The following is a 144,179-nucleotide window of genomic DNA, read 5'->3' on the forward strand; positions in this document are numbered from 1 at the left end:
CTCATGAGGGGATTCCTAAGGGTTCTCGTAAGAGAGCGGACGTCGGACGGTCGCCAATAAGCGCTGCAATATTGCAGTGGTCAGCCTTCTAATTAAGTTCCACTCGCATGGCTAAAGTTAATATCTTTATGTTAATTAAGATCCTTGTGCTTAATAGCCATGTATTATACGATGTCAATTTTCACATCCGTAATTAAACTTTTGTGTTGCATGTCGCGTGGATCAACCTCAGATATCAGGTATGGCTATTTTAATTAAAGATATTTATTTAACGCAAGAACTTGTGAATGTAATGAGTATGTGTAATTATTGAGCGTAAACCTTCGATCGTGAAGATAAAATATTTCCTCTTAACTTCTTGTACATTCACAGTTCATCGAACGTAGTTATTAGATTGCAATGTAAAAGGGAGCAATTCTATCGCCATATATGGGGTACAATTCCAGTCCCAGGCAATTTACGGGGAATTTTTGTACACGTACATTAGCACCCACAAGCACGACGCGGAACAGAATGAGATAAAATGTAGAGTCGATATGAGATTATACAAACAATTGCTATCGAATTGACGATAATATTGTAAAAGTAAATTATTCCATTATATCAAGCATTTGCATCTAAAATGACAATTATTCGTTTATATTAGATGATTCTGCGGTGGGGTTGTAAAATTCTTTAACAGCAGTATAAATGTGATGCTTATTTTTTTTATTACAAAGCATAATCTCTTGACATTTTACAATAAATCACTCAAAAAGTCAGTCATCTAGGACCTCCAAATTACTTTAAAAATGTAGATAACTTTAAAGGTGAATGGTTGATTATATTATCTTATTTATTAGTTAATGCATTAGTGAATGGCGCCTCCCACGCACCTATAAACATGTTTCCATACTCGTTCCGTGTGACTTCTATGACTCGTGATATTTATTTAATTGGAATCGATTGCAAAATTATTCTTTATCTTAAATTGTATTATAATTTACCGTAAAAGCCTTGAATCTGTATCAGATAAACCTTCGCTTCGCGTAATTGACCACCCAAGTTGATGTAAAGTAAAAATATTTATTTTTAATGTAAGCTGAACGAAATTGCAGACAAGCTTGCGCTGATAACGATAGTACATTTAATACATCCGAGTGCGGACGATTCTAAAATGAGTCCAATCATACCATTAAAAATACATATACAGCAAGGATATTTATTTTTATGACTAATAAATTTTGGCATAAAATAAAAAGATATGAGGGACATTTTCTGAGCTCGTTCTTTCGATTTTAACGATTTCACTTCTGGATCCATAATACAAGTGATTTAATTAACAATAAAAGTAAAATAATGACATATTTTATGACTGACAACGAAAAGTAATGCTATATTGAATTATTCATAATTTGGTATTAGCTATTCACGTGATTTGTTTGCAGTGGGGTCTCGGAAACAGATAAATAACCCTATCGTTTCGTGGGTGCGCCGAGCGGTAAATAAAGGATTAAATGACGAGAATAGCTGATAGAATAATAATATAATAATACACCTGTCTATAGTATAATATCAATTACGTCGCCATACTCTAATAACAGTCTAGTCATTAGCTAAAAGTCCTTTGTGTGGTTGTTTTTCTTAGAGCTTTTGTGTAAGCTTCGACAAGTGTCTATAGAGATGCCTATCTTATTTATAAATACGTAATAGCCATTGTCATGAAAAATAACATGACAAAGTATTGTAATATCACTACACTCCCACTCGTTATATTCGAAAAACGTGGGAGTCATAAATAGCTAATTTATGTTGTTAAAAGTTAATCATTTCATTTGAATACTGGTAGTGTTAATATCTACCAATAGCCAGCTCCCGATATCAATTTCCGGGTCGGGCATAGTTTTATTGGTTTTTCCTCATTTCTGCTGAAACATTTTTAGTACTGGCCTGATGGGGTATATGGCAATGCTTAGAAACAAAATAGGGTATAGTTTTTAGGAGCACATAGATAAAAAACTCTAAAAATAAAGAGGTCTTAAATAAGGTACCGAAATCCACCAAATACATAATTCATGGGCTATAGAAATAATCAGAATTTTGGTTGATTAGCAGCATGCTTTCAGCTAATATCGTATTAGGCATGTCGTGTCTTATAAACGGCGGGGTTTGTTCGTAGCGGTGTTAAGACTGTTAAGTGAGTGGGGTCAAATCAGGCTGGCGAAGAGTCTCGGTCAACGCGTTCACTCAGTTTCCTTTATAGCGCTCACTCTCTTACGGAAGTGCTTTACGACGATGGACTTACGATAGACCTTCCCGACTGCGATAAAAACTTAGTGAATATATGCAGTATTCTGGAAGATTTCACCATTTCTAGATAGATTATCCTATAGTGATGGAAAATGTGTAAAAAAATATCGTTTCTGTGAATTATCTGAAAACTAATCGTGTTTTACGAAACTTCAAAGGTTTAATTTGCAAATAAGAAGTACCGTCCTAAAGATAAAATGGTAATCTGGGCCTCCGTCAAGACGAGCCAAGTAAAGCGCAAGGGTACTTTTGGTATTTTATAAATATATTATTTTAATATCTATTTGTTTGTTTGTTTGTTTGTTTGTTTGTTTGTTTGTTTGTTTGTTTGAACGCGCTAATCTCAGGAACTACTGGTCCGATTTGAAAAATTCTTTCAGTGTTAGATAGCCCATTTATCGAGGAAGGCTATAGGCTATATAACATCACGCTACGGTCATTAGGAGCCGAGTAGCAACGAAAAATGTTACAAAAACGTGGAAAATTTTGATTCATTCTCTTAGGTGACGCAAGCGAAGTTGCGCGGGTCAGCTAGTTATTTTAATAAATATGCTTGTACAAAGACTATTTGAAAACATGGATGTGTACTGAATTTAGAGATAATTAGTAAGTAAATATTCTATATATTATTTTAATATCTATTTGTTTGTTTGTTTGTTTGTTTGTTTGTTTGTTTGTTTGTTTGTTTGTTTGTTTGTTTGTTTGTTTGTTTGAACGCGCTAATCTCAGGAACTACTGGTCCGATTTGAAAAATTCTTTCAGTGTTAGATAGCCCATTTATCGAGGAAGGCTATAGGCTATATAACATCACGCTACGGTCATTAGGAGCCGAGTAGCAACGAAAAATGTTACAAAAACGGGGAAAATTTTGATTCATTCTCTTAGGTGACGCAAGCGAAGTTGCGCGGGTCAGCTAGTTATTTTAATAAATATGCTTGTACAAAGACTATTTGAAAACATGGATGTGTACTGAATTTAGAGATAATTAGTAAGTAAATATTCTATTATGTCACGAAGAACTTTTTGAACACCAAATTTGTAATGTATGTAGGTTACCACCACCCAATAACTACATTTCAGATTTACAGTTTCATATTTGTTACCTGCATAACTGTAGGATTGGATTCATATTTTTGTTTTGATGGAAAATATTTATGTGTATGTTGAAATGATGAAAATCCTCGCCTATCCGGTGAACGCATTTACGTTACTTTTTAATACGGAAAAAATACCCAAATATCTTTCTATTTCAGTACCGCTATTCTCTATCACTATCGTCTACTGACAACCTAGCTACCAAACATTATGTATGAAAATCTATTCAGCGCCTCTAGCGGGCGTTGTAGAAACTATTTTGAACTCGAAAGTACCGTCTGTCTAGAATCGCACCGATTTTCGGTTTTGAGATTAGACTTTTTTTGTACGGCGTATCCATACAACACCAAAATATCGCAGCAATACTTTTAATGGATCTTGTGAGTTTTTGCCTTTATTTATACGTTACGATGTGCGCATAATGGATCAGCAGACGAACACTTAGTAGATATGTGATACTCGTATATTATTGGCATTCTACTCGATTCGCGGAATAAAAACATTCGTAATCGATACAATGTTTTAGGAGCCGCGGCCCACGCTTCATGTAGTATTAAACAAGTTAGGCTTTTTGCATTACCCGGATCGAAACGGCTTTAACGACTACGAAGAAATCACCATGTAGACTTTTCTCTGAATTGGGTAACATACACGAAACAAACATTTTTCCGTTGGGCCATGAATTAAACTATTCTACGTATTGCAATTATATCACACTTAATTAAATGTATTTAACCGTAAAAAAAACATGCTGTAGATTTTTACAATGCCTAAATGAATACATAAAATACTGGCTGAATTTTCTATGTGTAGAGTCAAGTATTTAAACTTTAATGATAATTTAGCCCTACACTTTGTTCCTCAATCGTCCACACTAAAGCACTGAGTTATCTAGTCCTACCAGTAGCCATTAAAGCAACTTAGACAATTCTCTCTGGAATGGTCATTTGGTGAATGGCCGTGATGACACGGTGCGGTTTCTCCTAAGTATTCCGAACACACGAACGATACATGTCGCGTGTAAAAACAATTAAAGTTGCACAATGAAAGCTACATAGTGCTAAGCGCCAACCCATTGTGTTGCTCGAGTATTAATCGAATAAGTCGGACGGCTTAGGGCGCGCTCTACGGTTCATGTACCGACTAAATTAATATTTTTGTTGTATTCCGCACTGGGGATTGTTAATCAAATAGTAACAATTCAGTGTTTTCAGAAACCAGTAAATGGTTATGTTTCATGAAATTACGAAATAATTATGAGGCTTTCCATAAAATAATAAAGTACTGAGAAATAGCAATTACGCTAATAGTATCACGAAACTGGTTTAATTAGTATAGTCAGTAAATAGCAGTTATGTGTTAGTGGATATGCGGGAGTACCCGCATAATGTAAGTTGTGTCGGATGTAGCGTGTTGATACAGAGCGCAGCCTCAGTCGGATAGGTCGGCCCAAGTGAGTTAATTAACTGGGAGCGTGTAAGGCGACGCTCACGGCCGCTCTAATTGCGCGATTATTCCTCCGCGACGCCTAACTGCTGGATGAAATTTAATTAAAGTTTGTTGTTCAAATAGATTTAATTAAAGTAATGTTGTAGCGAGTGGCGCGCCGACGTCGACGACGCCGAGCCGCGCGGCTCAATCCGCGTGAGTGCTGCGCAACTTTTCTAATTCATTACTTCTGAAAGCGTTCCCGTGATGCCGAGCACTCTTAATAATTTGTATTGTGTAGTTATAGTCGTTCCAGCGGCTCCCGGAGAACACTCGCGCCGCGCCGCTCCTCTCCGCAGCTCCACGCCGCCGCTCGCCCGGCTCGCCGTCCACCGGACGACACTTTGATATCTCGACCGTCTCATGAGTAGCCACCCAATTACACTAATGGATACGTACCATTCCGACGTTATACAAATGAAATCGAACTCCCTCATCTAAAACCTACTGCTATCATACACAAAGCTCTACTCTATCGATTGAATTATTCATAAATTAAAATTAAACAACTAGTAGATATTTATCCATTAGCGAGGCGGTAGTGCCGTTGAAAATTACACCGGAATGGTCTCTCGAATACAAATGTATCGTTAAAAGCCACATTAAGATAAAAGCTGTACGCCATAACTGTGATTAATTATTAATACTATTGTCAATTAAGATGGAATAGCGTTCGGAAGACCTGAAAATAGGGAATGTTTATCTATCCAAAAATAACAATCATAGCGACGATTCGCGGCCGTAAGCGAGGAACGATGTTCGCGTCAATTACTGCTAATGGAAAACTTAAATTATGATAAAAGCTAAAAAGCTGGCGGCGGATGCTGCGTGTCCGTCCGCATCTCTTCGACGACCCGCTAATGATGAGGCTGTCTCCTCCTCTCAGCGGCCGCGTAATTATATGACTGCACGCGATACCACTTGACAACGCGTTCACCACACCACCACCATTATCATTATGACATCTTTTACTTAACAAAACATTTAAACGACCATTATAATTATCAATATCCCTATTACTCGTTATTTTATGTATCTCTAATTGGTTTATTTAAGTAGAATATCTTTACTTAGTATTCAAAGGCTTTTAAGGCTCACAACGAGAATAGATGTATTTGTTATACAGAGAAAAGTACCCTAAAAGAGAATGGTATAAACATAAAATTAGCGGGAGTGTACAATGTACATGTCTAGTGCAGGCGCGGTGCGGTCCCGTCGCTCGGCGTCGACCCACAAAAGCTCTCTGTCGGGCAGCTTTCAGCCGATTACCCGCGACGCGGACCCTAATTTGATTGCCGCTCGCCATCAATTACCTCACGACCACCGCAGCTTTTTATTTACCCTACAGGCTATTCGTACGATCTCTTACCGACTTTTTCATTCTTTGTCCAACGCATTGATTTCATTTCACTATGGGTTTTTGTGCTTCTACTTTTGTATATTTTTGTAGTACAGTGATTTTCAAGCCTTCTAAAATTCTTGGAGTAGTTTTCTACATGCAAATGTGCTGATTCTTGTCATGTGACAAACAAAAGCCAAACAGAGAGAAAACCTACGACGAGGACGCCAATTCTCAGTTTATGTGAGTTATTTATTGCTTTATTGTTTGTTTAAATGGCATATAACCATACAAACTAAACGACACTTTCTAATTTAATTTACACTTCCAAAAAGCAATAAACCCACAATATACTGCAGCGATTTGTTGAAACATTCGATAAAACTCGTTTTAGCGGCAGACGTGATGTTGTCACCCCGTTTTGGAACACGCGAAGCAATCGTTGTATGGCGAGCGTGATGTAAATAAAGAGTGGATTGCGTTGCGTTGTCTGCCAGTCAATTTCCTTGATGAACTCACAATTACGGAAATTGGAAGCGCCGCCGCCGCCCGACGCCGCCCGCGCCAACCCGGACACCCCGACCGGCGTACTCTCAATACCACACAACTTTTATGTCAGATTTAACGCACACACACAAATATTATTTAAAGGCTCAGTGACTCAATTTATTCAGAAAAAATCACATGCGACATGCCTAAAATTTAATTAAATGTTACAGCCGCAACGGTCGGTTGACTGGATGTCAATTAAAATCTTACGACAAGGAGCCATTTCAAAAGCTGTACTAATGAGAAGCATATGGAGCTCTCGTCTCGGGACCAGTGCGCGTCGCGTTCTTTTTGTCAAGCATAGTCGTGAACGTTCCGCGACTGTCAGTATCCTTATTGAAATCTTTACTGGCCTCATTGTTCTATTCTCAATTTGGGCGTCCTTGCAAGTTTACGCATCTCTTTCACGAGTAAATTGCTCTGCTCCGTCGGAGGAGTCATAAAGAAAATTGCTATACAGTTGATAAATAATTTATCTGAAAGCCCGCCCCAGTCACCGAAACGCGCCCGGGGTAGCACTGCGTCTACTTCTACCTAATATTACTTTCCTTTTGTACAATTTTGCAACAGGGCCGTTCGCACGTTCCCTTGCTTTTATGGGCAATAAGTGGAACGCAATTATATTTATGGAGAAGGAACGGTTAGAAAACTAATTTTAGCGAGTATTATTTTATGATACATCGGTTAATCCGTTAACTGAGTGGAAATTATTAACGATAAGCACTTTATTATGATAACTAAAATTAACGTCTATTAAATGACTGAAATTAAAAGTGACATTTTCAAAGAGTAAATGAAAATGTCGATTCAATAAAAACACGCCGGTAATGAGTAATCAAGCTGATCAGGGTCCATTGTAATTGTAATGAGGGTGATGACGGAGTACTAATTGGGAAAGTTAGGTATTCAGTATCTGGAGCAGCGGTGGTGGCTAATTAGTGTGCGAGCGGCCTCTCATTACTCGACTCGGCTTTAATTACCCGCGCGAACAAACTTAATATGGTGTTTGATTCTACGTATAGTCGTATCTAGGGGAGAATTACTTCGCTAAACATAGCTGAGGATACGTTAGCTTGGATTATTGAGAGACAAAACAAATTAAACCGAACAATACAACAAAAATAAGTAGTGTATTAGTTATTTTTAAGTCTCTAATGCCCATTTTCTGAGGCACATTTAACGGTGGTTTATCTTTTCAACCTGATTTTTTATATGTGTTTAGAGGTTATTGAATAGATCAACTACTGCTAAATGTACCTCAGAAACCGGGGTTAATAATGTAGAGTCTCCAGAAAACTCGCGTAAGTATAGTTTTACTACCCAAAGTAGCTTCTTGTAATACGGACTTATATTTAGAAGCAATATTTTAAAACATGCTTAAATAAAGTTCGTTTTATCATTTGACTAGCTGACCCGCGCAACTTCGCTTGCGTCACATAAGAGAATTGGTAAAAAAAAACCCGTTTTTGTAACATTTTTTACTGGTGCTCTGCTCCTATTAGTCGCAGCGTGATGATATATAGCCTATAGCCTTCCCCGATAAATGGGCTATCTAACAGTGAAAAAAATTTCGAATCGGACCCGTAGCTCTTGAGATTAGCGCGTTCAAACAAACAAACATACAAACAAACATACAAACAAACAAGCAAACTCTTCAGCTTTATAATATTAGTATAGATTAGTATAGATATTAGAACAGACAGTTTAAAACCGTAACAATTTCACCCCTTCAGTATTACGCAGGCAACTAGTTGAACAAAATTAACAGCTAGAACACAATAAAGGTCTATTACACAGAATTGTTAACCCCGCATGTGGTTGTTTATTCAGGTGTATTAATGAACAGTCAGGTGGATTACAGGGCAGACGAAACGTGTACTAATTAGAGAGATGCCTGTCTCGCTCGGAGCGAGCGGACATGATGCTGTGTTGTGTAGCTACCGGAGACTACACGCTACATAGTTAGCAGAAGACCTTGTCATTCATTCATTATCTAATCTATAGTAATATGAGACAAGTTTTTAAATAATAGTTGGACTCCTGACTCCAAGAAGAGAGTAAAACGTTTTAATACAATCAATATTTTACGCTGTATATTTATTTACCTTCAGCGTTACATATAAATTGTCTGATCATGATTTTACTCAAAACAAATAACAAATCAGGTTAATTTTATTCACAACTCGGAAACTATCAATTTAAGAGCCGAGACTAAAATGATTTTAACAGTTATTATTAAAGCGAATAAATAAACCATTTGGCGAAGTAATAAAATTTCATAAAATATGTTAATATACCTCATTCAAAAACAATAAAATGGTTCATAAAAACAATAATAAGTATTAAAATACAACCTGTATTTAAACATTTAAGAGTTTTACTTAGTCTGCAGTGACTTCACGTTTAATTGTATTCACAGTTACATTGCAATTGTTATTTGACTCATCCTGACCCCAGTAATTACGAAAGTTTCAACAGGTTTAAAGATTAATTAAATCGCATAATGCTCGACTTGACACGCGGTCAGATTGTTGATGTTGTAATTAAAAAACTCATTTTAATGGCATACTGTGAAATAATATACAGAGCTGTCAAGTTGTCGTGTGATGTTACTCTATCATCTGTTTTATAGTTAAGATATTTTCAAAATTGGTATTCAGCTGCCAATCAGTTAACATTTACGTGTGAGTCGTACTAACAAACACATTATAAGTTATACTGTTCATTAGCATGTTAACTAGTTAGTTATCTACTATATGGACAGCGCCTAGCACGGGCTGCATTAATAGTCAATAAACAGAAGTCTCCGGTGCCGACTCCATAACATGTCAGTTGACGGCGCAGCAGCGAAATCAATTAGGTTCGTTTGCGAACTGCTCCAATAAATACTGCTATCGTTAATTAGAATCAATCGTGGATTGCGTCCGAGACTATTCTGAAATCAGTTTGCGTCGTGTGGGCGGACGACTACGGTGACAGCAATTGGCTTATTAAGAAGCTAACAAAACGCAATAGCGTTTAGTTACTCGGATTAATCTATTTTGTCTCTATCTCTTTGTATTTCTAAGTGATTGATTTAGTTGTTTGACTAAGGCAATATTGTTTCTTATTGGTTGTCAATAAATTATTTCTGTGAGAGACATATTAAAACACGACAATCTACTGGAATAGATTAAGCCACAAATGATAGAAATGACCCAATAAACATCAAGTTTTACTCGTTCCTTGTTAGTAGAGCCACTATATCCGATTGTCGGTCGTTTATCGTGACCAATTTATTGTCACAAAAAGTGAAGGTTCGTATATACAAACAGGTACAGAACCCAAACAGCTACCATATATTTTTCTAGACATGAAAGTCTGAAATGTATTTTACGTAATTAAGTTTATAATGATGGGAATCTCTTCAGTTTAAAAGGTTTTGGTAATATTGTGAAACGCTAATTGGTCCATCGATTAGCATAACTAACTTAACGAGCTGTCAACGAAGTAATCAAGCCGCATACAGCCGATTATATCAAGAAAACCCACAAAAACGGCATTAGATTATACTAACAAATATAATGTAATTACTACCTTACTCGTGTGCGACGCGGTGGTGCAAACGCCGATTAATCTTTCGATTTGCATCGATTTGAATACTGATTGGAATTATACGAGTAGCATAGTCGAGTCGAGAGTCGAGTGCAATCGGCCAGTCACGCCCGAGGCGTATTTACAACACGTTCTCCGCGACAGCTTTACAACTCCGTCGTCCCGGTTTAATATTTAATCTACTAATTAATACGAGTGTAATAAAAATCTAATAAATATTTCTTCTATAAATTAGACGTTACATTCTTATAGTTATCAAAATTGCATCAACATGATTATATTAATTTACAAGTTATTTATGACTTAAATTTCGTAGCTAAAAATTAAATTTATTTTTAAATGTGAATTCGTCGACACAACAGCTATTTATTTTCTTAATAGCTTTTACTTATGTATAAATTAAGAACTTTAAAGCGATATTTATTGACAATATTAACATTAAAAAAATCCGCACTCCTACTGAATCTTTCCACTTAGCGTTTACACGAGTTTACGTACGCAGTTTGGAAAAATAATCTCAGGCGATGTTAAAAGTCTGATTACAAACAAACATAATACGCTTATAGGTAATTTGAAGGCTCTTAAATGTTTTATAGGCTTACGCTTATAACGTGAGCACGGTACTGGTCGCATTGCTCGACAAGTAAACGAGATGAGACGGGATGGGAAAGCCTTCAGCGTTATCTGTAATTAGGATCGAGTGGCGGAAGTGTTCGCCGAGACACTGGGAATATCCGTCCCCGTACTCCCGGCCCGTCGGCGAATGTGCCTCAGCCTGATAACTAATTAGTCATATACCAGATTAACGGATAACGATGCGATCATTCATTAAAATTCAATGAAGATTAATTAGATAACTTCCGCGTTGATTGTAACTGTATGTTTATAAAGGGCATGTCTGTATCATAATTCACTAATTCGTTTTTGAATTTCGGAACGATATTGAAAACACACGACTGACTGGAGGATAAAGTCTGTTATGTGCGTGGTCATACGAATTGTAGGTTCATACATTATGACAACCATAAAATAATATAACCAAAATTTAAAATAAACCTTAAATAAAATAAAATCCAAACTTAGCCAATAACTAGTAACCTTCAGCGAGTTAAAAAACCAACATCATTTTTACTGATTCATTTTCGAAAATAATTGAGACATCACTTCAAGGTACGGTTACGTAACGAGATGGAGTTTTTCCCGTTGATCACATCACCTCGGGCCAGGTAGTGTAATGATTGGTCCGCGTAAATCTGTGACAGATGTTCATGCACATGTCATTATTAAGAGCGACCGGAGCTGATCGGCCGAGCTTAATCCGGACTTGACCGACAACTTTGTAAATTAAATTGGCTCCGCACCGCGAACGTCTCGGTGAATTGCACTTCTTATGGCCCCGGTAATCGTTCGGCCGGTATAAATGCTCCATTAAAGCTGGCGTCAATTACATTAATTCCTTATATGTATCAAGTTAAATATATAATGTAAGTACGAGTTCTCTAATTAAATGTCATGTGCATAGCATTTTCCGTATAAATAATGTTGTAGAATGCGATCAACAGTTATACGGCAGTCACATCTTGAACGAGAAAAACTAATGGCCGTTTGACATGGAGATGTTTATATCTACTATCTACGATAATAACATGGTTTGTTTCGTACGACCTTTTTAGTTAACAACTAATTTACATTTAATCACAAAATGATGGTTCTTAACTATTGCCGTTTTTCTTTTACTGACTTTTCTATTTGACTATGTACTTGAAAGTATTTCATATTAAAATAAGCTGTAATTAGTACAAGCGTTTATGCAACGGTCTATAAAGTAAAATACGCTTTTCTCTGAAGTCTATAAATATTATCACTGAATTAAGATAATGTAATTAAGTTTAGCATGTTTTATGCTATACTCTGGCATAATAAAATGATGACGTTAAAGTTTATGCGATGTATGTATACGAAGTCTTCTCCGTAGTCGATTCTCTAATCAGTATAAAAACAAGAGTTTCAACGTTGCCCGAATCCTATACAAGGTAATTTCCGAGAAAATGCGTTTCTACTACAAGCAAGAAGTTCATTAAGTAAAACATGAATCTTGATGAAAATTGCTTAATGGTAAGTTGTAAGATTGGCGCCAACGGCGGAACATTGCGGGCTCCGGGGGCGATGCGGGGCTACGGTCCCCCGCCTCGTTCTCAGCCTTGAGTGGCAAAACGTGCCCAGTAATAAGGAGCAAGTTATTCATTAGTGTTTTGAGAAAAAGTTATTAGTGCCGACAAGTCATGCGAGCCGCTTCTGCGCATGCGCGTGCATTTTTGTGCGCAATTTTCTGGATCAAAATGCAGATGTGAAAAATTTGCATTCAGTTCACAAGGCCCTCGTTACTGACCAATACAGGTTAAACATGCCTCACCAAAGGGTTTTAAACACACTGATATTATAATCCCTCGCGCGTAATTAATTACGAGATGTGCCAGACAGTATAATGAGTCGACTACAAGGTTTTAAATTACTGGAAAAAACAACCACGTGTAAACTTCTTTTGAAGGTTATTTCGAATGGGGTGGTTGACATAGAATCATACTTACTTCTTCCCAATACATAAAAAAAAAGTGTATTATTATTGATGAAGTAAGTAATGGGTCAAAAAAGAGACCCTTTGGAATATATCATTATCTTAATGCTCCAAAAGCAAGCTACAAGTTATACACGTATGTATACTCACCCAATTAACAGCAAAATATTCACATTAAACATTAATCCTTGAAAAATAAAGGAACAAATTGTTTATCGCATAACTTGACCGTTTCATTAATTGACAACATGGTAGTGCAACGGTAATTAACGAGAGAAATTGCACGTTCTGTAATGAGAGTTTTATGGCCAGAGCTGGGAAGCGCCTCTGAGGCAAGCTTGCAAGCAAGACTCATAGCGCAATTTGCAAGCCGTGTTGAGCTTGCAACTAATTAATTAATACCTACATCCTACATACAAATAATTGCTTCAGCTATATTTTTGTTCTTATTACGGAAAATTTGTTGTTGTTGCCAAGGCACCGTGGGTGAACGTTTGTGATTAAAAATAAATTGCTGTTGTAGGAAGCCACTCGTTTGTTATTACTAAAATGATATAGGTATTCTAAAATCTTAATAATATTAGGTATAGAAGCGAAAGTTTAAAAGCATGGATGGTTGTATGTGTGTATACCTAGTAATATGTTTGTTTGTTACTCTTTCACGTATAACTACTGAACGGCTTTTAATGAAATTTGATACACAGATCCATACTTATCATTATAAATGCGAAAATAACTCTGTCTGTCTGTCTGTTACTCAATCACGCCTAAACTACTGAACCAATTTGCATGAAATTTGGTATAGAGATATTTTGATACCCGAGAAAGGAGATAGGCTACTTTTTACCCCGGGAAAATGACGCATTCCCTTGGGAAAATTCAGGTGGCGGTCGAAGTCGCGGGTAAAAGCTAGTAGTTTATAACACTTAGGGTAACTAAGTACTTTTTATCACTAGTATTCCTTATAGTTGATAAGCAACATTGACATTTACACACGACAAGTGTAAACATGCATAATATTACATAATTGTTCATGATTCATTCATCAGTCAATTTGAATTTCACGTCATTAAAACTGGTGCAAGTTTTTTGCTAATTTTGATTTGCGCTTGGTTGACCGTTTTATTTCTTTCATAGGAATGGAGGCTACATGTCTTACGATATAAAAAGAAAACTTGTAGATGCACTACGATTACTTATGTACTAATGAGCAAATAATGTTCACAGTATGTTTTATTAGTCATACTTTAAAGTCATTAATTAATTATTGGAGTATATTGTCAATTAGGCGGCTGCCTATCATTCAATTGAATAAAAACTTAGCATTAGTAATTTATTTTTTTTGTGCCGTAGCATGTGAAGTAGCATCAATTCTAGGGCAATAATATAACTAGGCATTAAATACAAATAGAGAATTGTTATTTATACTCACCCAGAAGACTTTATCTTTTTTAAAAGATTTTTTATAATATATTGGCAACTATTGTTTGTAAGATCCAAACAAAGCTTTTCATAGATTAACATTTCATTAAGAAATCGCATTGAAAAACGGGTTAATGTGGACTTAGTTAATTCTTATGAAAAAGGATTTTTAGTTACGTGGAATATTTAATTAAAGTATCCAGCAGATAGGTATAAAGAGCGTCATTTGTGTAATTAAATTAGCGAATGCATTCAAATAAGGTGCCGACCGAGCGACCGACCATCCCGATAACGATCCATTAGCTGTAAAAGCAAATTGTACTTATAAAATATGGCATGATGTAATATTTATTCGTTCATTAAGCTTATTAAAAAGAAAGGAATGTCGGACTACAAATCGCCTTATGTAAGCAATGAGAACTACATAAGGCTCGATAATCGTGCCGACAGAATAAATGGCCACTTCACACCTGTAGCTCGGCTGATTAACAGCGGCTACGCGAGCCCACAGTTAAACCGGTCACAAATACACATCGGATACGAGAATCACCGAAGCCACCCGATCCTATTATTCGGCTAACGAAGCCAAGGGTATCCCTTGATTATTAAAACGAACTTGGAACCACCCACGGCGGCGCCTCCCGAGTGTTAATTGGGCCCCCGTAGACAATACTAATAAGGCCCGTCCGCGCCTCTATCTGTCTAATTAAACGCGAAACTTGAGAGTAGCACCCTCGGCGACGAGGGCCTGTTTGCCGAGCCTCCTGAATACACTGTAATAATACCGGCTAAGCGTGTTTGAGTGGCTCTTTTTCGGATCTCTGTAAACCCGCGTTTAATTAGCAGTATTATGCGTCAGAGTGTCGACTACCGGCTTGTTTAATTAAGCTAAGTCAGTAACAACAATCCATTCTTGTTACAGATGCTTTATTTGTCGTTATTAACAATTGTTTGTTGTGTTTTTATATAACGCTTACCCTTTATTGGAATGTGGTATTTTATTGCTAACGTTTCATTATGCCACTTTATGTACGGCAAATAATTGCTTACAAAGAAACTGAATAACTAAAGTGAAAGACATGTTTTGCCTTCTTGAAATAACCATAAACGAGTGCTAATATTATCAACACAGTGTGTATAAAAACTTTTAATTACTGCATTACAATTTTTTATGTTAGCGATTAGTAAGAAGTGTTAATTCTTCATGCTAGGTTTTTATTATTTTCTCGTAACAACGTGTCAACGAAAATATCTTATAGAGAAACATTTACATATATGAACTTGAAATGAAATTGAAGAGTTCACGGTAAGACGTTTTTATTATATAAGTACGAAGAATTGTATAACATGACATTTTGAATATTTCTAAATAACAATGTCGTATTGCAAATATTATAAATGTTATTGAGCAGAAAAAACACTGTCTTTACCTTAAAACTTATCTTAAAATGTCGATCGGACGGCACGCGTTTAAAAGATTAGTGTCGATTGCACTGACGCATGCATAGACATAGAAGTCGATAGTCTAGACCACAAAAAATGTATTAGAAGTAGGCTTAAATAAACCTAGAAATCAAAGCAATCCTGAAAGTGTAAATTAGGTACTTTCTTGACTTTGATTAAATGAAACTGCAAACTTCTTCTTTGTAAAATTCAACAAAATATTTTCCCACTTTTCTTTTATTTCTTATCCTATCCTATCTTCCGAATGCCGTTTGATAAAGAGGGTTAGTAAATCAACTGATAATTCCGTAATTAATGAAAAAACTTGTTAGTTCAGTACATAAAATGAGCAATCAATGCTGTACATTTTCCGGAAACACTTGTAATAACTTTTCACACCCACTCGCGTTTAGCAAGTATGTAAGTACGTTGTATACTTACATATAGACCATTAAATAGTGATAGTGAAAGTATGCATGGAGCTAGTGAGTTAATAACACAAGTTGTTGGTGCGGTGTATAAATTCCATACGGCACTGACACAAGCCCGCTTGTAATTACGCCAGATACCGGCATTATACGCTTAAAACTACGCCTCATAATAACATCACGGTACCTAAGTTTTCCAATAACGGTGAATGTAAAATTTAATAAAATTCCGTTTAACGGATAGTGTGAATTGTTGTGGTAAGGATACGAATATATTAAACTGTTTTAACTACTTTGAGTGGGAGTTTGTTGCTTTTAAGTTTCGTGACGGAAGCCTAATCTAAAAGTCCAGTTTAAGAACGTATTGCGGGAAATTATAAGTCTTTTTTATAATTCCTGTGTAATAACCGATCGTCGATAGATCGGATTCGATTCTGCTAAAATTTGCTTTCCTCTCTTTCATGGTTATCGTTTATAACAGCAGGATTTCTCTTGTTAAAGTAACAATTTCGGCCCATTCTGCAGATAAACATACATTTTGAAAAACGACTAGTTAAAAACGAAGCCAGTTTGCGATTTTCACTTGAGAGAGTAAGTCAGCAACAGCAGTACAAATTGACGTCATAAAGGATGCTTCCTGTAGCTTTGATCTAACAGTGGCGCAGTACTACGCTTTGTGCACTATCCAGCGGATTAAACCTGCATCCGATCTGCCAATTAATTGATGTCTATAGACTTCAGCTTTGATTAACCAAAGGTCTATAAGGATTGCCTGTGTTAATAACTATGTTGTACAAGAAGCTATTATGCTCATACTTAATTGAAAACTGTCATGTCGGGATAATAGGAAGCTATACTAAAGAAGATTGTTTTTTTACTACTATTTTAATGAAGTGATTGAGAGGTTCAACACATAAATGTATTTAGTTATAAAAAGGTTAACATTTATAAATACACTTAGATACAGATATAATCAAAACCATTTAATTCATTAAAAACACTCCACCCAAACCATCATGTTTCACTGGCTGAACTCATGAAATCCTACTAATGGATCAGGCGAGGCGATGGTTTAAAAATATCCATCTAATCTTGGAGTCGATTTAGCTAAAAAATTTCAGATCCGAGTATGAGAGCTAACAGGAAATAGGATGTGCCCTGTTATGACTACTCTACATTTGCTAATAACTGTGTATTGTCATTCGACGAGAGATCCCTTGCTGTGATTTGCGGAGATTGACATGTGAATCATGATGTACGATCTGTTAATCAACTATACTTTGTTTTGAAATTGCTTATACATACATATGGTTTTGTTTACATTCTGCTTGAACTTTTTTAAAAGGGTGCGTGAATAATAATCACATTAGAAACGTTTTCGTTAAATAAAGAGCTATCGTTTCTACAGTTTTCTCGGCATCGTGTTTTATATTCATCCATTAAGTAATTAAGTAATAGTTAAAACTACAAGTACTTCAAACAACAAAGTTTGTACTAACAATTGTAAACGAGTCAACAGTGAAGACTGTCTTTGACTAAGTGCTCCAAAAGAACATTACTTTGTCCACAATCTTTGGCTGTGACGAGGCTGAATGGGGAGCCAGACGGTATTTATTCAGCATTAGAAAGCTTCTCTCTGTTGATGCGTCACTGACATATCCGTTAATGCTTTTTCCATTTCCCCCTACGCCCCCACCCTCTTACATTTCGTATGATAGTTGACCGAAAAGCTTCGTGTAATCAGCGTGACATGTTCTATTCGAGTTGCTGCGATTTCTAATGTGTTTGTTATGTTTTATACCAACTTTTACGTTGTATTTATTTGTTTGGAATGTAATAATTGTGATTTTGGAGGAAATAAAAATGTATTCTACAGTAAGTTAAATCAGTCATTAATGCAGTTTTGAGGTTTGCAAGTTACCAAAAAATATGTTAATAGAAACAGAGCTTTTTGAAATACTAATACAACTTTTTACATAGTTAAAAATATATTATTATTTTGGGTAGAATGTAAGCTGTTCCTCGTTAAATAATAAATAAAGTGTAAAGAAATGTGATACTGTGTGATTGCACTGTTATGAAAGTTATGTGTCCACTCGTTTTGTTGTATTTCGACACACTATTAATAAAATATAAACAAATGAAGGTAATGTCGCCATCTCAAATAAAATAAACATGCACGGTTGAATAACAATGAGAGAACTTAAAAAAACAGTACTTCGTGTTGCATACTTAAACTATTTAATATCTTCCTTTCATAAACTAGTAACTTCCCACTCTTACATAAAACAAGATACTACTGCACAAAACAACAATCTGAACAGTTATCACATTTTATTTGTGAACATTTGAATCGCTTAGCACCTGGTAATACTTTGACCGTAATAACACAAATGAAAAGTAGTTGTTGTGTGGCAAAGCAATCAAAAGTGTAATTCGCAAAAAGAGACAAAAGAGGTATTGAGGGCGAGGGGGTACCTCCCTAGTTGCATAGCCCATAGCCCTCCGGAGTGGTTGGCTGCCGGTTGCCCGCTGCCCTTTTGATTGCGCATTATTCGCGTGTTTATACAGTTAGATCGCTTTCTAGATTGTTGCTATTGTGATAGCGTTTTTTGTTGGCGCGGTTTTGAAGGGGGTTTTAATTAAAAATGTTTGTCGAGAGAGCCTGAATGGTTTCTTTCGTTTGTTCTAGTTTATTTACAATTATACGTATAAATATTACTTTTGTGAGCTGCTTTTGGTGAATTTCGAGTTCTGAGCTTCTTATTCATAGATGATACACGACCGAATGTAACAATATTTATAAACAAGTTGGTCTCGAACTTCCTGACTAATTAAACAACCGTCAACTTGTAACATTTCGCATTATTAGTTTAATAATGAGAATATGTTTGTCAGAAAGTTTCAAATTGTAACGTCTTGTTGAGAATTATTGTATAAAAGTTGCTTAATCTAAAAATTGAGGAGGCCCGCGTATCTCGTCCAGCGGCAGCGGCAGCCCACCCACGACGTCGTCCATTCATCTCCCCAGCGCATTTATACATTACTCACGGCTCAAGTATCCGATTATATAACACGCAAAATTTCAATTACAAGTTGTAATTAGTTTTTCGAGAGTTTTTCTTTCAGGAAGGGGGATGTGGAGGCGCGGTGCGCGGCGTGTGAGCGGGACCGCGCATGCATCCCTCTCCTTTATCCACTGCACTGCAACGCGCTTTGAGTAATGTCCATGCCACTTATTTGATTATTTTTATGCAATCTGCGCAGGAAAATGAAGGATTTATTTCCTGCATGCGTACCCTGTTAATTAATTTCACAAAGTGTAAACTGGTTTGACTCAGTTTATTAGCGTTGGAGCCCTTTCATGTTTGATTGTGATTAAAAAAGTATCTACAAACAATTTTCTAATACAATTGATTGGCGTATTTTATTGGAAAACTTTTCACGTTCGGTATGAGTAATGCGACTTTATTTTGTATTTATTACTCATTTAGAACCAGTGTTTAAAACTCATTACCTTACGTATACTAATAACCACTTTTAGAATAATTGAAAATCTACACGACGCAGTTCACAATAAACTCTTCTATAGACTCTATTAAACTTATTTATAAACGTACCTACATTTGTTTATGAAATTTGCCTTTTAAAAACAAAATCTTAATTTAAAAACAGAGTGCATTCACGCAAAATAAGTTGTTTTCATCAAGTAAGTAAGTGAACAGAACGTCGGTGTACAGAAGTGACCCTTTTCGTGGATTGGCAGCCTCGTCGCTGGCCGCTAATGCACGGAAGCCGGGCCATGCGAATTAATGGCAAGAATAATGGCGATCCCATTATGGATTGCCGCCAACATACTTTAGCCATGAAAAGAACCGAAAGTTACATTTGCGATACTCTGAATACTGAGCGCTCTCGGACCTCCCGACCACCCCTCCCTCGGCCGGGTGGCACAGCGATTCAAGTGGAGTGGTTTTGATAAACTCAGATATTGTTTGGGCGATTGTACAAATTAAATAAATGTTCCTTATTGTTTGATGTACTTAAACAATGTTTCGACATTTAGGGCTACTCAATATATTTCATTGAACCATTAATTACGGAGACACGCAACATAAAACTACATTTGTGTCTGTGTGTAGTTTTAACACATTAAAACCATGGATGTTAGACTCTACATATTTTAAGTTTGTGCGACTATATATGATTCGTCTCTATCTATATCATTGTTCTTTTGTCATCGTCTTTCATGTGAAAGTTTTCGAACGGAAAAGTCTTTTAAACTGCTTTCAAGGAAATTAAAGCATTAGTGGTCCTTATATTTACGAGGTAGAGTATTCGCGAAAGTGACAAATCCCTGGCGGCTTGTATTAATGTTACATGAACTTGTGTATTTTTTCCCGTACGTGGTAACACTCTCGCGCTCTCGTCGTCGCTCCGTTTTCATCCCGCACCTCGGGGCCAGCACCAGTGCGCCACTAATTGGCAATTTGTTCGATCCTTAGATCTGACATAATGATGCGCGTTCGTTTATTTAAATGATTCGACGGAAACAAGTTGCGCCTCACTATCGACTTCCTCGCATGGGTGCTGCTTTGTTAAATCGATGGTTAATGGATGAATTGCAACTAGCTAGCGTGAAGTTTTTAATTTAATTTTCCGTAATTGACTCTTCAAATTGCCTCGAAGTTGTATTTGTGACCAGTTAAACGAGATTAATTTATCCGATAGCTAGTAATATGACATTATTTTCACATAAAAATGCGCCAATTAGCATGTTAAGGGGATATCCTGTTGGAACTTGTTTTTATTGATTGATCGGATACGTATAACGCGATGTTATGTAAAAGCATGCGGCCGCAAATAGAACCAATTTATCAAGTGGCAAGCCGCACTTATTTATATCTGAGATATTTTAGAGATCTGTCAATTTATTTCTGATACTTTTCACAGTTATTGGCATCTTGATATTGTAGGCAAACTGTAATTGAACCTCTCAATAAACTGGTCCATGGACAAGCCAGAAAAGTAATAAAAAAAGAAAGTTCACATTCAAATGTCATATTAATTTCATATTTGACATTTTATTATAATAACACTTGTTGTATGTACGACATAAATTATTATTAAGCAAGCGAAATTAAGTTATATTTTTATTATAAATCAATCAAGGTGGAACATAATTGTAAATAAAGATCGAGTGGAAAACAACAACTCTACAAGATTGGAGAGGCAGTATTAGGTTAGTATTCATATGTTTATTTTATTCATCTAACAAGGTACCATGCCTACATTTTTTTTATGAAAAACTAATTACATATAGACAAAAATTGTGTATCATACATATAACTCTGTTTTCGAATTCAATTATTGTCAACGAGTATTCCATACACAGCGCTTAAACGCTTTGCTAATGTTTTGTTAATTATATCAGTGTTCATAGCATAAACTTTATAATAATCCATCGGTCGGCTTAATGACCAACCGTGGCGGGGCGTTTTCGGTAATTAAAGGCAAACAAAGACGGCTGACTTCACTTAGTTATGTTCAAACACATTAGCGAGGATTTGCTCGCACTTATAGCTATTTCCTCGAAGCAAATCTTGCCTAAATTCACTCCTTTCGTAATGTATTTGCTTATGGTAACACCCAGTTTTATTTCATTTCATTATGAATGGCGTATGGTTTCCTGTTTTTATTTTGACTTTAATGCGGCTATAATGCTTTAAATAAATGTATAGGTACCAGTAGTAAATAATGCTAATTTAGCATTCAGTAAACGAATCTAAAAGATTCAGTTAAAGTAGAGCCGGTGGTTTGTCGTCGCAGTGCAGGACTCCGTAAAAGTCGATTACGATGGTCATTAGTCTTCAGTGCGCGGACTAATTAATACAACGTTTTGAGTAAAGCTTAGGGATAAGATTCCTTACGGCGCCGAGAAGAAAAATCCAAAATTTAATTAAAAAAGTTTAAGTGAGTTTTCACGGGCGAGCGTACGCCCCGAGGCTCTCAATAATTTAGGCAAATTCTATTCTTTCTGCAACCAAATTCTTTGGGGATCGCCTATGAACTGTAATTAACCGCTTTTAATCCCGATAAATAAGTTACTTTGTGACATTCGTTATTAATTCATTACTTAAATTGGTTGCTTAAGTGAGAAAATGGTGGCGGTGAAAGTAATAAAAAGTTGTTTTGAAACTGTAATAACGTATTGACTTTTGGTGTTGCAATCGGGGTAAATTACGAGTAATAAAGTACAGTGAAATATTTTTGTGGAATAAAGTATGGTTGCAATAAAGTGTGATAATCCTGTTTTATAGTGAGATAAGTGTAAGTAGTGCGAGGAACACGGAACACGTGAATGTGGCGTCAGCGTCAGTGATTAGTGCGCCGGCGCGTCGTTCGTGAATACTCGGAACCCGCACACATTTTTGTGAGCTCATTAAAATTACATTACAGCTCTTATTTAAACAGCAAACAACTAAACGACGCTCGTTAATGCGTCTCGCCGTTGAGGATTTTATGGACATCCCACCCCGAGCAAACACTAAAACATTAAGGTTATAATACACCCGATTAATTGTCTTTCCTGAAAGTTTTCAAATGAGTGGACCCCAAAATATTTATTTACGCTTTTACGAGCTCGACACTCGTAAAGTGCATTCTTATTATTTATCCTCCGTTAAATAGGTATCTGATTAAAAAATAAGAACATAATTTGCATAAATTAAGCTCTTGGATTTTGGTTATCGAATGAGTGGAATAAAAATCTCGTTTACAACTTATTAATTTATGAAAATAAAACAATAGAATTGCCACAGTTATATAGTGAAGTGCACGTCACAACATGCTTCCAATGTAAATTAAATGAATCGTAAACCACAACAGTTTATTAACTGCTGTTGTAAAATTGCTAGTCTTCACTCACGTCTAAAAATTAGTTATTTTAAATAATAATCCTTCTTGAGAACATCAGCAAAATATCTAATTACCTATAATTCATGTCCTCCTAACTGATATCCGACTACAGCGGCCAATTTAATTGAAACTGGCCAACGAAACACTACTACAAACTAAACTTTTTAACTTTGCGCAAAAATTGATAAAATCTTGACAGAAGATTTCGGAAATGACTTGTTGGCCCAATTGGGGATTTGAACCCGATATTCTCATACACTACGCCATAGAGTCTATTTTGTAAGTATTTTGTGGACTCAAGGAGCACGTTCTTTATAGGCGTAACCACCTGTAACTTTAAGAATAGCAGTCCTACAGCGGATGCTCGTAGGTTTCGAGCAATGTGGCACAAAAGTATCTATATTTACGCGGAAAACGCCAGGATGTAACTTCTCATAATTTTCTTGACAGGAAAATGATCACTCTACGCAAGAATTGCCGGTCCTCATAAGTATTCATAAATAATTAGCACTTGAACTGTCTTTCAAGACAACTTAGCCACAAGGTTGGTATGAAAATTATTAAATTGCTTTTGCTGGTCTATGTAAATTTTATTTAGTTATTTAATTATAATATAACGTGTTTTTTGTTCTGAGTGGCGTGTCCACACAATTCTACAGAGGATATTTATAATCACTTTTTGTTTGACAGCATAATGTATTTTTAAACGAATTTAAAAAGATGTTTGTTTCTGTGTAAAGGCTCCGGTGGGCAATTAGCACGGCATTACACCCTGAGTACCTGTAGAGTCCCGGCGAACACCTCCGCACTGCGCATGAGAATTGTTTTAAGTGCTTTTCACGAACACTCATATTTGATCGGCAATCAACTTAAAAGCTTTTGTAATATAATAATACTTATAAACTTTTTGTTGTACACGTGTGGGTGTTCGTGTAATATTTTATTAATGTGCTCGTTGAAATTGAGAAACTATTTACTATAACAACATCAGTTTTTCATTAATTTATCGTGAGAGAATAAACTACTGCGTTCTCTAGCATGTTACGAAACGATTGTGAAAACCTTTGGTGAAAAATACCCTTCGATGCACATTACATATTTGACGTGACGTAGCTTAAAGATAGTGTTATATAGACACGCGGTAGCGCTTCGAGCCAAGGTCAAGATATTTTCTTTGTTTTGCTGCTTAAGATTGAATTTGGCAATGAATAAAGGGTTCCACTTACGGCTAGGGTTATTAATAAAAACCACAAGGTAATCATTAAATAAATATATTTATTTACAAGTTAACGGCAAAATGAAATAATTATTCTGTCGATGTTTACGAAGTTGAAAACATTAAATCGGCTTTACGGGTAGTAGTAGTAGGTATTTAGTATTAAAAACTTACAGAACATTTTACATTAGCCAATATAGTACTATGTAACGACAGTTCAATTTTTTACATAAATACATACTTTATCGTAGAAATCTTTATTTTACATTAGGTATTCTATCTTAGAAAATTTTAGCATTTATCTACATATAGAGGTTTCAACTTCTTTAATATTAAACAAAATAAAGATTTTAGCATATCATCTGTACTTGATTGTTATAATTTATGCGCGAACAACATTCACTGAAGCTCTGTGGCAGAAAGTAAAACACAAGCCACCTTATTGATAAACGCAGTGCCAAATGACTACCCGCCGCGCTGAACAACCTTCGATATCTCGGAAAACATCAAGCATTATTAAAGCTCTACACGTAGGTAGAGTCGGCGTCGTTTATCACTAAGGCGGTTCACAAATATGTTAAACAGTTAAACGTTTATTATATTATACAGAGGTACCTAACTAACCATTGCACCACTTCAGAGTACCAAATATATCACTATTAATCTACAATCTTAGCTCATCTGTGTAGACTCACTTATTTAGAAAACCCTTCTACAGAAACTTATCTTTGGTAAAAAAAAATAACATTAACATACGTAACCAATCAAAAGTAAATAAAGAGTAAGAAATCACGTTCAATAAAACTTCATACCTTGTATGATAACAACATTTATGTTTAGTACATGTACATACATACAATCCATAACAATGAGATCGATTTTATCAATTATTTTTAGCGTCTGGACCTGAATCGTTGTATCACGACGAACAGTACAATCTGTACAAACTGTACAATCGATGAATTCGTTCGCTTGAACCTATCTGGTACATCGAACTGAATAAATTACCGATAATGCTCTACTCCCTAAGTTAAATTCAAAATAACGTATTCAAATAAAGACCTAAGGTTGCGGGTACGTAATGAGCATTTTATCCATTGTCTTATTTATTGGTACGGGGCGTGTCTAAATTGGCTAAGCGCAAGATGTGGTACAGAAGGTACAATAAAGTAGAAGCGAGAGCGCGCGCCCTACCCACGCGACGCTGCTATCTTAACATGTAAACAAGTGCTCAAATCGTATACATAATGGAAATATCGTGTTCTAACAACGTTATCGCGACTCATCCCGGACACTTTGTAAAGTGGCCACATATCCACGAGTCGTCCGCCGCCCGCGCCCGGCCACGTCTGCCCTAATGTACTCTCGCGCCGCTTATTATATATTCTCCACATATTCTCCGTGTAATTCTGCACTTAGTCGGCTTACAACTTGAATACCTGGCCACCTCGCACTGTGTTATAGTACAAATACCTTAATATCAATTACATTTTGAGATTTCATGACAGATTTCAGGTTCGCAAGACTTTTATAAACTAAATATAAAAATAAAGCGTTACACACTACTCTATTTTCTATATTAGGTAGGTTTTGTAGGGTGATGGCTAGTTCGTATGTGGGGTGAAGGAACGGATCACGCTAGTGTCTATTACTCTCGTGTGAATGAAAGACGTTCATCGATTGCCGAAGATGCACGCCCCAACGTCGAGGGCTTGCAGGCGGCCTACGCGCCTCGCCAACACTCAGTGGGGCTTTACCTGTAGCAAAACAACAAGATTAATGATGTGTCTCAACCACTTCTTGATAAACTAAACACTTGTTATATTTATCTATTCATTCCTAGAATAATGATAGCTTACGTCATTTGAATATTATTACGTGTCTCTTTTCTGTCCAACTAAAATAGTGAACAGTGTACCTCCCAAGGTATGTCCATGAAGGTTATAACTTATAGAGCTGTGTCGGTTGCGTTTAAGATACTAGTTATTCTCAATCCACGAAAGCCAATTAACTTTTCCGAACAGCAGAAAAAAAAAGATCAATTTACTTGGCGTAGCACTGACCGAGGCGAGATGTCGGCGCTGCACCGTCGGTCATCGCGCGGCATCACACACGTCTGGGTCGGGCGGGCTACCGTAGCCGCTGGAGGCATCGTCGGCGCCCGCGCACCCTCCCGCGTCCTTATCAACCAGCGCTGCTCCAGCCGCGCCCGCAGCGCCGCACGCATTCACACCCCCCACATATCCACCACCACCAGTTGGCGACTGCACACAAACAAAACATCAATATAGATATGTATATTTCCATAAAACAACCGATGCGCGATGTGCTGCTCGTTCTCGATATGAATGTTATATAGGACATTTTAACATGTTCATAAACTCAGAATATTTCAGGAAGCATTAAAAAAATCTCCAATTAAAATCAGGATTAGTAATACTGACAATGATATTGGTATAATTTGTTCAATAATTCAATGTATGTCCCAACAGTAGACCGTGCACGCAATCAAAAAGTCGATTAGAAATGTCGCGCGGCTGAATGGGCTCCTCCACTCGCGCGACTCATAAAATGAAATAGATTCCCCCACATTCGCATTCCGACAAGCGTTCGTACGAGAAAGATTAATGATCACAAAAGAAACATAATAAAGTGGAGATAGAATCTCCCACTAACAGTGTCCTTGTGGGAGTTATTTACTCCGCCGAGTCGACTTTTTCACGTGCCCTTTATTCCAAATGAAGACGTTTCAGAAAAAAAATCCTGCTTTAGTTATTCTACTCTATAATATAATGCATTCGATCATGGCAAATAACGGAAAGAAGGAGTAGTAGGCTCCCTATAGCATAAAATCTCATCATTTTGTAATAAATAGTTGTACCTGAGTTAGCAGTATGTAATAACTGAGGCCGTACTAAATCGATAAACGTGCAATAATGTAAATGGCCGGTTAGTCGCCACAATGCGAAGGTTGATAATAGCGTTGGTTTGCGGCTATTAAGTTAACAATAATTTAGTATAAGAGCGGTAAGCGCGAGACAGGGTTACGGTCCCACAAACCGCAATGACCCACGTCATCTCGACGGGCGCGCGATGTGCAACGTAGCTCACTCGCTACGAGACACGTAAACCAGCCGCGATGGGAACCGACACCGGCAGGCTATTAGATAATTATAGGCCATACGACACCGCAACTGTCCACTCCTACGCTATTAGGAACAATAACTGGTGCTTGAATACCTTGCCGAGTTCCCACAAAGCCACTAAAATAGAGCTGTGACATCAATAAATCGGGTCAATCAATAAGTACCTAGATGTTGTGACTCGAAGATAAATCTGTTCATAATCAAAACCGTCTAGACATTCTGAAATAGGTGTTCCATAAATATTCACCTGTAGTCCGCTCACTTGGCGGCGGATGTGTGCCAGTCCACTGGGATTGGCCGCCATGCTGGCGAACACCAGCCTCTCCTCGTAGTCATACTCGCACAGTATCTTGTTATCGCACAAATAGAATCTGTCGCCTACGCAGAACCTGCAACAAAGTTGTTGCCTTTGTTTAACACGTCGATTATATTTTATTACTCAATTCTAAATTTCATAACATTAAAGTCCTGTTCAGTGGAGAATTCGATTATACACGGTGGGGTACTCACCTGTGATTGCACTGTTGACAAGCGAAGCATTCTAAGTGGTAAACGAAACTCTTTGCTCGCATAACCATTTCGAAGGCGGGAATGACTTTGTTGCACGCCACACAGTTGCCTGTGGCACCGAATAACCTGTTAAAAATAACAAGGCTATAAACATAAAATACTTACGACTTATAAATACCAAAAGCACTTTACATTAAAGTCGTTTAAAACGTAAAAATGTGATGTCACTATAAATTGAGAGAAAAGTACGTAATGCGGACTAACCTAAGGTAGTCTCTTTTGCAGAGCATAAGATCTGCCTTGTAGTATAATTTGGAGCCGACTTCTCCTAGACGGCAGTCGCAGCATCCGCACTTGAGGCAGTCCTCGTGCCAGAATCTCTCCATAGCTTTGAGGAGGAACCTCTCGGTGATGACCTTCCCGCACTGGGCGCATAGCCGAGCGCCCCCCGTGTTACTCGTCACACTGCTGAGGCCATATTTGTTGTCTTCCTGTTGACCTGTTAACAATAAAAATGCAATCGAATACACATACACACTTATGCAGTAGCAATACATCTAGAATTCACGGAAGCAACAATATCCAAGAATCAACATTACACATGAGTTCATAAATAAACAGTAATGAGACGTAAAGAAGGAAAAGAAATGGTCTGATTTAATGATTTTCTTCGTCGTTAGTATCTGTTTATAATTGTTGGTAATACGTGAGTCGTTATGGCATTAGGCTTGGCCCGATAGTTTTCTACTGTGTAATTGCGTCAATTAATTCGAGCAAAGGCGCGCCGCGTGACATGCAGTCGTTGCTCGCTGACGTCATTAAGATGCGCATACGCATTTTTCTCACACCATAAAAAAACTGCAACATTGAAACATGCGGACTCATTATGTGCATTAACAGCACCCAATAAAACTTTATGAAGCATTCTCGCCATAAAAGGCTAAACTACAATTCTTATTTCCTTTTAAACAAATAAAGTGTTACGTGGACACATTCAAGCGAATCTGATGCTTTTTAAACCCACGTTGTGTACTGAGATATAAATAAACCTTTGGCCATTTAGCAAACAATCAGTTCCAATTTATCGGCATACGGTCCACATAATAATAGTGCGTACGTCAAACCAATCAAGGATCCAATTGAAGGGGTAACTAGGTGGACATAACTCATCGCAATCGATCACTTGCGCATCGTCGCCCGCCGCCGCCGATACGTCTCGTTTATTGGAGCCGACGTCGCGACAATAAACTTAATTGGGCTATATTAATGACGGCTCTTTAATAATAAAATAATAAAGATGACGGACGACCTCAGGGAGATGGTATTCGCAATTAGTAGTAGAGGCACGCTGCTACCGCGCTGCAGGAGGTACAGCTACCGAACAACATTTGAAATTGTATTTGCGAAACTATGAAAAAGAAACATTGAATGTATGTATTCAATGTTTTAATTGCTTTAATTAACTATTAAATTGTAAAAAATATCTCAAGCCAATTGGCTTTAGTTCAAAGACAGGCAGTTGTAAAATACTAGTAATTTCCTTTAACTCGTGCGCTCACGCGAAACGTTAAGGCTAATCAATTCAACGTGGTTCCCCTTAATATTCTGAGAACGTGTGTTCTGGCAAGTTTTCTTTGCGACACCGTCGTAGAGTAGTTTGACGTTATAGGCCTAAATCACACTTACTACTTGACTTATAGTACTCCTTTGTTTTTGTAGTACATTTATCATCATGTTAATAATTAGCAAAAAGATGACTTTTAGCAAAAAATATGGGAACAGTGTCACCTGCAAACCCATATGTGGTTTTCGTTCACTACAACAAGTTCGGTCCTCCCAGATTTGTTGAGGAAAATTGAGTAAAAGACTAGTGTACCATAGCCTTTACTCAGTTAAAATCTCGGTATTTTTCCTCGGAATGTGGTAGGTAGTAGCGGGCGTGCGGTCGCACTGGCGTGTTTTGTCCACTTCAGGTTATGCATGCCGTTAATACCATAATTACGGCCGCACATCGCTCTAATAGCCTGATCGATTTTATCGATTTACTTTGTAAACGATTATGTTGGTGAAGCAGTTTCTTTTTAATTTATTTATTTACAAGTTTTACTTGATATTGAAAACACGGGTAGGGTTACTTTGTTGACAAAATGTAGGGGAGGAAACTGATTCAATCGAGACCTGTTGAGGAGTTTAGTAGCACATACTTTCGTGACTGCAACATCAGCTAAAGGTTGTCATATAACTGCACTTTCATCGCGTTGAATAAGATCTATGTCTGCAATATTTCAACTCTACAATATTAAATTATAAGTATAACATATTAGTTTGTAAAATGTTCAAACAAATTCTATAAATACTGCTGATGTGATAAAGTAGGTTTACAACTCTTACAAAACACAAACATAGGAACAAAGACGAGTTTGTGTGGTCGGAGTGTTTGCGCCCTCCACCTGCCTTTCTCTATCAAAAGACAATAAAAGGCGCGTTAATAACGTGGACTGTACATAAATATCCGACGGTGGTAAGGCGTTTCGTATTATTTTCGTTTTATTACCTTCGGGGTCGAGAATTTGATAGAGACTTGGCTACCGTACTGCCCCGCCAGTATAATTTCGCCGACACAGCCGGTTGGCCGCCGCCAACGTATTAAGGCGCCGAAATGAAAAGAAACTCGGAAATGGATGAAAAGTAATTTATTTTAGCGCGAGCGGGCGACAATGGCAGCCTATATGCTTGTTTTGTGACACAGCAAGCAAACTGTTCAGTGTCCCGCTGAATCTCGGCACGACACACGCTTCAGGAGTAAAGGAGTTCTTCCTCCTACGTTACGACTATATTAATTTTCTAATTTCGCCGCGAAATTACTTCTAAACACGGTATCTAATTGGAATCCGTAATGGACTTTCGTTCAGAAAATCCTTTCTTACGACGAAACTCATTTCCGTTTGTTTTGGAAACTCGTGTAGAATGAGAAGCGTATGCTATTAATGTACATGTTTCATGTGAATATGTGTCACAATAAAAAATTATAGTAAAAAAATATAGCTCAACTACGATGAAATACAACCAAATTGTATAATTATGTTAAGTATATTAACAATGCTCTATTAAACATACAAATTCCTTGGATTTAATTAAATGCCAAGTTATTGTAATGAGTGAGAATCACGAGCACACCGCGCTCATTCCGTGTAATTTACAATCGTTCAATGCGTTTCACAATTAACTGCCATCCCTATATGCAATCGTTACGTGCCTATATTGATTATTTATTATTCTCGGAACAGGATTTCTACAAGGTTTTGTTGTAAATGATCAGAAACATATCTGATCTACACCATTAACTCGTTTCTTCGAATGCCGTAAAGCCCTATTGAGCAGGTTAATGTGGCTGTGGAGGATATGCGCACATGTTATGAATAGTTTTATGTTTGTGGAATAGCACTTACGACAAAGTAGAGCCAGATTGGCGCGCTAACCATAAGATTCTTTATTTAAATTTATGAGAGAATGGCCCATTTCAATCCCATTTATATTAATAGCGCTGGAATGGTTACATATTTTCTGTCGAATGAATATTCAAGGCATCTTTATGACCTAGTAGCAACAACAAGCACTACAATCCATTAACTTGTATAATGTTTTCAGCCGGTTTACAAATGTTAACGTTAAGTTTAAACTTGCTTATTATTAAGCGGCAACCCTGTTTTATTATTAAGATTCTGAGTATGAAGAAATAATGAAATGTTACAATTAGACATCACTCAAGCGCTGTGTAGGCGCGACCTCCACTACACTACAACCTGATGCCAAATGGCATCATAACAAAAGCTATGAAAGATATTGTATTTTTGTGCTAGTCACTAAATTACTTGTATGTTTAATGCATATAATAAACAACATCCTCTGTATGACTAAACTAAAGCCGACTAAAATTTCACATAGCTAACGCATTATCATAACCCCGACCGCTTATTCAATTTAATTACGAAAACAAATAATCATACGTATAATCTAGAGTGCTAATGGATTTGTATAATGACTGTGGTTGCAGCTGTTCTAAATGGTCACACAATATATTTAGTTTTAGTCGTCGGTCACTCATTAAACAATGGAGTTGATTGCGTACTCGCGATACTATTATGCGGGCCGTAATTAGATTTAACCAAATGCGGGTTTTGCATTAATAGTGATTAAAATGTAAAAAATAACAGGCAGGATGTTCGCCCTGAATAACGTACGTTACATTCTCGTGTTACTAAATACTGACGATAGCATCTATTGCGTTCAGCGCCGCACAAATAAATATGTTTTCATCAGAACAAACTAAAAACAATGGATATCCATTGCCAATAATACCTGCGAACATTTCATGAATTTTTGTAATTCAGTTTGCCTCAATGAGTGCAATTTTGCAATTCAGTTACTTGAATGGCACTAATACGAATAAAAGTAGACAGATTTCGAGCCAGTGGGAGTCGTGATTCAAAGCGAAACCGATAAAATTTAATCTATCCAATCCAGTAATTTGTCAAATAATTTTGTGATAAAAAATACTACTTTAGAATAAATAGTCAGTATACTCGTTTGTTAAATGTTAGAAAGGTTAGAGTTAGAGTAGAGCCTGTTTATAGTATATGTTATGTCGATCTGTAGGTCAGACGACGTTGGCTTTTAGCTTCACAACAACTGCAAGATTAATGTCTGCAGTTGTGTTACATCACCTTGTCTTTATAATATATCGCACGTTTTGTATCAAAATATTCATTTTCAAAACGATACTAGAACTCTTTAACCAAGTACTGGTCAGTATTACAAAGCTTACCAGAACTCCCTTAGGGAAGAACTTAATTTAGAAATATTATTGTCGTGTTTTTCTATGTCCAATTTATGAAAAAACGTAGATACGAATACATTCCTTTTAAAATTGTTAATTAGTTAATCAATTTCCATTAATTATCTCGTAATTATACACTGGTTTATAATTGAAAACTTTATTAAACATAACATTTTAAATTAATTGCTTTTTCCTTTACCTATGGAACCCTAACAGCCACACCTAATCCCGATTCTCGTTCAAATTAATTAGTTAACATATTGAATTATATTATTATAATAGTAAATGTAAACTGGTTATGGTAATGATAATGAATACATTGTGAATGGTGTTTGAAGTAAATCTGTGTGTGGAGAGCGCTAAATAACGGGGTGCAAAGGTGAAGGTGCGAATGGTTACTTATTGAAATACCAACTGACCTATGGCAAGTGGTCACCGAACACACCCTGCAAGGCTACCCCCCACCCTCCTCTATTGCCACCATCGTTAACATTTCCGTTATTAAAAAAGTACGAGACTTTGTCATCAGAGAAGTTAGTTTTTTTTAATTAAAATTATGAAATTGATATTGCTTTTACGCCGGTGCTCGCTTCCCAGCTCAACCTTGTGAAAGTTTAAATTAATTTTTGAATTAAGCCTAATGGCAGTGGTAAACGATTTCTAAGGAAAGAGTTTTCAGCAATTAAAATTTCAATTATTTGATGGCAGAAAACCGTATCTTAATTGCTTTTCATTACTGAAATAAAAAGAGTTGGCTTAAATTTGCAATTTACGAAGATTAATCAGTTTCTACAGGAAATTATTATCTAAACAAACAGATTTTATAAACGAAATTGATGATTATAAGTTTGAGCAATCGAGCTTGTGGAGTATCATTAGGTATTTATTAAACCATCAAGGTACCGACAATAATAACCTAATTATTTTAAGTAAAAAGTTATACATAGGATAAGAATACAGATATGTTTTCGGCAAAATATCTTTATCATAAATACCTCGTTTTGTAAAGTGAGCAATGAACGATTAAAAATTTGATTACGACGACAAAATCGCTTGTAATATCAAGTAGTATGTTAGTATTGAGTATACAATATTTGGCATCTTTCTGAGCTCGGTTAAAATGTCAGACTCGTACTATGTTTTCTTTTCATTTCCGATACCCTGTAGAAAAGATTTGAATACTTACTACACAGTAATATATTGTGAAAATCTAAGTTTAAAAATATGATCAACATGTAACGTGTAACATAAAAAAATTAGGTAAGTGTACAATTAATTATTGTAAATGTTTATCGGCAAGATAAATTATTCTACAAGGCTCTACATAAATGTTGCATCAATATTTTGAATATTATTACGTAACAGTTAATTAAAATGTTGCTTACTGTTACGATTTTTTATGTAAATATGGGAATAAAATGATGCAAATATTACTTATTTGCTGAAGTAAATCAAAGAGGCCCCGTATAAAATACATATATCAATGCAGATCAGTCATCCACATGACTGTATGATAGATCGTATCTCAAAACGACAATCAAACGTATACAAAGTCGAGACAATCTACGTCATAAATTATTTTCTCAGAGAAAGGCTCCGGGCGAAACTTAAGCCTGACATAAGTGGGCAATAAACTTCAGCCAATTTGGAGATTCGCATCTGGAGGCTCTTATTAAAGCCCGAAAGTTAGTCCTTTTCATCCATCACTCGTAATACGTGTGTGAGTTATTGTATGAAAAATTGAAGAATAAATTGAGTCGCTGCAGCAGCGGCGAGACATAAATCCCAACTGAGCCCTCAATATTGTTTTAAAGGGGAAGTGGCCATAAATTTTATCAGGGCCGCCCAGAGCCGCCGCGGGCGCCGCGCCGTGCCGCGCCCGCCACGCTGCGCTGCCGCCTCGCACCCGCTACTTCACAACGCCACACTGTCTTTGCAATTTTCCGCCACTGCTCCTACTGCATTTGATGCTCATGCTCATGTGAATTTGTTTTGTTATTTCAGAAGAAATTGAAATCTTCCTCATGGATAACTACGTTATCGTGAAATATGAGGTAATATCCACGGATATGAAATTGGCCAATGCGGCAATCTTCTACTGCACAGCCGGTTGTAAATTCACATGGAACTGTTGCTACTCTAGCACTGTACAGTTAGCTTCATGGAGATATGTCTACTTACATATATTTTTAGCATTGTTAAAATATACCTTGTATTCAACGTTAAATCATGACACGTTTCTGAAAGCTTCTTTGTTAGTGACATGGTTCTCAATCGACGCTCTTTGTTTTGGTTAACACATTTACAATTGGGTTTTATTATCTCAAAAGCCTTTGCCGTTTTATATTTCGCTCATGAAAACGTAGACTACAATCAGCAATACTGTAGAAAAACATAGTCGTAGTACAAGTTTGTGGGGCACAATAAAAAATCGCTTATTTTTATCAATACGATCTGGGTGTCGGACATTTCACATAAATGTGATATTGCAATATCGTTCGTCCCCTTTTTAATATCGCGACGGACGCTGCTGGGCGGTTTATGGCACAACCCTTCCCGAGTTTTATTCGCGACCTGTTTGTCCTAATATTATGAAAAAATTGACGTTGGCAAAACGAAAACGTCTCGGCTGCTTATATTTTTTGTTCCTTGATTTACTTATTGTGTAGTTGTATTTTTAACCTCTGTCCATATTTGTGTGATCCCGTCGTAACGCTACAATATTGTAGAGTCTATAGTTATATAAAAACCTATCTTACGTCAAACCTCCCTTATTAGGAAATCTCACAAGCAAAAGAGTATCGTGCTTAAAAAACTGAAATTACGTACAGTTTCGATACGCTTTAACTCAGTATCAGTACCGGAATATAAATCGCAACATTATTGTAACATTGATGTAGGCACTTTAAATAAGGCTGTATACTCACTGCTGGCGTTGTCAGGTTTGTGCATGGCCGGAGGATCTCGAATCATGGCGGACTCGTCACTCGCGCATCACACAACAACACTTATGTCCTGCAACAAAAAACATTACTTAAATAACAACAAAGAACATTGGAATTAATAGCTGTTGGTTCCTTTGTAAAAGAACCAATTCAAACGCGTTTAATGCTTATTTATCTTTTTAAAAGTCGTTGAAAGACTTAACGATATCGCCAACGTAATTACGAGAAAAACCCTGCACGAGGTCGCATTGAAAATAAACTTTGAATAAAATTATAAAAGATTCCTAGCCTTGATGAATAAAAATACTCTGCACTAGATCAAAATCGACTGCTACATAGACGTGTTTATTATAGTGGTTTCTTTTTAACCTTCTTTATTCAACAAAATAAAACTCAACATCACTTTACTTTGTAGTGTAGTATGTCTTGGATGTCTTTATTTACGAAGATTTCTATCCAGAGTTAGAGGTAGGTAATACGCTGAGAAGGCGAGCACCAGCAGCACGCGTCTCACAACGAAACCTCATTAGAATAAACGATATCCTCTCCTTACGTCCACTCCGCGAGACCTTATTACTCCGACAAACTGCCGTCAAACGGTACCAACCAGGAACACAACAATACATCTAAAATGCACCCTATCGGCTACACGTTACGATGTTCTTTCCAATAACACAGTACAACTACAGATCCAGATAATAATTTTCTGTCTTAGAAATACGCTGTAGAGTCGAATTTCAAATGTAACATGAATAACAAACGCACTATCAGGCGGTATTATTCCGTGAAGGTTGAGACGTCCAAGCAAATCTGTAAATTGAAACTTGGGGGAGGCACTAATATCTCTTGTGGCTTGTCTCGTGTGCATATTGAATGTCATCAATTTTCTCACTACGTAAAAGGCGATAATAAACAAATGCCGCAGAATTAACAAGTTCCTCCGGTAGAGGAAAGTGGAAATTTAATATCTCAGTAAGTAGGTTTATTAAACAGAAATATGTGAAAAATTATTGATCATTATAGGTAGTACTGTCACATTGCCAAGGACATTGATGATGAAGTGATTGCATTTCTAAAAGATATAGAGTTTCGTAATAACTGAAACTGAAATTATTGTCTACTTTATTATCCGTCAAATATTCGTTAATGGCCTCTAGACTTACTTTATGATAATATCTTAAACGTTAAACACAATGTCAGTTCCTTGGTAGTAATAGAACCGTTTTAGGCTTAGATCTTCCTCATAACAATATATTTGGAGAGTACAAAGCGACCACCGTGATAGAAGTACTCGTAAATAAACTGAGTCGAGTAGGAGCATACAAAGGTCGGAAGCAGACTCTTTATCATCTGGCCCTGTGGTTGCAATGAAGCGATCCATCTCGAGAATACTTTGAAACGATTTATCGGCTTCCGGCGGCGCCGGCGCAGCTCTACACTGACAGTACATAACTAAATATATTTCTAACAGACAAAGAATATAAATATTTAGAATATTATGAACTTCATAGTTTAATAATATAGAGACAATGAGATAAGTTACGTGTACTTTTTCATGGTCGAATACAAGAAGAAGAGGTAATAAAGTCATTTTTGCCCATGGTTTTTTTAAACCTATATAGAACTTCGACGCATCTCAAAAAGAAGATCCTGCTTTAACCAGATTCTACCGGTTTTGACGGTGATAATATTTTGAACAGTCTGAATAAATAGGAACGTACTAAACAGTCCTTTTTAAAAGTGTTAAGTGTGCTAATTTTATTGCTTAAAACGACGATCTCATAAAAGCCATTTTCTTCCGTAGACAGAAGAAAAAAATGTAATACTTTATCTTTTCAGTTATTTATAAAATATCTGTCCATCGTAATCATTATTAAAAATGAGACACGCTAACAAACGTGTCCACATTCATTAAAGTGGTTTTCGTAGATAACATACTTTGTCATTGGAGAATGCTTGGCACTCAGCGATCAGACGGACGGACCTCGTAGCCAATATATTATCAACCGAGGCATGGTGTCAACGTCATCGCGTCAACACGATTAACTTCTCATCCCACATTCTTGCGTAGTTTCATCAAATTAATCTTGTTTTCATAATACCCACTCTGTTTAAAGAAATCCGCAAGCTATGTTGAAACTTTGAAACAAAGTGCTTAATTAATTATTGCGATGGAATTAGTCTGCTCTATAACTTCTTCTTGATGTAGAGTTTGTAAGTAAGACGTAGTTTTAGAAAAAATAACTCATACAATATTAATAAAACAAAAATAGTATTATATTCTATTGCATTTGTAAGTTTATGTTACGAAAACTGACCTGAATGTTGACTGAACTTCTTCATAAACACATGATTTATGAATAAAATGTCAAGAATATTAGCAAGTACACACGCATAAAATAAAAACAGAATATGCTATCAAACTCGAGTGGAATGAAAAAAATTTTATAACCGCATCGAAATTCCCATCAGCACCTGTTACAAAGGCGGCTATCAAATTACCCGCGACATATCCGCGGCGCGCGCCGGAGCGAGCGCGCCTCCATCCATAAATACGGTATTCGTTATGCATTTCTCATATTCATGAATCCGTTTTATTGGCCCCAATAAAATATGAACATCTCAGAATGGATATGAGAGAGCGGGCAAATCTAATATGGATTGCTGTGCGCCGGATTCGGTCCGATCGGCGGGTGGGGACGGACAGCTGCGTCGCTGTTCGCCTTCGGCCCACACCAATACCTACCACCGCACTTTATCTCCTCGTGAGTATTCCGGATTTAATCACCCTTATGACTCTCGAACGTCTTCTATTATACTCAGACAATGGGATCTTGTAGACTTACGTCGCTACAATCACACAAAGAATGTAACATCCCCGCAGTAATCTGTCGCTACTTGTAGTGTGAGACTGACAAACGATGTCGGCGGCAGCGCCCAGCACATAATGCGAATTTAAAGGACTTGGCCCCACTAAACCACCTGAAGAAAAGGCCAGTACTTGGGCGACGTGTCAAAAATTCAACAGAGTGCCGGGATAAGTGGAATGGATGACGGGCGACGCAGTACCGGATAAAATATTCTACGTCAAATCGTACGTCACCGGCTCTCGACTTGTTCTCGCCGAGAGTACTTCGCGGAAGTCGATTATTTATTCGCTTTTACGTCAGCCATAGTATGGCTCTTTTGTGCCCTTTCCGATTTATATGCGCCCATCAGAGTTTATAATTCGAGAGAAAGCATGTGATGTTGTAGTACAAAATTTATCGAGATAGTCGACCCTCCGGGTGGATAATGGAACTTACATGGGTGATAGAGTCCTGCCTTTATTGCATAAAATGAAAATTTAATATTATTCATCTAATAACGACCATATTATGAACCGTAAAGGGTAGAGCATCGAACCCAATGTGCATTGTTTTGAAAGAGGGCGAGTAATAGTGTAGAAGTATCACTAGGTGGGTCCATTATGATTATGTTATCAACACGATCAATTAAGCAGCATTACGTTAAAATTCACCCCAGCCATCAATTACGTGGCAGCCGGCCGTCGCGTCATCAAACACGACGTAAGACTTACTATGGACATACCCTAGTTTTACACTGTTTGACATGCTAACTTTAAACGCGTATAGTGTTTTAAATGACACCAATTGTGGATAAAATGTGCATAAAATCGATATTCATACATTAACTATCGACGTAATCTGTTAGACATTCCCTTCTGACTCCGCACTGATCGAATTCATTATTCACCGGAGGAGAGCAATTAAACCTCCACTAATCAATCTCAAACTTCAGGCTGAGCTGAACTCTAATCAAGAAAACTCCTATTCTGTGAAAGCTTTTCGAACAAAATTTAACTTAATTAAAAATGTAAATTAAATTCCTAGTCGCTTCCACAAGCATGACGTCGGGCCCGCCGCGCCCCGCGCCGAGCGCTCTGGGCTTTTGATTGCAGCTAAAAGGTTTGGGATTAGTGCGCGAAAGAGCTTTCAGTGCATTTGTAGAGCTTTTAAGTGGGAAGCTTTCGCTTAAGACACTTACATACAATGTAAATTTTATGTAGATACCTACCTCGTGAGTGTATCTTAGCTACTTTTAAAACGTACAGTCTGCTCTTTTGATGCTTTAATAGCGAGCGATTTTTTCACAAACACGAGTAATGGACAAAGTGTTGTGATCGCTAATTTTGTTTGTTTAAGGAGTGTGTATCTGCAGACAAACAGCGCTAAGCGAAGGGGTTGTGGGGTGTCTGGGGAGGCGGCCAGAGGGAGCGTGGCTCTGACCAAGGAAGTTCGGTGTCCGGAAATAAACCGCCCGTAAAATTGTCAATTCCGAGGGAGCGCCGGCGCCTGGACCCGACAATTTTGAAGCGTGCGGTTCCAACCGGCCCGCTGATCTTCGTCCCGATTCAATGTTTAAAAGGCATCTCGTGTCAGCACTTTATTTTGATTTCACTACATCTTTACCTCGAGTAGGCACACTCGACTCGGAAAAGTACTTGGGCATTAAGAACATACAAGTTCGTTTGACTTCATAAGTAATATATATTTTTAATTCTGATTAAAAAGATACAAGTAAATAAAATGTCGAGTACATATTGCAGCTCACGCTCTACACGTCAGCGAAATGCGCTTTGCCATCTGGGTGTGCGCCAAAACAATCACTGTTATTCAGTACTTAGCTGTACGATACAGTAAATTACACAACATTGTTTCACAGTCATTAATTCAGCGATTTTGTGATTAAAATTTAATTACACCGACTGTCGGTACACAATATCATCTGATAAAACAGTAGATTGAAAAATAGCTAAATGCGTCGTGGAGTGATGTAAAAGAAAATTGGGCGAGATATATCACGAGTAGCACACGCAGATAACACACGCATAACCCATCCAATCACAAGGAGCAGCGAGCAGAAAGCTTATTATCGGGACGCGGCGTTGCGTCACCGGGTAATGAGGAGAGCGAGACGCGATCCCTTGCGGGACGGACACGGATCGGACACGGGACGGACCGGGAGCGGCCTGGACCGTGGCCCGCGGACTGCACGCCTGCACCGATCGAACGAACCCTCGCGCTTTTTGAACTGAGATCATCGCGACACTCATCCGTGAAATTGATTCTCGAGAAAAGGAAAGACTAAAAGATAAATAAAAAGGAAATAGGAAAACACAAGCTAAGATTTGGCGTGAAATTGTTTTTCAGCACCCGGCCGCCCGCGCCGCCGACGCGGCTACAGCGGCCCGGCTCGGGAATTTCCCAATTACTGGGTGTGAATGTATCTACTTGATTACGTAATGGATACTTTAAAGACCTGACTCGGTTGTTGAGCTATTATATTTTATGGTCTACTGCCTACTTCATAATTACCTAGACTCTACAATTTACTTTACGCGTTCTGTATAACCACTTTCAATTATAACAATTTTACAGACAGATTACTTTGAAGTGTTTAGCTTAATTGTTGATATTAAGAAGTTAATATAATTTGTATATTTAAGAATGGTTTACGAAAGCACTGGTAAGGAAAGCTAATAAGCCATTCGAATATAAGTAGAGACTAAACTATCTAACGGATCGGTGGAATTGGGATCTTAAAACACTGTGACATCTCATCCACTACGTGATCCATTTGCCGAAGTAAGAAGCAATCTCATTCAATACCCGGCCGCCCCGGCCCCCACCCGGTGCGCCTAGGGTTGCTAACAATGCGATACTTTGTGCGCGCCCGTATCACACAACGCAATAAAACTTTACATTCCTCTTTAACTACTTTTCCGTAGTTATCAGCGTGTGATACGAAATGGGGCATAAATACAGATTTGTTTGGTCTTTTGAATTTGTTCTCGGAACTTAATAGAAAAGCTGAACAAAGAAATGATTATATTATGGTATCAATTCTGACATTACTTTAATGAAATATATTATAACCGATTTTTTTTCCATAGTAAATCAAATTCTGTCTTTATCTCCATTACACAGGTAAAAAGTATTAAATCATATTTTACACTAAACAAAGCTTACAAAAATAAAACATTAAGTACCATCACAAGTATCCTGTGAAATATTTGTCAGCCCTAACTTGGTAGCGAGTATCGCTTTCCCCGATTGTATTAGATTCAGCTGCCCTTTTCATCTACATGTCGTTCTCTCTTTACCTCTCAAGAGGGTCGCACGACTAGTGGATATACCCCGGACCTACCTACACTTACTACGAACGATTGCTACATTACAAATGCCCTTTATATCCAGTTACAAATACATGTATCTACAATCGCAAATAGCAATAAATATTAAATATTAAATATAAATATTATAAATATTATTGGACAACTCACACACGGTCATTTGATTCCAAACTAAGCAGAGCTTGTACTATGGTAACCAAATAACTGATAAACATACTTATATACTTCTAAATACATACTTATATAGATAAATTAACAACCAGGCTCAGAACAAATACTCGTGCTCATCACACAAAGATTTGTCCCGGGTAGGATTCGAACCCACCACACGCGGCGCTACGGTTGCTGCGGCGAGGTGACCGCTTAAACCACTGCGCCAAACGTGCAGTTATAAATTAATAATAGCGAAATCTACTTTATTGCTGTTATTATTTACTCGAGCAATTGCCTCACAATTCCGTCATGCATCAATTATAAACACAGTTTATATCCATCCATATTATAATACACACGTTTTTGCATGATCCCCAACAAATTCGATCAAGAATCGTGTTAAAATCAACATAGCTGTCACCTATAGGCTTGTGATGGAATTTAGATCAGTATTGCTATGTGAGGTCACCATCCGCGCACAAAAACTATTTTCATCTAAAAACTCATCTATATTTTGTCGAAAAACTATGAATATGATTATCCACACCATTCCAAAGGCTATCATCCAATAAACCTGGTAGGTACCAAAAGGTATCAAATCTTTTTCGTCCGTAGTGAAATTGAATATTTATCCGGGTAGTATCTCTATTCCGGAACAATTTTTATGTAGGGGGAATACAATCTCAAGATATTTGGGAGGGCCACTCCACGAGGATATTGGCAAATACCTTGCCTACATTACCTTTATTGCCTCGCGACGTTGCGTGCCCGATTTGATCGTATCTACGATTATTTGCGTATTATTCAATGTTTCTAAATGTTATTCGACTTGAACTCTAATTCGTTATTCATGAAGCCGATAACAAAGAGTAAGGTTTTAATGCAATATTCATTATTGTCGGTAATGCACTACCATTCATGTTTATTGTTCTACATTTCCATTTGTCTATGTCTAATTAAAAATACTTGCATGGAAAGAATACATTTTCGATGAGTTTGTTTTGGATTTAGTTAACCTATTTGTGACATTAGATTTGCATGTATTAACATTGGCATGCGTTTTATTTTTATGCATTTACCAGTCATCGCTGCCTACCGCTTGTGTAATTTAAATGTAAGCTTTGTTTGCCATGACATTTACTTGTGCCTGTATTGTAATAAGTACCGATGTGTCTACGGTTGTTTTGTGTTCTTAATGTATTCTAATTGCGATGTTCCAAACCGCAGCGATTACCACCCACACTATAAAGCAACAATTAATGTTGCGAGGTGTACCAAATCGAACGTTCTTTAATCTGCCCACGAGTCGGGCGAGGCGCGAAACCGCCGCTTGAAATGTAATTTGCGCAAATTAACCCAGACAGTCTGCATAATTTAGCACATAAAACTCGCCGCCATACAGGCCGGGTACCGGCGGACACTTATAATTGAGTAGCCGGACGTAATGGTGTGTTTCACGCCATGAATTTATCCGTGACACTCGACTTGTGTGAACGTCGCCATTGATTAGCTTTCATGTTCTAATTATATATTAGGGTTTGCACGCCACGGTGGCGGTGGAAGTAGACGTAGTACGTAGACGTCCATATGACTTGCTATATTTTCTACTCCTTTATAATTGTACTAGCGGACCCAACAGACGTTGTCCTGTCTACACGTCTTTAATTTGAAAATTTTAAACTTTTTTTAATACTCTAAACCATTCTCAGATCCCCTTGAACACACACAAACAATTTCATCAAAATCGGTTCAGTCGTTTAAGAGAAGTTCAGTGTCATACACACTTACAGATATAGCAACTAACGCAAGTCATTTTAGAATCAAGATCCTTATTTGAAACCAACAGAACATCCTTGAAATACGCGTCAGCTGCAGCTCTTGCACCAAAGAGCTCAGCAAAAAAGCTCATAATTAATTTGGTTTATTATATATTATATTCCTGGAAGTTATTCCATGAAGGTTATGAAGGCAGATATCGACGGAAATTCTTTGCCCACTCACGCTCATTATTCCAAATGACTCGCTCATTGGGAAGCCTTTCGATCAAAAGTAATTTAATATTGTCCGCATTGATGATAATATTCTGAAAAGTAGCTTTTAATTCAATTGATATCAACTTGATTGGAATAAAATTATTTTTTGTTTACAAAATATAACTTCAGCTGTTTGTTCTTATAAGAATTGAAATATACATTAAGTTTAAGATTACAAAAATAGTACAACAAACAAATATTTATTAAAAAGGGCTTGCTAAGATTCCGAGACGTTAATTATATGTAAGTCGGTATAATTTATTTGCAACGAAGGGTTCGTGAACGAGCCCCTACTGTTCATTTAAACGCTGTGCTTAGAAGTACAGTACATACATAATAATGGGTATAGATCGCTTGCGGTACAGTTCCCCCACATAATTGTCATTGTTACACGTCGCGTAGATCCAGCGATAATGTAGCTAATTAACGAGAGACGAGCGGGGCTGATTGTACGCTGTTACGTTGACTTAAGCTGCAATAACTTAGCTCCAGTGCAGTAAATAAGTGTTCGTGATCGTCGTCCACTAGGTATTTTAATGAGATTTAATAGCGGCGTTCTGTCAGCCGCCGCCGCCGCGCCGCAGAGCCGCCCCACCGCCGCACAAGTAACGTTGTCGGCTTTTAAGGCCTTAATTGGTTCCGTACATGTTTAATCCGCTTAATGGTTGTTTTGTCGGACAACACACAATAACAAAATCCGGTTTCCACGCCGATAATTCTGATTGATGTAAAACTTTATAGACTTGTCACTTGACATTCTTCTCGTTAGGCAAATTAGTGTTCGGAACGGAAACGGACACGTAGAACCATTCCACCTACATATTAAGGTATTAGCCGAGATGTTTACATCATCGTGTTCAGTGCGAAGCCTTTGAAATAAACGAATAAATTAATGACTTCATTAAACGTGAGGTGGTAGATGTTAATCGTTATTTATAGATTATAAATTGTTATATTCATAGTGGTCGAAGCGGAAGGTGCATAAATTCGACGAGCGAGTGTCGGGTTGACACCTGTGATTGCATTTACAATGCTAATTCACGGCACAATATCACGTCATCTGCCGGCGCTTCACGTTTTCACAACTGCCGAGTGCCGGCAACAACAAACCACCTCCCGCCGCAACATGCCGCCGCGCCCAAATATTCAACTAATGTCACACTCTCCGCCTCACTGTTCAACGCACTTTTTACCATATCCGACTTAATTACTTTATTGGCAAGGAACCAACGGCACACAAATGGCTCGCGCCGCCCACCAACAACATTATATCCGATATTGACACAAACCATGGAAATGATTGATGATTTAAATTCATTATTAAAAAGATAAAACGGGGAGTGGGTCGTTACACGTCGAGATAAGCCGGTGGATAAGCGGCCGCAATCCATTATCGAGCAGTTAATTGATAATTACTTTCTTCCATTACGCCGAACGAAAAACGTGGTGATTAACTCAGAATCGCTTTAACGAGCACAATGGGTCGACGTTCAATTAAAAACCCTTGTCGAATGTCGACGGCTTCGCAGAAAAGAGGAATCGACGCTGACTCAATCTCGTATACATGGAATAAGGAATTACTCGCGTGCGGAAAGTTTTTAATTAAATATTCACCCGTTTTGTAATTAAGACGCGATTCAATTGAGCACAATGGAGTTTCGTGCGGCGCTTTCGAAAGAAATCGGAGACAGCTTTAACGTTTTAATTTAATGCTCACTCGCAAACACATGTATTTGAATGTTTTATTCAACCTCTTTGACGATATTAATTAATACTCGCCTTGAAAAAGTTTAAATTACTTATATCTGCTTATATTATTGACGTATTTTTAATTGAACTCAAGTACCTTAGAATAGGTCAATTTAGTTTTGCGCTACATATAAAAAAATATTTTGGCATATAAAAGCTAATCGGCAGTGCATGCTACCCTCTGCGGCGCGCCAACCCCGAGCCCTCTCTCCGTGGCTCTACAGTGTACCGTAGTCCGTACCGAAGCGGCGCACATGGCGCATTTGAGCGTAATTTAAATGCATGCACATTACTCGTGAACGACGCTTCACACAATACCTTAATTTATTATAAATAGCTTTATTACATGACCAAACTCATTAAAGTGATTTTTTAAAACGCCTAAATTTATAATTTTTAACGCTCGTGTTGTTTGCATGCTCCTTAATGAGGATATGTTTTTAATGATCGTACTAAATATTAAATCTAAGTTTTTGTTCAAACTTGATCATAGAATGGAACAAGTACAAAACATTGATTAAGTACTACAATACGAATACAAACTTTTTAAGGCCCGTACACAAAGGTCATTAATTTGTGTATGTATTACCAAAGTGGTATTTTATCTTTCTATTAATGTCAGGACAGTATTTTTTTAATGGTAATAGAAAGGAACTTACAATTTTACCGATATGTTGATAAGTATAAATAAGTGGAGGATTTTTTTGACGTCTATGCTTGCTAATATGCTTAAACTATTACGAAAATTTATATGGCGACAAAATGTATTACCGAGATACCAAAGAACGTAGAACAAACAGTTACTACAATGGAGCACCTACAAATTAAATTCAAAACTTCTTCATTTAAACTCATAATACAAAAAAAAACAATTAACTTATAAACTAAAATCAAACTCATGAAGTCTAAAAGTCCTTTCGAAAGACTGTAAATTATATTTCCTATTAAATGATCCGCTAGAACTGATAAGACATAAATTTAATAAAAGTTTCTCAAAGTAGTTCAATAAACGTCTTAGTTATCTCTGTGTAATCCCCAAACGACCCAACTGGTAATCTTGCAGACGTTTAATTTCGCCATTTTAAATGAATCGCAGATCTCATATCCCATCCCGAAATCCTTGCTGCGATTGGTTCGTTCGTCCGCGCGTATAAATTCTTAAGGAAAATCATCTGCAGAATTCCAATAGCTGCTTGCTGATGTCCAAATTCGTGATATATCGGGCTTAGATCGTTTCGGGAGCGCCTGTTTATGAGATATTTCATAACGTGCATAATTCTTCGATCATTTATCATCACTGATTTTATATCGAAAGCCGGTTCTTCTTGCGAGAGAACGCTAAGTAAGATGTTTAAATCCGCAACGGGTTAAGCTGTTGGCGCGCTTCCTTGAGGAAGGTTTTAAATATAGCGAGCACTTTTATGTTATTCATTATTGCAAGCTGAAATATATTGAGACAAGTTTATAACAAAAATGATGAGTTGCGCAATTTGTTAAATTGAGTTCCGAACTGTTTTTACATTATGTAATCCTTTATTATATTAATTTGTTATAGAAACCCAATCAAATATTAAATATTTATCAACAACATAAACCACTGTTTAAAATAATAAATTGAAGTTGACGCCCAAGATATTAAAATTTTGGGCTTGCTGCATAAAATTACATACAAATGTCATCTGAAGCCATTAACACAAATAAGAAAATATTTCTTAACCATGTGCTAATGGGCCTAAGTGTTGTGATGTCGCTAATGTAACAGTTTCGGCAAAAAGCACAAATGCCGACACCGGCTTTTGACAACCACATGACAATTGCGAAAAGTGATGCAAATTAAATAAAACCGCCATTGTGTTCTCTGTATGAAATTAACAGGTTTGCGGTAAGTGCAAGGAAAACGAACGTTATATTTTGTACCTATCATTTAATCAAAATAGGTGGTGATGTATGTCGTGTCATGGTGTTGGGAACTGCTCGTCAGTATCGCCACGTGATCCGTGAGTGTCGGACCCACAGCTCGCGCACGGGAGCTCACTTGCTCCATAAACAGGTTTCCGTATTTTTCAATCAGAGAGCTGTCAAAGCGTTCTGACACCCTCATCCCGTCGGCTCGCACTCGCCGAGCACCGAAATTGGTTTTCTACATTCAATCCATACAAAGTTTAATGTTATTCGTTCGCGATATCACCGGGATGCTGCCGATGTTTACCGACGCGCCAAATCATATTGGATTTGCAAACTTTTGTTTGCGGACTTTATTTCATTTCACTGTTAGTTCAGGCCGAGAGAATGTAATTTTAGATATTGTCCTCGTCTATGTTTTGAATAAGTCTTGTCTCTTTTATGTTTGTATTCAACATAGTTGAAGATTTTATTAAAACTGAGCGCGTTCTCATATTCTAAATCCGAGTGTCTAAGCGTTTTTCTTGGTAGGTATAAAGTGCAAGTTACAAATTAACAGCGCCGGATATATCCACGAGCGGAGAGTAGCGCACCAATAGACGCGGCTAAAGGCTGAAGTGTGCCCGCAAGCGTTTATAAATTGAAGGGCTGGTACCTGCGGCTTAATACACCGCCGTTTCCGGTTCATTTCCGGGCGGCGCGCGCGGCGCCGGATATTGCTTTTAAGGTTGCGCCGCACGCCATCGCTCCGCATACACACGCGCTTTATTCGCCACGCTACACGCTCCGCTACACGCTCTTTACTTACAATGACACCTCCGTTTAATTGATTACTTACCGTACGAGAATATCAAAAGTCAGAATGACTAAGCTTCGATTACCTTTTTTACGTCCACTCCTTTAAAATAAACATTAAACAGCAATCTTAAGCCCGAACAGAATTTAGTGTTAATTTAAAATAAATGGACAGAAGCTTTATAAGCAGTGCATTAAAGAACGTCGGCATCATAACAAATAAAAATACGAGAAACATAATCCCTTGGAGCCGCTCCGGAAATTAAATTTTCCCTTAAGCTTAAAGTTTAATTAACTAATATCACGCGAGTGCATAGTGGCCAGTGTTGTGGCGGAAAGCAAAGGGCGCGCCGGTTCGCATCCCGTCCCGTAGGAAACACGATTTGATAGACAGTCAATTTAAGAGCGACGCCGAAGCGGTAACACTGTGCACTTTAATTTATACGCGAATAACGAGCAGAACGCGCAGGCTATGTTTATGATATGTATTAAGTTGATTGCTTTTGCTGGTTTTTTAACCGAAAAATAACGAATTTGTGCACCACCCAGTAAATTTTAAATTGGTATTTACTTGGTTATGCATAAATTCACATTTGGATAAGTTTACCTACAAGTTTACGTTATTTTTGTAAATATTTATTTTCTATTGGCGTATTAAAACAACAACTTTAACTAAGTTAGAATAACTGTCACATCTGTCATTCATCGTCCCGCCCCCGCCGCTGGGAATTGACAATTGGAAATTGGGGATTTGATTTTCAAAATATTGGGGTGTGTTGATGGAAGCGACTGGTACCCAGAACGCATTGGTGGCGGTACTCGATCCTCATGAGATAGGGGACGACCCTAGCGCAATGTAGACTCCTAATTTTTTTATGTTTTGTAACACTTTTCCATTAAGGAGCTGAAAATAAAATGACCGTGAAAAACCAACTATCCAATGTGGCGTCTAAATGTTAGTTTTTCATACTATTTAGAACAGATAATAAACAATTAGGTATACAATTAGGTATACAGTGTTACACAAAAGTAGTAAGTATAACAAACTTGACGCAGTGGCAGGAAGCAGGCTTTTATTAGACTCCTAGGTTCAATATTGCACTTGGAGCAATTTAAAGTGCAAAAACATTAATCTGGCGTTCATATCAAGCAGGTGGCGTCGACGCTCGTCCTCGGTTCCTGGCACCTTCACGACACTGCCGCTAGGCGGCGACACATGCGCTTTATTAATTATGTTCCGCTTACAGTCTTACCTATATGCTGACAGCGTTATGAATATTGGATAATGCTCGGTGGTAATAAATTCAACTAATATATCATCATATAACATTATATTGTTTGTTTATAACATTAGTGTATTCCAGAGATTAAGTCAATAATGTTAAAGTAGTACAAGTATTGTAATATAGCAGTGAAATTAAACCTTTAAAATATCCTCTATGCAGCTCATAATGCAAGACATATTTCATCCTGGTTTTATTAGGCGCTTAAATATTTTATATTCCTTGAGATTCTTACTAAATCAGTTTCTCTTGTTCCCTCGACTGCAGTTGCAATTTTGTATTAAATGTATGAAAAATCTTGTTTAATATAACAGGAATATGGTTAAAAATATGTAAGTGAGTGTTTTAAGGTGCTGAGGTGTATCGTGATGAAGTAAAACTTGCGTGACTGTGTATGCGTGTGAACTAATTTAATATCTAATGTCGTCAATCGCCAATCAGTGGTTATAACAATAACTCGTTAACTTGGTACTTGATTAAGATTTCGTATCGAACTATAATCCAACAACCCAGTGGAGAGCCTTTGCCTGCACGATCTTGTTGGATTATAGTTCAAAATTATGAGTTGTTCCAAGATAGAGTAGCCGAATTCATTAGGCTACAGTCAGCTGTATAGGGCTGCGGGTCACTGGACACTGATACTCTAAATTCTATATGTTGTGAGCTCAGGCGTTGCATAGAAGACTCTCTACTAAGTTATCGTACGGATAATACGGATACCATCACGGATTCCTTCTAAATCTAAGCAAGATATATTTCAAAATCTCTAAAAGTGTCTTTAGTATTAAAATGATTCCAAAAATTGTAAAGAAAGCGTTTCATACTCGCATGCAACTTTACAAACTTAACTCACTGACTACACTGTACCTCTACATAGAGCTAAAACCGAAACTAAATTAGATTTTATGACGTGTGAATTTAATAAAATGTCTAATGTATGTTTCGTGTTTTGAATTTTTTTCCCATCACTAATGATTACCATATGGTACATTAAGAGTCATGTAATAGACAAAAACGTTCGAACAATCTATTATGTGTGACTAGCGAGCGGATAAGCATGCGGTTTCAATTAGAGCCGGGTATTACGAAACGATATAAAGTAATTACATTTTATTACTGGCATTATTCATACGGCCCGTTGTTTTTAAATGGCGTGTTTGGTTAAACAATGTCCGCTTAAACGTAATAAGTAGATTGACTTTATAATTACGTATAATTTTAAATTTTAAATCTCACGTTGCTTAATTAACTTATTTATAAACTGAGATGCTTGGTAAGCATAAAGGTCACATGCCCACTTATTTGTACATTATAATATTTCCGATTCACTTTCTAGGCCCTATTTTATAATATTATGATATTTTTTTTAAGAAATCTGTATATATTATGTTTGCCGAGATTATGTTTCTAATTTGTGCCTCGCATTAGAATAAATGTAGAACATCTAAAAGCACCATAGAAGGAACTCAACTCTGATGTTTAATTAAAAATATATTATACCTACGAAATAATACGATGTTAAGTAACACTGATTAAATATACACAAATTTAAATAAAACGTACATAACAATATCAAAGGCGAACATTTCAAAAATTAATATCTATTTGTTGAACATTAGTAAGGAAACTGGTCTTATCGCTCGCCCTGATTTGGCTGCATTAAATCGTTTCCATTACTTTAAGTAGAATTCGATGTTTATGTCAAACGCGGCGGCGATAATATCGCAATTTATTTTATTAACACATTCAGTCTAATGGAGCACAGGTAGTGTGTGATGCCGCGATTCACTCACGGATTATTCTACATGACACCGTTATTAATATTGTGCATTAGTTGATTGTCATAATAATATAATGGTTGACGTGAGTGTATATATTAAAAGTTTGTGATTTGATTGTGTTGTTTCTTTATTATTTATTGTATAGTTTGCGAAACGCAATTGCTTACACGAAACGTTTACGTAGAGACAGTTTTTATTTTATTATTACAATTATGATGTTAATTCTATTACAATTAATCGTTCAATAATCCAACTTTCCCACAAAGAACTTGAACTGCGCCTGCGACGACTATTCTACGAATCATAAAACTTGGCCGTTTTATAATCTGTCTCATTTTAAAACGTTTATACAACTTTATAAATGCATTAGATGATCTACTTTCATTGCCACTTAATATAAAATCTATTAAATGCCATTTAATTTGCATTTATAAAATCAATATTTAAATATGCATCCAGTTTAGATCTGTTAGCAACACTAAAATCCATTTACATCTCACGTAACGGACTCTATAATGTTAAAAGTTTCTCTGCATATATATTTTACATTAAATTGATACACGAAATAGCAACCCACTCAGTCGTAAAACGGATTTAAACAATAAATATCTATTGGTCTGAATTGCTGAGTTCGTTCTCACGATTAAGCTATAACGTATAATGTATTAAGTGTCAAATAACAGATTATATCGGTTCGATTTCCTTCGTTAACAAAAGTATTATTACTTACTTTAAAGCTTGGGTTATATCAGTGTGTTATTTTACAGTAACGGTTGCATGAAATCGTAAAATGTTTTATTAATAAATAGTGATTCTAGTCGTTGTAAGACGGAAATAGTCCAATGAATAGGGCATCAGGCTGCGATCGAAAGGTTAAGGGGTTCAAGATCTACTCGTTGCATTATTAACTAGCATTTAGTCTAAGCTCGATTTACCTACAAATAGTAGAGTTTGACATGTCTGAAAAGTAGCAAATTGCCGAAATGTGATTGTTCCTTTTTTCAATGTTATAATATAAATCATATTTTTAATACCGCAACTGGTTGTGTACTGACTAACAAATATTTTTCTAAAAAAATAAACGCATTCAGTGTTCGCAAGTGTGAGTAGATTAGACAGTTTCTTTCCGAGCGAATATACCCTCACGATCCCTTTTAATACGATAATATGCCTCTATCTTTCGTCTGCAGTCACATACGACCCTCGTGTGCTAATTGAATTTAAGGAATAAAATCCAATCGCCCCGATTCTTTATTATTCAAGATCCAATTTGGATAAGGTCTGATCGGTCCGAGGGGCGCGGGCCGCCGCCCGAGAGGGGCAGTCGAGAATAAAATTGGTTTGTCACTCAAAACATAAGGTTATCAGTTGTGATATGAATGTGTTGTATCATTTTGTTATAATCTTAGAATTGTATTGGAGTGTGCGTCTTATCTGTTGACCCTCCCCTTGTTTACGTTGCTAGGCAATTAACTCGGGCTACTCTTTCCGTACTCTTTGATCACGAAGTGTATTTATGTCACCTTGTGTTTATAAAAAAAAATTCAAGTCTGGCGTTTGTTTTTTAATGATTTGCTTTACTAACCTACCCTAAGGTTTAATAAATAGTTGATAGAGAAGGGAGGGGTGTAATAAAATATAAAGTTTCACTATTATTTGTGTAGCGGCGCGTGCGTCGGCGGCTACCCTTCGATGGCTGATGTGCTGATAACGGTGATGACACAATGCTATCGCGAGACAACAGGCTCTACCCTGCGACTCTACGAGGCGGTAACGTCGGCTTAATACCGAGGTGTATTGTGATCTGAGAATTATGAGCATCCAGTTTCAGGGTTGTTTGTTGTATAATATAAAGTGATTAGTTTTCTTAAAGATAACACTAGCTAAGTAGTGTAGGTGGGATTGTGGTATCATATATTATATTTTTATTAGCCGTCTGAATTAGTTTTGATAACTTTTAATACTGTGTGGGAAGAGGATATTTTTTCTATCAAATACATTAGAAGTTAATCTCTATCTGTTTATGTTAATTGTAGCTTGTTATTCATAACTTGACGATTAATAAAGTCAGTTAAAACAATGTACTTTGCAACAACCCTAATATCAAAACCATAAAGGGATTTTTATAAACCTAACATGTGACTAGCAGTTTATTGAAATTGAATACGCAATGTAATCATAATGTAAATGATTGATGTCGGTTTATTAAAGAACCTACCTAGGGTACTGTCTTAGCATTAAACTGAACTATAAAACAACTTTTATCACAGATGGTAATGTACGAATATAAATAAATCCTACTAATATTATAAATGCGAGAATTTGTGACAATGGATGTAAGTTTGTTACTTTATAACGCAAAAAATATTGAGCATATTTTGAGGAAATTTAATATTTCCAACCTGATGAACACATAGGATCCTTATTATACCGGCAAATCTTTTCACCCGCACAAATTGTGAGAAGAAACTGGTAACTAATATTGTTTACATTTAATTACAGTTATTTTTGTATAGCAATTATAGTAGGGAGCACGTCAACAAACATACACAGGAGTTCGCTCAGTACGTGACTAGTCCACGAAATTAATGGCAAACAAACACTGGCTTGTATTAGTGTGCGACGCACTGATTGCTATCGCACAAGATGGATTGGGGCAAAGTCACCCCTCTATGCACCTCCTGCGTTACATAGTTCCCTGGTACTTTACACGATGGTGTACCTGTATGCTGGGTAGACTTCATGTTTTTTTTACTGTATTTTTTTTAAATTGCCAATTTATCTTTGATTGTTGTTAGAAAACTATCAATGAAAGAAAAACATGTGGTGCATTTTTAGCTAATGCAATAGGACAGAATAGGAGAGTTTTATAATTTAAAATATATATGTTTAAATATATAAATATGTTTATAACTTTAATTTTTGGGCAGAGGAACTAAAAGAATACATTTTTAATACGAACAATAAGAAATAATAGCACATAAACAACAGTACACACTGGTATTTTAATCATTGGATAATTAATTACTTTACTCATAACAATTAATTATTATTTTATGGAACAAAGTTTAATAGGATCGTTTGTTCGAGTGTTTCCGCGGTACATCATACTGACAGACAATAACGCTTTCTATTTATTATTAACTATTGTTCCAATTATCTATTACTGTAATTATTTGAAATTCAATTATTGTTATTGTATATTATAATCACTTTATTATACGTTTTGTATAATTAATCTCTATTCAAAGATAATGGAGAATGTTTTACACAATGATAATGGTATGCTCGATTAATTCGATAACCTTTAGAGTTACTAATAATAATTTGAAGAAGATCTGTCATTCTTTCACGTGACGAGAAAATCTTTAAACACGTTTCGTAAAGCTGAATAAAGCTGACAATGAATCACGAAGCAAGATTATTATAATCTGACAACTTTTTCTCAAAGTGCTAAACTTAGATGTAAAGCCGTTGGTTTCCTCACGTCCTGAGCAACTGTCCGTTATAAGATCCGAAACAATGTAATCTGCGTGAACAATCAGAAATAATACAGTCTCAAACGGCAAAGACGTTGCGAATGCACTTAATTGCTTAAAAACAGTGGATCACCATGCGTACCGAAATAGCGTGCTCAACATCACTAAGAAAAACTGAATAATACCAATTAAAACACAAAGCCATTTCCGATGAAACTAGTTTTTTAATTATCTTAGTATTTATAACTTTAATTCCATTTTTTGCGATCGGAAAATATAACTGAAACATGAACAATGAACATTTCGATCGTATATTATTAACTCTTAGTTTCTAAACCACGATATGCCAGGATTTATTAGTTTAGTTGTGCCGTTTTTCTTGTCGATACTAGCAATATCTTCTTTCAAACTGAATATAACGTACGATATTCGGTTCGCTTTAAGACGCCAATCCATCATGCACCTTCAATACGTTCCCGTGTACGCTCCGCAGCTGACAAGAGTTATATAGTTGAATATGAAACGCTCATTGAAAGCACGGAAATTAAATAGCCGCTCATATCCGGGCCGTGAAGTGTCATGTCGAGCCCGCGCGACACCAACCGCATGCACCCACTTACCAGATACTGGGAACACCACAAAGGACGACTGATGCTGGCTTTTTATAATTATTTTGAAAATATAAACTATTATGATGCACTAGTTTAAGAGTTCAGTGTCGATAAATAACTACAGCAATATGATTTAGTATTTGGCGCAGAAAAGTTATAAAGGTAATTTTTTGGGGAAGAGAGAGTCGAAAGTTCCTTGGAGTTGCGACTTCCGGATTACGGATTCAAAACATAATTTTAAACCTATACAGGCTTTAAATTATCAATACGATCGATCAGTCAGTTCAAGAACCTGTTCGTAGAAGTTACCGAGCAATCATTATAAGTCAACCTCATAACCTTGCAATTTAAATCATATTCCCACGAGCTACACTTTTAAAATGTAACTTTACCTCGGAATGAAACATAAACTAACTACTTGATTACCGCTGCTAAACAAGTAACTCGTAAAATATTAATTAGGGATTGTTATCATAATAAGCGGTCAGTCGGGCCGCCAGTGTACGGTGCGTGGCATTTCATAGGCGCATGCGCAATTGCCGTGAGATGCCAATCAACCTACACCAATCAATTCAAACCACACACCGTTCCCAACGATCGTGATATTTTTCTTGGGTTCCGTATTTCATAAAGAAAATTGACTGTCAAAATATAATTTTCATCTTTTGACACATTTGCATGTGTGTGCAAGTCAGTTTGTTTATTATCGAACAGCAGGTAAAATCAATTCAACCCATGACTGTCCCACTGCTGGGCAAGGATCTCCTCCCGGAATGAGGACGGGCTACGCTTTGAGTCACCAGTAGTCACCACGTTAGCTAATTGCGGGTTGGGGCATTTGGGTATCATCACAATGTTTTCCTTCAAATTATGTGATTAACATAATTAAGTCTGACCTTACCTACCACCGCATTTTAAACAGGCGTAACAAACAAGGCGTTTGTTCTCAGAACAAATATTTTTTAATCTATAACATACGGAACTATCGGCAAGATTGTTTAATTTCCTACGCCGATTTAAACGGAACTATCTAATTAAAGAATTCTCCTAATTATTAGTTTGATGAATGAAAACAAACAACGATAATAGCTACTAATAACGTCACAGAGATAATTATATTTAACTATCATATTCATAACAAAAATAATGTCAGTTTTAATTTGCCTTTTGTGCCAGGGAACAATTGAACATAAAATATGTAGATAAACATATCAAAAATATTGTGTACTTTGATTTAAGGTAAATGGTTAATGTATGAATGAATAGGATAAAGTCAACAGTGATAACCCTATTCGTTTGTTGTAAGATAAAATCGGTTGCGCATGAGTTTAGTTTATTATGAGATACGGCTTGTATTTTCTCAAAATCAGAACATTGAAATCTTCGCTAAGACTATGACTGTGTAACATAGTTAACGAAACACAGATACATTCTTGTTATGTATTATCTAAAATATGTAGAGAATCTCTATCTATCTAGTTAGTGAGTCTTTCAGTGCAGAGACTACCGGGTTACGTCGCCAAAGTGTCAAGCGACATTTGATCTTAGGAACAAAATATTTCCTGTTAGTATAAAGAAATTGGCATAGCGTCAGGTGTTCCTGTGGAGTCAGAGCCTATTATACGTAATGACGATGAGTATACATTTTAGAGGAAAGCTCCTGTTAGTGTGGGCGAGCCAATTAGAAGTGTTAGGAGGTGTCGGAGCACCCGCGCTCCTCCGCCCCCCTCGCCCCTCGGCTGTCCAATTAAACTCACTCTCGCCGCTGACGACGACGTACCCGCCGACGCCGCCGGAACCGAGTACCACCTCGTAATTGCGTAAGCCACTTCAAAACAAACCTCTAGTTTTTTGCACTGACGCTAACAATGGAATCATGTCAGACACCACAAGAACACCCCTCCATTCTATTCTTCTACTGTGTAACTATTGAGTTGTTAATTAAATTCGCACAACATAATAGGTGGTCGGCCACGTCGCGGATGCCGCTCCTTACTGCGTGCACATAGAGGTGATTTCGGCTCGAGCCGCGCTTACCGATCCGTACTGATGCAGCTTCTTGTTTAATTACAACAATAGTGGCCCCTAATGAGAGTTTGCGCTAATAAGCACTGCAGAATGTAATCAACATGCTTCGTCGGTCTAATGAGTCGAGTTCCTGGCAAAAACAAGCAACGTCGACGTTTTACTGAAGATTAATTAGGCGTTCTACCTATATGCCGAGTTAGGTATCCCCAGTTGCGCCGGAAGGCCCCTGTTTCTAACTTGTTACTCGCTGCTTAAGCATTTTTCCTGGAAAGTGTAACGCTAAAAAGCAATTGGTATCGTATCACGTACATTATGGACAGCATGCTCGTATTCGTACTGCGAATCAAAGTCGTTCGCGCGCCGTATATGACAGAACCGCGTACGTCGTACATGTAGTGTCCGCCTTTAAATAACTGCTATTGACAACAAAGTACACAGCCCTGGTAAACGTCGTTAACTTAAATAAGTACGTTTGATTACGTCGTAGCTAGCTACCCCATTAAAACTTAACGAGGGGCAACCCCGGGGAAAATAACTAACCCAATTTCCCTTTGCCGGGAAATCATTAAAAGTCTTAAAAGGGTCTTTTCATATATTTTTTACCCTGGAGCGTACGTGCAAATAAACACATTTTTACATACTCGAACAAACAATTCTCCTAACGAGGCGGGAGCGTAACGAGCGCGCGCGGCGCGGCGCGGGCGGCACGGGGCGGTGACCAGCGGCCCGGCGCCCGGCGCCCGCACAACGCGCTAATTGGAAGGATACGTCCGGAAATGTGTCTCGTTACAGGCGCCTACCTGCCCCTAGTACCCACCACTACCCGCCACTACGCTCTGCTCACCTAACGACACCCCTGATTTATTTGAGCCAATACATTCAAATTGACAGCCGAAACTAGGACAAAAGCTGACAACCGAGCACCGCTGCCTCTGCCGCGCCGCGCTGCCTGATCACAGCACAAACAAGCACTTCATAATCGTGCGATAACACACAAAGATTTCCTCACTAAGACAGCGTTACACCTACTAATTTGGGTATATTTAAATATTTAAAACTCGTTGGTGTTGAATGCTTGAATGTTGTGACATTGGCCACTTAGTTCGTTTGACGTGGGCGCTACTTTCTCGCTTCACACGTAATATAATGGAAGTTCATTTCCCGAACACAAAAATAGATGGCTAATGTTGCAAATTCTATTTCAGTCATGTTTACTTGTAACGATGTCACCTAATAAGGCCATGAACATTTATGTAAGCTTTAATTAATATTGAACAGGGTTAGAGTTGTAAATCTCATCAAGTATAAATAACAATTGATCGTGTAATGGCACGGGTTCATTCAGCATTCTCAGGGATTGCGTGATGCACTAATAGGTAATTTAATTAATAGATTTCCCAATTAGTGTTCCCTGTATAATTAATGGATGTATGGTGTATTAGCGTCGCGTCGGATACAATCTGATTCGAGACTCGTCGGCAATTACGGACGGCTACAAAATACGTCGAATTCCGCGTAATTGCTGAGAATATTACGGCAGTGAACTTAATTGTTCTCGACTTAATTAATTAAGCTTTTGTTTGAAACTAACAGCAAAGTGTAGACTTGGCAATTCTAAATTGGATCTTGTAATTACCTTACCCTCCCTTTTGCTGAAACTGTATACCTACTTTCAATTATGGGCCAAGCTTTGTTAATGAAATCAATTATAATTGGGACACAATGAAATGAATTCTATTCGCAACCGCCGCGGTACAGTCGATTATTTGTTAACTAATTTGCTCTTATATTGTGGGAGAGCTTTGGTAAAAATAACAATGTTTCGCGATGAACAATATAATGATAAACAAAAGGATAGCGTCTGGTGTTCATTTCATCTGTCGGTTGAGTAGATATTGGTGTCTTCATTACGGAGAGTTTGCCATTACGTAGGCCGTCAGCGGATCATTACGGATGCCTCTAATGAGTATCTCTTGTATGCCTAATAATAAACGTAATCGACGTTCCCAGCTCCCCTCTGTGGGCGGTTACTAAATAAAATCATGATTATTGCTGACTGCGTTTTAAATGGATAATTACAGTGCACTTTAACATCGTATTCGGTGTATGCAAGTTTAATTAAATGTTAATGCGGGTGTCGCAACTAAACCTGAATTTAATGTCACTGAAAATTTCCATTCTTGATTAAACGATTACTGACAATGAGTTTAATTGGTGTAGCAATAGTTTAATACGAATACATAAACATATTAATATTATACGTTATTATTATGATAATGAGAGCATAAAATAGATAACTCACGTTAATTAATTTGTGTAATTAATTTAAAGAACCAGATAAATTATTATTGATTTTTTACCTGTTCAATTATAAAGCATTTAAATTCGTTAGAAACAAGAGAAAATAAAAATAATATTAATGGCCGCTGTGGCTAATGTGCTTGGAAACATAATATAGAAACTACGGCTCTACCTAATGCATATTAATTTGCAATTTAGATTTGATCGTGATGTAATTAATATATTACAAAGCTAACTTATTCAGATTAAAGTATAATTAGCGTGAAACAGTGGGTGTTTCATTTCAGATCCATATTTTACTTTGATTACGAAAGTTAATAATTTAGATTTTTTTTACTTATGGTAAAGTCATTAATTATGCCGATCGTTTCGTTATTGGGGTTTTATTTTCCGACGATATATATGACGACTATACATAAGCCAAAAGTTTGATTAAAACAAGATAACAACGTATTACCAGTTTGTCGTATATCGAAACTCTATCGTTTCCGGAAAATGGTTAAAAATGTGCATAATTCAAAGTTTAAACGCAACTTTAGTATAAGTTACAAGTCTGAGTTACATTGGGAGGAGTGAGAGGGTAGAGGCCGGGGTGGGTGACTCTACCAACTTTAATTAAGACACAATAATTAAAATAACAAGCGGCGGGCGGGCGTGGCGGCATCAGTATGCGAGCTCGTGAGGGCGCATACGACACTACTAATCCACTGGACACGTTATACAGCCTGCGAAGTACAGCCGACATTGTTATGGACCAGTATATATTAACGTGAAAATGACATTTACCTACACTACATGCTTCGGCTTTTCTAAATAATAGTATATGGATGTAATTCGATCAAACTTTTATTATAAAATATGACGTGTTTTAACTAATATTCACAAGTTTCCGATCAAGTGTATTCAACCAATGCCGAAATGTCAAGTAATTTCATAAAAAATGAACTAGTTACCTTAACATAGCAAAAGTTTAGTTAAGAGTAAAACAACACAAAATACATATTATGTGTACAAAAATACAAATTATATTGAAATTGCAAAATCAATTACGTGATTTGTATCTTGCGAAATTATTTCAATACTAATTATGTTATACAACCAAATTTACATATACTTTAATAAACAAATTAACGGAATTTAACAAAATTAAAATAAGCAATCTATTTAAATAACATTAAATAAATTGATGAAATAGAAGCAAATAAAATGGACATGGCTCTACATAAGGAAATTCCTAAATACATTTCAACTAAAAGCTTAAAGCCTACACTAAATTGTGTTTGTCATACACACTACACAGTTTATAAAATTACTTTAAACAATAATACCATGACTACGTCATCTGTTAGAGTAATCGGCTTTTCCAATTAGTCAATGGACTCGCGCTCAGCTGTCCAAAATACAACAACTTTGTTAACCGACACATTCACGACGTAAACAGGAAACTAATGAATGAATCCCCTCCGGCTTTATTTGACAAGGTACAGTCTGTTTAATTAATATACCAATCAGCTGGTAATAACAATGAAAATAAATAACAAAAGCAATTTGTTTTTTCTTTTATTTGTTCCAAATTGCTAGTTTGGCTCTAACATGATATTGTCTCACAAAATATATGTCTAACAATTATTTAATTTTATTCCATAAGGATAGTTGAAAGGGTTGAACAAACAAAACAAAAAATAACAACATGATATTGGTAACTTAATTTACAACAGAAGTAAATGATTGTTGTTGATAGAGCAAGATTGATATTGCTCTACCAGCAAGTTTTCGTATGAATTCAGCAAATGTAATGTTTATTTACCTTCAAATTGTGTTTCCCGGCGAAGTCAGCAAACAAAACATATATCTCCAACACTCTCGTCTCGAACCACGATAAACAAATCCACAGTCAAGAAATTGGAGCACCAAATAAAATATTACAATAAGTTGTCCACTCCAACAATTGTCACTTTCGGAGAGATTTATAGTAAATTCGCTTTCCTAAGTCAAAGTCCGACAACGGCAGTTCGCTGGCAACGTCGTCGAGCGTGAGATAATCTCCTTAGACCAGAGGCGACCAATTAAAATGATTTATTTAACTTGTAATTAAACGACAGGGGAACGTTTACATGCGAGCAGCTTAGCTCGTGTAAAGTTTGAGCCTCGGAGGAGGGAGACCGGCACGTATAGCGGCGAGGAGGACTCGCGGCGAAGTGAGGCACTCCGTTCGCCGCGCGAGCGATGCGGGCTCCGCGCCGCGCCGCCGCCGCGCCGCCGCCGGCCCGCGAGGGCGCCCGCCCGACCCGGGGTGGAATGGAACAACACTCTAATATAATGACAGGGTCGGAACACTTTAATACTCTAATTGAAAAAGTATACTCCGACAGCTTTTAAGTGTAATTAAGGTTACGCTTCCACATTGCGACTTTACTCACTCAAATATAGACACATTGACAAGCATTTTTTCTTGTTTCGATACATAATTATTATCGTCATCAGAAAAGTGTTCGGAAATGAGTGAGTTATTAGTTCATAATGTTAATTCTATTTGCTGCATGCAATCGTAGAACTAATTAGATACTCTCAGATAAGAGTTATTTATTCCAGTAGGTATGTAAATAAGATTAGCTACAGATCATAACCATAACTTTATTGTTATCGCTTGCAAACTGTGACAAAAACAAATTAATAAGCGGAACATAAATAATTAAGTATACATGACTAAAGTCTTGTGTAACAGTTATATCAACGAGCTACACAAATAATACACAGCGGGTACATAATGTGGTACGCAGATATCATACAAATGTGCCTCAGAAATCGATACCTAATAAATGTAATCGGCAAGTGCGTCACGTCCCACTACTGCTACATAGGTAAGAAATATCACAAACACAACCTCGCTAGTGAATTCCGGCCTAAATTCAATTCCACCCCTTTTCTCCGCGCCCGTTCGACTAGGAAACCAATCTTCTTTACATTCCCTCGCCGACAAATTTATACACCTCCATACATCGTGGGTATTGGGTGGCGCAGCTACCTGGCGGAGCAGCGCTGGCGGAGGCGCTGGCGGCGGCGGCGGCGCGCGGTGGTCGCCGGAGCCTCCTAAATTATTAAGCAGCGCTGGGTGCCGGGTGGCGGTGACCCGCAAAGAAACGGCAAGTGTATGTCCAGCGGCCGCGCGCCGTCGCTGAGAATTTAATTTCCACGGGCCGCCCGCCCTCGTCGCCATTGTCCGCCCAGTATTTCATTACGGCTCGAGCTTTTCTATTAATAAATCACTCTTCGCCTGCGCCGTTTAATTACGTCCCGGATCCGGCCAACGTCTGATTACACTTTCATCGAACATCTAATTAGGAGTGCAGTCGAGCCGTGCCGGGCGGGAACGTGTGTATTCTTTGTTCGAGAGATATTACACTCGGCCTATATTACACCGCGAAGCCCAGCCTCCCGAGCTAAGTTCGAAATGAACGAACTTTGATTAAAATCGACCGCTTGCACTGCTGCTAAAGTATCAATTTAAATGTAGGTAATGCTTTTAACATTCTTCACTTATATGGAACTCTCAGATATACATATATGAATCGATGTTGCCTTGTATTTAATAGCATAAGCTATAAGTCTTGTTAAGGAGCTGTTATCGACAACATGGTCAATAAGGAGCTACTTAAAACGATTTGAAGTGTATTACAAAGTATATCTAAAAAGCTATTAAATCGTCCATACATGTTATTTGTTAAGAACTGCGTGACAAGAATGTAGAGACAAAATTGGGCAGAACATTGAATGCGGAAATAAACATAAGGGAAGCAACACACATGTAAGAATTTACGTGGTAATGAAAGTGAACATTGTAGTGGCAAATCACACGGTTGTGGCTCAAGACTTTTTTTAATTTCCTGAAGCGGACGGAGCGGGCGCGGGCGCGAGCGGCGCGGGCGGGCAGCGGCGGCCCGCCCGTTTAACTTATTGCCACGGTTAACGAGAATACGCCGTTGTGTGCCGGCGAAATTGAAGGATTTACTCCGCGTCCCTCCTTTATTAAACGTATTGCACACTCGCCAGTTCCCGTGTGTGCGTGCCTGACTGTACACGCAGTATGCCGAAATTACATTTCACATGAGTCGTAATAACAAGGGCGGCGTAAATCACTAGCATTATTAGTTTCTCTTGTTACTCGTGCCATTTGTCACTTTATATTGATGCGAGAGTAACGAAAGAAAAGTTCATATAATAACATTAAAGCGGCACCGATAACTGTATATCAAGCCTGATAATAATTCTACGTCAAGTAGGGCGGATCAATGGAAGTAATCTGTGGAAAAGCGTAATGTTTCAGTTTTCATTATACATGATATACAATGCGTCATCGTCAAGATAACTAATCAATGAGAGTAAGCGTTAGTGTAGCAGTAGTTGATAGCGGTGAAACAATAGACACGCCAAGTATTGGCCGGCAGAAGGTAGAGTACGATGTAGAGAGCAGACAGCAGCGGTGCAGCGGTGGCGCACTCGTCACGAACGCGCCCGGGCGCAAGATACTATATCGCCGGACTTCCTGTAAGCTGAGAGTATCGCATCGCTTAAAGTTTCGCAATATACGCGCACCGAGCCCGTCCTTTATTAAAAACTATTCTCACATTTTTAATTAAAACTTGTGTTCCCCCACTAAAACTTTATTTAAGCAATAAAGGCGGCGCAATTAGCGGCGCTGTCCCCGACGGCGACTTCACCTACTTTTCCTTTGCTTTAATGAGTGTTTTTTAATAAAGCCGGAGACTGGTGCAAGTTTATTAATTTAGTTTAACTCGTGTCACGGCAGCGGCCCAGTCGGTATGCCCGCCCTGCCCTGCCCCGCACGCTATAACCATAGTTTTTCATTTAACGCTCCACTACTACATACTTCTATTACTTACTATCTATACATATATCGCCTCTTTCATTGCATTTCCTATGCAATAAACTACTTTATTAAGAGGTGGGACTAGATTGAAATAATTTTCCATTGCTTTTTTGGTGAGTACTTGCAATCAAACGTTTTAAAAAGTGTGACGAGTTTTGCAACCATACAAATAACAAACTAGACTAAACTATTTATAAACACATTTTCATTAGGAAATAAAAATATTGTTTAATGCTGCAAAGTAATATTGACATCCTTCACTTGCTCAGCAATCTATTTTCTATTAGATGAAATTGCAATAAGAAAATTGCAGCATAATGCAAACCGAAAACGCAACGGTCAATACAGGAATAACAGACGATGTTTCAGTAATCATAGCAATCGACAATATGAATGTCACCGAGTGAATAATGACATGATCAAGACACATCACCAAATTTTTCGTGAAAATCAGTTTTCCGAGCATACATCACGATTCCAAAGTAACGATCGTTGTCGAGCAACGAACTAAAAGCTTGAATGACGTGGTGCCCCCCGGTGCAAACCCCACCCCTCAAGTGTTCCGGCCATAATTACATTCCCGTGTCTAACAAATGGAGAATCGGTGTTGATTTGTGTTTAGCCGAGTCCGTGATCCGCGGCCCGTCCGACGGTACGACACCTACCTTTAGAGTCCACGTGATGCAGTGTGTACTTACCCTTATGATTTATTTTAGCGATTCCATTTTAAAATATATATGTATTATTACGTATTTTTCGTCTATACGTAGTGTACGACGTGCCTTTTTTAATTGTTAAGTAAATCATACCAGTCCAATAATGGATATTAGACTAAGGAAGGAGTCGCACTGTCTACGAAATGTAGTTGAAAACCAAATTAAATTCTAGCTTTGTAAATAAACTTCTGGTGGTAAAATAAATATTTTCTATGAGTGACTGTCTTATTGTAAATTATTTAATAATATACACGTTTTCCCTCAGTACAAAAAATTCAAAACACATTCCTTTGACTTCACATTACCTAAATTTTGCATATTTTAAAACAGTTCAAATACCTACTTAATTAAAATATGGCGGTTTGAAAATATCTAACTCGTTAAATAGTTCGTGCGAAGCGAGTAATTGCGCGCACATCGACTAAGTGAAAAACGAAGCTCGCCAGCCGGCCTAAAAGCTTCGCGGTAGATTGCATCAGCACACGGATTTTCCATTACGCGCTAGTTCTTTATTACGAGCTTCGAGAACAAACTTAAGGTCGATGCTTTAACAGGCCATTTTAATTAAATAAAAGCCTGTAAAGTTCAGCCATTCAAGTTTGTGCTTTAAAATAAGTTTAGAGCGGGCAATATAACACATTATTATAATATAAAATGTTCCACAAAGTACATAATCATGGTGGGAGGATCGGATAGTGGCGTCTCGCGCACTCGGAACGGGGTCGTTTGTGCAATGGTTCGCACGAACCGGGCAAGGAGTCGTTAGGGCGCTCGTATATCCTCGGATAACCGCGAATATTGGCCGCACTAACAATGTGCGTCTTTATAAGTTTTTAACGAGCTCGGACGATATAAATTATGTGTGCGGCGGGCAGTGGGTCTCGTTATCTCGCTAACGGCGCACTAGCGGAAGCTTAATGTACCGAGAGCTTTATTGTAGCCACTTACGAGCAGCGCACTGCAACTCCAACTAGTTGTACAACACTATTGTCCTCTCGTTATATTACTTTTGCTACTGAAACTATGTAACGAGCTTGTATTCATTTGAAAAAGTCACATGCTTCAGACGTAAGAGAAACATTCAGCTAGGTCCAGTATCGTATCTTACTATGATTCGCGACTTTAGATAACGTTCTTCTATTTCCAATTAGAAATGACAACTTTTGTCTATAAATATAGAAAATCAATGCATAAATGAATAAGTTATATGAATACTCCAATAAATTGGTTACGGATTAGCGTGAACGTAATTAAAACACTACCGAGTTTCCAAATCAACAATTCACTCAAGTTGTAATACGGAAACCATTAAGGGTGGTTGAAAGTTAATAAGTAATAAGTACAGTAATTGGTTGACAGGGACGCACTCACGTTTCCAGATATGTTCACTTCGTTATAACGAACTCAATGTATCGCGTTTTTATTCGTCATCCATTAAGGGCTGATGTAGAGACCTGATAAGGTATAATCCGTTTGCAATCAGGATATAAATGCTATATTGGCGTCGTTAAAAGAATTTCACCATGTTGAGATACATATAAAAACACTAGCATGCACGTCAAACACTTGTCAATATATGCAAATGTTAATGGTAAATAAAGAACGTAACAAGTTCAGCCAGTTTTTACATCGATTTTATTTCGATTATCACTTTTATCAAAGATCAAGCGCAAAAACTTAATTTAGCTTCGACAGGCTGAGATGTGTTCTCAGTATCACAATAATTGGCAAAATAGCAATATTACTTGCTCTTTAACGAGTGTTTATGTCCAATCGTTGACACCCGCGGAACGTGAAATGTGCAGTAGTACTTTTAATAAAAAAAAGTGGAAGGGTCATTAAGCTATGGCACAATATTATTTTCAAACTCATTTTAGAATGCAGAACCACATTGCAACGGAAATAAAGCTAAATTGAAAACAATTACCTGAAAGTTAAGTTTGGCACTAGGCCACAGCCGTGAATGCTATAAATGGGAGTCGAAAACACAATATGTTTCGTAATAAAGCCAAAAATAACAAACCGCTGAATGCGGCTCTGGCCGGTCCCTGGCGGGCTTCACGACGAAATGAAGGTTACCTACCCTGCAATTAGTGCTTTACGGTATTAATAAAGAAATCCCTTAATTCTTCCTTAATAAAAGAAATTCTTAACGTATTTGGTGCCGGGAAAATTCATTAGCATAACTCAGTTTTCCTTGGCTGGCGTTATTAATATTCGTACTACCTAATCTGTGATATAATAAAATTGCTCAGAAGCTTGTTTTTGCACGCTTCTATTTATTTTTCATATTGAGGTAGGCTTAGGCTGCAGTGAGGTAAGCTGGTGTGTTTTATAGTTTGTTAAGGATTAGAAACTCTACCTACTTTATTATTGAACTTTGGATTCTTTTGAGCTTACTCTATCGTCTACTATAACAATCATCCACGGGAGGTAAAGAAATATAGAAGCGCTTTATATCGTGCGTATTGCAAAACTTAAAATTCCGTTAACATTTTACTCTACTATAAAGGCAAAAAACTGCTTATAATATCTATAAATAGTACAAAATGATGAATAGTTAAGCACAAAGTATTACGGGAGAGCACATCTAAATGCCTCCGCGGAACATCCCGTCGACGCTACAGAGCTTTGATTAAAAATACCAATTAAGATTACGACCTTTTTATTCCACTTGTAATCAAGCAGTTAATTAGGATTTAGCGCGAGCGCCCGCCCGCCCCTGCTGCCTACTTACCGACATTTCATAATGATAAAATTAACGTTCAACTATTATATTAATTAATTACATTATCATTTGGATTAACTTTTTAAGTATACATTTATTTTAAAATTTGTTTTAGGGGATGTAACCACCCTCGTTTCACATGTTATCTTACAATAGGCAGTGCGCTTGTCGCAAAACATCGGACACTTCGAGCTTTCAGTAAAAATCAGACATTCTCAAAAAAACACTTTACCTTTGCGTGAAAGTTGAAAAGTTGTCACAATCACTGTCGATCGGCCTACAGCACAATAGAACAGTCAAAGTCAACAAAACAAATTGACTTTACGTTGTTTTACCAACTGTCTGACAAGAATTCCATCTCTATCAACCACATTTAAATGACCCGTAATCTCTAACAAAACTAAGAAAAGCACTCCATAAAAATAAAATAATAATCATTATAATGTCCATAACGACAATGTAACAAACAATCGTCCATCTAAACTAAGTCATTTATCTTTTTAAAGATTAGAAGAACTACATATAAAGAGATTTCAGATTTTCTATTCCGTCATTCCATTGTTATGTAAGACAGAATAAATGGGTCAAGTAAGTTATTGTTATTTCCAGAGAGACAATAACTTCTACTTGTTTTAAATATAGGAACGAACATGAAAGCCAAGACATATCTCTCCCATTTTAGGAGCGGCGAAGTAACAAATCAATATTTGGAGTGAGTGCTTTTTCGTGCTATGGAGAAGCTTTTATCTGGACAACGGTCGGATGGCAGCACAAACAGTCAAAGGACAGAAACATTCACTTAAATATAAAACGCTCCATCTATCCTCACTTAGGTTGCGTAACTTTCCTTCTCTCCATTTTAATTGACTTAAAAGTTACATCATTAGACTGTAATGTTCAGTATTAGGTCATCCGTGAGAGTCAGTGATGACCTATTACCGTTTTAGATAACGTTTATTGTTTTATTGTTAATTCATTAATGCGGGAACGTGAGATAAATTAAAAAGAAAGATAATTATAATGTTATTGATTATAATATTTAAATGTAGGTACTTACCTACTTATTTCATTTAATTAAGAGATTCAGATAAAGTTTACGTCAGTAAAAAACTTGTTATTAAGTGTTTCGGTAGGTAAATACGTGTATAAATATTATCATAATGTAAATTTATTATAAAATCGGTTATAATGGTGTAACTAAGTACAATGTATTCGATTGTTATCATCCCTTCGAGGCTGAGGTCCAAACAAATGATTCCATCACTTGTCGTGTGTGGCCCACGAGACGATTGAGAGATTACATCTGCCCGATTGACAGAAACATTCATCTGTTGCTGGCTAGTGGCTACCATCTTACTTCGTACATAGGTGGATGACGGGTGACAAACTGAAGTTATGTTTTCCCGGGATAGTTTATAGTAAATTCTCATGGGCCCGTTCATACAATCAATTGATATGAATTAAGTAGTTCATATTAATCTACTTCGTAAATAATAACAGCTATGGGGTTTCGCTCTTTAAAATCTATAAATATAACATGTAAAATTATTAAAGGTTGAATCTGTATAAAAAGGTTATTAATAGAATACAGCATTGATCTAAGCAATTCATTATTACTTCGGAAACATGTTCAATCTTATTAAAACAAATTAAAAGGGGCGGAAAAACATTTAATTAACGTTGCCAATGGTATAGTGAGGTTTAACCAATACAGACTAAGTGGAACTTTACCGCAAGCGTTAATTATTATCTGCGAGGAGTGCTCTTTGTTTAGTTGCTAACTCTAAATTAGTTTTCGAAATGGATCATTCACACCCCGGCAATCTCCCCAATCTCCCCGACCGACCCATCCCCCCCTCTTAGTAATTGGAACGTTCTGAGATGACACCACTCGGCTGCCTCTAATCAGTTAACAAGAAACTCACTACACGCTATTGTTGATCCATAAACACATCTCACACATCACGAGAAACAACCATTGTGATGCCTCCACTTGATCATTTGCGAATGCGGACCCCTTCATCACCAGCTTAAGGAGAAATTTTGCAAGAGCAGGTAAAATAATTAAGAAAGCATGCTAAGCTGAACAAACAAATTAGTCCATGAGATTGTGTACCGAACGAGTGAACTGAGAGGCTTTCATTACTTGACATAACATGCGTAGTTAATAATATAGCCGGCAGGATGATTGCAGCCTGTGTATATTGTATATTGAGTAGTTGGAGTACACGCCGACACTTCACAAAATTAGAATGTTACTTAGGCACTGAAGGCGGCGTCATTGTTTTGTTTCAGACACTCAGCGAGGGCCATAAGTAAGCACTTATCTTTACAGTTCCTGCATTAAGTCGTCAACAATTAAGCCTCATTAAATTTCATTAGTAGAGCGGTCCCGCGAGCAGGCCGGGCGGCGGCGCGGGGGCGGCCGGACCGACGCCGCTTAGACGGATAATCTCCAGCTGTCAGCCGCTAATGCGTTTTAGAGTACGTAATTTGAACCGTCGAGATCGGTGGTAATTAACGGCCGCAATTAACTTAAGTGATTATTAGTAACTATGAACGCAAAACGTTAGATGCACTCATCTTGACGACTCATTGAAGTCTAATTGCAAGCCTCTTGCGAATCGAAAGTTCCTGCATCATCTTATTAGTAAGCATTTTATTTGTATTATACCATTTCGTAAACTTCAAAATAATTGCCGATGGGTGAATAACGAGATGTGATTTTATCTTTTACTTGTAAGATATTTCTGCTTTCCAATAAAATGTAATTTAAGTGAAGATACACATGAGAGCAGAGTGAAGGCTTTACGTCACTTCAATTTTGTGTTAAAAGTAAGTGTGCGCGCCTCAAGTAACCCGGAGGCAGGGGTAATGTATTCCCATATATACATAAGTGAAAACATTTTAAGAAGCTCCACGGACCCACTGCATCACCCCCGGGGTTAGGGCCTAAAAGCACTATCTCGGAGCCAAAGCCTTACAACTCTTCTCAAATTCAACTTACTTTGCTCTGTGTGGAGGTGCCCGTACGGATGTTTTGTACACCGCTCAACGATCTTGATACTTCACCTGATAAAATAGTACACATATATTGTTGTGCAGCGATTTTTATGTTTGTTTGGATTATCACTGGTTTTAAATTATTCTGCAGTTACACAATTTTACCTAAATACGAACTATGAAAATATGTTCATAAATATTCAAATTGTTGTATAACAATGACGCAATTGAAATTATTGTTTGTCGGAACCGGAAATTTCTTTAGTAATGGTAACTTATGCCCAGTACTTGAGTAAACTACAAGATTCAGTTCTTCGAATATCTGACATGTCGATTTTTCTATCATATTGCTGATTGGAGGTCAATGTGAGGAAGGTCTCTAAAATTCTTCAGTTTTTTTACATTTGCATATGTAGGTACAGCACTTTCAGAACAATTTATCTGGTTGATAAAACAAATATCACGTAGATAGTATCAAGCAAGTAGGACCAAGTATACGAAAACGACACACGTAACGAATTCAAGTTTAGTGTCGCGTAGGGCTGAGACGGTGGAGCCGTGGTTGCAATTGACCGCCGGACAGACCTCAGCCTAGCCACGCTCACGCGGCTTGGCCCGGCTCGGGTGCGTCCTCTCGTCCCGCACTCGCCTCACAAACAACCCGCATTAACCCTCTTTCTCTCCACAAAAGCTGCGAGTCGAACGACACTAAGTTTGCTTTCTTCACGTCACGAATACGCGGCTATGCTCGATTTCATATAAAATAAATTGAAAAGTTTTCGAGTTTAATTCCGTTCCTGAAGCCGCCATCAGTTCGCGCTCGCGGCGGCGTGGCGGAAGCGAATCTCGATGTTTTGTAATGGAGCTTTTTAAAATGGAAGTCGAACTTTTGTCAGACACTTTTAGCCGCGCCGGAGATACATTTAAGCTTTTTAACTTTTCCACTCCGGTAATGTATCCCACACTTTCCTACGTCTGTAGTGGAGATGTCGTATAAGTTTTTTTTGAACTGAGTAGATAGATGGAGTAGACAACTTTTTTATTTATGTGACTCAGCTCGTCCCCAGTCGCTCGCAATAATCCTACCAAAGAGCTTCTCTCTATCCGACTTCGGACTGGTTGCTTTTTTCATGTTCGGCGACAGTGTAAACATTTTGCCTACGATCCATTAAGTAAATGCACTCTGGCCGCCACTCGGCACTGCATTAATATTGCATTTCTAACTCCTCCCTGCTGCCCCAAACCCCCGCGATTGCGAGCCCTCAATGGACATTTACTTCGGCAGGTTTTCAGAAACAAAGCTAATGGACAATGTTTTACACGTCGCACGAATATGGCAAACGTTTATTTATTAACGAGTACTTTCCTAGTACAATGGTGCTTTCACGCAATGGCACCAGAAAAACTATAAACATACAGTTTCTTGAGAGACACGCAAAAATAAAACCGTAGATCAATAATCTCATCAACATCATATCTAGTTATTTGAAACCTGAGCCTGAGCCTTGCCTACTTAGCCAGTAGCCACCCAACTAAGCACTTAGATCACCTCAGATTTGTGTGTCTTTAGCTTAAAAATTATCTCCAACACTTTTACTATTCTTAAACAAACCATACCGATATTATTGTCTGGTTTATACTTGCCTAGTAACAACTCGGTCAATATCAGAGTATGATTAAGTACTATTACAAACTAAAATATAACCAATACCTACTTTATTTGTTCCTAAGTAGTATCACTAAAAACACTTACCTACAGACAATCTACAAATGGACGTATTTCAGGCTCGAGTCCCCGAAGGTTTCCTAACAGTTTCAAATTGTTGGACCCATTGGAAAATTGCCGTGTCTATCAAATTAGTCAAGCGTCAAACATGGTATCGAATTTATACGCTCCAGATTTTTGTAATATCTACTATAAAATCACAAAGAAAGAAGATGTAACTCCGTTAAAAGACGTAGCGTACATTTCTTACAAATTATATCAATCTCTCAAAATCAATAAGTGTTTGTAGCTAATGTAAGCGCTTAACGAGCCGCGAGCGGGACTCCTGAGCGGATCAGCAAATGGAGTGCTTCATGCATAATGTAGCACAGGCTGAGTGTTGTTTTGAAAAGCGTTCTGAATTTGTTATTTTCGTCACACCAGGTGATGCCCAGGCACCTCATGAAACATTTAACAACATATCGATGTACATAATATTGTTCGACAAGCGTGTCAAGAGATTAAACTAGAGTGTAGGTGTACAGCAGGCCTGACTCTTAACAGACTTTTCATTTAAAAGCAGGCATAGTTATGGTATTATAAAGAGTATTCCAAAATAGATAAAAGTTTTTGTATTACGCGATTATCAGAGTAGGTTCTTGTAGATTACTAGGTTGCCCTAATCCGCTCTTCAAAAATAATACTTAATCCATAAGAAAATAAGTAAGTAACATTGAGTGTGAAAATGTATAAAGTATTGAAATCTACTACGACTCTACAAAAATGTTTTTGTAAAAGGAAAATACCTAAGTAGCAATTCAAGCATTATTTAGCTTACAAACTACAGGTTATAAACAAACGAATTAGATGTCAAGCAAAGAAAATCAAGAGTAGTAATATTTTATACACCGGATTCGGATATTTAAATATGACCTATTATTATATGACCTATATATGGTTTAAATATGAGTTACTTATAAAAGTGTGAAATAGCACAATTAACTCTCATTGTTATAGCAACTTTGTCACAGGGAAATTGTATATAGAGTTGAAATTGTAGTTATTAACTTAAACTTAAATAGACAGTTACACAAATAATCGAGCCCGTACTATCTCAGATTAAACTGTTAAGAAATCAATGTGAATGACCCCTAACTTGAACTTAAACCTTGTTTAATTAACAATATCCGATTGTGATTTTATCGTACTTACCACAAAGTCTTTAATCTTCTACAGGATGATGTTTTTACAACTGCTAAGAGTTTTAACTACTGAAGCTGCAAAAATAATGCTTTCGAAATAATGCACTCCTGCCTTATCTTGATTGTTGACGAAAATAGAAATAAAATTTGATTTCCGTAGTTAAAAAAACATTTGATCACAATGCATATCAGATGGTAGAACGGATTTTCCAATACCATCACAAAGTTAATAGTTAACTTTAACTTTTACAGCCGTAACGGTGGAAACTTGAACCATTTTCAGCAGTGATAAACGATAAAACGAATCCATGAGATTCCTTGCACAAACAGTAGAAATCATCTCTTTGCCGTAAAGCGAAATTTCTATATCCTTACGTAACTTTATTAAATGATAACAGGAGATAACCGGCACCTCAGAATTAATTAATCCACTCAGAGATTGCATCTAAAAGCCCCGCTGCCCCCGCGCACCCCATCCCCAGTCGGGGTCGATCCGTTTCCAGCCACTTAAACTTCACGCGGCGCGCTTCTAGCTTCCGTTTTAATTACAAAATTAATTCAAAATGTAATTAAAGTTAACAATAAGGCAGCAAACAATTGAAGTTATTTATGTTAGTTTATGCTTTATGGCGAGTACTGCTACGTTGGAAATGCGATTTACTCAAGAGCCCAGTTGAATATGCTGACTTCCATTGTTACGTCTTTAACTTTGTTCATATAATATAACACAAACAAGTACATGATTACTTATTAGATAAGTTCTAGGTAATTACAAACTGTTTCTTCTATATTTTCATATAAGTAGTTCCTACACGGATTGCCGAGTTCTAGTTCTGTATTTTTGTTACACTTTTGCAAAACTGAGAATCAAACTCCGAATCTTGCACTTAAGTAGGTACTTATAACATCAAGGAAGCAAAATGCCTAAACAGGCAGGAATTCCAATAATCTACTTTTTAAACTTCTAGTTAGTTCTAAGTAGATAAAATACAAAGAAATTCTTGATAGTACTTTCTTGCATAAATAAACAAGCCGAGATGTAGTCAATGAGACATGTCATTATAGCAAAGTTTTACTTAGCTAAAGTATTATGAGATGAGTCCTAAGTTGGAAGCGTCCATTCGACGTCGCTACACAGGCAATAAAGCTCTGTTGAAAACCACTTAACAGGATTGATTCAGACCATTTACCATTCTATAAACAAACACAACCTTTCCATTATGGTAAATTATAAAACCTTTTAGCAAATCGAAATCGAAGAAAAAGGAGCGGTCTGAATTGAAGCTATTGGATATTATTATTTAAATAGGTTGGTTTCTAGCGCCGAATTAATGTTGTACGTAAAATTTCATGATGAAAATAATTAAAAATGTTTGAACTTAACACTCTTGGATAACGTAGTGAACTTAAAGCCTTACCTTTACCCTTTCTCGTTGCGGGATATATTTCCTTGTATCCTTGTTTCCAGTATTGGAATTAAACAAATTGCTTAACATCACTGTTATTTCAAAATTATGATGATAACGTTTAAAAACTAAGTAGGTACACCTACATAAATTTAAAGGAAATGTTTTGTTTAGACTGTCTAAAGAAACTATTTACTAAGACCCTGTTTATTACTGTACCTATTATGTTCATGAACATAATGTGAACTGTAAAGCAATACTGTAAAGTTTTAAAGAATTCCTTTAGCTTTCATTAATGAAATGCATGTTCAAACATGTTTTTTAGGTACATAAAAGTACCTAAAAAACATGTTGAAATAATTACTCGTAACATTTGTTATAATAAGAAGAAGATAACAAACGCGATCTATGTAAGTATTTTTGTCTGAAGAGTGAAGACTGTCCTCTCTCCAGTTGTTACGCATATTAAAATATCAATAAATTCTGCTATTACAAAAGGGCTAAATAAACTTCTTAGACCATTGGTTGCATTGTTATTATAATCAAACCCGCGCGTGAGAATTTTTATGTCTGAAATATGTAATACTCTTGTACGAAAATTAAAAGATTGAGTCAGAGACATCTGTTGCCTAAAAGATAAACTAATGCGCTTTGTTGTGACTCTACAGCACACTAGATGGCACACACCTACGAACTTTTTAAAACCAATTTTACTTCTGCAAAATCAAACTACAACATCAAAATATAAATTTTGATGTTGTAATTTGATTTGTATTTTTATAACCAGCCTTATATAGCAACTATAAAGTAAAAGCTCTGTAGTTATTTACTCACTTTTGTTAAGTTTGTTACGTACTTTCAAATTGTTTATTTAAACAATGTTATTAAAAAGTCAAGCGCTTAAATAAGTATGGGTAGCGTGCGATTTACGCGCAAACTAATAGCAATATGATTTGCGCGCGAAATTATGGCAACAAGTTTGATGTCATTATGTGTCAGATTGTATTGCTTGCTGTCAAATTAGTTGTATCTTTTGACGGCACGTTGTTTGAAATAAATAATTCTGCGAAAAACAAAGTAATTGATGTTTAGAGGCCTTATCTTTTAATTATTGAGAGAGTAGTGACTCCAAAAAATGCCTACCACTCGGAAAAAAGTGATAAAAACCGTTTACAAAGATGAGAATAGTGACGAGGAAGAAGGCGGCGATTTTAGCGATTCCGGTTCGGAAGCAAAGATTTCTGAAGCATCTAGTTCTGAGGAAGAAGATATTGCGTCAGAACACTCGTCTGGAGATGAATTTGATCAGAAATCAAGCGGAAGAGCACCGTCACGAAAATGCCCGCCAAAAAAACCGAAGTTTACAAAAACATTAATGAAAAAGCTGAGTAAACAAATGTCCGCGGGCGGTGAAGTTGAAAATCCAGAGCCGTCCCCCGCACTTTTCTCAATAAAAGATCTTACTGAAGCTGACAAATTACTGCCGCCTATATTAAATTTGTCGGAAAGTGGTAAGTCTTTATGTTACAAAAAAAAACAACATGCGAAAATATTGCACAACATTTGTTAACAGAGTAACTAAACATGTTGAGACTTGATTCTGTAGCAAGTTTTATCACTAAAAAAATCTTTTGGTAATGTTTGTTGTTTTGTGTGTCAGATAGCAGTGATGATGAAGAGTCTCCACCTAAGACTTCAAACAAAAGCCACACCAGTTCATTACAGCTCACTAAACAGAGTCATGACAGTGATAATGAAGCTAATACTGAATATAAAGATGTAAGTATGAATTAAAATTCTATGTAAAACCTTTTGTTAATAGCTATATTTATTTAAATCCTTTGAGTTTTTATTCAAAGTGGACAGTCAAACACTTAATAGCAAAATGTTATTAAGGACAATATAAAATAATAATATTGGGCTACCTTATAATTTATTTCATAATAATACAAGTCCTACACTATGAAATACAACTATTGTATTATGAAGCATTTAGTTTTGTTTGTTCTGTAGATAATATTGTTTTTTTTTATCAATTGATTTGTTATTATTTGTATGAAAAACACACTGATACTTTACCCCTGTATTTTAAGGTATGGTCAAACAACATGCAAGATGACAGCGAAGAGATCGCCAAAAAGACATTTATGGAGCTCGAACAACATAAGTCCAAAATCGAAGAGACTAAAGCTACTTTACAGAACTACACATTGAAGATGCAAACACAGGAGTCTGATGTAAAAGATTTGCTAGCATTGGGTGAAGAGGCATCACCGAAGCAAGAGCCAGGAGTTATTACTAAGAAACCTAAGTTTAAAAGGCGAAAGAATGATAGTGACTCTGAAATGGAGGACTGGGAAGAAGTTCAAGGTAATAACTGTTTATTTCTGACCAATTAATGTGTGGTTTTTATATATTTTAAAGAGTAGCATATTTTACAGATAGGTACCTACCTATTTTAAGTATTAGTTTAGGCTTTGTAATAATTCAGATGCAAGTACGAACTAAAAAAAAAAATTGGCATTTGGCATTACTTGGATATATCATAACAATTTACAGTTTTCAGAAAAATTACATATGCAATAATTATAATATTTTTAAGTTATACTACTACAGTTAACTATTTTTGAATGACTTTTTCAGAAACAAAAACGATACCTCAGCAGGGTATACAACTATTTGTTGAATTTCCTGAAGCTGGTTGTAGAAAAAGCAAAAAGGTTGATGTTGAGATGATGATGAAAAGAAAAATAAACAGAGTAAAGAAAGAATATCAAGTATACATGCACAAAGTACATGTTCTATGTTGGTTAGGTCATGGCAACTATGTTAGCAGGGTATTAAATGATCAGGAACTTATGGCGGCTGCACTCTCACTTGTACCATCAAAAGAGTGCTATCCCGGTGAAAGAGTTGACATGAAGTACGTAGAACAGATAACAACTTGGTACAAAGATAAATTAACACTCAAACAAGACAAAAATGAAGATAAATTTAAACCTAAAGCACCTCCTCTGAAAACTATACTCTTAGATCTAATTAAGAGAAGGATAGTAACCAGTAAAAAGTATTTGGTCTTGATATTTGTTGCTATGTTGCGTGCCCTCGGTCTACAATGTCGTATTATGTTTAATTTTGTCACTTTACCTATTAAACCGCCTGCTACTGAATTATGTTCTCTTGCAACAAAACCTAAGGGTGAGAAGACAGCTGACACTAGTCAATCTAAAACTGCAGTTGAAAAAAGCAAGGCAACTCCTAAACCAAAGGCAGCAGTGGAAAAAAAAGACAAACAGGAACCAAAAGCAAGTACCAGTAAATCTAAACCCAAAAAACAAAAAATCGCGCAAGTTGATGGAAATTACGATAGCTGTTCTAGTGATGAGGATATGGAAGTAGACTGGCGTGATGACTTTCTTGGCAAAGATTACGGAAATATTATGCAAGTGGATGGTAATGACGACGCTCCTAGTGGCAGAAGTATGAGATCAACAAAAAGACCAAAAGCCGATGCTACAGGGAAACTGGAAGAAGAAGATGTATCACCACCTAAAATACCGAGGAAAATGACAGGGCGCAGATCACCGAAACCACCTGCTAAAGCTACACCTATTGAAGATAAAGTGGTAGAACCAAATAAAAGATCACAGAGAGGGAAGAAAACAGTTGTTGCAGATGAAAAACCTGTTACTGGTGATAATAATCCCAAACCAAACAGTACTAATGCTAAAGCACCTTCTAGAAGTTCAGCAAGAAATCAGAAACCACAGGTTGAAAGTGACAATAGTTCTTCACAGAAAGAAAATAAAAGCACAGATAACAAGAAGGCAGCCAGTACTAATTCTAGGAGTCGAGCTGTAAAGAATACTGATACATCAAATTCTACTGATAAAAAAGTAGATGTACCTAAAATAACTGTTACAGATGAAAATAAAAAAGATGTTGCCAGTAAGTATTTTGAAGATACGAAACCTACTCCGAAACTCAGTCGGTTGTCTAGAAAACGATCACAAACTACGAATCCCGGCAGCTCTAATAGTACAACTAAAGTGGAAGAAAAAGAAACAATTGAGAAACCAAAAAGCAGAACAAAGAGTGCCCCAGGTACTGCAGTAGAAAAGAGTAAATATTTTGAAACTGTCAAAACCGAGAAAGTCACGCCTAAACGACAGCCACGTAAAGTGAAAGAACAGTTGGAAGACAGACAGAGAGTCAGTCATAGAGATCTTGGAAAGAATAGTAATAAGAAACCTCAAATGGATATTACTGGAGATTTAGTTGATCTAATCAAAGGCAGAGTCAAAGATGCTAAAATAGAAGCAAAGAAAGGACTTGTTAAAGGTAAGACTGTTGAACTTATTGTTGTTAAATTAAGGACCTGTTTTACAGCTACTGGATAAGTGTCAGATAACCTACCTAATAGGTAAAGTGGGAGAAAAAACTGTCTGCTTATCCAAAAATAAGGAAACTAGATAAAACAGTATATTTTCCAATAATACATGTATTCTTATGTCATTTTAGAGAAAATTAAAAAGGAATCGGATGAAGACAGTGACTATTTACCAGTGGAAGATCCCAAACGTAACAATTCAGACAGTGATGATGACTTCAAACCAGTTAAAATAAGTCCGAAACCAAGCACAAGTCGCCGCCTTGATAGACGAGTAATATCGTCATCGGTTGATGAACCGATCAAGAAGAACAAGATTGATGTGTGGTGTGAAATATATGTTGAAGAATTGGAACAGTGGATCTCTGTTGATGTTATTAAAGGGAAAATACATTCAACTGGTGATTTATATGTAAGTTTTACTACACTACACTAGTGTATTTTTTTATGAATTTTTTGCTGAATTCGGGTATAGGAATGTGTATTGTTAAGACTTCTAGAGTTCAAATCTTTTTTACAAATTATTTTATAGACACCTTAGGATAAGACTCATTATAGTTTTTAAGAAAAATCATTAAGCTTAAGGCTTCAATCAAAACCTGATCTGTATTATAACAGAATTTTCGAAAACTTAAATTATTTTCAGAGTAATGCAACCCATCCAGTATGCTACATCGTCGGTTGGGACAATAACAACTACTTAAAGGACCTGACTCGCAAGTATGTGCCGCAGTACAACACGGTCACTCGTAAACAGCGCGCGGAGCCTCTGTGGTGGGACAAGGCGATTAAACCCTACCTCGGACCTAAGACAGCCCGCGATAGAGAGGAAGACGAGTACTTGGATAGAATGCAGCTAGAAGCACCTTTACCTAAGAGCATTGCTGAGTTAGTATCTAAATATCATTTTACGATCATATCTAATATAATACTATTTATTTATTTATTTAATATGAAACTGTATTAGTGCTACTGCTGATATACTTGCTACCAATTTAACAGCAGCTTGTCCCATAAGTTCGATTAATATATGAACAGATTATTTTACATTTTCAATATTTTAATTTGACTGCTATCATTGCATTTGACATGATCAATTAAGTCAAAGTAAATTTAAAGTAACCATTAACTTTAGAAAAGCATTTGCTATAAATACTATTTTTTAAGAAAATAAGACATTTTCTAAAAATATTTTCAGATACAAAAATCATCCGCTCTACGCGTTAAAGCGCCACTTACTGAAGTTCGAGGCGATCTACCCGCCTGACGCGGCCGTACTAGGCTTTGTACGTGGCGAGCCCGTGTACGCACGTGACTGCGTGTACGTGTGCCGGTCAAGGGACACCTGGCTCAAAGAAGCTAAGGTCGTTAAACTCGCACAAGAGCCGTACAAAGTTGTTAAAGCTAGACCTAAGTGGGATAAGGTAAGGATTTTAGTAGATTATCTCTTTTTAAAAGCTTTATTTGACTTGAAGACATTAGGAAGCATAAATCTAATTAAGGTGTAGAGTTTTTTCTAAATAATTAGCAATGCAGATAGAAATATGTGAACTCTTAATTAATTCATCACAATTGATTGTATTGCGATTTGTATTTCTGGTTCAGGAAAGTTTACTATTTTAATTTATGTTGCAACTGTCGCTCTTTAGTTTCTACATATGTGAAAAAAGATGTCATTCAATTTATTTATGTGTGATCAACTTAAAAAAATTGGAAGCTGTAACATGCTGTGCCGAGACATCCAGGCTAGTAACTATTGCCTATGTCAGCTTATATTATTCATCAATATATATTATTTATTCGACTTGTAATCATTAATTAAATATTGGCATTACCAATTCTCACAATATCTGTTTTTCCAGCTTTCAAACAAATTGATAACTGACAAGCCTTTGGAAGTGTTTGGTCCATGGCAAGTTCAAGATTACGAACCGCCGGTGGCAGAGAACGGCTTAGTACCGCGAAACGCTTACGGCAACGTCGAACTGTTCAAAGAATGCATGTTGCCTAAAGGAACTGTTCATATTAAATGTACGTATTTTTACAACAAGCGTATATCTATAAACAACTTTCAGAGTACTACAACCGACACTGAAATCCGACAAATTAGTAGAGAGCCAGATCTACGATTTATCTCGGTTATAATTACCTAGAGATAAGCAACGGTCAGCTGCAGAAGCCTTTATCTAAATTATAACTCTTTGTTCCTCCGCCCGATCCTTGCATACGAGGCTTATTACTAACTCGTTGGACTAGAAGTGTCATTCCGATCTTCTGATATTGTTGAAATAAGAACTGATAATCAACTAAAAATATGATTCGTAATCATGTTAGCATTTTATTCTACTGGTATAAAAATGATATTTTGTCCATTAACATGAGTTTTCTATGTTATTTTCAGTGCCCGGTCTGAACAGAGTTGCAAAGAAACTGAATATAGATTGCGCCCCGGCGATGACTGGTTTTGATTTCAACGGTGGCTGGTCCCATCCTGTGTACGATGGATTTGTCGTATGTCAAGAGTTTGAAGAAATTATCGTCGATGCTTGGACGAAGGTATGTGTATATATCTTTACAATTTGAACCAAAATGTTTGTATAGCTCTAATTTTAATTCGCATTATTAAAAAAATATTTGCTTTTCAGGATCAAGAGGAACAAGAACGCAGAGAGCTTGAAAAAACAGAAATGCGTGTCTATGGCAACTGGAGACGATTAATTAAGAGTTTACTTATTCGTGAACGACTCAAACTTAAATATGGTTTTGAAGAGCCTAGCACGTCAGAGACTGGTAAAGGCAAGGCGAAGGGACCGAGGTTGGTTGTAAAGAAAAAGTCATGAACATGAGTTCTTGAAAGCTTGAGTAAGTTGTACGGATGTGTCGATTAGATTATGCTTTAATATTAATTACCTGAGGGGCGATTTCCTATTTCTATCAAGACAGCCATTGGAGGGCCATTGGTTAGCGCCTCTATTTGTTTTTAAAAAACTTAGTTTTTTTTCATAAACTTATTCCAGATGTCATATCTTGACAGGTAATAAACGAATTGCGATTATATCAAGATTCGGAAATCGCTCCAATCCAAGTAAAAGCGATGGTCTTGCATCACGAGATTTAAGGCCTGTTTCACAGTATAGAAAAAAGTGTCAGATTACCTATCTGCTGGATTAAGTGACATGTTCTTCATTAACAGTTTCTTCATTAAAAGTAACGGTAGTTTTTAATTTACTTTACTTTGACTGTTACTTTTGATGACGAAAATGGCTGTTAATGAATGAAAACAACTGTCAGAATATGATACTGTCAGATATCCAGTGGAGAAACCGGGCCTTATAGTTTTTAATGAGTATAATTAATTATTGTGATCACTTAATAATATTGTTATTTTAATGAATTAATGTGTTGTGATACTTTTGCAATATAAAAGTATTTTTACTATTTGAAATTGTTAGATTAGTATTAAGTCCCACCTAAAATTGTTTATGTTTTTTTTTCTTGTTTATTGTTTCACCATTGTCAGTACCTGCCAGTTTGTTCTTAAATGTTCGAGGTGATTGTGGGATGAGTTTTTTGTAGAGCGGCACAATTTTTTCGTACTTTCGAGAATAATGCCTTGAGATGTACCAAATTCATCGAATTATTTAATAGTTTTAACCAGTAATCAAAGCACTTACGCTAACTTCGTAATGCCCTGTATATAAATGACTAAAAAAATGTTTTGATTTAGTTATGTACAGCATATAAAACTGTTATTAATTAATTTTGTGTCGATTCGTTTGATTTATATTCGAAGAAGAATCTAAAATCATGTGTGTACGTTAATTTTTATCACCGCTTTAGTTAAAGGGAAGGAACGCTTCCATCTATTCCCATTTCGTCGTATATTTTTGGAGATTTTAAACGCAAGAAAAATAATGTTCGCTTAGACTACATTATTTTTTTTAATATTTTGTTTGTACATCTCTAATGCCTCATTTTAAAGTAGTCGTTGTATACGACCACAAACCATAGCTACCTCAGTTATTATTATGTATTTGTAAATAATATTATTATAATAACAGGCTCTAGGTAAAGTGAATATTCATTTTAATTGTGTTGTAATTTTAAACCTATAAGAATGTCTTGTTTGTGTTATTTTAAACTTTGCCTGTGTAATTATGCATCACATTTTATACAATTGGATTGTTTTACCTTCGAGTTAATTGTTTTTATACACTGTATATTAAAAATAAAATTTTTGAATGCATTTGCTCTTTTTATTTTTTAATCGTGACGTTTGGAACTAGGTAATTTGATAAAGACAACAATATTATGTCGAATATTTATTTAATAAAAATTATAACTTATACAAATTTTGTTTATTATACCATAGTTATGCAATAAGCTGCTTTAAATCTTTACATTAAACCTCATTTTATGTGCTTGTTAGATATATATAATAGCAAAAGCTCAAAAAGCGTAATATACGTATGTAGTTAAAATTTACTGGCTTAATATCGTGCCTCAAGTAAATTACAAAATTATGTACAAAAATCTTTGGTGTATAAAAATATGTATAGACACTTCAGATCTTATTAATCAAGATCTGGTCGGTCGAAACGATTACAATTATTTGCAATCTTGTCCGCGTTTACAGGATAGTTCTTGCACATACCTTCATATCACAATGTGATAAATATAAGGTATATACCACAATGCCATCATTTCTTTTTTTTTTTCATTTTTCATACATTTTTTATTGTTGATGTTTAACAAATTATTTATAACTCTTACATAACTACATTAAGTCTATTTACCTTATGTACTACAATATTTTATAACGAACATGTAAACTAAGGGCCCAGACACATTCATCACAATTTGTACATTATTTTATGAAAGGAATGTAACCTTTAATTTATACTTTCGTAACAAAATATTTGTGCTCAAAGGCTCTATTACCATTTATTTTATTAGTCTCTTTGTGAAATAATTAGGTATCAATCATTATTAAATCCAGTTTAATAAATGATATGATAATCCGCCAAGCTAGGTAGCAATGCACAGTAGATTAGATTCCTTTCACGCTACCATTATTTCTAAATGGTTCCTATAAAGACCAGCTTCATAGATTACTTTATGCCATGGTCAATGTGCCTGCGCCCATACCGAATCCTACACCCTTAGGACCGAAGTTCCTGCCATAACAACTTCGGCAGTAGATTTCACCGTTGGGTCCGTCGTTTAAGTTGGTTGAATCCTGCAACAATACATAATTGAAAATGAAATTGAAGCCTGACCAGTTCTATTTTTCTTACGAATTTTAATAGCTGGATAAATATCCAAGTGTTCAAATACATCTAAACTCTAAGGTTACAAAAAAACACAAACTGTCAAAGTTGCGTTCCATGTTAAGGATATGCATGTTGTTAAGTTCGCATCTTTGCAAACATTTAAAGCATTATTTATTGCATCTCTGTTATTGACATGTGATTAGAAAGAGGTGAAAAGGATATAAATTTTAGCTTCAAATTTTAGGAATGACGTGTATCAATAACTTTAACATTAGATCTGAATGTTTTTAAGTTATCTTGTGTGTTTCTGATAGTTTGAACAAAAAATAGGAATCATGAGGTCGTCGGAGCATATTGCCGTGTTTCTGTGCATTGCATTACATTTATTCAAACTGAACAAAGCGGAATTTTCGAGTGAAGACTGTGCTTCTCTTGGGTTCATAAAAGCTAATCTATTATGTTCCTCCTGCGATCAATTGAAGGATTTTGGCTTAGAACAGCTAATGGCTCACTGTAAGGAATGTTGCCATCGGGATGAAACTGCGCCTAAAGAGAAAATATATGCTCGTGCAGTGTTAGAAGTTTGCACTTGTAAGTTCCCGGCTTATCCGCAGATCCAAGCATTTGTGAAGAGCGACAGACCGGCTAAGTTCCCTAATCTACAAATAAAGTATGTACGAGGCTTAGACCCTATAATCAAGTTAATGGACAAAGATGGTATTGTTAAGGACACAGTCGCTATTGAGAAGTGGAATACTGACTCTGTGGAAGAATTCTTGAATGCTCACCTCGAAAAAGAACAAGATGATGAACCTGATTACTTAAAAACCAATCAAATATAAGTGTAATTTTTGTTGTACCTAGTAAAGTGTTTAATTAAGTCTATTTGGTTTTTGATTTTTGACCTAGTTTCTAAATAATATTCAAATCATAACTAATACTTACAAGAGATCTATGGCAATCCGCACATGAGAAGCACCGTTTGTGCCATGTGCCATTCTTGGAGTGCATTTGTTCTGCAGCATATACTGGGAATCCACAGCGAGGGCAACCCTGTCCTTTGGCTGCTTTCTGTCCAGTGAAGGGAAGTTGCTCATTGCTGGAAAAATAATAAGATTGATTATTTGAATTGGGAGCAGGTTTCTTTTAAGACTAATCAAGCATGACTGAGTAATTATTTAGATTTTGATGCTTTAGTATATTTGAACTTACAACAGGATTTGTACTACAATGATATGCTACAATTTTAGAATTGAATTCAGAAGTTTGACTGAAAGGAACTGTCCTATAGAACTCTAATACTTTGGATATAGTCTTTGATATTGAATTATAAAACTTACTAGGTAACAGCGGGTTCAGCATCAGTGGAGACAAGGGTGGGAGCGTGGCCGTAACCGAATCCCTTGGGCCCGAAGAGCTTAGCGTAGCAAGCGCGGCAGTGGATCTCCTTGTCAGGGCCGTCGCAAGCCAGCATCGAGTCCAAGGGTCTGTGGCACTCCGCACAGTTGAAGCACTTCTTGTGCCACATCTAAAACAAAAAATAACAATATTGTATTTAAGCATAACAGTGGCGATTCTAATGATTTAGAGCTTTCATTTCGAATATTATTTAAATAATTTTTTTCTCAAATAGTCAATTTAAAGCTCCAGGTTATTGACCCCTATTTAAGAATAGCCATAAGGTACATTATTTAAAACGAACTGCTAAAGATGTCGAACTTTTCGTTTTTATTTGATGAATACTTACAGTGCCCTTCGCTAATTGTTGCTCAGCAGCAAAGACCATGCCGCCGCAACGTGGGCAGCCTTGTCCCTTGGGCGCCTTGATTGAGGTGGTATCGGGGTTGTAGAAAGGACGGCTGGCTGAGATTTCATCCTCGCTGTTAACAAAGGTAAAAACAGTTAGATTTCTCATTAAGATATAGAAGCTCGCGTCTTACAATGTACACAAACTCATGTGGAAACTTACGTCAAGCCATCGGTCTGCAGGAAACCAGAGCCGCAAGCAAAGCCGTAACCGTGGGGTCCCCATTTCTTGCCGTAGCAAGTCTTGCAGTAGACTTCGGAGTCAGGTCCGTCGCAAGCGATGATGGAGTCCAAGGTCTTGGTGCAGTCACGGCACTTGAAACACTTGCGATGCCATTCACGGCCCTTCGCAAGAACTTGTTCAGCAGCGAACACAACGCCACCACAACGGGGGCAACCTTTGCCAGGAGGGGCCTTGATGGAGGCCGTATCAATTACCGTTGTCTTAGGTGCCTGTTCACTGTGGAAAAAGTTAGGAAATTAAGACAATTGCTTATTTGACTGTAGATCGAAAAATTAAAAGAGACAAAGGTTTATTAGCACATACAAGTCACTATTAAACACTTATGTTTTAAATGAATAGATCTCAAAATGATGTTAGAAACATTATTTATGTACTTAATAACATATTTAGAACATTGAGATAAATTAATCTTCATTCAGGTTACACGAGAACTTTATTTTAATGCCAGGTAATATGCTAGTGGAAAAGTTTGGTAGAGTGGCTATTGCTAAAACCGGCAAAGAAATAAGTATGAGAAGACATGACGTGATTGATTCTGCACTAGGTAGCAATTTTTTATTATTTTCAGTGTTTTTAACTGCTTACAGGTATGTGTGTCTTAATTATCAGCCTATGCAGTGTTCGAGTATCTATTGTAAAATAAAAATAAACATTCAACTGTTTCCACCCACTTATTTCGATCAGTCCCCGAATTAAACCTATAAAATCGTATTATCTTTGTTGCGTAATGATTGTATCAAAGTAATGAATGATCTCAAATCCACGCAACTCATTAATAAAGATATACGGGTGAATCCACATCCATCTGAACACATGTTGTAAGCTCAAAGCGCGTGGCTACTGGCTAGTCGCGCCGATATTAAAATTAGTCCGATCGAGAGCGGAGAGCGCGTTCTATTTTCACGTTGGCATGTTGCCATCTCTTGTTTGTATTATAAGCTGTTTTTATGAAAGTGACTATGCGATGGAAATAACCTAAACCTGTCATGTAACCTGAGAAGTATACGTAATGTTACTGGAGTTTCTGTCCAAAATAACTCGTGTCAAGTGAAACATATGGTGTGTTAAGCAATGAATGTTACGATGATTTGTCGGACATTAGGATAACAACAAAAACTATTTGCTGAAGCAGTCTATAAGCAAATAGGTACATTATTAGATGAGTCGGTTAATGTTAATGAAAACTTGGGAGAGAACAGTCCTATAGACTGTATCGTTCAAGATCTCGGTAACACACCGACGATGTACCTTTGCCATTCCATGTCCTTTATATCACACATAAGACCCAGGCTTGACATGCCTCCATGGCCTACACCTCTTGGACCAAATTTTACTGCGTAGCATCCTACAGCAAAAGCAAAGCGTTATTATTGCATCTGAGGAGCACACAGCGTCGCACGCAAACATTTATTGTACAATGTGTCAAAAGCTGTGCCCTCGCCAGATGAGTCACACGACCTCAAGCGGTTCTTACCCATTGGCGTAAGGGTCACTCTGCAATACACCCGCTCCTTTTCCGTAACCATATCCCTTAGGACCAAACTTCTTCCCATAACATACTACAGAGAAAAACATTTGATTAAAACCACGAAAAGAAAGGAGATGAACATGCAATTAAGTTAATTATTGTAATCACTCACAAAGGTTTAAATAAATACGTAGGTATTATGTAAACTGTTTTAAGTATTAATAAATAAATATCATAATGTATAATAATGGGAGGAGGAACAAACCTTTGCAGTAAATGTCTTTGTCTGGGCCCTCGCAACAGTTTGTTGAGTCCAGCCGTTTAAAGCAGTCACCGCATTTGAAGCACTCCTTGTGCCACGCCTGGACATACAGTGAATAGTGAGGATACGTCGGGGCATGCGAGGGTGTTACTATTCTATAGGTTCACTCGTGTTACCACAATGTTACATGATGTTATTGCACATAATCGCAGGTGGGACATCAATCTTGACATAGAAATAGTTATTTAGATACCTCTACAGTATATTTCAAAGTCTGGTCCGTCACAATGCATCATTGAGTCAAGGGTCCTGTTGCAATTTAAGCATTTGAAGCATCGTCTGTGATAGCCCTACGGCACAACCACAATGAAGTTATTTTCTTTTTTCAGGTTTACGTTATACCTAGTATGTTATTCATGTTATGAAAGATATCTACTTATTAACTCATGTTGTTTTTTCTTATGTTACTATGACTTTATTATGGTATTACTTCGATAAGATACTTAAAATTGGAATAAGCAACTACAAATGAACTAATACATAATATATTAGGCAGCAGAAGCTGTTATACCTTCGAACACCATAGTTATAACTCAAGAATTTTAATGTCTTAAAGCAAGGTAATGTAACTCATAGATAATATTTAATATAGTGATTTATTTAAGTATAGTTTTTTCTTACCTTTCCGCGAGCTAACATCTGCTCGGCAGCGTATACGTAGCCACCGCATCGTGGGCATCCCTCGCCGGGGGGCGCCTTGGCGATAACGCGAGGCTCCAGACAAGCTCCGTTAGTCCTTACACCCCTGTATATATGCCGCAAATGAATTAATGTTCAACACAGTTCAGATAAAGCAACGTTGACAGAAGAACAGTTAAAAGCCTCTCAGGCACCGGAGAATCCGTTTGCCCCTACATTCTAGTATCGGCCACACGGATCGCGGCTAAGCAGTTGATGCCGGCGGCGCACCTCCGCCGTAATGGGAGAAGGTAAGGGCTCCCGGCCGCCCGCTCCGCATCGACCTCGCTATAGCACTACACATATCGATATAGAGGGCGCTTTCCTTATCCCATCACATATATTTACTATCAGTTAAAGCGAAGACTGAAGCGTTAGCCGGTTGTTAGACAAAGGGTCAGTAGCGAGGAAAGTTAATAACATAAGATGTCTTCGGTGCATGCCATCTAGGTGCGTCTGGAGCAGCGTTGCCAAGCCAAGGCTTACATACTGGTTTCTCACCGTGGCTTCTTCAGTTCGGGTCACCCCGTTGGGGAGGAAGGGATCGGTCGGGGCGGGAGTGCGCTCGAGCCGGCGCGCGCCCGGCTGCGGCATGGCGGGCGGGCGCCGGCCTCGACCGCGCTCCACGTCAAATATTACTAACTCAGGGTTGGTAGTCGACTATTTATTTATATATTTTTTTATGAATAATAAATAATACCGATGAACAAATTAAATTAAGCGATAGCGAATAAATAAACCTAACTAAAGTAATTTAAAGTACAGTATGGCGTGCGTTCGCGAGGCGTCCCTGGTTGGCCGAGATGTGTGTCGGCGACCCGCAAGATGTGCTGGACTGCTGCTCGCTCAATTCCTGTTGCGACATAAACGGAGACTGGTCATGCACGTGTCAGGCGGCGCGTAATGTACAGCCAGCGCGCGCTTTCTACATTATACGTATGAGTTTTTATGTACACGCGGTTAATGTTGTTACGCACGGGCCCGAAGGCCGGTCGTCGTTGCGACCTTCGATAAGGAAAGACCCTCAATGGCGCGGGCGGCGGGAGTGCGAAGAGGGCTCGTACTTACGCATTCTCTGCCTTCAGGTGGTCACCAGTGTCCATGGACAGGCAGCCAGCACCACCACCGAAGCCGTAGCCTTTGGGTCCGAATTTACGTGCGTGGCACACTTTGCAGTACAGTTCACCTTCGTGTTCTGAGCAGTTGGTCGAGTCGAGCAACTTCTGGCACAGGCCTGAATAACATAAACATTTCATAATCACACAAATGTAATACTTGATATTTTAATAGAGTCGCGTGTTCCAGTACATCCAAACTGAATTATTTTACCAATTCAAAACTATTTATTATTTTTAGGACTCATTTTATTGCGAGACTAGTTATATGCAATTTCGCATAGTGTATAACAGTTACGATGTAGAAAAATTGACTATTCGTATTTCAAACTATTGGGCAATTGAAATCTAAAATTCTCCCCTTTAATTTTTTTACTCAAAGTCTTCCAGACCACTCTTTTTATTTAACTGCTCTATCACATGAACTTGCAAAAGAAAGAAAAAATCATTTAATTGAAGGCTTAGTTCTCAGTTCTCTTCCAAGTTTTTTTTGATTTTGGTGAGATTGGAAAGTTTTTGCAAAATTTTGGATTTATTTATGAATTTACTTAATTTATGAAAATAAACAATACGAATAACTTACCGCACTTGAAGCACATTTTGTGCCATTTGAGTCCTCCGGCGACTCGCTCTTCGGCCGCGTATACTGATTTGCCGCATTTAGGGCACTTGGGGTTATCTGCTGGTTTGAAAGGCATTGTGCTCGCTTAACTTATCCTGTAACAAAATATTGCTAGTTCAGTTTACACATCAAATTAATCAACTGTCTTATCTGCTAAGAGGGTCAGGGCGAGGTGCAGGCGACTTGCACGCTGGCAGCTCACAACTGTCGCTTTACTCCCGAAGCACTCAGTGAACGCACCAGGTATCCTTGCTTGTCCATTAACATTCACTGTCACTATATTATCGTATGAAGTAACACATTCGGTAACACATTAGAACATTATTTGGATACGTTGTCAAATTTTATTCTAAATGCAACAGAAGTTGGCCGTAATCCAAGTCGCCTGCACCGCTTCAATCTCATCTGAACTGACACTTATTGCTCAACAAGCACGTTTGTTGGACGATATATTTGTTGCGCGGGCTTCCTGCGAATGCAGCAGCGGTTTAAAGAATGTAGCAAAATATGGAACGTAGGGCGGGCGGCGCGTGGGCCGATGCGCCTGCGCTCCTAATTTGGGGCGTTCAGGTAAAGTTACGTGCTGGAGCGTGCCGTTGCACCGCTAATAATAGTGCACATGGGAAGAGGCCGCAATCACACTCGCGCTTATGTTAAGTTATCGCTTGCGAGAAGGTTAAATAATTATCACTTTCACTGGAATAAGGACCTGTTCGTCGAAGTCGCTGCGGGATGAAGCTCCCGGACGCGTTTACAGTTCAGGGCTGTGATGCCGAGACTGCGGTGCGCGATGTTCGAATGATGCGCGAGGGCAGCGCTCGACCGTAGTCTATGCGCGAGTTGCACACGGCCCCAGTGGGGGGGCGACGCTCACCCGCCTGCGCCGCGAGCACCGCCACCACGCACCACCACCGTCCACCACCGCTAGCACCCCGCTCCACGTCATTCACATCCCTTATCTCAATCACTCACCCATACTTATCAGAAGATTTAAAACGAAAGTAAATAAGAATTTGAAATCCTTTTCATATCCTGTTTATTGTAAAATAATAAAGTCTTGAATTTTACTCAAAAAAAAAACGCTGAAACCGAAACTTTAGGTTGAACAAATGTCAACTTTTTAATAGACACGAACGTAATTCGGACAAATTTAAGCATTAGTCACAATGCTCTCCTGTATTTCATATGCATACTGCACCTGGAATTATTTGATAATGCGATACGCACATTCATAGAAATAACCTATTTATTTCAACTGTAATGTAATTAGAGAAAGAATGTAATGGAGAGATTTGTACAAAGGCTCTAATTTCTAGTATAAGCAAACCCTCAACGAAATAAGTTTGTGATAATATGTAATTAATGTAGTACATTAACTTCAATTTATAACAGAACATCAACCTAATAATTACGATTTGGCTAAGAAACTCCTTACTCCACCATCCATTTGGCATGGAACTGATCGTAAAACATCGTGAGGTGACAGGAATCACACAAATCTAAGAGAAAAGCCGTGACAGGATCAAAAATCAATGGAGAAATAAACATCATTAATGTAGGGACCGGGATCCTTCCATTAAATATACAGTTTATAATGGAGTTATTTAGGATTGTTTATTAATGTATAAACAAATAATCATTATAAAAAGAAATTCTAATAACTATAAAATCTGAAAAACAGTACCTATCGATATCTATAATGTTATAGGTTCGATTCCCACATGGAACAATTATTTGTGCGATCCTCTAATAATTGTTTCGGGTCTGGTTGTACTTTGTGTCCTTTGTTTGTATGTTTGTAAAAGTCCCCGCGACACAAGATCAATTATTAGTAGGCAGTTATCTATTTTACAAAAAAAGTAAATACGCTGTTTTAGCAATCAAATTATAAAATTCTTATCTATGATTGTACATTGCCCATAGCCTTTATTTTGCTGATTCCAGTAAAAAATCACAGGCAAATGATATATCTGAGCAAAATCATCTTCTCCCCTCATTTATCAATTTTGTTTTGCGTGTCACTGAATTAAGAAAGTATTTCCTTCGTGTAAAAGCTGACGTTAACATTAATCATTAAAGCAATTCATAATTATGTCACGTTCCGTATGTTCCAATAAATAATATGATAAACAATTTATGCTTGAATAGTAATGAATACTAGAATTTAAGGCATTAAGTCTATTTTTCAATAGGTCTATGAGGTACTTAGAACCTTATAACAACCTTACTATTACTATTGTTTATTAGCCTCATATTTTATTTCATTTATTCACGTTAGCCTCTTTGATCTGTGCAATGTTGATATTAAGTCATTGTCATCAAAACTTTCGGCTTTTGTTCTACGCTTTTAAAAGGTTACGAATTTATCAATGTCTTTTCTTAATTAAATATTGTTTGTAATTGATTCATGATATTTATTAATGCTGTAGGGTAGTAGCCGGTATTGCAAAATGCCCAACACAGAACGCAAGGAGCTGCTAGGTGCTAAATGATGATGCCAAGGCAACATTAAACCGAAGCCTTACCGTAAGATTGCACCAACATCGTCTGATTGTCGGCAATGTGCTTCTATTGAGCTGTTACATATTGTAGGTTTTATTACGTACTATGATATTATTATAATTCCTAAAAGTAGGTAAGTACAGGACTTTGTAAATATTTCAAACGACGCTAAGTACCGTATCAATAGAAACCGAATACCGCGAAGGGAGTCTAGATACGATATTTCCGCGGTTTTTAGTACAATTGTACAATCTATTGTGGTATTGGTCTAACTTTATCAAATTTGGTACCTAAAAAATATTTGTTTACTAAATATGTTTGCCTATTATATTATCAAATACTTATCATGCATAGCTATTTATCGAGTGGGCAGACTGTTACAATTACACCCTGTTTCTAAAGAATTTTCAGCATGCGGACGTCTGGAATCTAAACTGAGAAACTGCATCACAGAGCAATAGATTAAGATAAAAAGCAAAACAGTTCCAAGACGGATACCGTCCCGACTTAGACGTTGATAAAAATAAGTGATGCACTAATAAGTATACGGAAATACATGGATGCTATATGAATAATATACTAATGTACATTCCAAATTGGGTATCATTGAACGTAAATACAGTAGATGAATCATATTTTTGGCAAGCAACAAGTGTCCATAAACGAATCGGCAATGACCAAGGGCCGCACAAATGAACAAAGTGCTAACACTGAAGTGTAAACAGATGGAACATCTGATCGGTGAGTCGGTGAGCCGGCGGCGTGGTGGTAAGGGTGGCCACACACTCACCACGACAGAAATAACAACAAATATACCTACTGTTTATTATGTTTACAATTAGTCCAGCACAGTGTCACATTGTGGCATAACAGTGCTCTTGCCAACTTGCACTCGCACCTGCCCATCTATTAATATTTTTAATAAAAATAACTTCACGCAATATTAAACTTGCTCACAATGGGTCAATCATTGCATGTATTTGTGTATTCGATGAACACATCAAAGCGTGGGAGAATGTGTGATAGGGCATACAAATATTTTGGTCGTAAGTCGTAACTAACGTTGAGTTGTCAAAGACTTATCTCGAACCTGGATTGATGGGAAAGGATTTTCCAGAACATTTTGACGTGATCAACACACATTATTTTTTTTTATTCGATAGGCAAAGTTGCGGTAAACAGATAGTCTAAATACATTGCGTGTGTGTGTAGAATTGTGGATATACCTGCCGTGGCGCATGGTTTAATCCAATAATAGACGATTCTATCACATCACGTTAGCGCTGTGGAAACGGCTGAAGTGGAATTGTGAATTCTATTATACGATCACGAATCCGCCTGGCACGTGTTTATAAAAATATTCTTCCGTGATCAGCTGGGAATAGATGCACTCTGTTTTGATTGAAGATATTGTACCGGTGTGAACTACCTTTCTCAAATAGGCGTAAAATATTAAGAAGGAATTATATTTCCAATACATTTGGTAACTGCCGCAACGATACCTAAGTTATAAGTAAGTATATGTAATTGGTTAATACAAATTTAAATTTTGTCCCCACACCAAAATTATTATTTCTAAAAACAACTTGTTTTTAGTTGGATTTGTTCGTATTATATTTTGTCATCTTAAAGGTCAAATTGTCTGGTAGAGCTAGACAACTCTAGCACCGTGTAATGTAAGTAAGAATATCTAGCCCCCTTGCATTATACTTCTTAAAATTTCACTAACACATTTTCGACATTAAATGCATTCTATTTCAATCACTCTGAGAGTATCACCTTACATCCCGAGTTGCAGTTGTAAATCAGGACCAGATGTAAATCATAATAATAGTATCCTTTGTCGCCGAGTAACTGCATCAAAATATGGTCTCTATTTCCATATTTGTATCGTTGTGTACGGGTTCAATAGCACGTACGTACAAATTAAAGGTACAGTAGGTAGTAACAAAAGACATTGATGTAGATATGGTCACGGTTGTACCCTTATTTGAGAGTGTAGGTCAGCCAGTTTAAACGACCATATGCTTCAAACTAATTACGAAATCAATGTCAGAATAGTCTTACATGCAGGTTTGTTGTAAAATATCTTTATGATAAGAAAAAAAGTGAAAAATGAGCAATGCTTTAATCTTTGCTCTACGTACTCGAGAAAATTTAAACTTTTTATTTCAAAGCGGATCATTAGATCTCCTGACGCAGGTAACGCGTTATCTAATATTTCAAACGTGAGTCTGAGAGCATCGCTATTTTTGCACCAAATTTTATCACGAGAGACATAAATTTTATGGCCGTGAAATGGTCTTCGAAAAATCTCTTGCGTGAAAATTCTGCGTTGGCACGTATTCAAACCTGTCCATATCACGATAGCACCCTTTGTGACTGATGCTTTATAGAGTGAGGTAAACACCTGTCAAATATAATTACCTTATAATGTCTACAATGACAGATAATGATTGCCTCGATTGAGTGAAATATGTTACATCCTCGTTAATTGCTAGAGTATCACATGATATTAAAGTGTCGTAAGAAAATACCGTCTTCATTTCATAAAAATAATCATAACATTTCCTTTTTATGCCATCATGATGTGATCCTAGATCGATTCTGATTCCGTCGATGTTGCAACATACTCGCGTAATATGTTGAACATTACACAGGTGATATAAATAATGGTAAGTTTTTCTAAGTAGGAATGTTATGAATTCGGGATTGTATAACGTTCAGGTGTTTATGAGTCAATTCGCGGTGGCAGGTGTGGTGGCTCTCCATGAAGCAGCGTGTGGGCCGAGGCTAAAATAAAATGGTAGCAGTAAGAAGCACGTAAGCGTTACTCACGCAACAGAACTCATCGCTGGCCAGAGTATTACTCATGTTCTGTACCGTGGGTAGGCACACACCCACGCCATATCAAAATTTCATAGGTATGTACGAACAGTTTTAGACGAAACTTCTACTGAAACACAATCTCAACAATCAGTGTGCGTGTGCGCGAGGGATCGCGTTCAGGACGTCACGTTACGGCCCATTTAATTATGACTGTTAATTAGTCTTTCAATCAAACAACACAATTCATTGAGAAATTTACTTTTTCTTATTACTTTTCCTATATCTTTTTATAAACTTTATAAAAAGATATAGGAGTATTCTGCATAAAAAGAAGCGTTTATACAATTGTAGAGTTATTACATTTATTTTCAATGAATCGTGTGTGTGATAAACAAAACATAAATAATTGTCAAGTAAGTGTATTTACTTTCATTTGAGTAATACGTCTGTCTGCTTCACAGATTGAATCCAACGCCAAATTTTGTTATTTTTGTTAATCTATTTTTAAAGATTACTTAACCGAGATACTAATCAAAACAAACCATAACGTATGTAACAGGCTGCTACAATAAATATCGATTGCATAGTGATTCGTCGAACATAACTTTACAAGTAGTTACGATCAAAGGAAACCACTTGAATCCGAGCTATTATTGCAAAACTTTGTTTTTCTCAATTTTACGAGGTAACGATTGACGCTTGTAAAGTTTACACACTTTACACTTAAATCTGCGAAAATTCAAAAATTGATTTTATCTAATAGCTACTAACAATACTTGTTTTGTTCGGGCGCATGAAATTTTGTGGAGATTTAACAGTTATGGGGACATAACTATTAGTAAACTATTAGTTATGTCACCATAAATGTTAAATCTCCACAAAATTTAAACAATTACTGTATTCGTATATAAGATACTCGTATATCACTGTTATTGGTAATATAATTGCAAGAGGTTAATTGCTGATGTGATTGGATCGATTATGTGGGTGTAATAGAGGGAACGACCGCAGATAATGGAAGATACTACCATTATCTTTTTCCACCGATCTTTAAATTTTACTCAATCTGGCTTCAATCTGAGTTTATTCATTTTTTAACCCGTGTCGACCCCACTGCTGGACAAGGGTCTACTCCCAAACGAAGGAGGGGTTAGGCCTTGAGTCCACCACACTGGGTTTAATTTTGTTAATTAAAATTATCATTAAAACTACTGCTAAGTGTTTTCATTAATCATTAACAATTGCATGTGCTCACAGAGTGCCACGCGTGTTGAAAGCTTTACTGATGTTTTAAACATATTTCTGAGAGATGACGACTAATATTTACAAATTCTGGGAACGCTCCATTTAATTTGAACTTCGAGGTATTTTTCGTAAGAGAAACTACTTTGATTGTTAGGAAATCTATGAGATTGTTTCTGTCGCCAACTTTAATCTGGTATTTGTGAAAGTAAGAACTTGAATTGAAACATGAATGTAACAGATAAAAATCAGCTTAAATAATTTGAAGATACTACTGTAACAAGATCTGGGATACATAAAAAAACAAACGAATGACTTTGTTTACGTCGAGATGCATAGAGACAGCACATTCTCCGCCAATGCATTTATAACATTATCTGAAATTCAGATAGAATTCGCTAAAGCGATTTATCACGGCTGTACCTGGATATATGCAAATATTTTAAATATATTTCTTTTTCAATGTTGGAAGTCTTATTTATTGCGAGTGGACACATAAATTTCTTTCAGCGAACTAGAATAATAATAACCTAGTTGGCAGTTGCATTGGGGCCAAGTAGGCATTACAGCATTACTTCTTTCAAGATCAAACATTAGATTCATTAAATTAAAAACGTTTTTATGTACAACTGACCAAAGCAATTACATTTTCTTGTGTAGTTGGCACATATTATTGCTGTACTATCTTTAAGATAGTTCTCATCAATGCACCGCGTTTTATAATAGGATTTCTTACGTTTATTCTGCATAACATCATCTTCTCTAATACCGCCAAGGTGAACCTATCCGTGTTTTTATTATACAGCATGCGAAAGAGTGTCTCTCAGATTTTATTATCTATATTTAAAAATTGTAGAAGGACTTCTGCCGGCTATTTGTGGTAGATACTTAAAATCTTATTTTAATAAAATAATATTATTAGACTAATTACTACTTAAACTTTAATTAAGACGTATACTTTGAAGGAAGTTAGTAAAAGAATGTTGATTTGTTGGTAGTAGTAATTAATTGTCATTTTAACCTGAGCCCACCATCATAATTTTCTTTGTGACTGAGCCAGAAAGTTGCGACGCTTTCGTAGTGAAATTAAAGAATAATAAACCGACTATTTTCGTATAAACACAATAATAGAATGTGTCAGCAACAAAACATTTCCTGTTTGTTGTAACATATTTAGGATTACTGATCTATTTTAATTTCCATTAGGAATTAATTTGTATCACAATTTATGGGTGTTTTGGAGTGGCGAAATAGTCTTATTTTATGAACTGTTTTATTCTGCGGGAATGCGGTAACACTGCAGTAAAACGTAAGCCGTGTTTTAGAACGGGATTAGAAAGAAAAGAAAATAGAGTGTGTTTCCTGTATGGGTGGTGGAGAGGAGCGCTCGGGCACCATGAGACCGAGCGGCCTGCTTGCCGACCGATGCTATTTTGGTCGAGAGAATGCGCGGGCGGTGGCCGCCGCTGGAGTCCGATCGTTTCTCGGAAAATCCAGATTATAACACCAGTATTAATTTGGTAAGAGTATCTAGTACAATGTATGCTGCGGTAACACTGTTATTTCATTATATCAATATTTTTATTGTTGACACGTAATTATCATACCTATTACTTTAATTCCTTTTAAAGCCGATCGCGATTAAATAAATAAGTAAATAGCATTAAGGCAAATTTTTCACAAGATTAGTGTCTGTAAATTTCGCAAGAAAACGTAATGGAGACTTTAAAACGTGCTCCAAATTTCCTTTCTAAAGTTTCGGTTAACCGATCTATTTTCTGAATACGGTTCTAAAATAGACCGTGAAATGTCTACCTACTTACAGTAAGTATACGCCGCAGCATAAATATAAACGATCGGGTAACCCGGAATATTCCGTTAAGTATCATCGCTGATTATAACAGGTTGGTAGGTATTATATGAAGATTTTTCAGATGGTCGTCATGGAAAGTTGGGTTGGTGCGTGAGCCACAGCCAGACGGGTTCGTTGACAGCACCTGGGTGACGCAGCTGGATTCCTGGCGAGTGCGTCATCTCCAGAATTCGACACTTAACCATTAGACGAATGGCTCAACTATTTGTATTGGAAACGGAGCCAACAATATTGTCTGTCTACAATGATGATTTCACTGTTTTCACCTGGCACCTACCTAAAGCTTGTATTTTCGACTTAGAACATAAAGGAGCATAGTATACAAAACTAATAGACAAACCCCCGGTTTCTGGGTACATTATGCGGTAGTTTATCTATTCAGTAACGTTTTTTTATATGAGTTCCAACGCTATTGAATAGATAAACTACCGCTAAGTGTACCTCAGAAACCGGGGGTTACACGGCTTCTCAAACAATGCTGATAGATAGAATACTGGGTACAAGATTTTCATGTTGTTTATATAAATTGTTACGTAAGTGAGACAGTGAACTGATGCATGGAAACTCGCGTGCATCAGTTTCAATTATAACGCTTCACTGACTTTGTTCTTTGTGCGGAATGGGGAACTCTATCACTATTGTATATTTATGCAGAAAATGCCAATAAGTAACAATTTATTTGGTTAAAAGTGACAAAGTGTCTTTGAAATATGAATGTCATAAAATGCGTTTCGGAGTAATAAATAACATTAATGAAGTACGAAACGGGTCCAATATTAAAGAGTAAAAAGCGACATACTTGAGAACACATATCATCGTCTACTTCTTGAAAAAACATAATTACTGTTAGAAAGACTTTCATTATAATCCATACCTTTATTTAGCTACTTATAGTCTGAAAGTATTATCCTATAGTTGTAAAGCAAAGATAAAACTATTTATAGTAAGAACCTTTTCTGCAACTACATTCAGTATGGTATTATATTATTACATGAAATTACATCGTACATACTTTAAAAAAATATTTATTGGCTTTTAGTAAGGACTTTTGAAACTTTAGTCCTACTGCACCGGAAAACGGTAATAAAGATATTCAACTAGTAATAAAAATAATAGCCATAAAGTAATTAAACAGTCATTAAGATTGCGGCCATATGCAACTGTAGTCAACAGGATTTCTCAATTAACGATATTCAATTTAAAGTTATATAACGTATCGTCACAGTCGTCATACTTCATTGCTAGATCAATGATTTTCCATTTTAAAATTTCCTTAGCCCTGAAGAAACATCGATCACACATCGACCTCTCCTGATGAAGATTCGAGCTTTCTGTCACAGACGTAGGGGACTAATACCTTCAACCACCACATACTTGCTGATATTATAAACTACATTATTGAAAATGAAATGACTAATACATAGAAGGTAATTAATTGTTACATGACTATCTTCATCAGCGTTGGCACAGTCTACATTGATGATAGATAGTCATGGCTAGAAAGCAGACAATGTAGCGTTTCGAATATGATATTAAAGTTATTACAATGTTCTGTAACTGGTTATAAATGTAAAATGAATTTCTCAATACACCTACTGAAAGAGACAAGAAAGTGTGAAAATGTTTCTCCAGAAGATGCTGTATACATCGTCTTCGTAAGTATTCCAGCCGGAATATAGGATCTCAGGTAAAACTACACAAAATACAGAGTCTGAACTCGTAAAATTACATATTTTCAAAAATATTCTATTGAAAAATCTAGCTGTTTTCTTCGACACTATGAGTGTTAAAAATTATATAAGATGTCTTTCAAGTCAAAACTACAGAACGATAGTTTAGCGTGGGGTACTCTTAAGTAATATTAATCAAAAATTACTTATACATCAACCCTCTAAACGATCTACGTTAACGTTTCCAGTAACCTCATATACTAAGACAATAATAGACAACTATCTGTACCAATTACATCATCTAAAAGAATTAAAAATAAAAGTGTAATCCGTATGCACATTCTCGTATCGGATGCATAAACAAGTAACCTAACTGCTCCCGAAATAATCCATAGCAATTGTACCACATAACTGTTTACTGAATCTGCGTCGAGAATATTTGCACGAAATACAAAAGCAATGTTAAAAGAGCCAAATGTACTGAAATTAACTGAATTACACCTCATTTGTATGTATGTTTATTTGCTGTCCTGTGTCCATAAAGGTAGCAACAATATAATTGTTTATTTTATAGGGAAAGTGGTTAAAACTGTAACATATAAATAAACAAAACAGTATTTTGAGCTGGTTTTATTTCCTTCCTTCTGTAGTGTAATAGAGCTCTTGTTGATACTAAATTTAATTACATATCTTCAGTATTATACAGTCTAAAACCTTATAAAAAGTGTAGGTAACTAGGAGTCTCCCGAATATCCAATGTTTTCCTTTAGAACGAGATTGTTTTAGATTAATGTTTTATTTTTTGGACTATTTACGATGATAAAGTTAACGCTCTAATTTATTACGTAAATGACGATTCATATGTAAGTGTATAAATGCCTAGTATCTCGGCATCGTAATAGAATAAAGACGTCTTTGCCAGTTCGACTCAAAAAAAAAATATAAAGAGTTAGAAAAACTCTACATTAGCCTAATGATTCAACGAAATATGAAAGAAAATAAATATAGCGTTTCTACGAAACAGTCACGTTTATTTGTGTTTAATATGCTAACAATATTTTTCAAAGCATTCAAAGAAACGATTATTCAAACATATTATTTATCGCCCGATCGAATAACTAAAGGAGATTCAGAAAGAGCAAAACATAAAAGAAATGGATTATTATACTTTATAAGATTGACAGAAATGATCAGTACAGTAGAGCCAGTTTAAAACGAGAAATAATTAGGGAAAATGTTCTTGATGTAGAACTCTACATTGTAGATTTATTTTCCAATACATTTCGTTATTTTATCCGTATAGATTACTTATTGTTAAAGATTATAAAATTTTACAGAAACTATATTATTATGTCAGTTGTATGTTAGATTTATTCGTCGTTTCTTCAATACACAGGTTCATGCAGGCCTATACAAACGCCGTAATGAAATATATTTTGAGTAAATTCCTAGACACCCAAATTATTCATCTTATCAATGCGTAATAACTTTCTATGACTGATTATTACCATTCTTCTTAAACATTAATGGTGAAAATAGATAGGGAAAATAGAAATTAAGTTGTAGAGTCAACATTAAAATACTTACAGTCTTCTCGTAGCGCGATCTATTGTCGGTACAGTAGAACCATTTAGGTCATCACAGCCCTATATTTTACTAGCTCCATCTTTTAGCGTTTGGTAGAAACAATTTAATACTTGGTGCAAAGTGGCGCCATCTGGGCGGCTAGCAGCGACGCGGTAGGCTCGCTTGCCGCCGCCCGACTGAGCCTTCGCCGCTACACCAACCAACGCTCTATTAATACCAGCCTCGAAATCGAGATCACGCAGCCTAATTAAGGTTTCGCTATCCGTTACAACGGCGTGAGTCGTTATTTTCGTTAGTCGTTAGTGGAACAATCTCGGCCGGCCGGCTGTTCAACGTCGCTGCCAACAGATGGCGAGTTTATTTTCGTTTTAACGCCGTTACGTGGAATGTAACGACGCAAAAACACCATGTAGATTAAAATAAAATCAGCAACGCAGCCCTGTTTTGGGCAATAGAGAGAAATATGATGATTGTGTTGCAATTATTTTGTGGTATTTAGACTCTAAAAATAGAGTTCTGGGTACAATTTTAGTAAAAGAATGGTATCCTGAACCTAAATAATTTGTTTTTTTGATTAACACCAGAAGAGACAAGTATGGACCTATCTCATGAGCTATTTTAAGACCGTATGGTATCCCACATTGCCCCGTTGCTCTTATTTTCTTTTTTAAATGATGATGGACGTTGTGTCGCACATTTGAACAACGCTGTCTACCCAGATTCTACAATTTGTCCCATCAACATTATATCGGAAAGAACTTTTTATTTTTATGGTAGAGCTAACACAAAATGTAGTTCTGTAAACTGTTGCACTGGTGTTTGTTATCATTGTTTTATGGTAGTCTCGGAATGGGCGTAAATCATTTAAAGTTATTTTTGAACAATTAGTAACAATTACGTAGACTCGATAAAACACTAACAACGGCTACGAATGGCATCTTCTGAATCTTTTCTTAAACAAAGGCAATCGACATTTAGCCATTTCCTTTGCCCTTAAAATTTTATGTAGTTTCCCCACAAAAGAATTTATAGAATAATAGGTATGTACTTACATTTTCCCAATTAGCTTTGTCGTATTTTTCAATAGAGTTCTTGTATTCCGTCATTTTACTTTTTATTTGATTTAATGCAAACACAGCCTACTTTACACACCCACGGCACAAACAAACTGAGCTAAAATCAGTTAGATTACTTATTTAACAGAATTACTCAATTTTTGCAGAGCGTCATCGTACAGACAGACAAATCGCTCAGAGTCTAAGATTAGACAAAGAAAATTGAGATAGCCGGGGGCTAACGGGGTCAATAACATTTGTTGTTAGACGTAGAACAAGTTTTCTTAGTAATCAAACATTGTCAAATGTATGCAATAATAGTATAATATAAGTATAATTTCTTTTAAGCTTTGCAAAGCATGTTTTATTTATTTATCATCCATTAATCATAAGGATAGTAGGCTTTTATCAAGTGTCAGATGGCACACCAATCTTTAAAATATAATTCGGCCGTCAAAGTTAATTTGTTATTGTCATCCTTATATGTTTTGTAGGTAATGTTTGAAAAAATATTATATTAGCTATTGCATACCAATAATTTTACCTGCTACGAAAAATATTCAGACTAGTTTCTCATACTAAAAACTCTAATATTCGTAAAAAGTAAAGGCTTGTATTTAACAGGTCATTAAGGTTTGTAGCTAAATTGTATTTATAGCCTCAGCAGGCCTGAAAATTTTGTTAAACAATCGGTTATCGTTTAACATTCAACTGAGCACTGTGTGAAATTAAGTCTTATTATGTTTACTAAAGTTAGATAAATGAAAGCTCTCTACTCATAAACGCACAATTTTCTTATGATAATTATAAAAATATTATTTGGTTAATTTCTCCAACTAGTATTTGACTCACAAAAACAACCAAAGGTCATAGAAATCTGTGCTTGAATTGTTACAAAAGCTCACTTTAAATAGGGTCGGTTCTTTTAATTTTTCACAATTCATAGATATTTACTACTACAACCGACTATTAACAGTCAAACTATCGATAAATGTTAAATTAATAACTGTAGCGCAATTTTCTACAGTCGATAATGTCAAGTATACAGAGTTTGACATTTAAAATGTACTGTCAAAATAGTTCCCACGAAGCCCGGTAGAGGCGCTGAACAGATTATCGTGTAAAAATTCTCGATGGCTACCCCTTTATCGGTAGTCGATAGTAGTTGAGAATTGAGCTACTGGTCAGCGCCTCTAGCGTATTTTAAAAGAACCATTTCTTAGAAGTAATAGTCAACACTCAACAGCATCGGCCGTAGCTTCACTCGCGCTACTTTAGAGAATCTTTCTAAACTATCAAACAGATAATTTACTCCTTCGAGTGTGAGATTTTGTTATAATTAGGTACTGATAAGGTTTTCATACAACAATCTCTATAGCTACTCTAAACTTATTAATAGGTTGTCGTAGGAAATTACACCTCATGAGGCCTGTAGCTGTAAAGTCATTGTGAACATCTGTCTCGGAGACTACTGACTATCGTAATAAAAAGGCGTACAGACTCAAACATTTTTGTATACTGAGTTGCTATTTGATTCTAAAACATTAAGTATTGTAATGATACTGAGACCCCGGCTTTTACTATTTCACAACGAAATATCTTTTCAGATATTGCTTTGCTTTTTCATAATCACTTAATTTTTCAAAAGTGATATATTTTTGTTACCATTTTATATTATTATCGACGACACTGGTGTGGTTTTTTGTTGCTATCCTATTTCTATGAAAACCGTACAATATCTTTTAAAAATCTGGAAAAAATAGGGGTTCAATAAAAGAAGTACTTTTTGCTGTTGTTTATTATAAAATTATATAATAAAATGGAAATAAATAAATAATATTATCACTTAACCCTAAACACTTATGTACAAAATCATTGGCGCTACATGGAGTGTATAATAAACCCAAGGTATGTACTAGACATTGCAAGGTATACTATCAGTTTGCTACAGAAGACAATTCCATTAATCACGCTTGACTAGATATTCATAAGCTAGCAGTCTCACATTAGCGTTTTCCTCTCAGTTTTGTACAAAAATATCTTATCCTATAATATCACTTTGAGGGTGGCGAGGTGCTCACTTGCCGAGCAGGATCTTGCGGCCAGCGCCCATGTTCTGACCCGCCTGGGTGGCGCCCTTGTTGGAGCCAGCCTGGAGACCGATCACGGTCTTACCGGCTTGCAGGACTTCGTCGGAGAACTCACGCTTGCATTCCTCAGAGGGCTTGGGGCCAAGGTAAGGGCCGCTCCATTCGGGGTGCCTGTAGGTCTGCCAACAAATACGACAAATTAACCATTTTGCTCATATTGTCTAATTAACACTTTATCTTTGTAACTCGTGTCATAAATATTTCACGATGGTCTCTAACAAATAACACTAATGAGAACTGGCAGCTAATTTGGTTGGGAAGGTTCAGTAGTTGTCATAACTAAAGTTCGTATAAGTAGTTTGCACCTGAGTACGGGCGGGATTCGAATATTTCTCACTCGGACTCGACTAAACAACGCGACCTTGGATATTTATGAAAACTGAGGTAATGTTGCAAGATGCTCGTAAAATTTGGTTGAACTTGGCATCGAGCCAACTCCTTAAATTCTAAACGTATCTTAACCAAACAATCTGCGAACACATTATTTAATTTGATGCTTGGGCGGATTCTAAATTCTGTTTTGTCGGACTTGATTGTTTATAATAAACGGTGTGTATAAAGATATATATGCTTGTACGTCGTTATTGCGCTGTTAGATTGGCTGATATAAAATCTCATGTTTACAAAGCTATAAAGAATATTGCGTAATAGCATGTACTATTTTTTGGAGCTCGTAAATCGTGGTGGTATGCGTTGAAATGCACGTTCTCAGAGTAAAGTCCAACTACGCCTCGTTGCGTTGATATTGGAGCGTGTTAGTGACGTCGAGATTTAGATTACTTTTTTGAATACTTGTAGTACGGTGTAGTTACCTCACGGCCGAGAGCGAACAGTGTGCTGACGACCTGGGCGATGTCCTTCTTCTCCCACAGGTCGACGGTCTGGAACACATCGATGTCGAGGACACCGTATGCTTTTATCGCCGCCTGGAAGCTGCAGAAGAAACAGATTTTTTGTTACAACTAATTCAATTATTGTCTGTTTTCGACATTTAAAAAGATAGGTAGGTAAATAGGCTATTATTTCGTACGACATCGATTTACATTTAAAACTTGAATAATCATAAAATGTTATCAAGGTTCATAATAATCTGCTGCTTTAAACATTCCTAATCATTTTCACGTGTAAGTAAATACTACTTTGTTGTCAGTTCAGTATTCGCAAAGTAATCGATCATTCTGTAATTTCTGTAAGTCCATCATTCTGTCACAACTACTTCCCTAATTATGTTCTGTTGAAATACTGGTACGTTTAAAAGGTAAAGTGATGTTTGCAGTCAGTACATCAATAAATTAAATCAAGGCTGCCAATAAAATTTATCTGCTTGATTTAAAAAGTAACGTATAGATATAACGACATTTTTGTACATTATTTTTGATATCGGACAAAGGATCTTGTTGGTTATTTTTTACATTTTGTTAAAAATTGGAACTTTTTTTAAGGTTCAGAATGTTTAAAGAATTTTTATTTTCGTTTGTACAAAGTCTGAACCGAAACCTAGGAACATTTGTTATGATTTCAAAGTCTTAAATGTTACAAATATAGAAATGACAGAATAATCTAACAAATCGTTACAATATTATGCAGGGTAACAATATGCAATATTGTAGTGGTGTATTTTCAATGACATATTGAATGCATTTTGCTACTTTTGAAATTTATAAGAACAAGGTGGCACTCGGCTCGTGAATCTTAGGAAAATGGACTTTGAACTATGTTTTAAAAGAGCAAGCAGTGAGTTTCTTGCCGTTTCTTCTCCAAGCAACCAGCTTTTCCGAAACGGCAAAAGAAGTATATATAACTATTTCAAATTCTCTGTAGGGGGTTTATAGAAATAAAGAATATTATGAAGTGGACTTTGGGAATTAAAATTCTGGATTCTGTACTTACTTGGTGATGTTCTCCATCATCTTGAACTGTCCACCAGAGGTGTTGATCTTGTTGACGGAGCCAGGCTTCAGCTTGTTGATGAGCTGGCAGAGGACGGTGCCGTCCTTGAGGACATCCTCAAAGGCCTCACCAGGGGGGAACTTAGCACCAAGGATGGTCTCAATCCACTCCTGGGCCTCCTTCTCCTGCTCAGGGTTGCGCTTGGCGGCCAACTGCACAAGTAAAAAAATGTTTGAACGATCGAAAGCTTTGCACGTTGTTTTTTTTCTCTCACTATTTTGTAAGGAATCAATTTCAGTATCGTTGTCGAATTACTTTTTTGTTTTACTACATTTAATGATTTTAATGTTGCAGTATGCTACAAAAAAGTGAAAATTTATTGAATTGATATTATATTCGGATGATTTTATTTTTGAATTTTGAAAATGAATGTGTGAAAAATGCTAACCTTGGCGCGGACTTGACGTTCCAGAGACATGTTGTGTGTAGTGTGTGTGGCTGGTGAGTGGAGTTAGTGCGCCGGACAAAGCACCGCTAGACTGAACTCCTGAAAGCTGAGTCCACGTATTTATAGCCGGCGCGGCCAGGCTGCGCCCTTCTGGAAAACTCACACGCAACGCATCGCCACCCGATGATCCGCCGATACAAAATAGCAGGCTGACTCAACAACCTTCGTATTAAACTTTAACAATATTCATTTGTTACAATTATTGTTTAGATTACAGTATAATTTTATTTGTTGTCGATTAAATTTCAAGCTGGAACTTTAATAGGTTATAAATTATATGAAAGCTGTTAAAATAATTAAAGGGGCTACTGTTAAGTTGATATTCACTTTTATTAGCTTGCCATGAATATTTGACGATTTTAAATATGTACGGCAAAAGAAATGTAGCAAATAATTTCATTTTATTTAGTAGTGAATACGTAAAAAACGTTTGCCTAATAAGTAGTAAGAATTGGTTAATTTACAAAGAAAAGCTTTTGTTTGCAATTGTTAATCAGGTTTTTATTGTAAATGTTAGAAGATAGAATACTTTAAATGAACTTGTCACTGGACTTTATTTAACTATATTGGATTTATAGATTATAATTATGTATATGCATTACAATAAAACTATTGAAATATTTTTATATTAAAGCATCATTTGTAAAAAGTAATCCTTTTACGTAACAAAGAAAATCCTAAACAATTTTCAATTTCCTTATAAGGCATTAATGCGGTGCGTGGGCGGGCGCTACGCTGACGCTTTGCGCCCACTCTTGCGCACGGCATCGACGTGAGAACCCGCTGAGTTATCATTGTCGCCGTTGCCCACGCAAAAACCAAACAATTTGCCGAAATATAATAAAATCTTCATTCTTTGGAATGATGCCTTGAAAAAAGGTGTCTGAGAATAAATTAAGTCATTAGCGAAATTATTTTTTATAAGCGGTTTCTTTTGAACTTTTTTCATTAGAATTTACTAGAGTTTATGAATCATTGCTTAGTTTAGTGTCCTTTGTTCATCGTATTGCGAAAGGAAAAAACACAGCCAACATTTTACTTTACTGCTGTTGAATTACAAAATATGATGAAATAATCGATTTTGTTAGTTTTCTCAACTACTTAGTACTGGCATTGTTTTAATCATCCCCAAAATCTTCGGTTCTCTTGAAGAGGGTTTAAGTATTCAACATTTTTGAATTATGGCGACTTACTTGTACATAATACATAGTGCACCTAGTACATTTACAGGTTTTATGCGTGGTGCGGCGTTTCAAGTAGATACCAACTTTAAAATAACCCTACACACTTGAAAATACGATTGTAAATCATACATGTCAGTTAGTTAACAGCCAAAAGTATTAATTCTCAACGGATCGGGGAGATGAATTCGTTCATACAAAAATATGAATTGGCGATATAACTGTCTGCAGATGTTTGATTTATTACGATAACGCCCGTGAATAATTTACATATCTATAACGATTTCATATAAATTGTAAACATCTTGTTCTTAACTTATATATTGTAAACTCCTTCATTTGTGTTATTCAGTTTTTAGTTACCAACGACTTCACGTATGTATGCATCTAATGTGGTAATGATTATTTCTTCTTAGAAATGTTGACAGTAAATTAATGCTTTAACCATTAGTATGTAGATAGGGGCTTAATTACCGGCTTAAGAGTGGTTACGCTATAAAAACCTGATTCTATCCGTTTGAAATAAAAATTCTGGTTTTTATCAAAAATCGTTCAGAACTTTAGGCGTAATTTATCGATCTCCGGGGTTTATCAATTACATTAACGTCGCCACATAATAACAAACGTTTTTGGTCCATCTAACCATTAATACCAATACTATTATCCAAACGTCTGAACTATCGCATTTGTGTGATATGCAAAAGGATGTTTATTTAAAGTTTAAAATGATGTGGCGACGATAATCACTGATTGACCGACGATCAATCATAGATCGGGTCAGTTATTTTGAATAGCAATAAACGTTCACATACTGAGTAATCTGTTTCAGTGCGCGGAGCTAGTTTTCATGTGCGAGGATTATGAGCGGCAATAAAATCTAAAGTTAATCTTTGTTTATTGTAAAGTTCACACGTCATTCTATTATTGTGTACAAAATCTGTTACGTAAATAGATTTTTTTTGTTTTTACTAATAGGAATATTTATCGTTTGACACACTCCTTTAAGTTAATTAAAATTATTCAAAAAGTTTCACGAATAAACTTGGTAAATTGTGGGAAAATTACTTGGGAAAATTGTACCTATACTTCCATTGACTCATACCGTGAAATCCGTTTACTTACTGCTTCACGTATGCACTTTAAAGTATGAAAGAAGCTATAATATTGTTCAATATAATAGTCATAAACCAATAAGTTTCAAAGATAGCCGGATTCGGTAACCCTTTGGTTCGGAAACCTACTGTTCTAACATGCTTAAGCCCTAACATACTTTTCCTCAGATTTAAAGACCGTACCGCTCTTACTTTCAAACGTGCGTCCATCATGGCGGGGCAAGGCACAAGATCAAAATCAAATCATTTAGTCATTTAGGTCAAATATTGACACTTATGATAGTCGTTACAATTACTGAATCTACCACTAACTCTTAAAGAGGGTAGATCCTTACAAGAACAGCTAGCAAGGAACCCACGGTCACTCTTTTCAATCGCCAAAAGAATTACAATGTGGTTGGTACGATAATTGATCATGCGAGGAGCAGAAAGACTGATTTCAAATGAAAGAGTCTTTGCCCAGCAGTGGGACACATAATAGCGCTTACAAAAGATGCACGATCAATTCTATAAAGTAGAATTTATTTGCGTATTCAGCTATGCAACTTGTACCCACATTTTAATCCATCTATAACTAACTCATACCCAAAGATGTAACACCAAATAACTCCATAATTTCCATAGTCGTATTAGTAACGTAATCACGTGCTAGCTTTATGTTACACGTGTGATTATAAATAATTACTTCCTGTCACCCGTAATTAAACAGCTGTTCCTAGGCTGGATTTATATACTACCTTGCTTGTGAATTATACTTACTACTAAATCATTTACTTACTTCCATCACTACGGGCAGAGTCCCAAATCGTAAAGTGCATTTTGTAGACTACTACAACAAATACATATATAGTAATCTATACTTCTGTACTTAATATTATAAAATTGTAAAGTTTTTTTGTTTGGTTGAATGCGCTAATCTCAGGAAAGAACTACTAAAGCGAATAAAAAAATTGTGTTGGATAAAATAAAATATTATCAAAAGGAAATATTTGTATGTAAGTACATATGTTTGTTAAACTTTCACGCAAAAACTACTCGACAAATTTTCATAAAATATGTAGGTGCACATAAAGTTTATAACCTGGATTAACACATTGGAAACTTTTGACCCCTTGTATTCACGCGGACGAAATCATGGGCAGAACCTAGAATGTCATAAATTACTAGTCCATGAAAGTTTCATTACATTTCAATCATCGTTCGTAATGAATCTGTTTTCAAGATGAAATGAATGGACTAACGAACACGTGTGTCCCGTAAAATCAAATTCACTTTAGTTAGACGTTTTGTTTTGATATTTTAAGAATGTGATGGACATTGTAACAATGCTGTCATCATTTACTACTAAAATACTGAAATAATTGTATTGTGAAATTAAAATGTGTTCTGTGGTTGTGTGTTTAAGGTTCAGCCCGATAGAAATTAGAATTATATTATGTGAAGTGACTGTTATAATTTATATTTCATTTCTTTGGCCACCTGTTTATAATGATGTCTACTTTATTTTTTTGAGTTGCATAAAAATCTGTTTTACAGGCGAAAAGTATAATACTTTCAACTATAAGTTAAAAATGCTATGACACATTCATAATTTGGATAATACTCCTTCAAATCCTTTCAAAGTTGATTTCAGTTTAATATTAATTTCATTATTTAGAAACAGGTTTTATTAAAATTTTGGCTGACGAACGACCGACACATCACTTTCTCAGATAAGTTTTTATTCACAACGTGGAACCCTAAAGAGAAGCATGTTAGTACACGTGAAGACAGTAACGCATAAATAGATCATAAATCTATAAATAACTGCATAAATCATTCTGTAATCACTCTGAAATTCAAGCAAATATTCCTACGAGCTTTTTTCGTATTTACGTTCTTGTTCCAATATTTTACCTAGAGCTGTCTACGAGAAGTTTAAAAAAACATTGTGGACGGAGTGCGTCGGCCCTACGACGGACAAGGTCGAACTATAGCGGGACTCAAGGCGGACATCACTCGTTGTCATGATATCTATATTAATATTATAAAGCTGAAGAGTTTGTTTGTTTGTTTGAACGCGCTTATCTCAGGAACTACTGGTCGGGTTTGATAATTTCTTTTAGAGTTAGATAGTCCATTTATCGAGAAAGGCTATAGGCTATATATCATAACGCTACGACCAATAGGAGCAGAGTACCAGTAAAAAATGTTACAAAAACGGGGGAAAAGTGACCCATTCCCTCTTATGTGACGCAAGCGAAGATGCGCGGGTCAGCTAGTGTCATATAAATATATCTTCTTATCCTTAGTATGTAATTGTAGGCCATCTGTCAGCCTCTTGGTAATGTACTTCGTACGAAGGTTGTGCCGCGACCTCTGGGGCTGTGGAATCCAAGGGCGTTTGTTCTGAATGTGTCACGTCAGAAATTTGTCTAAGAATTTTTCCTTTAGTGATTCATATTTTGTAGCTAGCTTTTCTCAGAAATACGATAAGTGAAAGAGACACAATGTTGATCGTAGAACGCTAAAGTAGGAAAAACGAAAACCTTTGAATTATATCTGAAGTCCAACCTTGTATAGACAATGTACGTTGTACACTCTAACTTATTGTAAAGCTATACGGGCATTCATTTAATTATAATGAAATTTTAGATATAATTCTCTTAAAACAATGTCGTTACAAAAGTACTCAAAGTCTAAACCTTCAACTAAATTGCAGTTATAAATACGTCAACTAATTCACTGAATAACGTTCACAAAACACGATTGTTGTCGTTGTGACTGTGTTAGGGCGGTACAGAGCGCTATAGTGCGCTGTAGTGCGGAAGGTCAGGGTAAACATAAACACAAACAGACGATTTATTGTTTGCTTTATTAAAACACCCTCCACAAATTCATCAATAATTACATACACTCGGGTACACCACTATTATCACTAGTATTTACATCATTATTTATTACATATTTACAGTATCGGTCAAAGTCAACGCGTGCTGTTGACTTGTATTTCCACTATTACACTATGTACTTATCGATAAATTATAATTTGTTTAAATAAAACTAAGTATTTGGCGACTAGAAAAAATATGACACATTAAAATTCACCGTTTGCGGCATATTTTATCATAATTCAATTGGATTAATACACTTTTAAATATTTCATTTAGGCATCGACGAATAAATATACATTACTTTAGAGGACAACATTTAAAATTAACTTCGCTCCCTTTACATTATTTCAATTCTTCACAGAATCAGTGAGTATACCTTTAACGTATACAATATTCGGAATGTTATTTACAGTCGTATCACACAAAATATTAATTACCGTAAACTATTTATAACTAAACACCCGCGTACATATGAATACAGGTAACTTGTACGTTTAACCGCTTGTTACAATAAATACATCTAAAAACGATTTAGAAAGTTCATTATTGCAGACAATACATTAATGGACACGATTTGGCACTTGAATGTTAGTCGCGCAATCGACATCTACAACGCAGTCTCGTCCTTTGATATCACTTTTAACGTTCACTCGACACAGTGTAATCAGGAATGTTCATGTAATGCCAGCGTGGTGGTTGTGGAGAGCGCTGTGCGGCCGTGACAATGGAGCGCTCCCAGTGGACTCGTCGCATCCCGGACGCTGAGTCAAGGCGACGGTGTTACGCCCATTAGAAAAGATGGTTATTCGTTTTGGCGAGAGTGCCGAGATGGTCGGACAGAAGATAGTTAGGAGGCGCGACGCCCAGCAGAGGGAAGCCGGAGGGCTGGCGCAGCAGACCGCAGCCGCCGGCCCACTTGCCGCCGCTGCCGCTCACCGGCGGCAGGCCCACGTCGCCGCCCACTCCGTTCAGCTCCTCGCACAGCTTGTTTGCTGTACAACAAATAAACATGTTAGTGGAGTAATAACGCAGTCTCGTAAACAAACTATAAATAAAGCACGATTGTTTCTCGTCCATTTAACATTATCGTCGCGGAGACCATAACATTGAGTGGGTACACAAGTAGATGGGAATGTTCTCACGAGTGAATCGATATGCGCGAATAAGCAAGCAAAACTCGTGCACACAAATCTGCTGGAATATGAAATCAGACTGCAGCTCGACGGGCGAATATGAAATAATCGTGGTAACGCAATTAAGCGCTAATCACCTAATCCTTGCTGCGCGGCTCCGTTGTTTATTCAAGCCTGAGTGACAATCGCGCGCACAATTAGCGCAAATGAGCCGAAGTGAAAATCTGGCGGCGGCAGGCAGCGGCGGCGGCTAATGTGATTAATACGACCACAAGTCCGCATTAGCCGGTTGCTGGTGAGCCACCGCCTCTAGTTAAACCCATACGCGATGTTAATCTATCTCTTGTTATGCTGACACGTGGTAACCCAACTTACCTTCACTTCAATCTTACTTTCTTTAATGACTTCTTGAGTTCGCCTTTAGCATTATAGGGTCCTAGTAGTAACAGGAATTAAATTAAATTAAAGAAATATTCCGTGAATGTATGATCTACAATTTGGAGCGATTCGAAGCGAAGAAGAAAAATAAGCTTTCAGCTTGCTAACCGCTCCTGTACTTTAGTACTTCTTAAAAACAAGCACTTGTAATTTACAAGACAATTTTTGCAAGACCACTTTAAAAGTGGTCTTGCAAAAATATTCGAGTATACTTTGACAATCCATCTTTGACATCCTTTGACGATCCGAATACCTAGGATCCTCAAAATATCTAGTTCTTACTGCCTATAATAATTTGCTTAAGCCGATGCCAACGTTAAGCGAGCAGTCATGATTTTTGTGTAAAATAAATTAGACATGTTTATATAAACTTTGCAAAGTTCATGGGAAACTGTTCTGGCCACGTTACACCATAAAACTAATATAACTAACGTGTTCTAACACGTGATAGATTTATTTATTTGAGAACTCAGGAGAAACACGAGACTACTCGATTATCTTAAATCGGTTGAGTCACGATTATAAATACGTTAAATATAAAAAAGTATCTGGGATTTTACCTAAAGCACATTGGATTTACATATCGATTTGGAGACCGATACTTTCTTTCCCTAGATAATATTGAGAGCAGTTGCTCCAAGGAAGAGTCAATTTAAAGATAAAAATGTTTTGACCATTTAGAGTCAAGAGCTATACTTTTCTCAAAAAAGCTTTAAAAACGCATATATCACTGTTATGGCCAAAAGCTCCACAAATTAAAAGCTATGAAATTATGATGTCTGGTTAAATGTATCCTTATCCCATACAATAACGAACATGCTATATTTAGGAACCACTAATTCGAAGAGCCGTATATATTTTGTCGAAAGCAGCCTTGTTGTGTTCGCCCACGTAAACATGTGAGCTGAAATAGTGAGTACAGCTCTCCGATTGGTCGACGAGTATGACTCACTCGACTATAATTTCAGCGATCAATGTAACATTGGTAAGATATGACGGCTAAATATATTCTATGACATCATGATTGGTACAAGAATACCCCATCGGAATGTGAAAGAAAGAATTACTAGCTTTTCCCTCAATCCCAAGTACTTTATGTTAGCGCTAATTAATTCTCATGAACTAAAACAAATGCTAGACGTCTAAATTTATTTGTCTTAACGATTTTGCCGTCGGTTTTTAGAGTAGTTTTTTTAAAATACTTGTTCTCATTAATTTAAGTCACAGTAACAATTAGCGGCACAGGTTGACGGTTATTTACTTCGGAAATAAGGTTCGTAAAAAATAAAGTAATTTTTCATAATCCACGTCATTCGTTTGCCAAAAAAATTAACCGAAATAAATATTCGTCACTCAGTGCAGACAAAACATAAAAGTAGTGGTATGAGTTTTGCGCAATTCGTATTATTAACCACTACCAAATATTTACACGTCGGATACTAAATGTCAAGAAGGCTTATTAATGATTAAAATCATTCTATTTAACGATTGTAGCTATCCGAACACCTCGTAATGTATGTAATTTTATATCTTTAGTAACTAGTTGATATTAATTCGTATTATTCATAAAAACAACAAATTATCTTCACATTTAAGAGGTCGATGTATTAAGGTCTACTCTGTCACTGACAAAGTATTTTTTCATAAGTTGTGTTAAAAATAAAAACAACGTATCTCGAAAGTCAGGTGTCCAAATAAACTTCTTAACTATTAATCTTCCTTATAATACCAATTTATAAAGTGTTACTCTTTCAATTTACAAAACATGTACTATGTTCTGACTGCGACTTCGTCTGGTTAATATTATTTTTGTAATAAAATGATTCCTTCCAAGATCGGGAAACTGGTGAACACCTTTACACTAATGAAAGATTACTAATTTTAATAATCAATTCAGAAATCTATATTTAAGAAAAACTAGTTAATACACAGTCTTATGATTTCTCTACAACCTGTTTGTTAAAATAAAAGTAAAGCTATATTTACTGAAAGCCAGTAAAAACTTCATATTATTTAGTCAATGCTGCAAATTGTTTCGGAGTAATAGGATCATTAACTGTACCTAATAATATGCAGGAAAGGCCAAGCACCAATGTTTGTATAAATCGCCGATATTTAGGTCGTGGTTATACTGAACGACTGAGTGTGTCAGAAAATTAGGACGACGTAAATATTGGGAAACACTAATATTGAGTGTTATTTTATATTGGAGTAAATAAGTGTTTCACTATGTATACCTCATAATTCTTAGTAGTACTAATCTTTGCAATACGTGATTTTTGGATCAATGTTTGTTACTCCATCACGCCTGAACTGCTGAAAGGATTTTCATGGAATTTAATTTAATACACAGATAATTTATAAATTCGGTCGGATAATTTATAAATAAGATACTTTTACCCAGACAAATCTTTTCACGCTGAAGAATTTGCGGGCAAAAACGAGTAAAAAATATGATGAACTCTACCGGTATCCAGCCAACTACTGCTTTGATCATTCAATTAATTACAAAGATTCGTTTAAGATAATGTCAGATTGTTGTACAGATATGTTTTTTCCCGCAATTTTGTCCGTTTCCACAAACCCATAGAGTCATTGACCGACTGTATCCGGTGATAAAATGAATGCTATAAATCAGAAATAATGAAGCTTGAAAAATACTAACTTTAGAGTCATTTCTAAATTCGTAGACATTAGCCTTTACACGAAAGAAATGAATTGTGATTATTTGGTTTAAATAGGTACTATTAGCATGGAATCGTACATGCATTTTACACGTTTTATGTCGCGGGCACGAATTAATTACACAAAAACTGCTTTTATCTAACATTATTTGCTGGTTTGATTTTATTATACAATTGCAAAATGCGCAGTTTCGCATACACCTGCCTCTATTACGCATTTCTATAAAAACAAACTATAACAAATTGTGTGGGCTATTATTGCGTATTCGAAAATATATAATCCGTTACATCACTTTGATAAAATATAATGTTGTGTGCAAACGTAACATTAGAAACAAAAGTTTATCGTTAACAGTATTTCTGTCTGCGTCCCCTACGCAAATAGTTGATCAAATGTGACTTAACGTTGTAACCTGCTAAATGTGGCGATGACGTAAACGACGTTCGGAATAAGGTAAACATACGATCGGGTCGTGTGGAAACTGACGCGGTGAAAGAAACCCGTAACAATGAAAAAACAAACCGCAAAAGAAACTAAAAATATGACTTAAAAAATGCAACATAATGCATTTTCTTTCGTTCCAACAGAAATAAATTTTCGTTATTTTCACTGATATCAATCGGCTGTCTTGTGAAGAAGTTTAAATAAATTACTTGGCTGTCTCTACAATATTACTCATGGAAGACAAGAGTGCACAACTTTAAATGTAAAAGCATAATAAATACCAATGTAATGATGCACGACGGAAGAGGACAAATGTTTTTCGGATGAAACAACAATAAACTATGAATGAAAATTATTTTTAAAACTATTTGTGAACGTTGTTTTCCTGTTAAAATCTTAATATGAAAATCCGCAATAAAACAGCTTTTTTTGCAAAATATTTAGAGAAACAAGGCTAAGGGTTGTTAAAACTGGTTACTAGGGTTAGTAAGTTCAACAAGATAGTTTCCAGCATAATCACAAATTTACTATTAATACCCGATTTATGTCGGATATCCGTCCATTTAATTTGCCAATAATTATGACTATCAAAATAGACACACCAACTAAAATGTATTTCTACTAAGACTTTGCATGATGACGATTTATATAAAATAAAGATCTGCGCTCACGTGAAAACTCTAATCAAAAAGATGTATCTTAAAAAATATCTTAAAGTAAAGAAAGTATCAAAAGCATGACTTACGATATTTACCTGCCGAGGTAATAGGCTTAAGATCGGGCGGAGAGAGGTGTGGTAGAGCGTGGTGCGCGGGCTGCGGCGCGGGCGCAGTGGGCGCGGGGTGCGGCGACGGCGCCGGCGACGGCTTGTCCCGCTTGCCCTCCGCCTTCACTGGCGCCTCGCCCGCCTTCTGCTGAGCTAAACGCTCCTGCTTACGGAATTTCGCACGACGGTTTTGAAACCACACCTGAAATATCAATAAAAAAATATTTAAATTTGAAAATTTCACGAAATTTGTGTAAGACGAAATAAGATATCCTTAATCTTCCGGTATGGTCTTTAAAACAAAAAACAGCCAGCTATATGTTGGTAGGTGCAATCGTTTTGATTATTAGGTTCTTCTGAATCAAGTGTACCTATATTGTGTAAAATGTCGTTTACTCAGGTAAGTACCTAATAATAAATGTGTGGAACCATAAAGAAAAGTCACAGAAAAAAGATTTATACAAAAAAGTTGCATAGTAGCGATGCGATGTTGTAAATTCATACAAGCACAGGTATTGTAGTTAATTAAACTCCGGCTACCAATGAAGCGAAAGCATCGTAAACAAAACCGAATACAACAAAAAATATAATGAAAACGCCAGAAGCGGACGTGGGTTCGAATGAGCAAACAAAGTTAGCGCTCGACCCGACTAATGGGAACGCATCCCGTGCATCGAGCGCCAAATTTTAATGCAAACCGTTTTATATTCGTTCGGATGCGCGCAAATCCGAATTGATCATAATTCGATTTGGTGCGAAAGATAATTGCAACTGCCACTGGCGCTGATTGAGCACAGTAGCGAGTAAAAAATGTTCGGTCGACACACGCTCCCGCTCCGCCCCTCGCCTCGCCTACACTCGCGACCCACACAATCACACGCACCATTGTTTGTTCATCCCAGTGTGCGCTGATGATGTTTGTTCACCTTTATACATATTTTCTTCATTTCAGTGCCATCATTGAGAGATCCACGTAGAATGACAATCACCCCTTAATGAGTGTACGGAGCTTAATGAGCAACATCATTGTCTACGTTACAATTACAATGTTATTGCTGATTAAGCTTTGTCAATCACGTGACTCTACATTCATAGTGAAACGATATTTATTTTATGTGATAAAGATGGGTACAGTTAGAGTTCTAAGAAAATAAGCTAAATTGTTAAATAATAAATAACCCAGTCCGAAATCTCATAAAACCTATACCTAACCGTTTATACGCAAATCTAGGTACAATTGACTCAAGGAGATATTATAAAAATATGGACAATTTAAGATCGATACAGTTTCCTTTACCTTGAAATTTGTGAGACCTATTTAGAGTCCCCTCTGAAAACCCCCTAAGTAAAACAGTATTCTTTATAACTATGTTTATACTAATGTTTAGTTAAAGTGAGTGAGTACTTAAAGTTTCAACGAACCAATTCGTATTCCTGCAACAACACGATTTATAGAAATAATGAAACACAAACAAATATTAATTATTGCTTGCCGCCTACATGTTTCTACGCAAATTCTCCTTGGCAGTGATCATGACAAACGTTAATGACCTGCTTGTATTCTAGAAACATTTAGAATGTTTTATCACTATTCCAATTAGACTATTGTAACAATTCTAATGTTGAGATGCTATTTAAGTCTTCAGATTATATTATAAGATAATATATCATGTGTATGTACATAGAGTCCAGATGTATGTGTGACTAAACGTTAAACGTGTATACATACATTGACATTGGACGGAAGATATATTGATGCTACTTTTGTTTCGTGTAGGCAGTTAGTCGTATGTTAGAGCTGGCACAGGTGTAGCTGAGCGCTGGAGCATGTGCATCCGCATGCACGACGTCGTCGCACTGACGGCCACTCACATCACGTCATGTCTTATGACATTGATGCCACTCGATCTAGTTATAGCTCTCTAATGCAATAACGTGAACAACTGTCAACCGTAACTCTTGTAACTCTTCATATTTACCACTTATGCTTGTGATTTACACGATTCCCACGCCAGCAGTTCTCAGGGCTAAACGTTCAGAACCACAAATTATTTCCAATGATTACGCTAATTACAGTTATTGCTGCTTAGCTTAGTGTACGCTGTACATTTGCAATTCAAATAGTTTTATGGGTTCCAAACAGAAAGATTACGTCTGTATTATGGTCAGATTTAAGCTCAAGTGTTTCTGCCTAAACATTTCTTGACTTGTGTAAGACAGACACACTTATGTCTGAAAATATTTCAGTTAGACTAAACAACAACAATAAATGGCTGTAAGAATTACATAGCAAGTTGAATGCCTGGTCACCGAAGTACTTTTAAAGTATCCAAAATAAAGATAACACAAAATATAAACATGCCATCAAAAACATTCTGTAAAAACCTCAAGTCTCGCCGTAAAAAGTTGTGAGATCTATATAATACCAAGTCGATTAATCTATTTAGTCTCTACTTAAAGGACCTTCTGTCTTAAGTTATTACGTATGTTATTATCATGCCAGTTTAAAAAAAATACCTCTAAAACAAATAGACCGACCTGGCCATCGCATGATTTGATTATTAGTATGTATCACACTACACAGCACGACGAGAAGTTAATGCTCCTGAAATGTTAATGGCGAATTTGTGTTTTCTTGCGATGACCAAGTCGATCTATTTGTTTTAAAGGTATTTTTTTTTAAATTGGCATGATAATAACATACGTAATAACTTAAGACAGAAGGTCCTTTAAGTAGAGACTAAATAGATTAATCGACTTGGTATTATATAGATCTCACAACTTTTTACGGCGAGACTTGAGGTTTTTACAGAATGTTTTTGATGGCATCTCACTTCTTTTTGTAGAGCGAATAGAGCAAACATATGTAAGTCCAATTTGTATGGAAAGCCGTATTTTTTTCATTATTCAACATATTTTCCTATGGGAATGTTGTTCAGTTTCATAGGCTAAACACCCTTACCCACCCTATACCCGTTATGTCTCATATAGTAGATACATATTTACACCTATTTATTTTATTTTCTACAGAAATAACAATTTAATTCATTAACTGCAAATGTAACCTTGTAATCTTATACATTTATATGGGATTACAAAGTTCTTGTTGCAGTTAGTGTATTTAGAAAACTTGACCGAAATTAGAAAATATTGAATTTTTCCTATGATTAAGACACTAAACCCTATTTGTATTCTAAATTTTAAGCTTCTAAGTCTGCTAGAAGTACCTTAGACTTTTGATGATCGGTGAGTCAGTGAGTCAGTGAATCAGTGAGTGACAAAATTCAAAATTTTAACAAGTTGTCATTCTTAAACTACTGGTTCAAATTGACTGAAATTTTAAATATACCGTGTTTATACAATGACTGATTAGTTGCTGAAAATCCAGGCTTCTTGTTTTATCCACTACGAAATTATAGGGGTGTCAAAAATAGCCCGAATTGCTTCGAGAAAAGGATGTTACGGCCGTGCCGCTTTTTTTTTGCTCGACTTGCGGGGGCACTTCCGTGCCCCCAGATAGCAAAACAAAAGTGTACAAGATTTCGCGGTAGATTTGTTGAACAAATGAAGACGAAGATTGGTGAAGTTCATTATTTTGTTGGATCTAAGATAAAATCAGTGCTGCCGGGTGGAAAGGTCCCACGTAGATACGTGCTCGGGTTAACCAAGCGGCAAGCTCGCCGGCGCCGGCGACTAACGAACACACTGGCTCGCCTGATTGGGCTCACAGTCAAGACGAGCCCGATCGCCCCCAGCGCCACGCCTTCCGCATTATTTCCGAATTGGAAAAAATCAAAGCTCCACAACGTATGCGGCATCCGCAAACAAACAAATAATACAAAAGCCGCCGCCAATACAAATGAGTACCGATACGACGGCGAGCGGAATGCGAAGTCGAAGTGAAGCCGAGCGTATGCCCGAGGCAAATAAACGTCCGCCGATGTGTTTGTAGGAATTCGTTGCGATGTTTATCGAATGTGATGCGTGCCCGTAATGTAAATACTTTGCAAAATTCTTCTGCGATATATAGAGCAATAAAATCATTTCGATGAGTTGATCTTCAAAATGAATACGGGAATGGGGCTTAGTAGTCGTAAATCGAATGGCATTCGATGTATAGTGGGACATAAATGTACAAACAAACGGCAATAATAAATATCGGGTGGGCAATTAAGCGCGGGGCTGGGACAATCCAGAACAGCATCGAAATGCACTTTGCAAATGAACCGAATTGGGCGGCGAGAGGGCGGCGCGCGGCTCGCACGAGGTGCTGCATCGACAATTAATGTAATGTAATTAAATACAAGTGCACGCGCGGTGCAGATGCCGCACACATAAGATACAAAAACACACAATTGCCTCCAAATTATAATGGAGCCATTCAATCAGGAGATTGGTAATTAACCCATGTAATCAAGCCATAGCAAGAATTAAGTGCGGATAGTAGAGTGCACCTGCTTATAAAATGTTAAGGAGTGTAACAAACTGACAACAAAATGGATATTCGATATAAGATAGTTTTTTTGTAAATACGTATTATATAATTTTGTTAGCGATACATAAAACTATAACTTCCTTGTAAACGGAACTTACACAACACCTCATCATTATACTTATCGTTGAAAGATGACATGTAACATATTCGCAATGTATTCCCGTCAAATTAACTACGTAACAGTGTATTTCAACACGTTTGATAATTAAATTTGAATTACCCGTTTAACGTCCACACGTCCATTACAAACAACCATTTTGTTTCGTTCCAAACATTCATTTTACATTACTTGGGACAGAGTAGCTACGACGCGTGTTGAAACTGTATATTTTTTTTATATAAGTAGCAGGTAGTACTACCGTCTTATTCTACTGATATCGTAAATTCGAAAGTGTCTAAGAATGGATGTGTGTATACTCTTTCACCCAAAAGGTACTGAACAGATTTTCATGATATTAAGTACACAGATTATTTAGGTATATCCTGGATTAGCTCATAGCATGCTTTTTACGAACACAAATTAGCGAGTGGAAGCTAGGTTTTAATAATCTTACTGATACTAATCAATGAGTTGATCTCATAGAGACATAATACTCGTTTTCTTTATGGTTAAAAGTAAACTTCGGATATCTATGAGGTAATCTCTAAAAATATCGAACCGATTTTAAAAATGGTGTCGATCATGGAAATTTAAAAACAACAATTCCCGATTGACGTTGATTGAATGGAAAATATTTCCTCACGATCAAAATCGCATGGTTTCCGTCTATATATAGAGCCGAACAATGAATAGCAAACAGTATTGAACTGTTATTAACGTGATCACTATGCAATGGACCCCGTTTAATCATAACGCGGTGATCGGTGATCCATGTTAATGTCACTATGAACATCAACACAAGATTAGTTAGTGACCATTACCACCACCATAGTTAAACCCGGTTTCTCTACTTCTAAATAAGTATGGGTAAGTGATCTTTAGTTTTAACTAAATTAATTTCTATTGTTTGGCGTAACTTTATATATTGGGTAGGTTAGCCAACACTTATCCTCAAACGGTGAAATTCGCCCTCAGTGATGTTTATAAATGTTCAAAAATAGAATCAGATTTAATTCTGTTTTTTTTTTACTGAATATGAACCAGCCAGTGCGTTTCAATCGTGTATACTTACAACATAGACCTCATTCAAATCCGCAAGGGGTAGTTTAATACAGTTCCCTCAGTAAACACTGGCAAGCAACAATGGTTGAGTATTAAAATAAACAGACGAACGTCGCCATGTGGCGCTCCGTGGCGAGCAAACACAACACAGGGTAATGTATTCAGAGGTTGCACATACAAGCTAACGTCCCGGCACCGCCTTCACACTTGCCACTACGACAACTCCGCTTTGATTTTCTAATTAATGTATGACTTGCATAACTCTACATTGCATTTTCTCGTTGATCAAACCCTTGTATTTCCATCGCATCATTTTTCATATAGTTAGCTAGGGGGAGCCCGAAGTCATCTGTTGAGCCCATTATTTGGCGCTTCAATGTAAAAAATATGACGGCGCCAAACGTAGTGGAAACTAAAACGATTAAGTGTTTTGGCGTGCAACCTGCTAATCTACTGAACAAATGCCCATGTTTTTGATAATAGAGAGATTTATTATGACTACGCTTCTCACTTCTCTATACTTACTTAAAAAAAAAACTGCGACACAACAAGCTTTCTTACTTCAGTTTGTTTGTCTTATTACTCATAAGAAACTACTTTTACCATAACAAAAATAACTCGTAAATCCAAAACAAATAGATTGCAAAAGTCGTGTAGAAGCGTTGGTAATTCGAAGGTTTAGTGAGCTAAAGGCCAGAGGCGACCGCGTCACAGTGCGGTAATGTTTGCGCATTCAACTAGCGTTATGTGCAAAGGCTCGACTCGTCTTTATTTGACACGTTGTCAGAGGGCGGGTCCCTGAGGCGTATGAAAAACGTGAGGCCGCGCGGAATGATCTAATTGTATTCATTAGCCGGGCCAGGCCGTGCAAATATTGACTGAAGCTGGGGACGCGCTCCGGGCGAGCGCCGGGCCCGCGCACTGCCTCACACTCGCTTTGATCATAACCAATACTTATGACACTGTAGGTTTCGTGTTATGTTACCTGTCTGTTTTACAAGTGTGTAAAGTTATGAAGAAATTAAGATTTTTTAGCTTCTACTTTAGTTACAACGCCTACAACTATAGAATCAATCACCTAAATTATGTTTTTGTCATTTTACTAATAAAATACCAAATTAAAGGTAGCAAGATAATATTGTAAGTAGTAACAGTTTTTTAATTTATTGTGACTACAATAAAGATATAAATTGATTGAACGATCACCAGACACAACAAACAAAACAATTTATAATCAAAAGCAAGTGGCATAAGAGAAAAATAATTACCAATAAAGTTGGCTCCGTAAAGCTAATACAAAATAAATCAATCGTCGGGCCGCGCGGTCGAGCGCGACCAAATATCGCGAACACACCCCACTGTTTATACTTAGCGGATGAAAAGGCAACACCGAACGCCCCGGAATAATATTAGCTACCCTCAATAATCCATTGAAATCTATCAACCGAACCGCGCGCCCGGAAAACCAACTTTATTTTGTAAGCGTCAAAGTTTAGTTTACATTGCAGATAGAAGTTGTTGAGCCATTTTGGAAGTGTTGTCGTTTTTTTTACTAACTGGTAACATGTGTTAACATTTGATGATAATCCAGGATTAACACATCATAATAAAGAGATGAATGCATCGTTTATTCAGGCCGTATGTCGGCTATTCGACAGCGTTTAGCGAATGACAGGTGTGTTGACGCAACTCATCTTATTTGATTGGATTGGATTTAATACAATTATAGAGGCTTTATGTTTTGTTGGATAATTAATGCTGCTGGTTTAATTTTGGTAACAATTGCAGTAAAACTTCTGAAATGTCTGTAATAGAGTTTACTTAATGACATTTATTTCTACGTTTAACACAATTGTATATTGATACTTTACGTGCATTTGACACGCAAGCATCAATATTTTCGATAACTGTGAAACTTAATAATAGGAAATCAAACCACATTTTAGATCAGCAATCTAGAATACAAACACATATCAGAATACATCGGTAAACTACACTATCCAAAATCATTTTAAACTTAGACAAGTAAGTTTTCGCTATCATACAATAAAATACACTGTTAAGATGACGTCACAATAATGCATTCGCCCGACAGATGTGCGCTCTATGCTCACGGGCACGCTCCATTACTCTCCACGGCCCCTATTATCCGCTGCTTTGTAAATAAACATCCACTATTAACTCAATACCTTACGTATAAATGACACATTAATATACCGAAACTGCTGCACTATATTCATATGAATTAAGTAAAATAATTAATTCGTTTGTCACATCTAAAGAGATTTGAAGTAAAATCTTGGCTATCTTTGTGTAATAAATTAGATTTATTGCCCACACCTAAAAGGAAATAATTTATTTATAAGACGTAATGATAATATTTATTTAGACCTGTTTCATTTAATAATAATAAATACGACTATGAGTGCATAAAATTATATAAAATGTTTCAATTTCTGAAGGTTTATTTAAATGTTATTAAATTATTTACGAAATCAACGGAATCGTTTTCTTTTAAATTGACAGAATCTTTTTCTTCCCTCGACATATTTTATGTAAGTATCCTCATCACACATAGGAATTCTGGAATAGTTTTTCTACGCAAAATGTTGTTTTATGATAAAAATATTGTGAGTTAGGAAACTGCACGTATTAGCTACGCAGCTAGTTAGTTAGCCTAGTTGATAGTTAACTAGTTTCTTCTTTTACAAAAGTACGTAATGAATATAAAACTCTAACAAAAAAATACGATTAGTCTTCGATCTGTAAAGTTATAAATCGAGATAACAAAACAATTAATCACTCGTAACCGATATCTGACTTGCATTCATTGGCTACCCTACTGTGATTTTCAATTAAAAATGTAACAGATTTGAATCGATTTTGACGAATCACCGTGATTGGTCAATGTATGGTGGCTGCTTAGCCCTGCTTCCGCGATACAATAACTGTAATCAGAAGGATCGTGGCACGCGACACGACAAATAACTGATAGCGATCGGCAGATGTTTCGCTCTCTCAATGATGCCTCAATTAACTGATTATATTTTGCTAACTCATTTCTTCCTGATTTACTATTGATTTCGACTATTTAACTATGTTTTATTTATATTTCGCTATATACTGTGAAAACATACACCAGATACCAACAAAATAGTATTATTTAAAAAAGTAAAATATCAGTTATAATACTGGTATTCCTTTAAAAAGATATAATATTCATTATTCAGTGTCATTTTAAGAGTTAATATTACAAATGTTTACACACAGCGGAATTAAGAAGTGATGGATAAATGCTTGTTGTTGTTGAAGACGTAATAATATAAAAGGGGAATTTTACTAAAATAACGTGAATTTCTACTGAAAACTGGTAACATTCTATAAGTAGAAGTCTGGTCACGTAAAGAAGTGACCGTGTCAGGGCATGTTGCCAGTTAAACTCGTTTAAACAACAACACAGATCCATCCGTGAGTTGGCTAGAAAGTCACACTATTTGCCAAATATACGACGGCTTTGACGAAACGATACAATGCTGACGAATTTCATAATATAATTTTTAGTATTATTTTTAGCAACACTTTTGTAAACCATTGTTATTATTACTTATCATATTGATACTATGTTCATATTAGGAAGATGGAGTTAATGCGTTTAACAAATGTACCATTGCTATAAAATATGGCACACTCTTACACTGCTTCTTTTTCGCCCGTGATTAAATAGATTAAAAAAAGCAACGCGAAGCGTTAAAAGAAAGCCGAAAGACTAAAAAAATGGTTAGACAAACATTAAGCCAAAAATGTCCTGTCTATCGCTTAAAACAAAGAAAAATAAAATCACTTCTTCGACTTTCTCATTTTTAAACATATAAGTACCATAAAACATTAACAAAATAAAGACAAAGTGCGACATGTGTTGTAATGTTTTAATAAACTACAAGACTCTATAAAACGACAGAGTCAAAAAGTTGCGATTTCTCGAATGATAAATGTGACGAATAAGGGGCAAGGAAAAAAGTGAATAAAATAAACTAGAGTTAATGTTCAGACAATAAAGTCAGTTGTCCCTCTACACGAGTTAAATGGCTCGTGAGGCCCAACGCAGTGATGGACTGAACAAATGTGGGGCGGTATCACAACCTCATTCTGTTGCACTGTCATTAACAACTGATGCACAATACTAGAAATTCATTTAACAACTGGATCTCTTTTTAAAGATTTAACATTGCTTTGTGAGTGACTTTGAATAATCGAACTATCATTGTCTGATCTGCATGGATGATTGGATTTGTCTTAAAGAAAATTATTTAGGTATCTATTTTATTTTTTAAATTAGAATCTCATTCAGCGGAATGCAGGAGCACCGGTTATTTTAATATCTGTAATGCTTTTTCAAACTGCCGGAGATAGGTTAAAATGAAAACTATGTCCCCTATAGTTTGACCAGCAGTGGGGCGATACAGTCTCATAATAATAATAATGCTTTTTATATAATCCGAGTCCGAATCCGATATCATCATGCACGTACAATCCACCTGCGTTCTGCACTCAAAGAATATATATAAAGTTGCAAAGAACTACAAATCATACCACAATTTACAATAGAAAAATGTTCTATCGTTGTTTCTCTTGTACAAATAATATGTTTGTATGATATTTCCCCTAAATGACGTGGTGTTTCGGCCAGGACGTTCGACGGAGCATCGGTTATGATATCCATATATTGTGCGACGGTAGATAGTTTGTGACAGCCCGCCTATGCTCCCCCGTCCAACTTTCACGACATACATACACTCAAAATGAACTTCTCCTTCAATGCAATAGTTATATATTTTTCTTTGTCTTTTGTATATGAATTAAATTGAGTAGTCAAGTCATCGTTATATTGTTCTTTCTAATTTTACTGCAATATTAAATGATTTTCATTCAATATTCGTATCAATAGGTATTGTGTTTCATTTTCGCTGCTGGATAGTAGCAATTACGTATTTATTTTTGCCATTCAAAATTGCTGTCTATAAAAATTATGATTCCCAGATTAACAAAAAAAAAACAGCAAGGCAAACGTGTATATTTAAATTTAATAAAATGATTTCCCAGTACTAACGTCCCACCATGAGAAAACAACAAATTACAAACCCCGAGACATTTCTGCACATCCCCTGTGTATGATACAACAATTTTTCTCACATTTAAATTGTATTATAATCCAGAGGCGATAGTTGCACTTGATCCCACGACGTCCCAGAGGACACACAACAAGTAGCGAGCTAAATGAAAAATAATTGCGCGAATCGCTCTAAAGGGTGATGCCAGCGAGGGTGACGGAGATATTAAAATGACTAGAGAAAGAAAGGGACAGATTTATTCCACAGTTCGAAATACATGCCGCGCTAGGTACTAACAGATCTGTAATTGTTAGTGGGTAAACTTTTATACCTTTGGGACGTTTAATGTGAGAACCACGAAAAGAATTACTTTCACACGTTTTTCTATACCTCGGGTGTACATGTTATATTGCGATAAAAGCTATGACTAGCCCGATGCTTCCTCATTAACTGTTACACATAAATATGTATAAAATAGTTGGTCATTTCGTGTCTCCTTCTAAGTTCAATTTACTTAAAAACAAGTTCTTACTGTAAGGTTTTCGTAGCCCGTAGAACGGTCTACGGCTACACCCTCCGTAGCTCGTCTACATACGTACGACCTCGAGGCACTTTTTAATCGCTTTAAGTGCTTGCTCCGATTTCCAACACTTATTTATAGTAAATGGCTAAAGAAGAAGAATGGTGTTTTATGCGACTATAATACGATTGTACGCCACCGAAGCAATTTTATTAAGATTCATATTTCAGAAAATCCTAATGCATTACAAGAAAATTGTGAAGGTGTAACTGTAAACATGGTACTCAAGGGAGTAGTCATATTTTTATTTTAAAAACGCTTAAAGGAAATTTAATATCGTTTAAGTTAGAATACAACTAGGGCATATTTTTACTGGATATCTAATAATCAAACTACGCAGGATCTTCGCCTAAACAAAGCGAGTACGAAGCTTTTACTACGTAATGGGAAGAAATTAGTTACCAGTAGATAATCATGTGAAAATGAAGTAGATGTTAATCAATTAGACAGGCAGATTATCGGTTGATCTGGGTCCGTGGGAGCTGCGCGCTACGGTGCGCGGGCGCAATCGTCCGAGCTCTTCCCACGGGCCGCGGGCCGCGTGACATCTTTCATCTCATCTGACGAACTATGCCCTTGTCACCGTATCAAATGTCACGCCCTACTGTTTGTACGTGCATGTCACGAAATACTTTGTGACATTTTGTATTGATATGTTTGTTTGTTGTTTAGAAACAAAGAAATAACTGTTTTATTAGAGCAATTAGTCATTGTTGTTGTATAGTATCAGTTTTGTTAAACTATTTTTTTTTATTAAATCATTGTGATGACGATTTTGTTGGTTGAACTAGAATCTGACCGTTATTAACAGTAACTAGCGTTGGCCCAGGTTTTATGAAATCTACACCAGCAAATGTTTTAGTGTGCGTCGTTTCCTAAGATACCTTTATGTGAACAACAGACAAATAGTATAGATGATTACAATAAATCTACTTTAATATCAGATTATAATTCTCATATTTCAACTACCAATAAGTACCTACCTACCTTACAAAAACAAACATTTTAAGTTCCAAAACAGTCCCAAGATAACTCGAAATAAAACCGTTGAAAGTAAATCGTCGGGGAGCAAACATCACGTATGAAAGGATAGCAATACATAAGTGCCGGTGGTTCACTGACAACGGCACGAATCACTAGACAACAGCGCCCCGCCACTAAGTGATTACTTAATCCGCTTTTATCGTACCGACCGACGCAATCAACGCGATTAACTAAGGGTTAACACTAAACCGTGCCATTACTTAACGCTCTTCATTTAGATACTAACCACTTAATGATCATATTGAGAAATATTGCAATTGATTATATTGGAAACATGTTTTTAATTTATAAGAGAGAAATATTTTTTTTTATTAAAGGTTAATCCTAGACTCAAATGTAGTTAAGTTCTCATGAAGTGAAAACGAAAAAAAAATAAAGTAAAAAATGGTAAAATCCATATTATTTGTCATGTATTTATTGTAATAGCCGGTCAAAGAACAAACATTTAGCACTAGATCATAATTTAGACAGACATCGTTATCCCGACGATAATACTATTATGGTTCTATCGCACCATAAAACTCAATTGAAGTGAACAATGGAAGTTTTATTCCCCATTTGAAGTGCAGTGAGCGACAAACATTTGCGGCAAGTGTATCCAATCAACGAGCCGTAGGAAAGAGATGACGCGTGCCGGCCACGTGACACGCTCGTGCCACACCTGCGCGAGAGCACGACACAAAGGGTCGCCAATGTCGCCATTTACACAGCCCTCGAAATAAATATCACGCCGTATTAGAATAACAACATCTGATTTTATTTATACAAAAATAACATTATACGCGAATCTGTGTTAAAATAACAACAGCCATATTTTAGAAGTGCCCATGGAGAAAAATAGTTTGCCTTCGGATAAAAAGGTCAGGGTGGCACAGAAAAATATTTGGAAGGCCGTTAATTTTACGAACAAACAAATAAATAATACTTAGCAGTGATCTATTATTATATAAATAAAGACCATTTTAGAATCCTATTGAGTATACTATATGTCGATAGTATCTAATCATTAACAAATATTTTATCAAAACAAACTACACTAACATATTTATACGTTAGCAGACTTGAATTTATCAAACAAAGATATCAAGTCAAAAGCGATGGACAGGTTAGGGTATAAAATCAATTACTCGCAAGAGGCAGACGGTGCACCGTCGGGTCCCCAAGGAGTGCAGGCGCAAGATCTAAGATCGAGAGCTGGATTGACATTTTGCTGGCGCGTCCCTCGCGGCTCCGTGTCAATCTTTATTGCTGGCCTCACGAGCCGCGCATGACCGCTGTCAGGCGCCAACTGACCAGCCCCAGTAATATCAATGTCATACGTGAACTGTCTACCATTCAATACCGTCCGAATATCTGATATACATTAAAGAATAATGGTAGTCGACCTCGATTTGTCTTATCTGTTATATTTAGTAATGGAATATATTTGGAATTATAACTAGTAAATGTACCTATAATTTTGAATTAATCAAAACAAAGGAGGTAAGTTAATATGTTCAGTTGTTCTAGCATAAAACAAAAATCAGTGTTTGTTTATTAATATTAAAAAGACGAATTTAGAATGTGCAACAGAATGAGAAGTAAAATAGTGATTTTAAATAATAAAGCTAAAAGATCACCCCATTCCGCCCTTGTCTCAACTCGAACTAATCTCTCGCGCCGCACGGGGATAACAATAAAACCAAAATCGTCTGTGATAATATAGAATTTATTGACTCGGACGCTACCGTGCAACACCGCTTGATGGATTAAATTGCCCTATCCCTATGACAACGTTGGCACAGAAAAAATACGTTGTGTATTAAAAAGCAGCTGGTCATTTTTCAAGTGATTCCTTTTGCTCTAACAGCAGTTGGGCGACTTTTTGTTCCTCGCCGGACGGGATGGCTTACGGCAAATTGTGCGTTTGCTTAACGCTTTCGCCGACGAACTCTGTTTGCGCACAGCCTCTGATGAATTTGGGTAGGAGCCGCGTGTTGAATTAGGACACCTCGCACCGCGTCGCTCTTGACGTTTCTATTTTTTTTATGTAAATTTGTCTGTGACCACAGTTCGTGTAATTGTTGGTCGGTTTTTTAACAACCTTTTTGAGTATCTGCGTTTGTGCTACGTAAATTGAAATTTGTGTTTAAGTTGAAAAAACTAGTATGATACTTCTAAAATATAGTTTGATTAAGTATCATTATGTATTCATGATGAGTTGTTGCTACTGTTATGTGTTTATGCACTACTCACCACAAATACTTTAATGATACGTTGATAATTGAGGGAGCAATGTAAATACAAAATCAATTAAAACTCTGTTGCCTGCACTGGTTGTTTAAATTTAAAACGTTCCGCGGTGGCTTAATTATAGATATAAAATACAGTGCAACATTAAATTGATATTTGTTTATTTACCGAAAAACAACCCGCTCGTTGCAGTTATCCGGTTTTAATTGTAATATGTGAATTCGTATTTTCCAGGCGAGTTTTAATTATCAGGAGTCGCGCGGGCTTGAGTTACGCGACCGCCCGCAATATTTATGGCGGCACCCCACCATTCCAATACACTTTTTAACGTAATGAGCGCTCGTTGCCGCGGGAGGGTGCCACCCGCTTATGTATACAAGCGCGATTGTTTATCCATTACACAGTACCTATATACTCGAACATACCTACTGTTTATACAGACGGTACAATGACAATCGAACAGAAAATATGAGGACATATTTCATAATATAAAAAGAAACAGATAAGAGAATGTAGGTTGTGTCGTTGGAAACAATAAGAGTGTCGGTCGCGCCGAGGGCGTCATATCCCGGAATACGTGATCAGGTCGCGAGTCACCGGCGCTTATACGTGATCAGATAGCTATAAGACGGCACAGCACTCGCCCGATTCTGAATTGCATAAAACATTCAGGAGGAGCACACCGCACACGTCGCTGATCTGACTCACATAAAAATGAGCGCTTATTATGAAATTAACTAGAGCTAACCGCACGATGTCTGCTCGCTTTTTTTTCGTAGGCACCGCCCGTCAGCCGCACTCGAATTACTGGACGCTAATTGGACTGCGGAAATGTGACGGACGGCGCGGGAAAGCATTTTTTTTACCAAACCTACTGAGCCTTGTGAGAATAATCCCCGATCCGCATTTTATCTTTATTTTGGTATCACGATGGTGAATCAAAGAATAATCAGAATATCAAGGTTTTATATGGATGATTTTTATCGGTAGACATTGATCTAATGATAAGATGTTTCACGGCAGTCTCTAGTGATTGTTTTGTAGAAAAAAATATCATTGCATCACCTTTAACAATACGCAAAATAAAATCGTGTACTAACCTGTACTCTAGCTTCGGTGAGATCAATTTTCATGGCAATCTCTTCCCTAGTGTAGATGTCTGGGTAGTGTGTTTCTTGAAAGGCTCGCTCCAGTTCTTTGAGCTGTGCTGATGTGAACGTGGTCCGGATCCGACGCTGCTTACGCTTCTCCGTCAGGGACCCTTCATGACCACCGTACACTTTGTAAGGCAGGCCAGCTGAAAAGAGAACAAGTGTTAGAATCTCCAGTGTTAATTTCTACAATGAAAAATAAGATAGCTCTATTCCATTCTTTATGCGATGAGAAAATTCTTATCTTGCAATTTTGAACGCTCGATAAGAACGCAATAATACGATAATATCGTTGGAAATCTCTCTGTAATTAAATATGTTCTAAAACAAACTTATACATTTAGAAATGAAAATCTATTCAGCTAGGTGATTGCGAATCTTGCCTAAATAATAATTAATAAGTGAATAGTAATTTCATAAACGTACGGTGAGTCTGAAAGCAGAATTCCTACAGTTGGGCAGCGTTAGTAGGCCGACAAGTCAGAGTCACGTGGACCGTAAACACTGAATTAAAGATCACCACGGAGCAACAAACGAAGCTGCCGGCTTGTGTATCAAATACTGGCCGAATAGTTGCTAAACAATGCGTAAGATGTTACATGAACGAACCAAAAAAAAAAAAAAAAGTCAAACTAAAACAAATGACAATCAGAGATACAAAAAACCATTAATTAAGAAGACAAAAAAATCGTAATTTAAATGGCATTTAGAGATACGAGTGTTCGTTCGTAGTAATATGTTTTTTTTTGTATGTTGCCTAAGATATTATTTCGATATAAAATGTTAGTCATGATCTTATTGGACATAAAGAAATATAAACTATGAAATGATACAAATTATATTGTATGATTCTTAGCATGCTGTAGTCTCCTATAGTTGAAGGAGCATGTTTTAAATGTTGATTAATTATTTATATTTGGATTTGTAATGTTGTTGAGATTCATAATATTCAATAAATAAACAAATTAATCAATTGAACTAGTTCATAATACATATTCCAATAAAACTAATGCACACGATTATAATCACAGCTCTCATACAAAGTTAATCTGTGGAAGGCTTCCAGCAAGTTATCTCTAACCAAATCAGGTATAATTTAATGTGTAATATAAGTAGGTTGTAAGAGCAAGGTGCAGGTTTTGTCGGCCATTTTTGTCTCCCCTTGAGGAGACGCCTCCCCTCTGACTCGTACCTACTCTGGGTACAATACACATTTATACCTACAACTAGCTTGCCCCGGCTTCGCCTGCGCGGCACACATTTTTGTTCCGACCCTTCTAAGCGTGATTGTGGTATGGAGGAAAGATTTAGCAAAGTTGTACTAATTGCGTATGTATTTACACAATATAAAGAATGCATTTCAAAATAGCAGATATTTTTATTGTTTCTAAACTTATTTTTAGTTACATCGATTGGTACATTTTTTTGTACATTAACTACATTTTCGATAAGTATTTGCAATCAAAATTATGTGGCTATTATTAAATAATAACTTAATTTGTGCAATCATAATAATCAAACTGTGCGTTAATTTGGTTGTTAGGTTGTTACACTGAATACACGAGACTGAATGAATTCATAAGTATCGCCTAAATATTATATTAGGTTTGTATTTAGTGTTGTTATTTTAAGAACTTTTAAAAGTCGAGATCCGGTGGCAAAATTGTATTGTGATAGTTATAGACACCTAAATGTCCTGCTTAAAACTTGAAAGTATTATTTCATACTGATCTTAAGTTTATGCATTATATAAAATATGTATATCTCTTTCTAACACAACCATAATGACAATCAGATTTAAGGATCCTTATAGGTAGCTGAAGCTACGTATAAAGAGTAGAAAAACTGGTAGCGTTACGTTGTCGCGTAGCATAAGTATCGATCGCAGTTGTAGCCACGCCGTAGACGTGCTACGTGAACCGATGGGCTCCTTTTCATTCGTTTGCAACATTGTGCAACTTGAGTAAAATTAAAGTCATTTAATTGAATTGAAAGTATTTTTTTTTTATATTTGCATAATCTAATAATGTTGGAGATGTAAGATTACAATATGGTAACGATAAATGGAACGTCATAAAATGAACGTAAACTCAAATACTGGCGGACCAAATAACTGTCATCAAGTGCTATTTATTGTCGACATCTCGTTTCCACAGCGAGCATAAAATGTAATCCCCGTGAACCATAACCCTAACAGGCATTAGACATTAGATGTGGCAGGCTGCGGGCACACAGCAGACCGCAGACCGCACGCGCGCAGCGACAATTACCTCAAATGAACCGGAATTAATCGAGACTCGCTTCTTGGCCGAGCTGCGGTCTCATTTGCATTATTAATAGAGGCTGCGGGGCTGGAGCGAGCCGTGCGGGGCGCGGGCGCGGGGTGGTGTTCACGTCGTGTCACTGCCCCCGCGACCCGCACCCCTCCGCGCAATTTGCGGGACCTAATGAAGAGGATCTTTGCAAGATGTTTCTGTTCATAAGATGTTTAATTTGAGTTTGCAGTTCGTGGGTCAGGCAGACGGGCGCTCATTGTTATTGCGAGCGTTATGTTTTATTGGGCAGGGCGGGCGAGCCGTGAGCCGTTTTACTGGGAAAATATTTTTGTACCTTTTTACTTTTTCACAACTCGATCGTGGTCGCTATCTCACGTCGTAAGGGACGGCAAACATCGTTACTTAAATATCGTAGCACGCTTGCTACGAACGCTACGGTGTAGCAGGTTGCTACGGGTTAACATATGAATATCTATAAGTGATTCAAGGTTAATTAAAAGCCGTGTCACGTGGTTGTTCGCCAGGCTTATGTACGTGGAGCACGTGGCGCTAATTAATCGTCACGGAGCGATTAATTCACAGGTGATATGATCCGTGCCCCCACACCGGGCGCACATCCCCGCCGCTCCCGAGACTCCGCCTGTTAATTACTAGACGGCGAGACTGCTTGAAGGGCGCTAAGGACTTTATCAGAAGCATGTTTGCACTTGGGGAATCTCTATATTTTTTTCAGTTTTGAAACATATTGGTACTTTGCACATGGCTCCTTCAAATGAAAAGGTAAATTGATATTTGGCAAAACTTTTCAGTGACGTTAGTCTAGAATGACAGAATTTATAACAAAATCAAACAAAATAACTCCAAAAGTTCAACAGCAGATCGTGAAAAAATATGCAGATATAAGTTGTCATTGTTAAACGAGATACAATATAACATGCCATGAGGGAACACATCGCACAAGCCGGGATTTAGCAGTAAATTATATCGCGATCCATCTCTAAGTGAGCCGTGGTTCATTTTTCTCGCGTCACGCGGAAAGTTCGCCAACATCCATAATGCAGGCGATGTCGGCACGTCATCGCGGCATATTGCGCCACGGTCCCCGCGAGCCCCCGCGCACCCCCGCCGACGCCCGCCTGCTCGCGCGGCAAGGGTTACAGCTTAGATTAATGAATACTGCCCCGCGACCGTGTTACACGGCTTCCTGACGCTTTCACGCCTTCATATATCAGCCACTTGAGACTTGAAACTTTCATTCCGCTACATGAATCTAGGAATCTCTAAAACCGCCCTACAGTTTCCAAATGTAATAAGAGTTACGAACTACAAAATATGGACGTATTCTGTGTAATACGCAGCAGCAATATATTTTATATTACAAATAAACATGTGGGTAAATTTGCGTAATGGCGGCAGTAAAACGGAAACACTTTTGCGTGAAGCTAAATAAAATTGTTGTACGGGTGGCTGTACCAGCTACGTGCCACCCAACATTCGAATACATTTTATGTATAACTATACAAAGATTATGATACTTTTTGAATATATCTTTCATTTTTGTTCTTTTAAAGTTTAGGTATTTTTATGACCAAGTAATAAAGTGCCATGAAAATATAAACTTTCAGTCAGTGTTAAGAGATCACTTAGCCAAAGTTCGGTCCGCACTTATCTTTGTACTACCCTCATTCAAAATCGTTTGATAACCATTCAAGACATTGTATAGAGTTCTAGGTAAAACCTCATTTAAGATGATGAGTGTGATTAAATGACGATATTATGAGATGAACTCGATATTAGAAAAGTCTCATGGGACTTACTATTCAGTTGCATAAAAGTGTGAAAGTAAAGAACAAAGTATGAAAGTTCAGTGACAGCGAGACTACATAAAAGCGATTGATGTATGTGCCCACAAACGTATGTATAATATATTCACATTTGTAAGAAAACAATAATTTCTTTTCTAAAATAAAAGTCAGCTCCCTTGCCGAGTGTGCCGCAGTAACATTGTAGAAGTTACGATCGCGGCTCCCGGCGCAGCTCAACTGTGAGATATTGCCTTTTTTATGACCCACTCTACTATACTATACTATACTGGGACAGAATAGATCACATGATACGATAAAATATTGCCCTCGGTCCTCGCACCAAATCGAATTAACCCGTCCACTTGCATACAAAGGCGACATGAGAATAGAAATGGCGATATCGAGTTAGGATAGCGACCTGTTTTCCCTCTCCACAATGTTCAAATGCTCAGTTTTGTGAACGTGGGACGAACACTGAACACATAAAGTGTTTGCTTTACGGAAAATATTCTGAATCGAGATTTTTAAAAGACAGCGTTTAGTTTGCATCGATGAAATTCTGAAATATTGATTGGAATATCCTAACGGGTTAACTGAAATCATGTGAAATATCAGCAATGCAGTACAAAATGACTTTAGCTTTTATTTCGCAGAAATATTTAGTAAGATCAGTTCAAAAAAAAAATGAGATAATTGGATTTTTGCCGTAACCTCAGCACCAATAGAAAAGTTTGTTTTTCATTAGAAAATACGAAACTCTTATGAAAATGTGAGTTGGAATTTTATTACATGGAGGGCAAATAACCAGAGTAACCATAAATTTCCATCTCGTTTATAACCATAAACGGGTTTACTTTGTAATATACGTACTAGACACGACGCGAATGTTTAAAAACGTTTTAATTACTTCAACATAATTTTGATCTCGGACGTAGCTGATGTTGTGCATAGAAATAAATAATAAATAAATAAATAAATATCATTGGACAACTCACACACGGTCATTTGATTCCAAATTAAGCAGAGCTTGTACTATGGTAACCAAATAACTGATAAACATACTTATATACTTCTAAATACATACTTATATAGATAGTTCACAACCAGGCTCAGAACAAATACTCGTGCTCATCACACAAAGATTTGTCCCGGGTAGGATTCGAACCCACCACACGCGGCACGACGGTTGTTGCGGCGAGGTGACCGCTTAAACCACTGCGCCAAACGTGCAGTTCTAATAATGTAACAATGACAATAGTAAAGTGTAAATGTTTCACAAACGCAATCAATGAACATAAGCAGCACTTCACCCTCACGTAGATCTTTCTGACAAACATTACATGGGTTTCCAACATTTTGTGTTCTCTCTCGATTGATGGACATTTCACCCCAATTTCTTAAAGATTTACTAAACCTCATAAAGTCATTATTATGTTTACTCAAGTGTTCTCCTCAAAGAACTTATTTTGAGTCAAGAGCCAATACCGTTACCTAAAGCGTGCAATTTACCGAGTGTTGACATACAAGTTACAACATAATAACACTCAACACAATGCAAATGGAATCACCGTAATCTTAACCCAGTAATTCTTGTAATTGTACTACAATTAATACGCAAACTTGTAATTAATTTCCGCGTGATTAACGGGCATAATCCGGAGTTACTCGAGATTACGTGAGAGTTGCCGCCCGAGGTAAGTTATTGTGTTGCGTGGGCGTCGGCGGGGGGCGGGTTGACTCCGGGTGCGAGGGGGAGGTAAGGTTGCCGGTCCACGCAGAGTCGAGAGCCGCAAGATGCAGAGAAGACTCGCTCGAGCTGCGCTGTCCTCCCCTTAAGATTCTCGCGGACGCCGTTGCCAATTAGGGACGCAATCGCTCACGCGGCGAGAACTCCCCCCGCGCTTGGGGCGGCCCCACCCCGAACACTACTCTTTGTTTCGTGACCGACGTCGGCGTCGGCGACGCAACCTCCCGTCCCGCCACTTGTTCACCAAATGAAAACGGTTTCACTTTGGTATTACTAAGAGTAAAAGCAATAAAGATAAAGTTTAAGAAAGGTTTTCCACCTTTTTCCGCTTTGGTTTCCGAAGTTTGTTGTGTCTTTTACAAAGACATTTAATAAATGGCAGTAGTACAAAGTTGCGAGAAATTCTATTACTACTATTGAATAAGCAGCTTTTATGATAACTTTAAGCAGTGTTTTGTTAACTCGATATTAATTTTCCTTAACAAATCTGCCATTAAGTTATTAATGGCGTCGTATTTTTTTATATTCGCCATTTTACAATAGATTTTTGATCTTCAGGAAAACGCTCACTCATTTGAAACAAACCAGTTTGTTAGTCACTTGCTAGTTTAGTATTGTTACCACTGTTTGTACAATGAGCCATGTGACTCATTCTTTTGGCCACGGTTCTATTCAACTCTATGAAAGAACCTTCGCGCCGCCCTCTTTCCTAGAGATATTCCTACAATGACTTACTCGTGTTCGCCCTAAACAGCCAATAGTATCAAACAAAAGGGAAAGATCGTTTAGATATCAATTTGTATATTCTTTTTCTGATATTATTTTAATACTACAACGTAATTTGTTAATGACAATAATTAAGGTAACGGCTGTTTGTTCAAGTAACATCGTCAAAAACACAGTACAATGTGCCTCAGTTTCACTTCTTTTAAATAAGTATTGAATAAATATCAGGAAGATTTTGAGGATAGTTTCTATACGTTTGCTCTCACTTTATCAATCGGTTTGCTATTTCTTGATAGAAGATGCTGATGATGAAGATAGGTACTTAACCATAAGCGGTGAAACTGGCCCTCAATTTTCTGCCATTTTCTATGTGTAAGATGGTAAGACAGGTTGCTTGTCAGTTATAATAAATTACCCAACATCAAAATAATGGTAGAAATAAAATTCATAGGTACTGGAATTACCAGAAATAATTACTAGTCGGTTTTGTTACTGTGATGTTACTACTTATAATAATTAAGTCAATACCTTATCAACGTACGTATGTTCTTTTCGTATGATAATAATCGCTGTGTTAATATACATAACACACGTATATTTATATAAGTCTATATTTGTTTAAAACAATGTCCCATTTATTGGAGTGTGCATTTTTTATATTTATTTGGAAATTGCAATAGCATGGCATAAGTCTATTAAAAAATAATAATACACATAAACAAATTTACCAGTCAATCAATTCGATGGCAACCTTTATTAAGATTTTATACCGTTAAACCTGAATCACGACAGAGTACGTAAGTCACGTTCTCATTTCTTTTTTATCAACTCTTATTCTTTATAGTACACTTTAAAATATTTTTTTAAGGATAGACGTGCACCGCTAGATTGCTTCTGTGGTGCAGTCTAAAAAAAAATATCGATTCAATGTATTACGGCGGTACCACAGACTAAACATTTATATTAAGGCCATACTATTTAAATATTTACTGATTACAAAGCTTGTATGAGTTTAATCTAAAAATGAGTCGTATTTTACGCTACGTTACGTTACGTTTCAACTTAAGAAAACCTTCCACAATAAGAAGTGTTTGTTTTAATTGTCGGATCTAGTGAACAAAAATAGTCTTGTAATATTCCTATTCCTGTTTGATTTACTTATGCAAAAATTAAATTCAAGTAGATATTTAAAGTGTAATAATAAAGCACAATCAATAAATAATCAATTATTAGTATAATTTAATGATCTATAAAGAACAGAAGCTGAGCAGTTAAGTAATGTTCAATTGTGTATTTGTTTGTCTTTTTGTCCTTAATTATAAGTTTACTGAGACCAAGACCTACGGATTGGCGTTATTAAAAGCATTTTTTATGCAGGCTTTTTGATCATAAAAAAAATTTCTTCTTATACATATATTATAGAAAACTTAATCGCCAATTTTGCTAAGTGCAAAGTTTAAGAAGGACTCAACTTAGACTGTGTGACAGTTGTTTTGTAAAATTGTCTTTAAGACACGGGTAATGTTTTTATAGACAGAAATAAGACACAAAAATGTACTTTTTTTTTGCGAGGAGACCTTTGAAGGGCTGGACCTGCGTGACAAAATAATATGTCACTTTTTACATCGAACGCTATCTTTCTTTTGCTCTCCCTATTAGAGAAGTCACAGGTATAAGATAGTGTAATATATAGGTAATAAGACAAAAAAATAGTCTAATAACCTAGCTAATGTTATTTATTTGGAGGTGGTAAAGCTTCCATTAAAAATTGTTAACGCGAGATTTTTTTTACACATCTATTTTCATGATAATTTTACAATACTATTTTATTCATTTTCATTACTTAAGTATTAGAGGGTATATATAGCTTTTATACTGCTAGAAACTCTTTTTTGTAGATAATTTAGGTTTCTAAAACATTGTACCTAACTAACAATCAATAGCAAAAATTCGTCCACTAATATCTTGTCTGAGTATTTTCTGTAGGAACTAAGATTTCTAGTGGTACGTAGTGTACGATTGTTGCTTTAATATACCATACAATTAACCCTAAATTAAATAATACAATAGTTTATGTTCCACAATTTTACCGATTCTAATATTGTCTTTTTAGCTTAAGACCAGTTGGGCTCGCGTTGCAAATTTTACGAAAATGGATAGTAGTTAAGCCTTATGTTTTGTTATTAAACATTAGTTAAGGTTCCATTAACAAAACATAAGGTTTTCCAATATTTTCTCAATAAT

At 36.6% G+C, this 144,179-nt stretch overlaps 6 protein-coding genes across 13 annotated transcripts in view; 2 read left to right on the forward strand and 4 right to left on the reverse strand.

Moving 5' to 3' along the window:
• Nucleotides 1-24,395: 24,395 nt before the first annotated feature.
• LOC142974455 (LIM domain only protein 3-like) lies at nt 24,396-62,316 on the reverse strand. Of its 2 annotated transcripts, none has more exons than XM_076116785.1 (7): nt 61,913-62,316; nt 35,777-35,864; nt 28,277-28,511; nt 28,013-28,138; nt 27,750-27,891; nt 26,420-26,620; nt 24,396-26,113 (listed from the first exon to the last, which is right to left on the reverse strand). In XM_076116785.1, exons 2-6 carry the CDS (start codon nt 35,820-35,822, stop codon nt 26,450-26,452), a joined length of 720 nt encoding a protein of 239 aa, XP_075972900.1. In that variant the 5' UTR covers nt 35,823-35,864; nt 61,913-62,316; the 3' UTR covers nt 24,396-26,113; nt 26,420-26,449. The 2 variants fall into 2 exon arrangements, with proteins under 2 accessions (XP_075972900.1, XP_075972901.1); XM_076116786.1 differs by having other exon boundaries at nt 26,404-26,620.
• Nucleotides 62,317-76,789: 14,473 nt separating this feature from the next.
• Xpc (DNA repair protein complementing XP-C cells homolog) lies at nt 76,790-84,625 on the forward strand. The gene is made up of 10 exons (XM_076116777.1): nt 76,790-77,264; nt 77,414-77,532; nt 77,847-78,123; nt 78,397-80,094; nt 80,275-80,555; nt 80,790-81,031; nt 81,342-81,567; nt 82,006-82,174; nt 82,545-82,699; nt 82,789-84,625. The coding sequence occupies exons 1-10, from the start codon at nt 76,889-76,891 to the stop codon at nt 82,981-82,983; spliced, it is 3,738 nt and encodes a 1,245-aa protein (XP_075972892.1). The 5' UTR covers nt 76,790-76,888; the 3' UTR covers nt 82,984-84,625.
• On the reverse strand, nt 84,453-92,538 carry LOC142974453 (muscle LIM protein 1-like). Of its 6 annotated transcripts, none has more exons than XM_076116779.1 (11): nt 92,381-92,538; nt 91,633-91,766; nt 91,003-91,168; nt 89,878-90,001; nt 89,200-89,296; nt 88,715-88,811; nt 87,386-87,682; nt 87,164-87,296; nt 86,757-86,944; nt 86,362-86,515; nt 84,453-85,382 (listed from the first exon to the last, which is right to left on the reverse strand). In XM_076116779.1, exons 2-11 carry the CDS (start codon nt 91,745-91,747, stop codon nt 85,260-85,262), a joined length of 1,494 nt encoding a protein of 497 aa, XP_075972894.1. In that variant the 5' UTR covers nt 91,748-91,766; nt 92,381-92,538; the 3' UTR covers nt 84,453-85,259. The 6 variants fall into 6 exon arrangements, with proteins under 6 accessions (XP_075972894.1, XP_075972897.1, XP_075972895.1 ...); XM_076116782.1 differs by lacking the exon at nt 88,715-88,811 and adding an exon at nt 88,941-89,025; XM_076116780.1 differs by lacking the exon at nt 89,200-89,296 and adding an exon at nt 89,450-89,546.
• LOC142974456 (selenoprotein F) lies at nt 85,659-86,301 on the forward strand. Its single transcript, XM_076116787.1, has one exon. The coding sequence runs from the start codon at nt 85,752-85,754 to the stop codon at nt 86,256-86,258; it is 507 nt and encodes a 168-aa protein (XP_075972902.1). The 5' UTR covers nt 85,659-85,751; the 3' UTR covers nt 86,259-86,301.
• Nucleotides 92,539-106,212: 13,674 nt separating the features above from the next.
• On the reverse strand, nt 106,213-109,077 carry Mp20 (muscle-specific protein 20 transgelin). The gene is made up of 4 exons (XM_076116788.1): nt 108,918-109,077; nt 108,470-108,681; nt 107,392-107,512; nt 106,213-106,698 (listed from the first exon to the last, which is right to left on the reverse strand). The coding sequence occupies exons 1-4, from the start codon at nt 108,945-108,947 to the stop codon at nt 106,507-106,509; spliced, it is 555 nt and encodes a 184-aa protein (XP_075972903.1). The 5' UTR covers nt 108,948-109,077; the 3' UTR covers nt 106,213-106,506.
• A 5,045-nt stretch (nt 109,078-114,122) lies between these two features.
• The window catches only part of LOC142974141 (uncharacterized), a 32,082-nt gene continuing 2,025 nt past the window's right edge, over nt 114,123-144,179 (reverse strand). Inside the window, exons 2-4 of one of the 2 annotated variants that reach the window (XM_076116302.1) lie at nt 135,331-135,527; nt 119,598-119,811; nt 114,123-115,135 (exon numbers count right to left, since the gene is read on the reverse strand). In XM_076116302.1, coding sequence (XP_075972417.1) covers nt 114,933-115,135; nt 119,598-119,811; nt 135,331-135,527 — 614 coding nt within the window. In that variant the 3' untranslated portion in view covers nt 114,123-114,932. Of the gene's footprint in view, nt 115,136-119,588; nt 119,812-135,330; nt 135,528-144,179 lie in introns of both variants that reach the window. The other variant, XM_076116301.1, reaches the window with a different exon arrangement.

Source organism: Anticarsia gemmatalis, chromosome 7, assembly GCF_050436995.1.
Source record: "Anticarsia gemmatalis isolate Benzon Research Colony breed Stoneville strain chromosome 7, ilAntGemm2 primary, whole genome shotgun sequence".
Lineage (NCBI taxonomy): Eukaryota > Metazoa > Arthropoda > Insecta > Lepidoptera > Erebidae > Anticarsia > Anticarsia gemmatalis.

Coding starts and splice junctions, on each gene's coding strand:
- LOC142974455 (XM_076116785.1), bottom strand. CDS start 35,822: ATGATTCGAGATCCTCCGGCCATGCACAAACCTGACAACGCCAGCA. Junction 27,892..28,012: donor TGTCAACAGTGCAATCACAG/GTGAGTACCCCA, acceptor ACTTTGTTGCAG/GTTCTGCGTAGGCGACAGAT. Junction 26,621..27,749: donor GCCAAGTGAGCGGACTACAG/GTGAATATTTAT, acceptor GTTTGTGTGCAG/TCGCCAACTGGTGGTGGTGG.
- Xpc (XM_076116777.1), top strand. CDS start 76,889: ATGCCTACCACTCGGAAAAAAGTGATAAAAACCGTTTACAAAGATGAG. Junction 77,265..77,413: donor ATTAAATTTGTCGGAAAGTG/GTAAGTCTTTAT, acceptor TTTGTGTGTCAG/ATAGCAGTGATGATGAAGAG. Junction 80,095..80,274: donor AAAGAAAGGACTTGTTAAAG/GTAAGACTGTTG, acceptor ATGTCATTTTAG/AGAAAATTAAAAAGGAATCG.
- LOC142974456 (XM_076116787.1), top strand. CDS start 85,752: ATGAGGTCGTCGGAGCATATTGCCGTGTTTCTGTGCATTGCATTACAT.
- LOC142974453 (XM_076116779.1), bottom strand. CDS start 91,747: ATGCCTTTCAAACCAGCAGATAACCCCAAGTGCCCTAAATGCGGCAAA. Junction 86,945..87,163: donor AACAATTAGCGAAGGGCACT/GTAAGTATTCAT, acceptor TTTTTGTTTTAG/ATGTGGCACAAGAAGTGCTT. Junction 85,383..86,361: donor CGGATTGCCATAGATCTCTT/GTAAGTATTAGT, acceptor GTATTGTTGCAG/GATTCAACCAACTTAAACGA.
- Mp20 (XM_076116788.1), bottom strand. CDS start 108,947: ATGTCTCTGGAACGTCAAGTCCGCGCCAAG. Junction 107,513..108,469: donor ATGATGGAGAACATCACCAA/GTAAGTACAGAA, acceptor TTTCTTCTGCAG/CTTCCAGGCGGCGATAAAAG. Junction 106,699..107,391: donor TGTTCGCTCTCGGCCGTGAG/GTAACTACACCG, acceptor ATTTGTTGGCAG/ACCTACAGGCACCCCGAATG.